The following is a 144,179-nucleotide window of genomic DNA, read 5'->3' as shown; positions in this document are numbered from 1 at the left end:
TACAATATAACACCAAGGATTAATTGATTAAGTAAAAATGTCTTGAATGGACATTGAAGGATTTTAAAGTCTTAAAGCTGTTGGAGTTCTGCTGTGGCCTTGTGTGTTTAATTCACTTAATTGGGGAAAGAAACTTTATGCAGTTTACAGCATTCTATGTATTTTGAAGCAGTGTGTCGGTGTTAGCCTACCTCCTTGCAACAGCTGTTCCATACATCCCCCTTCCTCTCTTTTTTTTTAAATTACACAAGCAAATGTGTCCACATTTTTTGCCATGTGTATGTAAAGAGTAAAAATATATACAAAAAAGAGAGCAATTGGAAAAAGAGGGGAGAACATGAAATAAAAAAGTGAATACCTCCCAGGGAGGTGCAGAATCTCTCCATCTGCTATTCAGTGTATGGAACAGTCGCTACACTTATCCCCTCTCTCTAAAAGGAGCTCCGCTTTCCACCCCATTAAAAAGTTTGGGAACTAATGCCACCCCTGAATACTACCCTAATTAGAGGCTGCTCAGAATTGCAAGGACCTGCTACACAAGAGTGGCTTTGGGAGAGATTCTGCTTTTCCCCTTTTGTAATGGCATCGTTTTTGCTCTTTCTTTTTCTGACCCATTACATTTCTTTCTTTCTTTCTTTCTTTTCTTTCTTTCGTTCTTTCTTTCTTTTCTTTAACAAAAAGCAGGACACAGCTTTCATCAAGTTTTTTAGCACTTTTGGTCCAACTCTACAGACACATAGTGGTGGTGCCCCAGCGTTTAGCATTGATGAGTCCAATGAGTCCATATGATGAGACTTACAGTTACAGTAACAGCTACACAGAGATGTATTAAGTGCTGTTTGACAGAGGAACTAAAGACTCTGGCTCCAGGCCACCAAGCTCCAGACAGGCCAGGGAGAAACTCTGAGCTTTCACCACTTCATAGAGTGCAAGCTTACGCGTCCTTGCACATAATTTATTTAGCTGAAGACTTTCAAGGGTGTTTTTATTTGTTCTACATCTTGCCTGTCTCACCTCAGTGTGAACCCACAGATCCGGGATCTGTTGCAGAATTATGTTGCTGCCTCTCACCGCATTTTTCACTTTTTTAGCCCTGCACGTGTTTGCTTTGGCATGCTATCCACTCATGCAAACAACTTGGGCCCGTAGCTTATCCATCACGCTTGTGCAGAATGTGATGATAAAATAACAGGCGGCTTGAAACAAACCATTTGTTACAGCAGGATTTATTATTCTGTCCACTTGAAACAAAGTACAGAGGTTACCTAGACATCTCCTACTTAGGTTACAACAATAAATAGAACAGAATTTGGCTGCACATATAGCCAAGGCCTCTCAGCCAGGAAAGTCCCCAATCCTGGTCACTCCAAAGAATCCAGCAGCTGTGTGATGTCACCACAACATCCGCTGACTGTTTGCATCCTACACACCATTAAGCATCATTGTGTTACCGTTCGGAGGGGTCTGCCAAAGAAGCACTGCTTGCCTACCCAGCTTCAGGCCTGATTAGTTACATGCAACAACGCCTTTCGGTCATAAACACTTCATCGAGCTCCAGCAGCCCGTTCATCATCGTGACACCCACAGGTAATCCACACCAATGGCTGCAGCTGACACAAGGCAGAACCCAAACATTTCCTATGAGCGGGAGCTGCCTCTAAACACAAGCTGCCAGCAATCTATACAGCACACACAAAAATATAGTACCCAAAAACAGTAGACCGCACAGATGAAAAGGACTTGCCTGTGCACTTCTGTTTGTGTATGTGAGGGTGAGGTTCAAACTCTGCCTTCCTATAGGTTTGAAATTTCAGTCTGCATCTCCTGCATTATGTCATTCATTTCACAGTGATGATGGTCTTGTCACTCATGAGGCAAAAAAAAAAAAGTTACATCAACACTGGAAGCCACCCATGTAGGCCCATTCACTCTTTACTCTCCCTAAATATCCTCCCCTGAACATTCCCTTCTGTTGTATATTTTTTCCTTCCATCCTCCTCTCTCTCTCTCTCTCTCTCTCTCCAGCTCTCCGCCTCATTGACTCAACCACAAAGTGTCTATGGCAGATGACTCGAAATCTCTAAAAGGAACAGGGAGACACTGGAGCTGAGCATTTAAGTGGTTGGTTCCAGCCACCCCACCTCTTTCTCTGTCGCTGTGTCTTCCCAGGCTTTTGGAGGTCTGCCCAAAAACTGTCTCAATATTTGACCGACGTGCTCTTCTCACACAGCAACGGATCGACCCACAATTAGATCCAGAGATTTTAGTACACATATGCAAACACTCACACACACACACACACACACACACACACACTAAGTGCTCTTAGACAAAATATGCACCACATAAAAGATGAAACCATGACTCCCTGCAGCACATTAAGACTATGAGCTTTGATTTCCTGATCACACACTGCCTGACATTGTGGAGGTGAGGAAAATCCCTCAGAAAAGCACGTTCTTGAGTTGTCAGCTGTCTTCAGAGTCATAAAAAAAACTGTAAAACCTTGTTATTAGTGACATCTGTGGCCATTTAGTGAACTGCAGTCAGCACTAGCAGCATCCTGGGTGTCAGTTTGATCAAATTCAACACATGTTTAGTGTAATATGATGCAATTAGTGAAGCGAATGCTATGAAGCAACCTAATAGAACTAAGATACAGTTAGCTGGTGCAGTTAACTTTGCATTGCTGCTGCTCATTAAGACATTTGTTCTACCAGATATCTATCTACCAGATATAAACTCAAAAATGTCAATTTCTAAGCTAAATTAATCTGTTCAGACATTGTCAATAACGTGCTATCAATAAACATTGGAACCTTCATGTTTCAGTGTGGAGACTTAGAATAAATGTACAGATGTGAGTTTATTTTACAATCTTCTGCATAAACAGCTCAAAGCGGCCTGCAGTCAATCTCATGTGCCAACAGAGTAATTATCTCAAGATTGGCGGAAACCAAGGACAGATTTTCACCAAACCTTCATCCTCCTTTTTATTTCTTTTTTCCTCCTCAGGTACGATGACAGAAAACACACACCTAGTGTGCAACAACAATGTTGACTCTCTTACAGGGAGCAATGAAACTGTAAAAACACTGTATATCCTGCTGAAAGCCTCCTTTTGTCAGTCGTGTCGGTGTTAAAACTCTTATAGAAAACATCAAGCTGGCAAGATCTCACCAAGTGGAAAAAAAGATGGAGGTTTATTTGATACTTCCTCCCTAGACAGTAGGCACTTCCTGTGCCCTGTCACAACATTTTTAGGGGCCTCTGCTAAAGTATAAGTTTGCCATGGGGGGCGTCGAGCCGAAACTGTGCTTCAGGGTGGCCAAAGCTGCCATTTCTGTGTGGATCTCTGTTGGATATGTGAAGAGGCTTCGCTGTCAGGTAACTGGATACACATCCAGAGCTCAGCAGGGTGCAGCAGACCTGCTGAAATGTAGCCTATAGCTCTAATGTTAGCACAGGCTAAAACTTACCGGTTGAATTTTAATGTCATTCTACCACTAAGATAAGCTAAACACACTCGATCAGGAGCAAAGATTTGCACTTCAGCTCAACTCGCACAATTTGCAACAGTTCATAGAGCGGTAAAGAGGGCCATCTTATGTGTTTACTGAATTACCATAATCTGAACTTGCTTCATGTATTCCAGTTGAATCAACAGTCAGTCTGGTTAGGGGAGGGAGTTCACATGTTTTATCTCCAAATGCTTGTGAGTGCCTCACTTATGCTTCCATTTTGCCCTCTTGTACACGGCTAAGCTGCAAAAGTGGCTTTTACACACCCACATACCCTCAGTGCACACACACTCTTAAATGTGAACACCAAGACTAATTACCACCATCCAATAATGGTAATTCAGTGCAATCATTATGCATGTTTTTACAAAAATATCTGTTTTACCTGGAATCTTTGCTGATAGTATGATGATGTTTATGAGGCCACCGGTTAAAGCGGCTACATTAAAACTTCGACAGCACACATAATAATAACATACTGGCAACATAAAGGACACATAGGTCAGTGTCCTTAGGACCATGACAATCCTGTGATTAAATCTGGTATTTGCCTCAAAATCAAATGTATATCAGTTAAAATGGAGAAAATAATATAGTAAAAAATAGTATTTGTTAAATATTATATTTGGGGATATGACCTCTGCCAAAATTAAGTCTATTTAAACTGGTTTGTTCAGGTGTCTTAAGCCTCTAGAATAAGAAAAATAACATTATATGAATAACTCCAGAGGTCAGCTCAGGCCTTATCCGTGCTGTGTTTGGTCAGGTGTGTATGTCCACACAACTTTCTACTGTTTCTTTGCTTTTGAGCAACTAAACTGAAAAGAAATATGAATGAACTCCAACTATATATGACATCTAAAACATTGTGACATGTCCTCATCTTTCTCTAATAATATTCTGGGTGGCTTACGCTGAACATATGCAGTGTATCACTAATTATGGTCTTTTGTATGCGAAGCCTAAGAAAACAATGTCTAAATTTGCTTAAAGTCTGTGTTTGTTTCTCTAGCCGTGGCAGTTTCTCAAACGATGCCCTGGATGGTCTTCAGTGGCTGTTTATGTTTTACTGATTCATGTACAGCACCGCAGCTCCCGTAGCCAACTCAAACATGATACAATAATACATTTGGAAACTTTCAACAAAACTGGATTACATAGTGAGCTCTTGCTATAAAAGCAAAGGAATTAGGTGCCAGATAAACATGGTTTAGAATTTTGATAATATGTGTGGCAGCTTATAAAGGCTTTGAAAGAAAAATCTCTGCATTTCGTTACAAAAAAGTCATGTGAGGAAGCCCGATGTGAGCTCATTAACAGCAGCTTTACAGTTAAAAAGAATAGATAAGCCCCAAAAATTCACAGGCAGGACAGTGACAACACCTGTGACGTCTGTGCCCACATGTGCTGTTTTAATTGATTCACTGGCTATCTGGGCTCCTCTTCTTGACCACTCCATTGTCTCTCATCACTCTTCACTCAGGTGGAACGAGGTGGTAGGGGGTCCGGGACGTGGGTTTGTTCATCCAGCGTGAGCACATGTGTTACACAGATCAGTGTGTGTTTCCATTTCTCTGCCCGTCACCAGAGGGGATAGGGTTACTGTGTCCTGATGAGGGAAGAGAGTTGAAAACGCAGCGCTGCTCGAACGGTGCTAGGATGTCACAGAGCAAACACATAAATCTCTGCGTTTGAACGTTGGTCATTCGTCAGCTGGGGAACCGTTCCTCCTCATGCATCTCATACTTCTCTCCCATCTTCCCATAGTAACTGTTAAATTGGTTAGTTTTTTTTTCTTCCTATCCATAGTCAGGGAAATAAACTGGTGTCCTTCCTTTGGCTCCTCATAGTGCAGAATACTATATATTTGCTATATCTGAAATTAAGATTAAGATTAAGAATAACTATATTAATTAAATATAGAAATTAAATAGTGTGGTTTTCATACAGTAGATCTAAAAAGGTCCCACGCAGTGTAATGCCAGTATGCTTAGTTTCCATTTTGTATTGGTTGCCATATTGGCAGATATTGTGGTGTTTTTGTCACATTTTAACCTTATTATGTATGTGAATGTAAACAATACATATAGAAAAGACCATTGCAATCAGTATAGCTGGCCACTATGATATGGCTCTTAGTAAGAAAAATCCAGGGAAGAGCAGAGCAATGTTACTCATTCACAGACACAGACAACACTCCTATCTGTACATGTTTGCCGTCATAATTCTAATCTTTACTACCAATATAACAAAAAAAGGAACTCTACGGCATCTGGACACAAAGAAGATTAACAATAGTTTGCTCTTGCATGATAAGAAATCTTGTTAAAAGGGATTGAGTTGCCAATTTCCTACACTTTCTTAAGCCTTTGATTTACCTATTGGGGTATCTTCCACTGCTACTACCTGACGTCCAGTTCAGACTGGCAGTTAAACGGCCTGACAGATTGATTTCCTCGTTAATTCTTAATGGCTTTCCCAGTCTAAACAAATAATCAGTCTCTCAGTAGCAAAGCAGGAGGATTTGTGGGGCTATCGGATCAGTCTTTAGGGATGTATAAGGAAGAGAGGGGTAGTGAAGAAGGTTCAACAAAGAATTCATCCTTCTCATCTTTGGCTTTCTGCACAGCGCTGCTATGAGGGCAGTCAGTGTGGTGACCTCTCCCCAGTAGGAGGGGTCCACTGGTGACCCCTGTATTCCCCTGCATCCCCTTCTAGCCCCAGCTCAATGCAGGCCATTCATGAGTGTGTGTTTATCCTAGTGATGCTCCACAGGGACGCCCTGCTATCCACTGCCATTTTATGGAGCCTGAGGGGTCTGAGCGAAGAGAAAGAGAGCACGAGCAATGGAAGCATTTAACTACTCACCCTCACACACAATAACATTTCTATTCATCCCTTTACTACTTGTTTGTTTTTCTTCTCCTCGCCCTCAAATGGTGTTATAGTGCACCTGATTCCTGATATTCTCTCTTTCAACAGGACACCTTTTGGCGGCATAAATGTAGAAGGATTGATATGCTCTGAAGAATAACACAAACTTTCACTCTCTCACACTGCCTTAGACAAACATACAGTTGAGGCGCACCCACCAAGAGTGAGAGGGAGAAAGTGAAGGAAGTGTTGAAGTATGTCTTACGGCGCTTAACCAAGTGAACCTTGAAGTTATTTAGCTTCCTTGGAACCAAGCATCTGGATCCCCCCAAACCCAACTCCTGCAAACTCCCCCTCGCCAACATCGGCCTCCAGGGAGCTGCCATAGGACAGGGTGAGGAGGAGGAGGAGATCTGTACACTCTTCTGTTTTCACAGCTGAGGTCATTAAAGTTGTACGTGCAGGATTAGACAAAGAGCAGAACAAGATCTGTGATGTCTTAACGTTCATAGGAAAGAACTTGCAAACTCACGGCATACAGTGCATACAAACGAACAACCAACCTGCATCATGTTGAGAGTAAACTACAGCCTGTGTGTTATTGTTTGCATACATACACTATGCATGAGAAGGTTTAGTGTTTTCTTGTGCACTCCATACACTTCTACATTTACAGCACAGTTATTCTGTTCCTGCTTGACACTATATTGAAGCTGTCAGGTGGTGCAGTTTCTTTCTTCTTCACATGAAAACCATCATAAACTTGTGCCTGCAGCAAGTCCAGATGTCAGTGAAAATATATATTATGTCCATCTCCTGTTCATGCCACCAAAACCCTCTCTCAGTGTTTGTAGTTAGTTTGGGGTTGCATTCATTTTTGAGGGTGATTTCTAAGAAATCTCTCCAGAAATTTGGAAACATGGATGTTCCACTTTCAGCCAAAGACCAAAGAACAATCAAAACAGTGGAAACATTCAAAGTGCTTGTCTCCAAAGAAATACAAAGCAAGATCAGAAGTCAAGGTTATATTGTCTGTTTCCTGGGATACAAAGGGATTATTAAAAGGGCCTAAACCACACTGATCTCTGAGACAGCTTCAGGAGATAATCAAGAAGATGTGGCATGGGAGGCTAACAAGAAAAGTCCACCAGGACGATGCTTCAGCCCACAAATTCACAGGAAGCAGCCCGTGTCCACTATGACAGCTACACCAAGTGTATACCTGTACAAAGGACTGTGGTCAAGTTTCATTTCAGCTTAGCTACACTAAAACTGAGTAAAGCTGATATTCTCAAGTGGCTCATGTTGATTAAAATTTGCAAGAATAATGCAAGCCAGTCCCTGGAAATCCATTATATTGACAGTTTGACGAGAACACTTCTGCCCACACACACACAGCAAACACAAACTAATTAATACAGATCTACTTCATCTATAATGGCTGAAAAAGCTTTAATTGAACAAGAGATGTTTTCCATTTTAAGGCATTTGGTTGTAGACAGGTCCATGAGTAATAACATTATCGTTTTTGCAAAGACATGCTGTAATGGATTTTTTGGGATTTCATGTGTAGTGGAGGTTGTTTGTTGGGAGTTAGTATTGCACCCATGGAACCAAAACATCCTGCTCATATTACTCCATGTCATGACACTGGCTCTCACTTTGCATTAAAATCAGTTTTTAAATGACTTTAATTGGCATTACTCAGTAAGAACCTAGAGGACACTTTGTCTGTGGTCACCTGAGGAAGGTCTCCTGAGTGTCTCACCAGGAAACCTAAATTTAAAGAGACTGAAGTTTCTACTGTGTTGTCTTGTTGGTGCATGTTAAAAGACCTGGCTTACCACCCAGCAGCAGCAGCAGCAGCAGCTCTGTGGGAGTCATCACACAGCATTCATCACACAACTGATGAGTTACAATTTTCTTCAAAGCAGAAGAATAATGTGCATTTCTGCCAAGAGGATAGCAGCATGAGGTGAATTCAGCTAAGCAAACATATGTAGTTGTTTCCTCCTAGGACGTCCACCATAGGCTCTTAAAAGTCAATCACCCTCCAGAGAGTCCGCAGCATATAAAGGTGCTGTGGTGAGTGATGCCACAGGATGTTTATTTTAAATCCCCATAAGTGAGGCTGTCGGACAAAAGACGAACCACAAGCAAAGCAAAGGAACCTGTACTTTAATGATGCTAAAAACCAGACGCAGCAACACAATGAAAAAACACTCGTACAACAACTTGAGGACAGAGATGACTTTCTCCATTCTCCTTCTCTTTGCCGTCCTCACAATATACAATTTTACGAAAACCACAATCATTTTGCAGGATCCTTTAATTAGAGGGTGAGTGGCCGTCACTGTAAAAACAATGGAACAGATCTGATATTTTAGGCACCTATCTGAACAAACTTTTACTTTTAAGGCACTCTTTGTTGCACACAAGCATTTATGTGCACTTTGCAGCCCTGCTATCTTTAGTTCCTTGGGAATATCACAAGAATGCCGAAACTGGCTGCTTCCATAAAACTCCTGCTATGGTCCTCCCACTTTGAGGTTTCTGGCTTTAACATGCTCTGACATACTTCAGCAAATATAATTTGCTTTATTTTTTATGATCATTTCTATACCAAACCATGCTCTTCAAAGGTTTTTTTTACTAACCCCCCAGTTTTTTTCTAAGTTGTTGAGTTCATTGCTGGAGAGCTATGACCTCATGTTGTAATTTTAGTCTAATTCCACGTGGGGGGTGGGGGTGGGGGGGGACTCCACTGAGCAGGCCCTTGATTCAAGACCAAAAAGGTTAAGAAACTACCACTAGCTAATAGCAGAGGTAAGGATGCTTAAGAAAATAAAGATCACTTTTTGACCTTCTTTACTTCCTCTTTCAATTGCGGCTCTCAATCATTTCTCCCTCTAAAGGGCCAGCTGCAGATGTTTTCATTTATGGAAGATTATTCTTAGTTTCTTCTGCAGTCCTTTTGCAGTGTTACAGCGAATTCTGCACATTTTATCCACTTAAAATACACCTGAATGTAACATGTTTTTGGTTTCTTGCTAAAGGTTTAATAAAACTTTAATCCCACCCTTGTGTCAGTAGCTGACATATGCAGCTCAAGTTGTTAGCTTAGCACAAGGCGGGGATCAGGTGTAGAATACATATGTATTTAAAGTATAATACGGAAACACACACATATAAAGAGCTGGGTGTTCAGAGCCAAAACAGCCTAAGGATCAGCTTGCTTCTGCTGTCACATGGCTGAAAGCGGCCTGTTTGACAAAGGGGATGTTGAAGTCTGGGTGTCAGTCTACTGTAACTGATTCAGTTGTAATGAACCCCCTGCTTGGGCAAAGTGCCAGTGAGCACAGAGCCACCAGCAAATCAACCACTCCAAACCATTTTGTTACAAAATGGTTTGTAACAAAAAGGAGATAACTTCTTATTTTCACTATTAAAGCTACACCGTAAAATAAAGTGTTTCTTTCCAAATATTTCTGTCCTTGGTATCTTCTGGGATGTCTCTGTCTTCTGGCCTCTAAACATCTTTGGCGATAGGCGTGAACTCCTCCTGGACCCTCACTGTGGGGGGACTCAGGAGTCACAGTTCCACCCGAGACAGCCACGTCTCCTATAACCTCCCATTAGCACAAAATCACATAATACCGGTAATGTGTCTTGTCTATTTTCATCTCACACACACCATGTCAGTGACACGGCCCTCCTCCCTCTGCTCTATGAGACAGCGGGGTCCTCCTCTCCAAAAATCCATTTATCTCAGTTCTTTTGTTTTGCCACTATTTCTCATGCTGTCCGTCCCCTCAGCTCACACATCAGGTGATATATCAGGGCTTTTATCATGACGTGAATAAAGCAGAGTACCTTCAGGCCCATTATGGCAAATGCACTCCGTTTAATGGATATCATGAAAGGCACTGCAGAGATGCCAGGATGACTTTGCAAGATTGTTGCAAAAGAGGTGTACAGATGAAGTGTTGTATACTGTATGTTTATTTGTATTTGCCGTCATACAGTGAGTCCCTCATGAGCCATCTCGTGCGTAGAGTACCCAGAAACACTAAAGCCACACGCAGCGTTTGTGAGAGGTTATTAGAGCGAAAGATATCGAGTCTGTCTCTCTGGGAGGAGGTTCCTCGAAAGATTGAACCAGCGGATAGAGATGGAGCCAGCCTGTTTGCATGCGCATCATAGGGTTGAAGTGTGTCTTTGTGTACGCATGTGTGTGTTTATGTAGGGGAGGGGGAGGGGGAAGCAGTAATAATATCACTGGGGTTCAGATATATAACAGTAACACACATGTTTCCATTGTGACAATAGTATGGCAGTGATAAATATGGTGACATTATGCTACATAAACATGAAGCTGATGCACTAATAAATCATTTAAGAGCAGGGCAGCGCCTGCTAAGCTTCATTCTTGAAAAACGTCTGAGTGCAGAATCGCAGCTGGTTTAAAAACTTTTTAACGTTGGCTGCATATATCAGAGCAGCTTCTAGACACATTTAAAACTGTTTCTTTTGGTGCACAAATGGGGGACCAGCATCCCAAACCCTCCATACATCTGTCAAAACACACACACCACTAAAACTCCCTTTTATATTACTTAATAATTTAAAGTCCCCCTCCAATGACAACATTATTTTGCATATTGTTATTTACAACGAAATTTTCCTCTGCAAGAGTCTGAGCAGCTTTCTCAATCATAAAGAGAAGAAGAGAGGCTTCTCTGTGCTCACATTAAATCCCAGTCTAAGGTGAGCATTGATAATTTGACCATGCACCCCCTCATGTTTGAAGTAAATAGGAATAAGGATGTGCGAGTGTTTTATAGATAGCTTAGACTTGCAATATTCACTGATGCATTAATGTATTAGCAACATTTTGACAAAGATATTGGATTTTATAGTGTTAACCTCACTGAAAAGGAGATAAAGTAGCATAAAAAGTGAGTAAAAGAAGATAAATCCCAATGATCCCAAAATCCTAAATTGTTTTACATTCCACTATTTCCTTTGGTTCCTTTGTTTTCCATACCTGTGTGACCATAAGAAGCCCCAGTCTGACTGTGTAATAAAAAAGTGCCCTCAGCAGTCTGTTGTTACTCCAGCTGAGAGACTGAAAAAGCAACACCGGCAAGACCGAGGGAAAAGTACATCAATAACACAGCTAAACATACAAAAAACAGCTTTGGTCTATTTCTCTCTGCCTCACACACACACTCACACACACACTCACACACACACTCACACACACACAAACCTGCAATATTTGTTTCCTTTAGGAAAAAAAAAAGGAGAAAACTCAGGGACCAGAGCAAGATAAACTTGGTGGGGAGGATGGAGGTGAATGGGCGGGGTTATATGAATGGAGGTAAATGACACTGGAAAGCCCAGGCTGATTCCAAGTGCCCCTGCTTTGAACGTTTGCGTGAGGCAGCTTAACGGAACGTCGGGTTGTTTTTCCGCTCCGCTGCTTTCTGGACTGAACTATAAACTAAAGACGACATCCTCTCATTAGTCTGCCCTCTGTTGCAAAGCCAGGCCATTTAGTGTACCCAAAATCCCATTGTTTAATTGTGCGGGTCAAGTCAAAGGGCAAGCAAAATATTGATGAACTTTTTTAAGGAAGGAGGAGGGGGGGGGAGCAGTGAGGCTTGAAGCGGCGGGGAGGCAGGCGAGGGCAGAGGTGCGAGGGGCCACAAACACAGCTGTACTGAAGCAAACACAGGCAGTTGGGCTGTGCACTGGGAAAACAGTCACATTTTCACATTGAAGCTACACTCCAAAGACACTGTACCTCACATTCATTTAAGCCTGCACAAGTCAAATTACACAATAAGACAACAAGGGTATGAGAGAAATCACACACTTAAATCATCACAATCATAACAGCAGTAAGGCCCATAACCTGAACGAGATGGTGTGCAATGGCTGAGTGTTATGGATTACACTGTTTGTTTAAATCCATGTTAGGTGGATTATGCTCCTTCACTAAAGAGGGTTGACTGGGGTCAAAGGCCAGTGAGGCAAAGGCTGCTAAGAAGGTCCTCAAAACACAGCTTTCTCTCTGACCTGAGGGAATTCCTGCAGACAGCCCTCTTTGTACTCGTGATCCAAGTTGGTTACAAACCGAAAATGGTGTCAAAGAAGTCTGTGAACAGCACAGCACATATATATATGTATGTGCTGTTCACCAACTACACCTTATAGTGGGAAAAAATCTGTAGTTATAATTTGAAAAAAAATCTGACAGGTCTGCCTTGTGTTAGGTCATAATCCATTTTTTGTGCTTCTGAAAGACACAAAAAAACCAGAAATCATAATAATAAATACCATGTGTCAAAAATTAAACAAAACAAGTGTGGTCTCTAAAAGTAGAAAATCTATAAAAATAAATAATCAAAACTGAAATATCAAATGTCATATTTCTTAAACTTATTTCAGATATTATTTTAGATTATTTAGAGTAGATATATGTATTTATTTAGGTGGTATTCGTTCATTCATGCCTCCATAAATTAGACCTAATATTTAATATTATTATCTTAAGCACTGTATGACGTATCTATATAAATTAAATTAAAATCTAAAAATACAAATTTCTGACTTTTTTTTTTTAATTTTTCAACACAACACAAATATGGGTTGTGATTAGATACATCAGGGCCAAGGCTTTAGTTAGCAAAATAAGGTATTAAGAGAATGCTTTTCCAGACCTTAAAGGGTTAAATCTAAAGAACATCCTCAGTATGTTTGAGCTCTCAACTTGTTGCATTACTATTTATTCTGACAGGACTGTTAAGCTTAAGCTCATGTTTCTCAGCACATTTTCATATTGTCCATAACTGGAGTTAAAAAGGGGAACAGAAAAAAAGGGTTAATCTGCCCTTGAGGTCAAAGTTCAAATCGTTTGTGTGTGTTGTGACAACATAAAGTTTGGTATGATATCAAGATTCAACAATGACAAATATAAAGACTACTAGTAGATAATTTTGGGGGAAGCTTTTTTTTAACAGCAGTAAATCAATAAATAATAATTAATCCGCTGTGAACGGGTTGGACCATGCTGTGATATCGCCATCGCTGTTACTGGGAGGGATTTAAGCACACAAAACAAAAACAAAGTGGTCACTTTATGCTCCAGGCGCGTTCTGTGACATTTAACAGCAAGGAAAGCTATTTCCTTTACCATTCAAAAGCCAAACGCTCTTAATTGCTCAAGAAGTCTGCAGCAGTTTGGAAAACACTTTGTGATATTCCCTGAGCTTGATCTCTGCGGTTCACTTGAGTCTGTGTTTATTCCTGTGTGGAGAAAATTGGTTTACTCGAGTTGTAATTTTGATATGACACTAAAATATTCCCTTGAACGCGCACCATTTGGAAACCTTTTGTAGTCCTAATGGCCATTCATTATGGTTTTTCAAGATAAGTTTATGTTGTCATTAAATCTGACTAAACACAGAAACAAACATTTCCCAAACGTACCTTATCTTTTCAGACGAGTAGCCGGCAACGATGCTGTTTAGGCTGCACAAACGTATCACATAAGCCTGCAGTCATCTGTTAACCAGGGCTGCGCCGACTGGATCATTTCAGCGATAAAAATCTTGGGAACGTTTCTTCTCGCAAACTACAGTGTGATCGCTCCTGTGAGCGGGCACCCGTGGGCTCCCACAGGGGAAAAAGGAATTTCCTTCATGCTTTGTCACAGCCTTCAACTTAACATCACCACGCAAGTACTAAAAACTGTTAAAACAAAAACTTAACGATTTTACTGTGGGTGTGCGCGCAGCAAAAAAGAGTTTACGAGTTATTTTAACCTCTTACCCACCTCTAAAGACTTTATTTAAGACAAAAAGAAAAAATCCACCAAGTGATGGTTGTTGCTGTCATTTTATGTGACTCAGAAATGAGAAACAAGTGTCTGACAAATCACAGAAGAAACACACACATCACTGCTTTCTGTCCAGAAACACCTGGTGACAAAAAAGTCTTAAAACTGGCACACTGTGTTTTCCAAAGTGGAAAACCTACAATTACAGAATCTTTATTCTGCTTTACAGCGCAGGAAAAAATGATCAGGGTTTTTATTTTTACTGATATATGTAAAAAATATGATTATCTCTGCAGCTACACATAAATATCACAAATCTAGATAAATACAATAACTTTTTCCCCCCATCACCTGTTGCCAACCAATTATTTTCTGCTCTTCAAAATACATGATCGCGTTAAAAGTTATTTATTGGTGCGTCAGTCAGTCACACTGCTTTAGTTCAACTGAGGTAAACCCCGCTGACTGGAGCATTTCCAGTCCAAACTCTGCAAACTGGCCTGCAGTGAGATTCCTTTTCATGGAATCACTCCTGAACCAAGGGGTGTTGCCTATAACCAGTTCAGGGTTCCTTTAAAAATCTCTAGATTTGGATTTTCAGCGTCACAAATGAAGGGAAATAATAAGCACGAAACAAATTGTGCAGAATAAATGCGCACAATTCAGGTGCGCAAAGTGTTGAGGCGTTGTGTATGCGCTCAGGTGCCTCAAGTGCACATGTGACGTTTCTAAGGTCATTTTCAGTGCCTGAAACTTCACTTTTTTGGTGCAATTTTTTTACTTTTTTTTAAATAAACAAGAAACAAATAAAACTATAATTTAATCCACGTTACAGTGCAGCATTCAGTTTCCTTCAGTACAGGACTTCTGAGGCTACTTCACTTGTGTATTTATCTGCATGGCGAGGTTTTTGGCCTATACACTGCATTTCAGATCATTTTTTACTCTATGCCTTTAAAACAAGTACAAAAATCTGCATAGAAAATATATATAATAAAAATCATAATATAGATACATAAAATAATAAATGCAATATTTATTTCTAATTTCATTCCAACAAGCGGAGTTACCTCCTCCACCTCTGGTCATACTGTAATATACCTAAAGGCTTTCCTGGGAAAACACCCATCATCCATACAGCCAGGGTCGCCCATGCGCTGCTGGTATATGCATTATTGATCACACACACAGCTTCTTATGGTTTATGGTTTGGCACTGGCTCCACAGCACAGAGCAAGTTTTCCTCCTGTCCCTTAATCTGGATTGTGAATTTGGACTCCTAATTATTCATAATTAATATTAGTTAATATTATTATTAGGGTGCAGAGGTGCAAAATGAATGAATTCGCCAGCAGCAGTGACTGAACGGGTTCACGGGTCTAAACTGTGCTGCTTGGCTTTATCATCACAAGTAAAATATTAATGCCAAGTTGATGAAAAACGTGTTTAAAAATGGATGTTTTGTTTTGCCAAAGTCTGAACTAAATATGTTTTAGATGGGAGGGGGGGCCCATGCATGTGGGGCTGAGTCGTGGTGGGAGGTTTAGGCTAATTGATGAAAGCGACGAGTGTGTTTTGCCCCAAAGCTAAGGAAGCTGTTCCCCTTTTCCTTCACCGCCAAACACACACACACACACACACATATAGGCTACATGGCGACTTTATTTTCATCAGATCAAAGCCTCACAAAAGCGTTGATGGGGGGGAAACACAATAGAGAGGCACACATTAGGCTTACTGTGTTTGTCACCGTTTCATGTTAGAGTAGAATCTTTGGATTTTATGAGTTAAAAAAAAAGAGTATTTATTGATTTGGTGACGAAATATCTTTTTCATTTTCAAATTCTTAAAAGTCCATTTCACTCTGCGCATGCGCCTTAAATCAATAATCAATACAGATCGGCGCTGATGGTCAAATTTAGCAGCTTTAAATCTCTAAGGGTTAATCTTTTTAAACCAGTGTAGGACATGTTTGTCTCTGCTCTATGGAGGAAGAGAGGCCGTGCGTAAAATGTTTTGAATTATTAGTCTTAAAACGTGTTATTTTGACGCATGTGCAGTGCGCATTAAACTCATAACAAAAAATAGCGGTCTTAATAAGAGAGTATAAAAAATAATGTAAAACAGTAACTGGAGTAGTAAAGCAGTCACGAGAGTGGTAAATCTCTCTTGCAGGCTATATGTCACGCAGGCGTGGGTGTGTTTATTGGCTCACGGCTGAGACTGCACGCGATATGCGTTTGGTTGCAGTTTTGGGTGTTTTCTCTCCTAATTGACTGGTCAGGTTCTTATAGCTCTGCTGTCCGCAGGGAGGCGGTGGATGTGGGCCACAGGTCCCCTGAGGGCCGTAAGGAGGAGACCGAGAGACAGAGCTGAGACTTATCTGCTCCCTGCAGAGAAAAGTTAAAGCTTCTCAACAATTAATTATGGACAAGACACGTGTAAAGATACGACAACAACACTTAAAACGACCCAGGGGGCGCTTGGTGTTTAGAAACTGAAATTATCGTTTCACTGATCCATGCTACATTCCAACCAATACATTTAAAATGTTGATAGATGTGCCTAATTTATGCATTTCCTGTGAAAAATGCTGTGATAGACCTTTCAGTTTAGAAGACAAATCAACATGTGAATAAAAAAATGTGTAAAAACGCTCAAAGAAAAGCAGTTAAATTATAAGATCAAAATTCTCTTTGCACTAAACAAAAAAAAAGAAGGGAAAATGGTTCTTTAACCTCCTGAATGAGGTTGGAAACATGATGTCAGACTTCTCCACATCCAAATTAACCTCCAGCCGTGGGCATTGATTTGCAAATCGCTGCCACATAAACCTCCAGTGACTCCTCGTGCTATTCAGTGCATCTAAGTTCAACAAGCACTGGTGCTCACCTGCTACTGCTTTGACTGCTGCCAGCTGCCAATTAACACCTATGGCATGTTAATTAGGCCGCAGAGTCTGCCACTTCAGGAGACTTTTCAGACCCTTCACCACAAGTGCCTTTATTTTCACAAGAGCTACATGTGCAATCTGCATATGCATCTTGCATGGGGAATCAGGAGGAGGCTGTTCGAATGGCTCGTTCAGCCACATGTGAATCAATAGGCTGAAAGCATGTGGAGATAATGTATAGTTCTGGCTTAGTTTAAACCTGATAACTATTGTTGTATATGTTCATGCTGGAGGCAGCAAAGTAACGGAGTTCAACAAGTCTTGAAATTGTGTAAAAGTCATAAATCAGTCACATTTTAAAGCAAAAACATTTAACTAACAGACTGTCCTTTCAAATTAAAAGCTTTCCAGAGGACCCACAGAGGAGTAAATGGACTCAAAGAGCCTGATGTATGTATACATCCAAAAAATGTGTTCAACATCTACAATAAGCTTTTACAGTATACACATACTGTTGCAGATTCTCCTGCTCCCTTGTACACAAGCACACATGGATGAATAAGACAAACAAACCTGGAAACAAATTAACAAACGGCTGGCTCTTCTCACGCACAACCAATTGTGATTCATCTCCAGAAAATCTGGAATCAGTCAGCTCAGGGGGAACGTAAAGAACCTGCTCAAGTCCAGAGGCAAAGGAATGTTTCAAAAAATGAGACAAATGCACAACATGGCATCATTAGTGCCGAAAGGGATACTGGAGGTGAAGTGGGTGTTTGGAGGTGCATGGGGGAGATGAGGGAAGGTAGTGCATATGTGTGTGTGTGGTGGGGAGGGGTGTGTTCATGAAATGTTACTCAGAAAAGAAGAAAACCACCTAAAAGGCTTGAGAAACACAATGACACATCAAAAGGGAAAACCTGAAAACCTTGGCATAATAAGACTCATGAATAAGCTCAGATCCCAAAGGAACAATGTGTGTTTAAGTGTGTGTGTGAGAGACAGAGTGTGTGTGTGTGTGTGAGTGTGTGTGTGTGTAAACAGTGCATGTGTTAGTGTCTAAAGCGGTTCATCCGTCTCTTTTCTAACAAAAGGCTTCAATGCACTACAGAATTAAGTGTGTGTGTGTGTGTGTGAGACAGAATTACTCTGAAATCATTCACACAGCAGGAGAACATCCATTCGCCACATTAATGACTTCATTGCTTCACATAATCATTTCAGCTCTGCTCTCTGGTCACAGTTTAAAGACCCGTTTTATCTCTTTGATGCACGGAAACATTTTTAGTGAGAACACACTGAAATCTGTCAATAACAAGAGGCAAAAAAACCCCCCAAAAAATATGTGCTTTGTTTTGTGTGGAGGCTAAATGTTTGCAGGAGATATTGTAATTTAGAGCATTAATCAGGCCCATTAAAAACTGTCTGCAGATCATTCCAATTTTAGTGTATCGTTAAAACATAATTTTTCACCAACTCTTTGAAGGATTGACATGAAACTTGCTGCATACATTCAGATTACACTTAGAATGAAATAGTCATAACAGCATAATTAAATCTAAATATTATCGAATATTTTGCGAAAAGGTAATATAATATTACCATTGGAACTAAAGGTGACGAAAAATTAGCTCTGAAGAATAATATTGATTAAAAAAAATGTCTGTAGTGTGAATAAACACTCCTGATTGAACTCCTCCAGATGCCATCAAGAAGTAAACGCAGGGCTGTTTTCATGGTGGAGGTGTTGTTTTATGATGTGTACTCTGCGTCTTATGACATCACTTCCTTGTTGTTAGGCCATGGGTTGCTTTGAATCTATAAAGTCATACTGTGCAAATGAGTAAAGGGATACAACTTAACTTCCTTCTCTAAACAATGAGGGGCCAACATATACGGTGGGAAATGGATCATTTTATGGAAAGTCAAACACATTGTCCTGAGTGACAGACTCTTGAATGTGTTTATTGCTTGTGAGAGTGGTGTGGCTCTGTAGAAATGCATTAAGATATGAAATACAGCCAAAGAGGGCAGAAAAGGCAGCAAGAGTTATTGATCATGTTTTATTGTTTTTAGACTAAAGCGTCTGTCAAACACACCCGTTTTATGTCTGTGTAGTGTCAGTATACGTATCCTTAAGGGAAGATTTTACTCTCAATGTTATCCAATAATGAAACAGCCAAGAATATTGCACTGATCCTTAGCAGACTTTTGCCTAAAGCCTTCAATCCCAGACAGTAAAGGTCACCTCACCTCTGGGTCTTTTATTTATATGGACATCAGTGTTCTCAGAAGCACTCTCTTGCCTGAGGCGCCAGTGCTGCCGTAGAGCTTTTTCATGGGATAAAAGATCTAAGCTTGACAAGTTCTGGCCCTATATGCTTTAAAGGTATGTTCATTCTACAACCAACAATTTGAGCAATCGTAGGAATTTCACTCTCTCCTCAGCCAGCTCCAAGTGTGTTGAAAAGTGGTGTTTTTATAATTTTATAATTTCAAAATGCATGCCAGCTGAAAGCGTCACTCCATTAGGTCATGAAATGATTTAAATTATTTCTTAAAGCATTGTTATTGTTACTTAACATGATTAAAGGAGAAGCACTGGTGAAAATTGGTTTATGTTACGCTCTGAGATCTGACAGCCTGCATGGTGTGGAGTTTCCATGTCTAAACACACACACACACACCTACATACACACACACCCACCTCAAAAGCACAGGACTGGTGACTTGAGTGGCAAACACTCTGCAGGCCTGCCCAATTTTCAAGGCGATTTCCTAACTTGAGAAAGAGTGTGCTGTGAATAATTGTGGTGCTCTTCATGCTTGTGATAATAATGTTATTCTAAAGGGGTGAAAGTGGTACAAATGGTGGAAAAAACACTTAAGTGGAAAAAAAAGAGAAGGCAGGACATGTGAGAAACACATTCTGACTTCATGCCTAATTACTTATTTATCATGGTGTTTCATTTACTCAGTGATTAAGGCAGTGTAAGGGCTTTGGTGAAGCCGGCACTCACTTTTCAAACACACAGGCCATGTGGTGATAAAAATTACGTGTTTTCCAATTCATAACAATAATAATAATAATAATAAATTTGGATCTGCACAACAAAAGATCGAATGTATTAGCTATTAAAGATCACAACCACCACTGCAGCACTCACCCCCAACTGTTTTTTTTGTTTTTAAATCCTTTAATAATCCCATCAGGAAAATTGCTTAAGACTGTCACACACCAGTGAGTACACTGGAGGCAATGTGGGTAAAGTGCCTTGCCCAAGGACACACAACAATGACTAGGAAGGAGTTGGGATCAAACCACCAACCTTCCGGTTATTGGACAACCCTGCTCTACCACTGAGCCACTGCTGACCAAGTTCTGCCATCGCCTCCACAATTCAGACAATTTGACGGAGACAACCATTGTCTGAATGTAAAGTTGTATTTATTTCTGGTAAAATGTCATATTTTATCTAAAACACTGACCCAGACAAAGAAATGTAGTAGAAGTCATTGGTGTGAGCGTCAGCTTTTGCTTAAGGGCAGTAAAAAGACATAGAACAACTGATGTTGTTGAAAAAGCTGCTAAGTTACAACAAAGCTTGACACATAGGCAGAACATAGACACTAAAGTTTAATGAGGGTTGGGCATAACACTTGCTCTTAACACTCCCCTTTGCATAAGTAAAGATGCATTTTTAAATAATTAAATGGAACACAAGCTACAAAATAAATCTCTAACCAAGTGAGCCTGTTTTATAGTTTAATTCAGTCTATTTTCTATAGCCTACATACTCAAACAAACTGGAAATCCTGCAAAATCATTTATGACTCTACAAACACATCAAGGCTCTAATACACACACAGGCTAACAATGTAGCAGCCAATACATGGAGGCCCATCACACCAACAGCAACAACCTCCACTAAAAGTCTCCACACAGCACTAGCCACGATGCTACTCCATCCAAACACAGACAGGTGTCGCCTAACAGGTGAGCCTCGACCTGATACAACCATATACCATATATACAACCACAACTGTACGACAAAAACTCACATAAGCACCAGTGAAAGCAGAATAAAATGTACTTCCCTTTATCCGTCCACAGAGAGAAACAGCGTCTTACCTTCGCTCGTTGATTATTCATTCAATTAATTCAATTTGCAAAACAAACATGCGTGTCACCTCGAAAAGAGTCCTGACAGTTTCAGGCCACTTTTGTTCCGTTTGATGTCTTGACGTTGTGGAGAGGGGATTGTTGATCTATTCGCACCCATTGGCTGTAACAGTACAATCCAAATGATTGATGATGAAGATTAAATGTTTGATTTTGAATTCTCTGCTTCATATATATTGATTTTTTTTCCATTTTTTTGTGAAGAGATTAGGAATGACATTTTCAATCATGATTTGACTGAAGATTGAGTGTTCACGTTCCTGTTCCAGCTCCTGTTGCACTGAAAGTGTAAATAACTGTGTTTGTGTGAGTGGATAGGTTGAGTGTACCTTTATTTTAGAAGGAGAGGGCGGAAGCTTGTGTGTACACTTTCAGTGTTTTGTCTGTGGTTTGAGTAGACCATACTTTCATTCTGTCTGAGTGTGTGAGAGAAAGTGTGTCTCTTAAGTGTGTGTGTGTGTGTGTGTGTGTGTGTGTAATACCTCAGAGAGTGCTCTGCCGACTGTCTGTGTATAAACTGAATAATGCATCAGGTGATTCCCATCCTCTCGTCCTCTTGTCTCATTTCTTATCCTCATCTGTTTCACTCATCTTAACGTCAAGTCTCTCAATCATTTGTTTGTTTTTCTAATATTCACCTACTTACATGACCTCTGTTCTGTGTCTCATCCTCCTCCATCAATCCACATCATCACCCCTTCTCCCCCCTCCTTTGCTCTCTTCCCCCTCCCCTCCTCTCTATCACTCAGCCCCTCCTAAGCCTACTCATGCGTAAGGTAGCGGGGTGAAAATGCTATGCTCTCAATGCAGCCTCTGCACGCAATAGTGCTGGGATTGTGTGAGAAGGCCAGCAGACGTGATGCAGCCCCACATGGCCGAGGCATGGAGCCACAGAAGAGAGAAACAGTGCAGAGGGGAGGGGTGTAAAAAACAAAACCCCACAGTCCCTGTTACCAGCAGCAAGGGGTCTTAGCTCAGATGAAACCATGGCAACATTTCACACTGATGAGATTTTTTTTTCATTGCCATCGTGAGGGTCAATCAGACAGGTCAAGGTGAAATGGCTGGCACTCACGCAATGCCACTCCTGAAGCTGGGGGAGGAGGAGGGGAAGGAAAGTGGATTGACAGAACGCATCGAGAAAAAATAAACAAAACTGAGCACCTTTCCATTCATTTAGGAGGGCTCCTAATGAAATCTGTAGCCCAGAAATCCCTGGGCATATTTCTTTTTAAACACATTGATTTAAAGAGGTGATTACTGCAGATGCAGAGGGAGGAGGAATGACTTCAAATCACACCCATCACTCATTCTCTTTTGATTTTCGGGGCTCCATCCATAAAAGGCTGACCAGCCAGGCTCCTTTGACTCCCCCCTTTCTTTCCCCTCGGGTCCCCCAGCAGCCACTCTCCACACCTCTGCTGATCCTGGGCTCATTTCAGGGGCGGGTTGTAATGAAGTCCTCGGCCTCTGATGTATGTTCCTCCGAGGCAGCGGGCCGTGTGGGCCAAGCTGCTGAGCAAGCGAAGGCCTCTCCATTACAGGCGGGTTAACGTCTTGTGTCAAGCTTTGGTCGGCGTGGCTGCAGTTGTGATAACAACATAATGACTTTCTACCTCTGATTACCAAAGAGTCCGAAACAGGCAGGATCAAAGTAAATAAAACAGAGTAGCACCTTTGGCTAGAATAATAAACCCCCTCAGAAGTGGTGCATGCTAGGAGGATTACTCATATTTTTTCTTTTAATTAGGACAATACATCATTTACATTTCACATGGTGGAAAGGGGCCAAATGGAGGGGCCCGGGTTACCCAACATGAGGTAAGCTAAACCAAGGAAAATGTATGAAATATTGAGACTAAAAAAAAAGACTATTTTTAGCTAATTGGTGTAATTGTAGTTGTAGTTTACATCTCAGAAAATCAATCAAGATCTATTGCGGTTTCCTCTTTAAATAGACAACTGAACAAGAAGTGTGTGTCATTCTGTTTGAAATTAGGGTCCCACATTCAAGTGTGTGTTAGTGAGTGTGTCTCAGAGGGTGCAGGTGTCTGCGTGTGTGTGGTCCCACAGCGGAGGTGCTATGAGTGGCGGGTGGAGGCAGGGTGGGGTGGGGAGCCTCTTGGAGAACCATCACTTGCAGGGTTAATATCTGTTTCCCATCTTTTCTAAGTGGCTCTTGAGGAACTGTGGGTTTCCCCCATTTCATGTTCAAAAATGAGGGAAAGAGGGGAAAAGGGGGCATTCTCTTATGAAATTACAAGTACTTGAAAAGATCTAATGTGGTCTTAATTGTCTTGCTGGATTTGACAAAGGGTGTGGAGGGAAGCCGTGGGGTTAGAGAAGGAGGGTTCTCAAGTATGTTTCAAATTACAATAGGCAGTTCTACAGAAAATGTGCTTGGCTCTGTTGTGTGGCTTTGTTTTCCTGAAGAGGATAAGGAGGTGCACAGCTTGGGTGGGGTACTAAAAGCAAACCTAAATGACAGGTTTGCATCTGGAGTGTGGTCTGATCACATCATTCTGCAGCGAAATGATGCCCCTGTGATATTTGTGTTGTTGTTAAAAAAGGCCAGAATAAAAAAATCATCCCTCCTGACAGTTGCTTATTTCTTTTACACTCAAATATAAACCTTTTCCAATGTTAGCCCTAAGAAGCTCACCATTATAGTAATAGTTGCATTTTTAGGTCAAAATACACTGCACTACAAATTAAGAAGATGTATGAACCCTCTGTGGCCCACCATCTTGGCATGCATTGTCTGCCTTTGTCTAACACCTAACCTAAAAATGGCTGAAGACAATGAACATGAATGGACTTGAGACTGAGATGCATCACCTTAAATAAATGCTCTGCAGGTTTGATCTCTCTCAGGGGGATTAATTTTTCAGCCCCTTTTACTCAAACCTTCTCTGCTTCCTAACCATTTATGTGGTGATACCTTATAAGAACAATGCCTGGAACACCTGGTTGCATCTCTCCAAGAAACAAAGAGGTCATAGAAGCAAGAGTACTCAATTCTCCTCCTATAAATATACCCGAGTTTGTCATCAAGGCTCTGATTTTCTAAAAGGCATGGATAGATCACCTTCAGACGGTGATTTGTGTAACCTTAAATCAGAGTTAACAACGTTTCTCTGCACTAGTGCTGTGAAACTGAAACAATCCCTGGAACTGACTGAACAGCTCGACTATGTTTGGCCACCCCGGCTGCCAGGGTTTCTCCTTTTGCCAGCTGCTGTAGCCTAATTAGCCATTTCAAGAATCACCCTGCCAGAAGAGATGTGTTTCCATGTATGTAAGTTTCCCCTCACCAGTCATTCACTCCAACATGTTTCCCACCCTCCATGACTACAAATCTGCATATGGCGCACATCTGGGCCTTCATTCATGAACACTCAGGGCACTGAGGTGGTTATCTGATGAGAGGAACACACAGGGAAAAATCTGGCAGGCCTTTTTGCTTACTGTGTGACCTACTCGATGTTGACAGAGAGATGGTTTGAGAAATAAATGTGTCTCGGATCCCACGGATTTCAGTCGGGTCGGTAAACACAAGTGCTGTAGTTGTTTTCTTGTTTAACTTTGAAAAGTGCCTCTTTTTGCATCTTGTAGCACAGGTTTAGACAATAAGAGTGATTTAAAGTCTTTGATTGTTTCAAAATAAAATCAAAGGACGGCCCTTGGTCACCGAGGATTTACAGCTTAACAAAATAAAGAGACAGATGCACACACAGAGAAACACACAGAAAATACGTACAAACAAAATCATCTCTAATTGGATCAGGGCAACTCTTTGGGCCAAGTCACGGACCATGGAACCCTTAGTCTCTGATAAGCAGGGATCTAACCAGTGCTGCTTGTCTGTACTGACCTCCACAGTGTCCACTGACACCTGATTCAGCAAGCTCATTCTCCCCACTGGAGCCTCATGTCTGCTGATGGCAGAGACCACCATCTCTTCTTTAGTTTGGGTGCAGCGGGCCGCGTACACATAGGCCAAGCAAGTCTGTCACCCTCCACCCACCCACCCATCTCTCATTAGGACGAGACAACCTGTGTCAGTGTAAATGACTCCTGCTGCTCGCATTCTACGCGGGTGGTGGCACAGGGGTTTCCCACTCACTGTGTCCCCCTGGCAAAAAAAAAGATAATAATTAGGCCCAGGGCTGTGCTAAAATACCCCACTAGAGTCTGGTTCTGGTTGGATTTATACAAGCATTTAACATTATGTGGCTTTTAAAACAATTTAGAAAAATTATACCCCAGTGATAGTGGTCCTAAGTTGTGGTTTTTCTCATTACACTGAGCATGTGCACAGCAAGGTTATGTAGCAGCATAAAACCTGCATGATATTAATAGAAGGCACGGCAGCAAATTTGGCAGGGAGGTGGTTACTTCACAGACCCCACCAACAGCGATTCTCAGTCATTTTCCCATGCTTGATATGTCACCTTAGTGATTTATTCCCACCGGTCTTTTTTTATGCATTTAAATTTTAACCCCTTCACTCTCACTGGAAACTCAGCGGATGTATTTTAAAGCTTACGCTGGTTGTATTTTTTTAAGAAATAGGAAAGGATCCTTCAGTATATATTATTATTAAGAGCAACGGTGCCTTTTTAGGCAGTCAATTAGCATGATGACAGTTTATGTAAGTGAATAAAAAACAAGAGTAGGACAGTATAAGCAATACTGGAACACTTTCAGGTAATCTGCCCTTCCTGATTTGCAACTGTTGATATAATCAGCTATTAAATACTTGACAAAATAGACTAGATAAAATAGAGAGATCTGAACTGAGCACTGAGTTATACCAGACCCAATAAAGCAACTTGTGCAAAGCCTCTCAGTTAGCTTATTCGAGTCCAGAATGAGGGCAGAAGGTATTAAAAAAAGCTTATGTCACATATGTGACAACTTTAAGTTACAAAATAGTGTTTTGAATTGATAATCATTGTATTCATGGAGCAATTCACGTAGAATCAAAAAAATATTTCTCTCTTGCCAAAGTATATATTTATCTAGAATTAGGTTCCATGTGGTCCACTCACTGGAAGACATTGTCCCTCTATTTGTGCAAATGTTGGGACGATGCAACACATGCTCACATGCACATCGGCTTGTGTGTACTTCAAATTGGCTCTCTCTGCTCAGCCCTGCCAGCCCTGCCCTGCATTGGTTGTGTTGGCCTGCTCGCCAGCAGCCACCTTTTCTTTTGTTTTGGCACTTGTTTGGGTTGTTTCATTTTGTTATACTTTATTTTATGTTAATAAATTGCACTTTGATTGGCATCCCTCCCGTTTGGTGTTTTGTTTGTCCGCCTTCTGCGAGCCAGGCGTGACAAAATATAGAGAAAAATCACCCTGAACTTGGAAAAGTTTTTAGATGCATACTTTATGATGTTTAATGGTTCAGTGTCATGACTACAAATATGAAAACAAGGAGGAAATGAATGTTGTGTAATACAAAGTTAACCAGCAGTTAATGTTTGTCAGCTGCCTGGTGTTTGCCTCACCAGTCGGTACAAATAAAAATTCATCAAACATAATCAAGAGCAACAAGTGAACAGTATAAAACACGATCAAAAGTAATCGATTGCAGCTTTGCAGCGGTGTATGGGTACACACACACCACATTCAAAGAAAGGATCAATGGAGGACAAACAGCCAATGAATCAAAACTTTAGAGTGAGTGATTGGTCTCACAGCATGTACACAAACCATTATCAAACGTTTAGTGGATTCTGTTGTTTGAAAAACAAATGAATCACTTTTGCTGTTACTTACACATACTGTTTTATCAATTTCTCTTCTGCACATGCTCATCTGACATCAGTCCCTTCCAATTATGGTTAGAAAAAGTGGGGATGATGCTCATTACGATGGGTGGAGAAGCTTTTCCTCTCCCTCACTTTCTTGACAGATGCTATAATTCATAATGTGAGAGGAACACTGGTGCAAGTTAATGCTGTGCTGAGCATAGCCCGCATTCTGATTTGACTTAGCTGGTGGTCTGCTTGAATTATGGTTGAGGAAATGTTTTGTGCGTGTGTGTGTTTTTAACTTTTAAAAGGGGGGAAGAAAGAGCCACTCTTGACAAAGCTATCCTAAAAGCATCCATTATGTCCCGCCTCATGTGCTGTCTATGAAGACCACATGTTGCTGGTCAACAGCAAAGAAAAATACGACTTTCTAAATCACTTGTGGCAAGTTTACAGTACACTTCATTCACTGCGTGTCTGTCCTGCTCTCTGTCTGTGTCTGCTCCTGCAAAAACACACACACACATAAACACGCATACATGTGCAGAGGACATCACTCGACCATTCAGGCAGATGAACCGATTGCAGGAGGCGGGGACAACACTCCTCATTTGTAAGATTAGAATCGTAAAAGTGATTACACACATGCTGGATTACATAATATAAAAGATGTCAAAAGTGAAATGAGCAGCACATTTTTGGTGCTATCTAAAGTGTCTGTCTTCCTGTTGCGTTTGCCTTGGTCCACAGTTTTTAACAGTTGCTATGTATGATATCATCACAAGCTTAAGGTGGTCCACAGGATGTGGCAGCAGCTCTGTTGGAGGGTGCTGCTTCTTGGTGCTGCATGGTGGAAAAGAGATGAATTCAGAAAACCCCTGAAGTTACAGAGACAGCTACAAGTATTGTCAAAGCTCTGTGGTGATCGTTTACAGTGTGCCATACCAAGTTTAAATAGTTCAGTATTGTCATAATATCAAAGTGGGCACTGAACATGGCTGCCAGACTGGATTATAGTGTGTGAGCCTAATGGGACTGTGTAGCAGTTAGCTGCTGGCCATGTGACATTACACCAGGGGTCTCAAACTCAACTTACCTGGGGGCCTGAGTCTGGGTGAGGCTCAAGTATTCCATAAAAAAAGGGTTTCAAATATTCAAAAAAAGTACAACTGGTCGAATCTTCTCAATCTTTATTAATTTCTAAATTTCTTTATTAAGAACAGGAACAGTTCTTCAGAACATAGAACCTTAGAACCTCTGAACCTCTTAGTTAATCAAGTTCCAACTACGTGACCAAGTTCGCTAACTTGTCAACAAACACCACCAGAAGCTGTCACGTGCCTGAGCTATGGTAGCCCATAAAGAATAAAACAATATAAAATGCACAGGGCAAGCCTCAGCAAATAAGTGTGTGTATGAGAAAAATGTGCAGGCCGCACTAACAATAAACTCTGATATCAGTGGGGGGGGGGGGGGGGGGGGGGGGGGGGGGGCGCAAAATATCGGCCTGCGGGCCTCAAGTGGTCCCCGGGCCGCAAGTTTGAGACCCATGCATTACACAAAGATGACTGTGTCAGTATCTCACTGAAATGTTTGCTCATTTACACAAGGAAAATAAGCTGTTAAATGATTCACCAAGTTTGTAATGAGTTGCTAACCTACTGAGTGACACATGAATTAATATACGTGAAATATTGCAGGGCAGCTCAGAACAAATATGCTGTTGCCTGACAGTTAAATCGTGTGTTGTATTTATTTTCTAATTGAGAAATTCAATTTGTGCTGCTTCACTGTGGCCGTTTCAAAGTATCCAAATTAACATTGTTATGTGATTTTTCCAAAACACAAGCTTAAATCAGTCTCGCCCTGACTGTAAAAAAAAAACACATATTGAGGAGAATTATAGTTGCAGCTTTCATAATAAAGCATCCATGAATTTAAACTGGTTTCTCTGTTCTTGCCCTCAAGAATTCTGTGTTTTTCCACAGGATAATTCAACATTTTTAAAGTAAGTGTGTGCAACCTCAAAATGAGAGCCAGTCCTTCTTATTTAGCCCAAAGAATAAAACTGATCATGTTTTATCGAACGGGATCAGTGATTCACTGCCACTGCAGTACACATTTTTGGCCTTCTGTTGGTGGTTTTTGCATGGGGTCTCACCAAGATACAGCTGAATGCAGGCACCCCATTCCCAATATATATTATATATATAAATAATAGAGACAGAGACTGTCCTCTAATAATGCTAAGAGTGTACACAAAATGTCTAGACCTGATATTTTATGTTTGTGTCCAGTATTGACTCTCCTGCTAGCTTTGATTTGCTCTCTGCTTTAACTCCTGTGGGAAATGGCTGCCTGCTAAATGACAGCGTGCTTGGCGGATAGCATGCAGCCGGGTTTTTTAGAGTTTTTTTTTTCCTCAATGAAAACACTGAAAATGCTCTAAAAACAGTTTGCTGCTGCTATTAGTGCAGTTACAGTACACTCAGATAAACCCTTTAAAAGAGCTGAGAGGAACTGGCTTGCCACTATAAGTGACCCCTTTCATATGATACATCCATTTGGCCCTCTCACTTACACATACTTTTTTTTCTCTGATTGATTAATGATTTGTTTTTTTTCCTTTCACTATGAAATGCATTTTATCCTGATGAAAAAAGTTGTGCAGAAATGCTGCCCGATGACTGATACAGCAGCAGTCACATATCGGTGGCCTTTACAGTGCAACCATGTGTGGAGGAGGTCAGGCTGGGTGGATGCTCCGACCAAACATCAGGATGTAAAAAAATATGCAGCTGTTTGCCTCCTGTTTCCAAAAGAGAAGGGAGTCTTTGTTTTCTATGTGGATTTATCCAATAATTCTTTTGCTCAGGTTGTCATCACTGTGTAATTACACGTATAGATGTCTTAGGCCTAAAAATTGCCACTAGACTTGTTGTTTTATCAGAAAGATAAACATCTCAAGCACTCTATAAGATCATGTTAATGCAGGCTCTAATGACAAGTTGATCAGATTATGTAGCTTTCAACAGAATTATGGATGCAGACTAAATTTGCTCATAGTAGAAACATTGCATATTTTTTACTAAACATGAACTGGAAAGTAAAACTATGATGGAGGGAAAATGAGGAAAAAAGGAGGATTGATAAAGAAGACAATGTATCCCAGCTGAGTAATGCAAGTGGCAGATGAATTGAAAACATTATCCCATCCACCAGGCTTGCCAAACTCAGTTACGGATTTCAGCTTTAACCTATTGGAACCCCGGAGCTGTTTTGAAGGGAGTGAGCAGGATAGCAAACAGTATTAATCCTCAAAAAGTTCAAAATATCTTCCTGTCATAACAAAGGATTGAGCCCTTGTTCTGCGTAAAGTCTGCAAAATAATATTAAGTGCAGATGTGAAGGAAGATGGAGGCATAAACACTGGACCCTGTCTTTTCTAAATGTTTAAAAATGAACCCTAATGCAGAAGGGCTGCGGGTATTTGCCCAGCTGTTGGATAAATAAGCAGAGAGATTCAAAGGCTGGATAACCTCCACCAATGCCCATCAAACCAAACAGATGAGAGGCCATAATAAGCCACTCCATTCTCAGAGGGGACAACACTGATTTCAATTAGCCCCATGCACAGATTCACAGGGGTGAAAAGGGAGCTTTCATACATTGCTGAATTCATTGATATTTAAAAAACCTTTTTTAAATGATGTTTTATATATACCTATGTAAGAAATAAAAGAAATTCACATCATTTAAAAGATTTTCTCACCCATGTATGAACCAATTGTAAATTCCTGTATTAAAAATTAAACCTTCGCTTCCCTTCTCTTGATCTGCTTACTCTGAAGCACCTTGCCCTACTATAGGATATGCAACACTTGCTAATACTTGCACCTGCTTGCACCTATGTAGCAAACTTTATCAGCTAAAGCAACATGCAGGGTAGCATAGTAGACAGGTAATATGCTTAATTGACTATGTTGTATACTATATGTTGTATGCTATAATGTTATCCTGGATGTGTGTGAAGCATTGATGATATTATCCATAGGTTTCTGATGAGCCAGCAATATATGCAGGCAAGATGTAGGGCACTAGTGGAGCTGAGGCTGGCAACCAGTAGTGGATGCAGGTAGCTTGTGCTGTCAGTTAGCACCCGCCTGTCACCTTAAAGTTATCACACCTGTGTCTATGCAAACATTTCAAGTCTTAATTTTGGTGCAGGATCTTTCGTTTTCGATTTATAACAAGGAGATCAATGACCAGAGGCCCCAGAGAGAACGTGATGTGGTGCCTTCATAAGCAAATTCCGTCCTGACCGAATATCATTTTTGACTATAGTGTGCTATATTACTTCACAGCTGGATTTTTGTCAACAATGTAAATGTAACAGCTGCTGCATGTATCTGCCGTTGATTGCTTTCTAAATGGCTTAAAGGTAGGGGAGGAGATTTCATTCTGATGCACTTTTTGTTAAATTAGTGTAACTTCTCTTTACAATCTAATAGCAACCAATTAGTTTGGCAGTTTCACATTAAAACAAAGAATATGAATCATCTGTGGAAGCTATAAAACGCTAAAAACATCAGCCAACCCTCCGGGTGGACCCTGCACGGAGTATTGGCTAGTTGTCACTCTCTTCCTGCTCCGCGCGCACCAGACAGGTACGTGCATGATGGCCGAAGTCACAGACCGCAGCTTGTCTTCAGGTAATGCGCGTCCATGTGATTGGGAGGCGTGGCTTCAGGGTAAACTCCGAGAGAAAGGGGTGTGTGTTTACTTTCAAACTCTCACTGAGTTTTCCAAATCTCCTACCCTACCTTTAATTAAAATAAGTCAGTTTCAGTACTTCATGCATTAACAAAAAGTAAAGTGAAATAGTGCAGGGTTTAGAATGATCTAAATCGCCAGGACGCTCATGCTTGTGAACATGTATGAGAGCAAAAAGGTGCAGATGGCAGTTCATTCAATGACCACAGGTGTCACTACAAGGTTTTTCTCCTTCCTTCCTTTTGTTCCAGAAGGGTTTTAGATTTAATGCAGAACTTCGGTGCTTTGTCATGTAATGCAAACTCTCTGCATAATTAAATCACAAGGTTTTATCCACTGTTTTCTGTACAAACACTGATCTCATGTGCATGATATCCAACTCGCTGCCTTGTCGAGCATCCTGCACTCTGATAATATGCTCTTCTTGGCTGATGGTCGGTGAGCCAATGAATGACTGCACCCTCAATAACATCTGAGGTGAACACACTTTGATGTGCAGAAGTAATTGGCAGCAGGATCCATCTGGAAACATACAGGACATCTTTCAAGAGATTCGAGAAATGTTTTCACTACCGTTGAGCTCATTGGCGCTCGTTCCGAGGGGGGCGGCGTGCGCAGTACAGTAATTAAAGCGAGGTGGAAGAAGTGAGCTGACATTCATCAGGACTGAGGAGGGAAAGCTGATGCTGCAATCTGCGCCAAACCAACAGTCTAATTCTTCATCGCCAGTTATTTTCTTGGCCTTTCCTTCTCTCTGAAGTTTGTTTTGTCATGGTACGGCCAATTTTTTTGTTAGGCCAATCTCAAACTTCCACATTCAATCCCCTCTATTGATTGTACAAATACAATTTTCAAAGTTATTATGTAATAAATGTATGTTTGGCTGCTGGAAACTTCAAAGGTCCAGCTATTTCTGAGGACATTGCTTGCTGCTGATGTAATAATTTCCCTTGGATATTTAAAACAAACACATTAGGCCTGAAAGAATTCAAAACTTGTCTCCAACTATAATGCCTGACTTTTTGATTGGCATGAAGCGTGGAATGCCACTTTTTAGTGGAAAGCAGTGGATGTCTTTAGCAGCCTACATTTCCATGCTCCCATGCAGTGTAAATTATAGGATAATAGGGTGCAGGCGATTGCAGACTCTGTTTATTCAATCCATTTCTTCACACAAGTTCCCATTGCCTTTTTCCTTCTTTCTGCCTTGTGTGTGGCGGTCCTCTGATCCGGCTGACCCTCGCCATGTGTTTTCACTTTCAGGCTCTGATCTCAGCTCTGCGACCAGCAGGGAACCAAATACAAATTGAACAGTAACCATTCACAGGCCGCTGTGTTTCATACCACCGTTAAAGCCACTCTGTCTTCCCCAGGAGGGAGATAGATGTCCCTGCTTTGGTCACAGAGCCTCCAGTCCCCCCATGATGCAGTCATCAGGTTTTGTTATAGACAACAGAAATCAATGTGGTTTCACTGTAGCCCGTGCAGCACATTTGACATCTTTTAAATCTACATCACATTAGTCCTCTCAAAGAATCAACAGACCACAAAACATAAGCTAAAAAAGAAAATGCGCGCTGACTTCTTAAAGCTTCTAGAGTGACGAGCGGAGGCCCAGAGAAAACACAGCAGAAAGGAACAAATCGCTAGTGTTTGGGTGGTGTGCTTTTTATTATTTCAGTTAAGGTGAAGTTTTCATTAGACCCATAAGCCCCCCCCCACCCCCTCCCATTTTTGAAAGCAAGCCCTTTTTCTGTGAAACTCGCTGGACAGCAGCCGTTCGCAAGTGGCAGGGTATGTTTGTTCAGCTTTTATTGGGAGATGTGGTTTGAAGAAGTTAAAAAGAACCGTTTTGTTGTTCTTGGGGTTCATATTTTCTCTGGAGGTGCTCCACGCGCTGTGTTTGTTCCCCTGACTGAAATTGAAAAGGTTAGAACCTGAACGCAATAACTCACCTATAAAGTGAAGACAAACTCTCAGAAGACTCCACGGATAATCTATCAGATAAGATATAAATCAAGAATGGTGAAAAACCACCAGCGGCAGACTTTCAATTGAAGTTTGTGTTTGGACAGTTACGCTCTAAATGCCCATAGCTAAGACGAACATAATGTAATACTCAAAAACGAGCCCGGACTTACAGCAAAGCTAGTGTTTGATGGGATAATATGGCATGGATAACATCTGCAGAACAGGACAAGACATGCTGATAAGTGCATTAAAGATCTCTACACACAGGTTTGTAATGTGATTTTCAAAAATCTTTTCTTCACCAGGATTCTCCCTCGGAGCCACTTTATTAGAGTTAAAACACATTCATCACCTGTTTCACATTAAGGTTTCACGCATGCAGCCCCAGCGCCTTGTATCTTGTAAACTGTGCTTCGTTTACTTAGCCTGGCTTTCATTGTGCCCATTTTGCATGGTTTACCTTTGTTTGGTTTATTAACCCAGGGGGTTACTTAACCTAAACATCCCAGCTTCAGCTTTGGGTTTTTTTTTTTTTTTTTTTTAAATATATTTTTAACAAAAGAATGTTTAAGTGTGAGGAAAAAGTTTGGATGCACAAATGGATGATTGGTTATTGACAAATGAAATATTTTTGGACTATTACAGAAAATGTAAAGAAAATAAAAAGTTTAGATTCGTCCTTAAACTTCTTTTTTTTCAAATCAGGCATCTTAACTTAACTTAAAGTTAAATTTGACTTAATTGAAACAGTTAAAGTCTCAGATTCAATGTTTGGGAATTGATCCTTGTTGCTACGGTTGCATCGGACTCAATTGCACATGTCAGAAACTCTCAGAGGACTTTCCCTAAACAAATAAAGTTTTAAGCAAAGCCCTAAAAAAACCTGTGCACACACTGAAAGTCAAGTGAAACTGTCCTCATGTGCTGAACTGAAAATACTCTCAGTTTAAGGACCAGCTCCACGGCTGATGGCTGCCACTCGGTTCCCATGCTCTACACAGCATTGTGTCTCTTCCAGCTGCAGCCGGGGAAAATGGGGGAGGCACACTCATGGGTGGTCCGCCCCACATGGTCCCACACTCTTGCGGTTTGCGCCCTACATCTGATAGCAGTGGCTCTCAGCTGGGGCGCGCACACAGCTCACATTCTCTGTGCCATTTTACAGCAATGATCTCCAGCTCCATGAGGAGGCTGGAACTGTTTACCATGCAATATCTTCATCAGAGCGGCACGCTGCGCAGCTGGCTTCCTACACAGCAACACCAACATGACTTCACCAAAGGATGCCATAAAAATCCTTCCACAACTTTGTGACGGACTTTCACCATTAATCAAACAGCTAATGGTTCTTAGTGATTCTAACTTTTATCTTTTTATCCACTTATGCCTGCATGCTGCCTTTCAAATAATACTTCTAGCCATTGACACTTTTATCTACTTTTATTGCGCTCAGTTGAGTGAGCATTAACTACTTGTGCTGCACCATAACCATTACTCTGCGCACATTTGGCTTAAAGAGACACTCACACGCCCTTGCTATGGGGGTAAAATCGATCATTTCGCAACCAGAAGGTTTTGCAATGTTCACACAAATCATGCTGAAATTTCAATCGCCTTAATAAGTGAAGGGGGATGTTAGATCATTTATGTTGAAGTGGATTTATCCTCACGCCCACAAATACCACATTTTATTGACTTTCATATGCTGAAAACCTGATGTGAAGTACAGGAGCACAATTAGCTTCATAATAACATTTTATGGTAATAATCGATATGGAGCAGAGCGGAGATTTAGGCTTCAAGTGTGGTCTTCTTGTATGCAGCACAGACAGTGAGACTACAGTATAAGGTTCTCAGCAAAGTTCTCATGAGCAGAGAAGCCAGCATGTTGCAATCATCTTTGAGCCCAACCGCACACATGTAGATGAATACAACTGCAGAGTTTTATTTTGCTTCATAGAAAGTGGACTTTTGATTATACATTGGTCACGGTTGCAGTACAATTTTAACCCAATGTTCATTTTTTTAATGTCTATGTAAAATGGTTTAAAAGCTGGGATGAAGTACAAAAAACTGCAAGTCCTCAAATGGCCACTAGAGGCTGTCTCCAAAAGTAAGTCAACTCCTATAGACATCCATGTCAAAATGACTTTAAAGCAGAACTATCCATGTTTACAGGCTGGTATGAAAAACTGTTTTGGGCTAGGTATATGTCAGGTTACTGCTGCTTTGAGTCTCTGTAGTCTCTTCAGGTGGATTCAGGCACTGAGGAGATGCACTGCCATAGTCTCCAACATTGAGCTTTCATAACTGTTCTTTATTTTTTTTTTTTTTTTTTTTTTTTTTTTTTAGGATATGAACTTAGTTTTTATGCTTTAAAACGCAGAGGAGAATATGATCTATAGCTGTGGTGAAGAGTGTGACAGATTACGCGGGCGGGTCGTTGTAAATTCTTCCTCCTCAGAAGCTGATTTCTTGCAAAACATGTTGCTGAAAGACATTCTTGAAAAAAATAGCTCCAGATTATTAGCCAGGCAAAAACTGACATCATTCATTCCGTGATGAAGAGGAACCCATTTCAGAGCAAAAGATGTTGATGAGTTTCACAAAGTTATCTATAGACCCAAGCCATGTTGCATATAACTACGTGTTGAATTTAACCATTGAAAATCGTAAGATGCACTGAAGGTGTAACAACATGTTAGCAACTAGAACACATTCAGTTCTGCTGATGCAAAAGTTGAACCACCCAGAATCCATTCAACAAGCAGAAACACAAGACACGTGTTGTCAAATAACACAACAAGGCTGCGTGTCTCCCCATGAGGACGGTGAAATGGCATCAACGGCGACTCATGTTTCAATTGTAGTCCAAGAACAAATAGAAAATCTATACTAGCACCTGCTTTCACCTAATATCTACACTCACACACACACATTTACACACACACAGATAAAAACATTTGGGAATCCAATGCTGTCACAACATGTCAAAGTCCAATCAGTCTGAGATAAATCAATGGATTTTTATTAATGGTTATCATGTTTGTAAACAGCAATTTCCTCTTCCAAAAGCAGTTTGATCTCTGTTGCAGCTTTGAAATTATCACTATAAAGAAAACCATAATTAAAAGGACGCGCTGACAAAGACTGATTAAATAATGATGCAGCAGTGAAAGACGACCTTGGGCCTGCTGACAGTCTAATAAATATCTTCATGAAAGATGAAATGTTGGCATTGTCAGTGGCAGATTTACAAGAGGACCATACGATTTGGATTACATTTCGCTGTCTCCATGTCAGTTCACCGATGATGACAGGACAGTGCAGTGCAATGCAATCTAATAAAAATACAGACTCAGTTTGCTGTTGTAATATTTGTGAATATCTGGTTCTAAAATAACCTTGCACTGTAGCCAATAAAACTTAAACAAAGCAAGAGGCCAAAAGTGAACATAACAGAAATACAGTGGGAAAACTCCAGTGTTTGATTGACTGTCTGTTAAAAAGGGCTCTTCTACATCTGATAATAATCTTTTTTTTTCTTCCCCCAAAATGCATTTTGGAATATAACGCTTCATTTCCTTGTGGAGTCTGGACACTATGAGCACTGTCAAGAGTATCAGTTTCCTTTGTATTTTTGCATGTCTTATCATACTTATACTCGCGGCAATGATTGCTACGACAGGCTGAAAGGTGAATCTTAAAATGTTACAGCTGATGCAGCTTTTGTGAAAGAAAAGTGCCAACTACCTCCTCTTTCATGCCAAAAGATTTCTGCACTTATTGCTTAAATCTGTCGGCGGACTTTAATCCACTGGTGAACGCACAGAAAAGATCTTCACATGTGGGATTGAAGCATGATATGGAAATGATGATCATGATGTACGACGACCTCGTGAACTTTTGAAATTTCCAACTATGTTTTACACTTTGTTTTCACAAATTTTGAAAACAATTCCACAAATGTTCAACACCTGCTGGTTTTATGAGATGATTTTATAGATGTCATATTTCAGACTTTTTATGTTGTGGAAAGATTCTTCACCCGGAAGATTTTTTTGTTTGTTTTCTGTCACATCTTTTAAAGACAGTTTGTAACATAATGTTATGTTTAAGGTGAATATATGATCCAAATGTTGAACAAGGGGAGTAAGAACTAACAAAAAGTAAGCTTCACTTACATAAAGCTGGAATGTTTAAACAGATGATTCAAAAAAAGTCAACCCTAAAGTGAAATAAACCAGACAAAGAGGCAAAGAAGTAGAAAAACAGGCTGGCCTCGCACACTACTTATATATGAAATGATAATGGACATGCTAATAGGCTAATTTGGACTTTTTTCAGTTTTGCAGATATTTGCTTATAGACTGGAGACCTGATGGTAACACATGAATCTAATGATTGCAGCTAAGGGGGGCAGTGGATGGAGTGGTGAGGCATTACTGCATCACCAAGCGGCAACCTTCGGGGCTCAAACTTGAAGCCCATGCGGAAGTGTCAAAACTTGTAATTCACGCCGCAACTGCTGGGGGCTGGCTCCATTTCCCATAGACTCCCATGTTAAAATGGCCAACATCACAGTAGAAACGAACATGTTTACAGCCTGGTACAAAAATGATAGGTTCCCTTCTAGTGTCAATTGTACGGGGTGAATTTTTTTACAACTCACTTGTTTTAATTGTATTCGGACAAAAATTACGCATAATTATGGGCGTTGCCGCTTGAGCGACAGACGGTTGACGTATCACAGCTTGAGTTTCCTGCTTCCACAATCGCCCGCCCTCCTAAACTCCGCTCGTGCTCCCCCTCTTTGTCCATATTTGGAGTTTTGGCGGACGTGACGCTGCCAATATGGCGGCGGTCAGCACGTCCCGGAGCCTCCCACCGAGCCTCAAAACGGCTCTTCAGAAACAAACGGGTGACGTCACGGAAGCTGTGTCCATAGTTTTTACTGTCAATGTGAATCTCACACTGTGTCAGAACCCTGCAATGCAATCTGAGCCCACACTACACAGTGTTGACTAGGTGCAGGTACAGGTGTCATAGGGCAATGGCTGTGTGGAAAGAGCTGCAGGTATCGCTGGAGCTATTTTGCTAGCATGCCTTAAAAGGTGTCATAGACATGTCACATCAGTAGTTGTAGTAGTTCAATATTCTTATTTAATATTTGATGTGTCAGTGTATTATTTATATAGATATATGCATGATATGCTTTACCGTTGTGAGTGTGAGTATGCAGGTGTATATAAATGTAGCCAGGGGGGGAATCAGACTTCACCGTGCACACAGATACATGTAAGTGTTTATATGTGTTTGTCAGACAAAGCTTTGTTTCAGGGCGTGTGTGTGGGGGTGGGCGTGTTTAATTTCAAAGCATAGCAAATGAAACCTAAAACTTGGGAAAGGCTGACAAAACATTGCGATCCCAGGTGGTTAATAGGCTGGGAGAAATGACCAGTTGACCAGCGTCTCTGACGTGCCCTCTTTACCGGCCGACCCCCATCTGCTAGATATTACACCTAGAAGCTCTTCTGTTTGTCCAACATGGGTGCGGAACAGATGGGTGGTCTTGAGATAACATGGAGTCTGCATGTCATGTCGCTGACTGACATATTGTGTTCTCCTCCTTCCATCACAACAGTGTGGTGAGTATGATGTAATTCAGTCCACAACAACCTTCCCATGATGTTACTTTGATGCCGGCTGCTGGAGCAATGTGGACCTAGTGTTTCGGAAAGGATCTTTTATCTTTTTTTCAAACTACCGATGCAACTCTTTAATCACTCTGTCTCACCCAGATGCCTGAAGACACAAAAAGAAGAGTTTGTCTGATTCAGAAAGAAAATCTACGCTCTGGGAGCCAACTTGTGAAAGTTCCAGGTGTCAGGGGTGAGAGGTTGAAGGTCCTGGTAGTGTGGGTGGTTCTGATGAAGCTCTGTTAGCAGTTAATGAGGGCTAAACAGACACACTGATCACCCCTTGTAATTGGCAGGGGGCTAATCGCTGAATATTCCCTTTGACAAGGGGAGATTACATGCAGAGCTCAGAGCTGGACAATGGAGATTTGCCATGTAATGTCTCTGCTATAGACTGGAGGCACAAAAAAAGAGTGGATCAGGCCGTAGGAGAGAGGAATTAGAGGAGGGGGCAGCAGGGGGGGTGGATGTGACACCGGCCAAGAGGTGCCACCTTTGGAACAATGTGAGGATAGGGAGGGGATAGAAGATAGAAGGAGAGGATGACATAGCAGCACAAAGCTCAGACTCACATGAGTCAGTTATGACCTTAGAAGATGACCGTGTGTGTGGAGTGCTATGACTGGCTAAAATGAGATAAAACTGTTTTGTTCCTTGCATTAAAGCAGCTTTTATCAACACAAGCAGTTGTTATGAAACTCTGCAGGCTTAAACAGGTCCACTAAAATTTAAGGCATACTCTTTTTCTGTTTGAATTAACCCAGGTCGATGCCTCAAACAGTAGCTATACTGATCTTAACCCAGTAGAAATAAACACATTTACAGCCTAACATGTTAAAACTTCTTCCTCAATCAAATGTATGCATCAGCAGCTGCTCTGGGTGTCATCACAGCTTTTCTTCATTTTCTTTGAACTAGCCAAAACATAGGTGGTGCAGGCGCTGGTGATTGATAAAAAAGCTATTAGAATGTTAAAGGACCAGTGTGTAAAATGTAGTGACATCTAGTGTTGAGGTTGCAGATTGCAGTCAACTGAATAACTCTCCCCTTACAGGTGTGCTTGATTTGTCCATTCTGAGCTATTGTAGAAACATGGTGGCTCCATGGATGAAGACCTGCTCCCTACATAATAATAATATATAACATATTTTACTTTTATATATTAAGCCACACTGGTCCTTTAATTGGGATTCAAATTCCCTAAAAGTATCATAAGTGTCTATCAACCACTTGCTCCATGAATGTCACTCTAGCTCAGTATGGAAAAAACCCAAGGGAAGGATTTAGGTCTCAGTCCATCAAGCACATGGAAAGCTCATAACTGGATGAGGCTGAGCTCACTTTAGTGGTTTGCAGTGACACAGATGACTTTTACAGGCAAAATTATTCCACACTAAAAGCAGTGTACACTCCTACACGCGTGAATACACCATATATACTTACCTTGGTGGTCTGGTAATATAGACTACATTACATTCAGAGATTTAAACTATTATGTGACCAAATACAGTTATGAGGTTAGCTGTATAGTTGACTCCCTGACTTATATGGGTATTAGGAAGATTGAAAGTTCAATGTGTGATTTTTTCCATATTGTGTTCTGTCATATTTAATGAAGGAATGCAGACAACATGGATGCTTTGTTTGATTTTCCAAACATTATTGATGTTATAATGTACAAATTAATTCCTTTGCACTGTCCAGACAGCTCTCTATTACTGTGCTAAGTTTAGTGATATTCCACTTGGAAGCTGGTGTTTAAGTCCACTCCAAAGGATCGCTGTTTGATGGCTGTAATTGCATTAAAACTGCTTGGCTAGGTCAACAGAAACATGGTTTTGGTTAAAGACAGATGCTTTGAAAACATTATCACATTTTTGGGGAAGCAAAATTGTCACGTTTACATACACAGCTACAGGTGGGCACCAGATATTTACACAAACCTTTTTTTTAACATTGTCTTGCGATTTGATTTTCCTGAAACCAGAGTCTAAACTTCCTGTTTTTTTAATATGAATCCTGTGTTATCAATACTAAAATCATATGTTGTCTCCTCTTTGTATTTTCTTCTTTGGTTTCTACATCCCTCATGTCAGTCATGTTTGAGACGTGTGGTTTTTTGTTTTGCCAAAACATCCGTTGGGTTTGGCATGCATGTTGAAACCAAAGGATACATGCATGCAACATGGTGTACAAGTCTGTGAAGATGCACAGGATTACTCTTTTTTTTATAAAAGCCTGCAGAGGACCACCAAGGATGTCAGCTTCAAACTCAGATTATTAACTATCTAAAGGATGATCCTATCCATCTGACAACAGTTGCATGTTTGTCTGCACTTATTTACTTAACTATTGCACATATCTTCACATGCGCTTGAATCCCAGAGGCTCGGTGACGGTCATGGGAATCTGAAGCTGCGCTGCGAATGTAAACTCCCAGTGGCAGTGTGATTCGAGTCCTTTGGTTCAGGACGTGTACAGTATAATTTGTGTAGTTGGGGGCCACGTCACTGGCACTTAAGATGGAAATGTTACTCTGTCTCACGCACCGTTTCAGGCTACAAAGACGAAACATGAGGTGCCAGGAGGGGAGAAGACTTAGAGGTGAAGATCCTGACTGTGGTGCCTTGATTTAACAGCTGAAGTTTGGAAAGCCCAGTGCATATAAAAGCCTGCCATCAACACATATAATCTCTTAGCTGAGCCCATTGAAAGCTGGGTCCCAGGGGTTAATTCTCCCATCACTCCATGTTTGAATCAACTCCTGACTCACATTGAGATGAAAGCCACAGAGTCCCAGGACCGAGCCTGGACTCAGAAGGCCCACTGATCCTGGATGACTGGAGCGGATTATTGCATGTTCGTCTCGTCGGACCTCCATCGGGACAGGGAAACTGAAAAGAAAAACAATAATTAGAGATAATTGCTTGTGTCCAAACACGAGCGTTAAAGCCCTCCTCCCTCCCATCTCCTTTCGTAGTATGTGAGGTGGAATGAAAGGGACACCCCCCTGTTTTGACAGCTGGGCAGGCGAACATAATTTGTGACAGCTGAACTGAAACGTCTTTAACCGCAGGGAGAGACACAGAGAGAGAAGGATTTGGGCTGAGAGAGAGAGAAATGATGAGAGAGGGAGAGAGAGGAGATCAGAAAGAGAAATAAAGGAAGAAGATGTCAGAGGAGAAAAAAGTGAAACAGAGGAGAATTGGGAAAAAGTGATTTGCCGTGTAGTGTGGTGGGTTTTCAGCAGGACTAGATGAGGGAGGTTAAAAGGGGGAAAATTAGTCACACACCATAAACTTTGAAGAGAGGTAGAATTTAAAATGACCCACAAAAAAAGACAGAACAAGAGACAGCTTAAATGTGTGCAAGCGGGAAAAAAAGGAGAATATTTAGACAACAGAGCTCGGCTGAACATGGTGTCATGCCAGGTTTGACACATTGGGTTAATTTGCTGCTCCCTGGAGGTGACCCTTGAACTTTCCGGGACATGAGGTCGAATAGAACTCAGAGTGAGACAGCCAAAATCATGTCAGTCTGAGAAGACGGGTCATGGGTCACCTCTGAGATTCTCTGTATATAGGCCAAAACAAGGACCATATGTGGACGGAAACACATTTGAAACAAAAATAAGTCACGATTTTCCGTCCTCACTCCAAACTGGCTGCTTTCATTCTTATTTTTTTCTCATTTTTTTCCCCTCCTCCTTCGTCTTCCTCTCCCCAACCATGAACATCTCGACCCACCGCAGACTTTCTGCCCTAATTCAATAAAGTCATAAATACTAGCGAAACAGCAAATTGACATAATGTTGGCTGCATGCCCTTTAAATTGTCAGTGACAGAAGTTTTCCCAAAGGTGAAATATTAATACAAACACAGGATTTCTTTTCCAAAATACCCAGCTCCCAAATTCTCCCATGTTTACTTTTCTCCTTGCTCCTAATTTCTGTTAGTGTGAAATGTTATACTTACTGTTGTGTTTACTGACAGGGGGAGGGACGGAAACCTGGGAACCAGGAGAGAGATCTTTTATGGGGCATCGCTTATAGGCAGAAGAAGTGACTCTCTGTCCTTTCATTTTCACACCAGAAGTGCTGCTTTCACCATCACTGATGGATCACCATTCAAGCAGTAAATAAACTGACCATTAATAATTACTGTGGTTGCCTTGTGTTCTCACTAGTGTATCAGATAGTAACACCTCTAAAAGAAAGTGAGTCAAAGGGGCCAAAACATCAGCACAAGCTTCATGTTACACAGAGGTTGAAGAGATCAGAGCTGATGTTTTTACCAACAGTGAGCAGATTTGTGATTTAAAACCAGTTAGACAGTTATATCTAATAAAACAGTCTTATTATCCTGCATACTTACATAGAATTCTTTGGTATTTAACTTGCAAGATGATAAATCATTCCTGGGCATTTTCTGCAAAAAACAAAAATGTTTTATTACATTAAACACTATGAAATTCTATTCTTTACTAACTATGACATGCTGTGCAAGAGCAAGTGCAATATGTTAGCATACATGCTGTTATATACGATATTTGTACAATAAAGACCAGTATGCACAGCAGTAATGAAATATATTTTAACAACAGTATCATATTATTATTGTACTATGGCTGCTGCAGTGCAAGAGTTTTTACTTTTTTATAAAACACCTAATATCACAAACAAGCAGTGATAAGGTGCCATGAAGACCATGAATTTTATAATATTTAAAGTGAATTAACAGTGAATTTTATAGTTTCTGATACTGAGGGAAAGGGTTTGAAGACTTCTGATTGGTCCTTGTCATGGGCTTCTAAAAAAATGACCTCAAAGAGATACCTTGTTCAAGACTGTGGGAAATAATATAGAGATAACATATTATAAAGTGATATTTTTAGTTAAAAACAGCTTTATGTTTTTAATAAATAATGCATCTCTGTAATGGAAGTGAATTAACACATCATAAATAATAAAAAATCTTAGAGGGCCAAAAAATTGTCTACTTATCCCATTACTGATATTAAAAAAAACTAAATTAAATTTATCATGCAAAAATTGGCACTAATACATCTCTTCACTACCTACCTTCTATGATCATGTCACCTTTAGGCCTCAAACTTGTGGAAGTACCACATAAAAATGTCATCTTATTCAAAATGAAATAGATGTAATAGGAGAAATCTTTTTCCACATGTCATCCTGCGGTGTAACAAAGCTCTGACCCTTACAGAAAACACATGTAATTGCACTCAGCATACAGTTCCATCCATATTGTGGTTGACCTCATATAACATAATGTATAAATGGCAGATGACCTCTCAGAACGAGCTGAACACCTGCTCACCGAGGGAGTGGTCTCAATGTCTGAGTGAATGTACCTGATAGTTTTGCCACAACTTTGGAAAACCAAGGCAGAGTGGGAGAGAGACTGTGTGTGCATATGGTGTGTGTTAGTGTTGGAGTTGTGTGTGTGTGTAAGGATGAGCATGTAAATGGGTTATTATGCTGAGGAGATCTGCGAATCATTTCCTGTGGGCTGACTATTTATCAGATCCCCTTGAGGTTTAGATGCTCATCCCCATGCAAATGTGTGTGTGTGTGTGTGTGTGTGTGTGTGTGTGTGTATTTTAAACATAAAACTGATAATTTGTGTTTTTCATCGCCTCCACTGTCAACCTTTTGATAAGAAAGTGACAGAAATCACATTCAGAGTGCAGCACAGTGAAAAAAAACAGGTTCAGTGTGGGTGCATGTGAGTTCACTGCATGTGTGTCTGCCCCACCATCCATGAACTGCACACAGACACAGACCTGCTCACTGGGTGGTGACACTGCTGGCGAGCGAACTAAAAACTGCAAACGACAAAAGCTGGAACAACAGGAAGATAATTCAGATTTGATTGGTTTCACGTGTTCTTCATAAACAACAAAGTTTCCCTGTGCCTCCAGCGTATTTTCCTGCAAACATGGAATCCATTTGTCCCCTCCTGTCTCCATGCCCTGCACAGGCTTATGTAGCAGCACACACACACACACACACTGACACACAGAGTGAAATGAAAGCAGGCACAGAGAGAGAGAGAGCCCACCACTGTGGCAGTGGGGCTCTTTTGATATACAGTCAGGAACTTATTTTGAAAACAGCCACTTTCAGCTGCTAAAAATAATCACAAGGGACTCTGGAAAAAAAAAGTGAATGAGCTTCGCCAGAGCTGTGTCCCCATGCAGTCAAAATGTCCTGTCTCCATTGTAGCAAGAAAAAGCTGCCTTGGATGTAGCCAGTCCTGCACATGTGTGTCAGGACATTTAAAGGGAAGATCCACTCAAATCCAACAAGATGTTTCCTCACTTGATCCCAGATTTTGATCCCATACTCTGTTTCTCCCACAGATGTTTATTTTTTATTTTTGCACATTTTATCTAATTTATTAAAACATAAAAAATGGCTGACATAACCTTTTAATGGAAACTCTGTTACATAGTCCCCAAAATATTCTATATTTTATTCTGAGTAATAAATATCTTTTCTCTAAAATATATTAAAAATGTTAATGTTCACACAAGATATGTAGAAGTTTCATATTTTGGTGCAGAGTATCAAACAGTATAAATATATATATGTATATAAACATGATACAGAATGAAAAGTTGGCACAAACTGACTCCAAAACAGTCTTTTTTTTAAGTCAGGGAGTCTTTTTTTCAGCCAAAACAAAGCTCCTGGCCGAGTGCAGTGTTCTAATGATCCGCACACAATGAGCTCAGGTTACAGTCCAACTTCAGCTGTTTGTGAGGGAGAAAGAACGGGCCCTTTTTTCTCATTATTATTAACAATGCATCCACCATATGGGACTATGGTGTCGTAACAATGCAAACACAAAGTCTGTCCGTTCAGCCACTGTCAGTGTGCACAGCGAGGTCACTGCTAATTACTCTGTCGTCTAATCACGGATCATTTACGCGGATTAATCTGAGTCCTTTTTTTAATATATATTTTCCAAAAAATAAAATATAATAAAAATAATATATAGGCTATATATAATAAAATAAAAATGCCGTCCATAAATGTTTAGCTGCATGTGGTTTGAAGTGACTGGAAACAACTCTGAGTCCAGCAGAGAAAAATAAATAAATAAATAAACAAATAAATAAAGACACCTGTTGCCCTTAGATAGTTCTGAGTTTTTAAAAAAGTTATAGACTGACATCAACTCATTTCATTTGCAGAAACGTTTATCCACCTCGTTATAGAAATAATCATGCATTAGGACTTTTTGTAAGTTGCCAAATAATTTATTTATTTATTTATTTATTTTTTAATTATTTGCCTCTTAAAGATCTCCGTCTGGAATTAATAAAGCTGTTTCCCTTATTATTAACCACAAAATTACTGATAATAACCCATCCGTATATAAAACTCACATCAGAACTCTCCTGGGATTTTGTTGGCGAATATTTCCACTTTCTTTTTTTTTTCTTCGCCTCTCTTTTATTACGGAGTTGTTATCGTTCAGCATGTTCCGTAATACTTTCATAAATCGTCTCCAATTCTCTAAAATGGTGAAATAATGGGCCTTGTCGGCCACCCGCATTTTACTGTGCTGTAAAAATAATGAAAGTCATATTGCGCTGCGGTTTCAGATCTGCAGGCGAACGGCACAAGTCTGAAGGAGGTCCTGAGAAGTGATGTTTTTTTTTTGTTTTTTCTTTGGATCATGATGATTTTTCTCTGTTTGGTAAAGTTGTTGTTTACTGTGCGCATGTTTTTTTGGAGCAACGCCGAACGTACAATAACGTAGAGAGATACAAGAGACAGGCTGGAAAAAAAGTTGTTTTTTAAAGTCATCAAGTCAGAAAGGAAGAAAAGTAAACTCAGTTTAAACTGTTTGCCCTCCTGCTGACATTCAGTTTGTGGAAAAAAATAAAATATATTGATATATGATATCCAGTAGGGACTCACTTTAACACAGAAAAACGGACAAGACACAAAAAAAATCAATTTTAAATTTAACAAAAAAACGTGTAAAAAGTGTCTAATTTAGTCGCAATTAAATAAACACGCATAATTATTGTTACAGGACAAAATCATATTTATGTATTTATTCAGTTAATTAACATAAACGTATTTTTCCACACACGTAGGGGGCACTTATGTAATATTTGCTCATTCAGACGCTCCTCTGAGTTTAAAGCATTTAAAAACGTCACAATGTGTTTACTGCACATTTAAGCGACTTAATTCAACGAAGATTCACAGCGCTGTACATACTATATGACAAAAAAGGACAAAAATAAAAATAGAAGATAAGCTATAAGGCAAGAAAATCAGATGATAAAATAGTTAAAAACTATGCAGGTTGTGATTTAAGTTTACAGCAGCAGCAGCAGCAGTAGTGTTAGTAGTGTTAGTAATGGCAGTGATAGTAAGGATCCTATAATCCCGTTATAAACCACCTGACCTGACCCTGTGAATGGGGTGTATTGATTTCCTCAGTGTGTCTGCCCCCGTGTGGTGCAATGACATTTGTGTTTATCCTGCAAACAAAACCGACACTGAACCCCTCAGCATTCAGCTGAACGATCCTGCAGGAGGACACAGACTCTGAGGGGACTCTGCTCATCCAGGCTGGCAGTATAGCTGCAGAGGTGTTTGAAGACTTTTGACAGGTTGAACGTGGGCTTCTTTTTGTGTCTATTCTTGCAGCATTGATGTGCAGTGGAAGTTGTGTAGCTACTGAAGGACAACAAGCAGGATATGTGCACGTGTGTTTTTCTGCTGAATATAAACTGAGTGGTCCTGAGTTTTCAGAACCTCAGGGCCCCCTGAGAGAGCTGAGGTTGTCAATAAATCTCCGATTTAATGATGTTTTCTTGCAGGGAGCCTCTTTATGACTTCATACATAATCATAATGGTAACACTAGCAGCTGTGTGTTGCTGTGTAATGAAAACCCCACAGACATTATTGGGTCATTTATTGTAGGTTTACTTGAGGAATAATCTTTGAGGTAATTAGGTAGAAAAAGAAAAGATTCATGAGCACATTATGTAGGGTAGATGTCTTTGTACGCAGGTGGAGGCAGGCAGGTGGAGCCCCCTTGGTCCTCTGTCTTCTGCATGCTGTGGGAAATCAAACAACATATCTCAGACAGGCTGAACTGGCCAACATCCAAATGTTTACAAGCTCAATTGGTTATGCTTAAAGTCCATTGCCCTTTAAAAGAAAACATGGAGGTTGAGCGATTTCTCCCTTGATCCATTCCTCTATTTGGCATTAACTCCTGGAAACAGGTCAGAAGTTGTGACAACATGAGGACGAGCTGGTGAGCCGAGCATGTGTTCATATGATCAGGGCAGCAGTGTATAGTTATCCTGGGTTAACTGTATTATTCCTGCTGTCTGTTTTTATTAAAGAGAATTACTTTCCTGGAAACCTGCTGGGAGTAATTGTCTAAAAACAATAAAAGAAAGTGAAAAGTTGTAACTTTCCACTAATGGAATGCAGCTTTGTGTGGAGCCTGTCTCAAGATATTTGATTGGATTTAAAATCATCGAGATCCTGCAATTAGTGGAGGGGGTGGCGGGAGACTTTTTTTGAATGATAACACATAATGTTATGTGTGCCTCAGCTCTTGGTTTAGGAACAGGTGCGAAAATATGACCTACAAATTCTTACTGAAATATTTATTTTGCCTCACAGAAAGCGTGTAATATTATAAGACGTGGAGCTATTTTGGTCTTAATTGTCGTCATTTTAGTGACATGAGGCTTATTTTATTTCATGAAAAGCCTTAAGAGGATATTATATGTGGCACATGGCTCGCAGTACAGTCATTTCTGTGATTCACAGTCAATGTGTTGACTATATCATCAGGACATTAATTGCACCATAATTGGATGAGAGCACAGTGACGGCCAAAAACACTTGGGGCCAAGTGAAAATTGATCTTGTGGTTAAAGCAAAATGAACTCTGACACACACTAAGTTTATGAGAGCTGTGCGTTTTAACACAATCCAATCTGACTGAAGTTTACATTTTCCAGTGTCAACAACATAGGGCATGCAGGGTAACAAGTGATCTGCACACCTGCCCTCTGAAACCACAAGTCCACAATAAAAACATTTAAGTACAGTGGATATTCACGACAAGTACTGTGTTGGCGTGTGCAGTATATGCTTACTTGGTTTTAATACTAATGCTAGCTACTGTACTTTTGGAAAATAGAGTCATCACCGACTGCTAAATAAGCCAAATAAATAAATAAACTGGTGGCATTTTGGTGTTCCCTGTAGGGGTAGAAGGGGAGAGAAAGCTGTATTGGTGTGTGAGAAGCTGCAGTTCTTTAACTGGCCACTTGAGGGCGGTTCCAAAAGTGAGTCAATCCCTGTACAGCACTATATTAAAATACACTTTACAGCAGAAATAAACATGTTTACAGCCAGTTTTGGTCTATATAGTTTACCTATTTCTAACAACTACACATATTTTTTGATTGCACATGTGCTTTGATTGACAGGTGGGTGCTGTATTAGATCACAGGTTCCACTGCTTTGCCTGTATTTGGATTAACAGGGGTTAAGTGGACTCAGCTGCTGTTCAGATGGTTTGTCTATGGAAGTTTTTTATATCTTTATTTATGATCTATGATAAGCAGACAACACACATACTCTGTCATCTTAAAGTTGTAGAAGCGTCTCAGCATGCCTGCCTACCTTTTTTGTCTGTGGTCTTTGTCTGTGCAGCCAGCTGACCTGTGGTCTTCTGCAGTAAATGCTGGATTGTCCACACAGCATACTGCTTCATATGAAGGAAGAGCTGCTCCGGTCACAGGCTGGAACTCCCCGGCTTGCTGCCTTTCCTGGGTTACAAAGTTATATGCAGGTGGAGCACACCGCACTGTTGTGGCGCCTTGTAAGACGACTGGCTGATTCATGCCACGGAACCCAAAAGGATGCCCCCTGGAGGTCTGATCACTCACAGGTATCACAACCACCCCTTCTTCCGACTGCCTGCAGGGCCGGCGTGAGATGATGCACAAGTTGTAGACGCTAGTGGAAATGAAAGCACCTCCAACTGAGATCAGGATGGGGCCCAGCAGTTGGGTCCACTCAAAGCTGGGGCTGGCTTGGTAGTATTGCCAGCCCATTGCAGTGAAGGTGATGCCCACCAGAGCCAGGAAGAATCCAGAGAACAGCAAAGCCACGCTGTTCTGCTCTGCCATCCAGTTGGACTGACAAGGAGCAGGTGTATCCGTGTCAGTGGCATTGTTAGGCAGCCTGCTGAGGACTGCCATAGGAGCACTGCTGGTCTCCATTGAAGGACCCACCATGTCAGACACTTTGGACTTCTTGGTGCATGAAACTGGGTTAGACCGCCTCTCACTGAGAACACCGAGTTAAACAGAATGCACAGTGAATAACTCTGAAGGCTCTACTGGCCAAGAGGACAAGTTATAAGTTAACCAGCACTTGAATCCTGTTTCAGGTCATGAGGACATAGTGTGGGTATCAGACTTTTAGTTATCCTGGCCTTTGGTTTTTCCTGTTGGAAACAAAAATGATTTAATATCATCATATGTGTATTTTTTGGTCACAGCTTAAGATTGAGCCAGAAAAGCCAATTTAGAACGTTTATGGAATAACTTGATAAAGTCCAAAACTCAAATTGTATGGCTGATGGCAGTAATTTAGTCAGATATTGTGCTTGCCATCAGCCTCCAGAGACCATACCGTAAAATATCAAGACCATGAGAGTAGATGTGGTGTGTTTATGGTCTGTCTGAGAGGTCGAGAAAACAGGAAGAAAGAGAGATTCCTGCACGCATGGAACAGGATCCGAAATCCACCTTGTCACATGCCATTTCACACAGACACATCTCATGCACTGCACCGCTTTCTGCATAACTTATCGGTGACAGCTCATGCTGCAGAGGTTGAACAATCAGTCTAGCATGTTAAGTGGAAGGGCTTAAAAACACACATCACGCTATATGTGTTACAGTCAGCGGCTAAATGAGCTGCACACAATGTGAAATCCACACGTAACAAGCAGGCAGCCCGCAGAAAGAGGCTCAAACACATGACCTGGGGTGTCAGCAGCGCCGTCTGCTGAGGCTCTCAATGAAACTCTGTTTAGGTTTAATACAACTGAACTGATTGTGAAACAGCAGCACTGCTTGGATCTCCGCTTATGTAATTTTTATTCACTTTTGCAATGGATTTGCATGGCAAGCTTTACTCTCCGGGAGTTTAATCCTCCTTTTATGGTTTTATGACAAAGCAGAATGGCTGTGTGTGTGTGTTGTGGAAAGGGTGAAAGGGGGGGTATGTGTATGCAGTGGAAAAACACCTATGTTCATGAAACTTTAATTCTGAATGCAAACACAGTGACATGCAAACATGTTTCTGCAGTCTGCCCCTCTCCCACCAGACAGCTTGCATTCGTCTGCCTTAAAGCACATCCACATCACATTGCGTGTAACAAGCCTGCCAATCAGAACACAGGATAATGCGCCTCTTATGGCAAAGCAAAACAAAGGCTCTTCAACTGTGCAGCAAACATATGATGCCCGTGGCTGATCAAATCCAACCTGTGTGTGTTTACCATAGCCTCAGCTCATTTCACTTGACACTAATGAGGAAGGGGACAGATACAAAGAATCCATACGAGCCCTGTGTTTAAAGAACTTCCCAGAATTTAAGCAGAGCAGATTCTTTCAATTAGTAAACTCCAAATATTTATGGAGTGAACATTTCCTCTCTGGAAGGAAGGAACATTCTGTGTGTGTGTGTGTCTCCTGTTGACTCAATCTGGGGTGTATTGATCCCCTGGGCTTATGCTTCATTTCACTTCAGCTCTGCCATCATCCCTTAAAAGCATCTATACAGTAGATATGTCATTTTTAATCAGAAATAGTTACAGTGTGGTAACGTGACCACGCCCAGGAAAAGAGGTTTAAAATCACTGTTTTAAACAATGCATCAAACAATCCAGCCAGTGCTATTTAGTCTGCCCACAGATTTGGAGATGCCTAACTCCTCCATCAAATGCTCATTTCCTCTAGTCTTCAAAGCATCACCCTGGAATCACCCCTTGTTTCACCTCGCTGTGAGTCTGGTGACTCACATCAGGTCCTGGTTCTCTTCCTCTGTGTGAAGGGTGTCCTTCTTTGTTTCCTTCACATTGCATGATGGAGATGAATTTAACAGCTTGTGTATATAAAGTTCAAGTGATAGTATACAGAAATATGATAACAGCCTATGCAGAAATGACAGCAGAGCATGTCTAAAAGGGACATGGTGGCAAGAGTGCTCCATCTGATGGCTGAGGGCTGGTCACTGACACTACACAGGATTCCACTGGTAAGATCAACATGAAAAACACAACATCAACTTGCTATCTCCCAGGAACGCATCAATGGCCAGGGTGCCCTGCAGCTTTGGCACACATCAAACAACAATCTGCTAATTTTCAGATGGATTTTTACAGCAGTTTGTCCCCATGATGAGACTGTTGGACCACTTCCAACTGCCCAGACTGCCAAATTAGTGAGGCCTGCAGGCATAGAAAGGGAGTGCTGGTCCTGGACTACCTGGATAAGCGGCACATTAACTGTAGGGGCCGGCTACACTGATCTCTGACACATTTAATGGGAGAAAAAAGCTGACAAGGGGAGTGTTCTGTACCTAGAACAGGCTACAGTGGTGGCCGTTTCCATCCACCAACCTTCATATCCACCAGATCTTACACCTCCTACTGCTGCTTTCTCAACCTTGATAGATAAGGAAGACAAGGAAATATGAAAGCATTGATGATGAAATTATAATTTATGGAAGTCTGTATTCCACACATACAACATCTATTGCACATCACCCAGGAGTCCTCCAGGTTATTTATTTTTCAATCTGACTGGAGGACAAAGGTGGTGTTTTTCAGTTACTTATGTATCGATATGACATCACACATATGCCGCATGTGGTGCTGTATCCTCTAAATATAGATATCTGTCCAATATAATTATTATTACATCGACACTGTCAGATTCTGCTGGGCCACAAAAGAAGGACCTAAACAGCCCACCACAGGAATTAGGATGTGACCATTGCTCAGTCAGTCACCCCCCTCCTCCCCCAAACGCACACTTACACACACACATGCTTACCATGACAAATAGCCTGTGACGTGCCTCTGTGAACATGGCACGAAAGGGTCCACTCCCTTTCCCCAGGGCTGATAAGGCAGTGGAGTCTGCCAGTGGACGAGAGTCTAAGAAGCATCTCTCCTCACTGAACCTGATTTTTTTTTCTCTCCAGTGAATCATTTTACCTTTACAGCAGCGTTTAGAGCAACCACGTGAGAAATGTAAATGGTAATGTTTCTGTTTGCTGTTGCCAGGTAGCAGTACCACAATTATCACAGTTCATTATCTTTTCCTGACCTTGGGGGTGGGGTGGGGGTGGGGGGCTTAACATTTCACATGACTCAGCGTCTTAATGTGCAAAAGGAGCAGAGGGCTGATGGGAAACACACAATTGGTCATTTCGATGTCAGACAATTACAAAGCCAGATTTATTTACTCCCAGCAAATTAAGTAAAACTAGAGATTAGATTAGTTGAAACACTGAAGACTGATTCACTGATGTGAAGGTGTTGATCTGCTGGTGTCAGCCGGACTAAAAGTGTTGTGTGTGTGTGTGTGTGTGTAAGACCTTTCTTTTAGTTTTCCTGTCAGTTTTGTTAACGGTGAATTGTGTTCTGTGTTTCTTAGCCAGGGGGGGAAACAGTTGGCATTGCTCCGCTTACTGAGTGGAAAATGTGACAGATGCCCTTGGATGTGAGTCTGACATGTTCAGGGGTTTGAGTTATTCTAAAAAAGGTCTTTTGGGTTTTAAGAGAAGCAGAGGAGAGGAATCCATATCAATGCAATAAACTTACACCGTGCTTGTTTATTCAGATGGTTTTCCTTGCAGTGAAGAGGGAGATCAAATAGGCACATCAATTATAAATTGTCCATAAATGTTACTGATGTGAGTCTCACTCTCTGGATTGTAGAATAACTCAACTCTATGGCTCCAGTGGGCCTTTGGACAAACACAACTGTGATGGCGGACAACAAAGACTAAATGCTCCCAGTGCTCCGACTGTTTCACGGAGGTGACTCTGACGTTAAGGCTTTCTCAATCGATACCAGACAGACAGGTTGACCATAAGGAACCTGGGATTCCCTGTTTTTAGAAACATTTTGATCACTGTCACAACTTCTACAGGTTTGTAATTAAAAGATAATTCTGGTATTTTTGGGGGGTTGGTGTCCTGTATTCCTGTCTTATTGGGCATTTCCAGTTTTGTGCTAAGCTAACTAGCTCAACATGTGAAAGTAGCAGCTTCTATCATCTCATCTGCCATAACCAGTGGTGGAAGAAGTACTGAAGCTTGGTACTTAAGTAAAAGTACAATTACCCAGCAAAATATATACTCAAGTAAAAGTAGAAGTGCTACATCAACAATCCTACCTAAGTAAAAGTCTTAAAAGTACTTACTTTTAAATGTACTTAAAGTATTAAAAGTAAAAGAAATACATACATATTTGATTTCCATTGCAAAGGATATATGAAGAGGTTAGAAGAAATCATCTTAAAATTAAAATTGACAATGTGTAGTTAATTTACATTTCCAGTACAGAAATCTTTGAAATGTACCCAGAAGCAGCTATGGACAGGTCTGTGTGTCATGAGGCAGGCTGTGGGCATCAAGTGAACAGAGAGGCTGCTAATAAAAAACATTCAAAAGGCATTCAGCATTTTTACTGTGTCAGTATTCCTGCTTTAGATTAATGTTGTGATTCATGTTATCCATTAATGTTCAGACATTAATGGATGGATTTGTGTTAGCAACACAAATCTCACAAACTGGGCCAGTGCATCATGATTGAGGCACATTATAGAAACACAGCTCGCAGCATGACACCATCACCTCACATCAGTCCAGCACAGCTGTATGAACACAACTGTATTCATAAATGTACTTGTAACTACGGACATTTTGAAAATTTGTAGTGGAGTAGAAAGTACAGATAATAGCTGCAAAATGTAATGGAGTAAAAGTATAAAGTATGCACTATTATTTTTACTTAAAGAAAAGTATAAATACATAAAAATTTACTTAAGTACACTAACGAAGTACAAATACTTGGTTACATTCCACCACTGACCGTAACTAATAACAAGAAACCAAACCAAACACATCCTCTCTGCACTCACATTACTAGACTTCTACCTGTATGGCCCACACACACACACACACACAGATGCACCGATCCCATCAAGTTGTCTAAAATGCCTGGCCACACACAAGAGTGTACATATGGGCCAACACACTTTCTGGATATGATTTCAGCTCACATATCTCACTTTGGCCTTTCAGAGAATAACATCATCCACAAGAGACCTTAAGATCTTTTCCTCTCTGTCTGAGTGAGGCAGACAGGGGAAAGTAAGAGTCAACACTGATGGCTCACACATGTGGCTGTGAAAAGGCAGCTCAGAGGGTGTATTTCAAACAGCAAGGAGGAGGTCTTCAGGCAGGGAGACACAAGGGATGACTGAGTGTGTAAATATGCACAAGGTGTTGATGTAGTGCTGAGCATGTACGCACATTCATGCATACATCCTGCTAAGCAAAGCGCAGCGTGAGGCTCTCGCAGTGCACACAGTACATCAGTAACATGTGTGGTTGTGTCTTTGTGTTTTGTTTTCATGCTCTATCATACTGTATGTCGAGATTCAAACCTTTAGAACATGGATTATAGCCACAAAGACATGAGTAGATTTAAGGTTTTTATCTTGGGGGTAAAACAACTTGGGACTTTTCAGGCTACAGTATTTCATCAGGAAAATCTGGATTTAGAGGGCTTTAAAGAGCCATTTCAATCAAACACATTGTTATTATTTAGCTCTCCAGTGGGGTTTTATATTTTATATCACTTTTTTCCCAATTTAGTGTTGTTTTAACTTTTAATGTTCACAGAAGGTGTATTGAATATGTTTGTGCACAACAGTTGTGTATTATTGTGCTTTGTTACCTGACCATATACAGCCCAGAGCCGCTTAGGTGTGCACGACGGGCAGTCAGACTGTTCCAGCTGGGCTAATGTCGGAAGAAAACTTGAAAAAAAAAAAACATTTTTTGCAAAATTGATCATATCAGTGGAACTTTAAAGTGATAATATTCATCATATTATTAGATTAAAGTCCCATAAATCATCATGTATTACAAAATTATGCGACAAAATGTTTTTACACAAAGTTCTTGGACAAAGATTGACTTCATGGCAATTCAGGTAATAGTAAGGATAAAAGCAGCAGACCAGGAAAGCAACCCACATCATAAGACTTACCATCTTTGCCTAAAGAAATCACACGGCACACACTTTAGGTAGTTATTTTCATATATTTGTATATATTCATATATTACACATTTAATACAGGCACAATGAGAAATCATAAAATAGAGACAAAAGTGGCTGAAATATTGGTAAAAAGTTTTGAGAATCATTTATACAATGTTGCTCTATAAAACAAATAAAGAAACAAAGATCAGAAAGGTGACCGTAAAAAGGAGCCTTGTCAATTTATTTCCTGTAGGGAAAGCAAGAACCAGCTTGCTAATACTGAAATAACAATTAAAAGAATTTTTTTTTGTTCTTTCTTACCAAAGCTATTGATATGATTACTTCACACAGTACGCTGAGCAACATGATTTCCCAAATATCTGGTGCTACAATTTTAGGATGTAAACTCATTCAACTGCCTTCAAACATTTGGCTTATTAAAAGTTCAGAGTCAGGTACAAAAACGTAGATTTACAGACAAACATTAGAGGGACATTTCCATTATCCATTCATATGTATGTGCTTCAAATTAAACGGTCCAGGTACTAAACAAAAAAAAAAGATATGACATGTAATCGCAATCCTATATGTTGTCTGAAATCAAAGATATTAACAGGTTTTAGAAACTCAAGACTAAACCAGTCTATTTTGGGGGAGGATTTATAGAACTGAGAACACAATATAATAAGGAAACTTTGTATCCGAAAATCATATCCACTTGGCCACATGATGCACAGTGTAAGAAACCCCTGTCTGAAAAAGGTTTTCTAGCAATTTTGAATCACAGCTTTCAGGCAACTTTCTACATACCAATTTCAGGACCACAGCGAGGATGTGGTCATTACAAAATAAAGACAAAATACTCCATCAAGAAGTAAGCAGCAGCCCTCCGAAAGGATAAAGCACCGAGAGCCTAATGTGGCAAATTGTCCACTCCATTCATGCATTCCCAAAAAATCTGTTTGCTGCTGTTCAAGAGGCTGTAGCCCATCCCAGCAGATGAGTAATCTATCATCTATCACAGGGCGACGGCAGTACTGTGTCACAACATATAAGCACAGTCAACAACACTGGATTACTCAGTGTCAAGTAGGCGGGCTAAGGCATTTCAATTATTAAATTTGGCCTCACGGTGCTACTGTTTGTCGTCTACTGAATAATGACAGGCTACAGATCGAATAGAAATAAAAAGGCTTTTTTTTTCATATATATATATATATATATATATATATATATATATATATATATATATATATATATATATATATAAAAAAGAGCTCCTCAATAGAACTCAGCCACAGATGGCTAAAACACTCATCCTGGAAGACAGATGGGATTTAAAAAGGAGATATTTTCCCTTCAATATCCAAATAACGGAGTAAAAAAACAAAAAACTGGCACATTGTTTGTGCTATTCTAATTAACTGTGCTGTAGTATACAAAAGAGTCAAGAGAAGAGGCACATTTCTCCACAGAAATATGATTTTAAAAAAGCCATTTTTAAAAAAGTAGTGAGTTAAATTTGGAGTAAAAGCATTTTGACACAATGTCTTTACAGTCAGAAGTCACGAGTCATGAGTTTGGATGAAAAATTAAAGGTTTCAAATATTTTTAAAAAGCCATAAAATAAGAGAATTTTCTTTTTTTCTTTCTTTTGTTAAAAAGACGCTGATCTCAGACCCCATGAAGGGTGATTGTTCAAAGGTCTCTGTGTGTATTACTCACAGAGAAATGTAGCTGAAATCTGAAAATTTGGATAAAACAATTATGCACATTTGTTGCCTATTGTTCCACAGTATAAGAGGAGGCACTGAGGTCAGATTATGTTTTTGCATTTTCGTTTTTTGAAAGCACTTCAATATTATTGTAAAAGATCAAGTTCAAGTGTGTGTAAGTGTGGTTTAAGATAGATTCTACCTTCATTGCTTCATTGCACATGGTCAAAATAGAAAGAGAGAAAAAAGAGAAAACAGTAATCACAGAAGCTGATTTGAGAGCTGAGTCAGAGCTGGTCAAGCAGAATATTCAGTGTTATTTACAGTTTCGACAGAAAGAGAAATTGTTTCCTTATAAGCTCGTGGAAAATAAGTACAAGTGGAAAAAGAGCAACTGAAAGTTTGTTAGTGCACTTTTTTTTTATGATTTCAAATATAGATTTTTAGCTAATCCATAAATTGTTTCTGACTATACAAAAATGAATTGATCAGAAAGCATTATTCGACTTCATATCTACACATTTCCTGAAAGCTCATCTTAGTTTTATTTTTTTCTTTAAACAGTGTTCAATACTCAGTGCTGTTTTAGTGTAGTGAGAATCTCGCTTCCTGTGCTTGGATGGGGGTCCAGACATTCAGGTGGCCTCACAAAGTATTGTGTCAAGCGAGATTTTTTTTTTTTTTTCTTGAGAGTGGTGGGCCACCTCAGCAATCTGCCATATAACGTCCTAAAGACACAAGGGGTGAATTTGCAGCTTTAAATATACCATTATGAAGAGAATATGTGTGATCAGGTGTGCTACATACCTGTGGCAAATCTCTTCTTGTTGAGAGAAATCCTGTAGCCCGTCCCCTGCAGCTCCATGTCCACTCCTGACAGGGTGCTGCCCTCACTCATAAACTGCACTGCTAGAGTGGAGGGGTTTGACGGGCCATTTGACAGTTCAAACTTGGCCCTCAGAGACCCAGCGCCTGTGGTCAAACACAAACAAATACAGTCACTGGGCAGGAAATGACTCAGCTCTCTACCTCACTGCAGGATTTTGATTCTGAGTGAGATTCGGAGTGATTGATAACTCTGATAAGCTCACTTTACCTGCACAGTTGTGGGTAATTGAAAATTATAATTGCAAATGGGCAGCTGTCCTGCAGTACCCATCCAGCATGAGGCCAGTTCACTTTTAAAACCCAGGGAAAAAAAATCCTTACCTTCATTTTCGGATTTTTCTGAGATGTCAGTCAGCTTCCAAAGACACTTATTCTGCTCTGAATTCCTGAAATAAAATCACACCTTTAAGATACTTTGTTTGAACGGAAAATAAATATTTGTACAAACAATCCCAACATCTAACCATATAGAGTTTGGGAGAGAATGCATGTTGGTGACCCCTCCATCAACAGGCACTAAGATCTGTACACTGGTGAGGGGACCGGGGCAGTCCATGGACTCTGGGTTGTAGCGGTAGTCTACCCGCAGGTCTGTTGTGCTTGGTGTACACTTCCAGTATACGGCCAGGTTGAGAGGAGTGGAATGGATCCCATCAGAGAGCACCTGAACACACCGGTACATACATCATATCTCCTAACATTTCAGGAAATGTCTTTTCTTTGAATACAGGTTATATTTTCTGTCTGACCGACCTGGTATTTTAGGATGTCCACATTGTAGTATGAGGCTGTGGGACTCTGTTCTGATGCTTTTCTGAGGTAGGACGTCAGTGCTTGCATGTTGAACCAGAAGTCCTTGGAGTTGGAGTCACTTTGGGAAGGATCGCTAGATAAAACGACAAACAAGTCAGAAAGATACATAGAATACACGCACACACACACAGGGAGTAATCAGAGGCTTAATTATTCATTGCTCCTCTTGGCTTTGTGTGTAAAGCTCCAATAGCTTGGAAAAAATTACCCTGTTATATCCAACCAGCTACTAAATCATGAATTCCATTTGATTCAATTAGTTCAGCCATGTGGTCTTTGGATAACTGAGGGGAACCAGAGTGATGGCATTCTTTATTACTTTTTACCACCTGTGAGGTAAAATATACATTAAATACCTCTTAGTGAAACTAAAGAGGTGAGAGATACAATAATGGTGTTAAATGAATAAAGTGTTGAATGAACCAGCTGTTAGGGGAGCTTTTTTGTTTTTTTTGCTGTTTTCAGGCGACGTTTAGAAGAGACATGGGCTGTTGAGGAGCTGGCTGTTAAAGTTTGCTGGAAAATACTTCCCTGACAGCTTAATGATAGGTTTATGTCAGATTACTAATTGAATTTCCTCTCACTGACGCAGACTACATTTCCTTGATTCTTATTCGTATCACAGAGTCCAAATCCCTTTCTCTTAACCACAGCTCTAACAACTTATCGACTCCCCAGCTCTGCTAAAGTAAAGCGAAGCGGCCTCTTTGGATTGTAGCTGTTCTGGACTACTCACCTGTATAGTAGTTGTTGGTTGGGAAGGATCTGCTCCAGCCTGCTGGTGTTGTTCAGTTTAAAGGTGAGGATGGCCGGCGAGGGGTTGGTGGTGAATACCTTGATGATGCCCATGGGGAACGACAATGTCATTTCTCCTGTGATCTTTACAATGCACCTGTGAAACACCACAATCAGCGTTAAATGAGGACTTTTCACCACTTCTTACAAGGATAACAGGACAGTGTATAGAAGTCATAGAAAAGCAGGATATTAGAAAACTTATACAAAAAAATTATGAAATATTTAATCTAACTTATTATCATACTTTAGCCAAATAAATCACCTTCTTTATATACATATCTAGCCTACTAGGTACAATATACTACAAGTCACAACACAAAAACGTAGCGAACGCAAAAACCCAAATTATATGACTGGTTTTAAAACTTAAACTTATTGGACTTCCTTACAGATTTATTGTAATACCCCCAACTTTTGTCATTCTATATTATCTGTTTGCTTCAATAACCTACAAATAGATCCAATCTCTGAAGCAGTTCAAGGTTGAGAAGAGTCTACCTCCATTCTGGCCTAAAGGCTGCCCACAGCCCACAGTGGGTCTCAACCATGCAGCGTGTAGCTGCATTGCTTATGAAATGTTCCATTGGCTAATCCCTGCAAAAATAAGCCTTTTGCACAGCAGCAATTTAACAGCAGTTAACCAATAAAACACTGTATGTTTTCTCTGCCCCAGACTATAATCTGCCCCGCGTAGGTTATCCACTCTGAAAGAATGGTGTCAGACTAACGCAAAACATTCCACACATGCAGAGCGAGTAGGGAGATGACACATAAAGTGCACAGCCAAAAAAAAAAAGGCCTACTAAATGTTGTGCACAGGGGGGACCATGAACATGAACATGCACTCATATGTGTTCAAAAACCTTTAAATACAGACAATAATGTGCATGTGTGCAGGTCCAAGTCAGGGTCTTTGAGCAGCGGGAGGTCATGTGAGACTCACTTAGTGGGATCAGCTCCTTTGAAGTAAGCATTAACCGATTCTGTGAAGGCCACGGCAATGGGCAAAGCATCCTGGGATGCCAGGGTCACAGGGCTGGGGCCGCGAGACGTCCCTGAGAAGGAGAAGAGAACAGAGTTAAACGTCAGTTGACTCAAACTTTAATACCAGTCCAGATCTCACATCAGAATTAGAAATTTGTTTGATCATGCAATGATGCATTATACATATTATTGCATATCAGCCATTCAAACACAGCAAATCAGTAGATTCTAATCGGTCAATAAAATATATTTTCTGCAGCTGCTTTAGTACAAGTACAGTTAGAAAGTCAGAACAATAGATTGGAACTAATTATATATAGAAAAAAAACATTTCAACAAATAAATCTTTGTCATGTTAGAAGTTGATGCAAACAATGTAAGAAACCACTACAAAGCATCCAGCTATCCATTCATCCAGCCCTTTCAACAGACTGGTGTTAGTGTTAGCCAAAAAGAGGAGCATCCTCGAGTTTGAACTTGAACCATACCTGCTGGCGTTTCACATCGCTTCTCAAAGGATGGCAGCTTCGCTATAAAAACATCATCCTCTTTACGCCAAAACAAAAGGCATAAAGAGGGAAAGGAGGAGATACACAAACCCAGAGAGCACAAATGTGAGGAGAGATGATGCTGAGTACAGTACCTACATGAGCCCTAAGCTGATGAAGAGGGCTTAATGATGACATTCTTTACATGAGTGGGATGTATGCAGAATATGTCACAGCGGAAAGAGATGTCTCAAGGTTTGGGAAGACAGACTCACTTAGGCTTAGTGGAAAGAGAGGAGGGAGGGAGAGCAGCTCTGGCTCTGGGGAGGAGAGGAGGTGAGTAAAGGTGTGCTCAGTTCCTGTAAGGAGAGGAGTGAAGGAAGGGAAGAGGACTGGATAGAACATTGTGGAGCAGAGTGACAGATTGGTGAGAGGCTAAAGAAATGACGAGTAAAAAAGCTTCTGAGGAAGTGTGCTCCTACCGACAGTGGGGGTGTTGGCAGCACTTAGTGAGGCGTTTGAGGACAATGATGAGGAGCTCTCTGCCCGAGCAAGTGGAGCAGTAGGAGGAGGACTGGCATTAGATGTTTTGGGAGGACTGAACGGTCTCACCTGAGGAAAGAAATTCAATACAGATTAGATTTTACACTAAACTTTTAAGATTAACCACTGTGTGTTTGGATATTTTAATTACTCACAATTTCATTGATTCCTGTAAGTTTTCCAGTGGGGAGTTTAGGCCTGGAGGAGGGTCGTGGTGGTGGCACCAGGGCTCCAGCTGCCAGGGGTGTTGTAGGTCGGTTAGGTACTGGCACTACATAGACAGAGACATGCAGGTTTTCTGTGGTTAGTAAAAGTCAAACAGCCTGAAAATGTAATTACAAACGAGCATGTGCTGCAAAAAAACAATCATGCATCTCAACTTCTAGTTTAAAAACAACAACAAAATATTAAAACAAGGAAAGAAATCAAGAAAAACCCATTCCAAAATAAAATCACACAAACATGTTGCACACCAGGCAGTGTATCTGTAAAATAAAATACTGAAAAAACATTCACAAAAATAAACAAGTTGGCAAAATAAATGTACAAAATGCAAACAAACTGATACATTAAAACAAAATATGAAATGAATACTCCAAAGCTCAGGCATAATAGACTTCTCTAGCATCAGCATTAATGTTACCATTGAATATTTTAGTTGACGGGGATGCAGCCATTCCCCTATCTGTGATCCCAGAGAAGACATCGGTGAAACCGAGGTTGCTGTCCTCTCGGCTCTGCTCTGACTCATCAGGCAGGAAGTGACTTGATCTGCCAGAGCCTGACTGCAGCCTCTGGAGCTCCTTCACAGAGGAGCCTGAGCCCAGACAGCGAGGTGGAGTGAAATTATCACTGAAAGCGATCCACTGGCTCTGGGACCAGGACACAGAGGAAAAGGTATCAGCGCTCTTCGGGGGGCTTGCCGTGGCAAGGCTTTTGATGGGGTCGATTGGCTCAGTGGGCTGGGTGATGGGGGCGCTCTGGGCCCTCGCTGGTACGGGCTTGAGTGCTTGGAAAGGGTATTCGGGTGAATCCCAGGGAGAGGATGTGGAAGAGGAGAAAGAGGAGACGTCTTTGGATAGCTGGCTCTCTGCCAAAGGAGGAGAGCGCTCTGGTGGTGGTGCCGTCTCAGCTGACGGAGGCAATGATTCACAGGGATGGTAAACATGACAAAAGCAGAAGATCAGCTTATCAGGAATTTAGTCACATATCTGTAGCACAAGTTAATAAATACAGGGTAGAACAGTTGTCTCCCCCTACAGGTAGTGTGTATAATTACTATTAAGATATAGCTTGGTGTTAGAAATAAGGACTTTAGGTTTGTATATGGATGCACATGCTAATAATTTATGCATAATTCACATGGATTTAAAGTAAAGAACAAAACATAAATGCGTAAACATACGCACAAAATAAAACAGTAGTCGATGAATGTCTTCAGTCTGACAAAAGGGTCACACTCATTTTACCTGGTGCCTCTGGCAGAAAGATGTCTGAGTCAGAGTCATTCATCAGAAAAGATGGAGATGGAGGGATTGTAAAGAAGATAGAAGCAAGGTCTGACAAGAACAGGTACAGAAATCAAACCAACAAAATATCAAGTCAATTTAAACAGAAAAAAAGGACACAGCAATAAGACCAGCGTGTGTAAAACTCATGAAAATGTACAACAAAATCAAACAATAAACACACAAGTAGAGCATGATACAAATAAAAACATACATTTTAATCTTTCTAATACTGCTTAGGCTACACTTGTTTAAAGTGTTGTCTGTGTTTGGAGCTTGTAATACTGCTGCACTGTACACAGAAAGATTTAACAGGCTGAAAGCAGGGACTTAATTCCCATCAGCATATCTTAATCAGGGCACTTTCTGATGCTCTTTTGACTCATAAGCCGAGACCTTTGACATTAATGAGACACTGTTTGACAACATACGTGCCAGAGGGCTTTATAGCTGACCTTATGACCTCAACTAGGTGCCAATTAACTGTGGATTATGCTTAACCTAGGCAATGGGTCAGTGCTAATGTCACTCTGTTTCAACACATGTGTCGTGCTTGTAAATCCATGAGAAACATACTGAATTATGTTATACAAATGCATCAAAAATCACAACTTTAGAAAAACGTAAAATGCATGGGAAGGCAGGCATAGTTTAGGTACAGTACGGAACATATTTTAAAATACACAGACACTTTTTAGATGGGGCTTGTAGAGAAAAATAAAAGCAAAGTTAAATATTTTCTACACTTCAGGGGTCAGTTCCTGCATCTGGGGCTACCTTGAGTGGAAAGGCTTCCAAGTGAGAAGATCAGAAAAAAAGGGTGGTAAAGAGACTATACACAAGTGCATAGAGGTGATGAGAACAAGAAAAAAAATCTGAAACTCCTGCCATGTGCAGAATAATCGTCTTATTGAATTATTGTGTTGAGGGATATAGTATGATGCAAGGCAGAGAACAAGGTCAGCCAGAGCATGTGGATACCTGTTGTTGATGACACAGAAGAGGAGGATCCAACTGCTAGACTCGGACTAGGGCTGAGTGGGTCCAGAGACAGAAGGTCATTGTTAGTCAGCCTGCCAGAGAGAGAGACAGACAGACAGACAGAGAGAGAGAGAACATCAAGAAATAATTCCAATATTCTTAGATGTTGCAAGCGAAAACATAATTTTGGCAGTGAGCATTTAAAAGAAAGATTAACTCACTCATATGATGCTGTTGTTTTGCTTTTTGCTAGTTCATCACCTGCAGAGAGAGAAGAGTGAACAGAAAACTTAGAGCTAGTGATGACAGCAAAAACAGATTCACAAACAGTAAATTAAATCAAACAGGAAAGAAAAACCTCTTGGAAATATTCATGTTTTAAGTAAAACCAGAACCTGTTTTCTATGGTTTTAAAGTGACATAAAACCATCTACCACTGAGAGTTACAGAAACACATATTTGCAGCAAGATTTAGGTTAGAAACACACTTTTATTGTTTTATTTTTGCCTCTTACCCAAATACTGCAAAAATGGTTAACACACAGGGTTATACTGTGTTTTTAATACAGTGGTGGCACTTTACAACAGGGTAGTGAATTTATAAACTAAAATAACATTTTTTTGCTTTGTTATTTTGTACCCCTGTTGAAAGTGTTACACTTCATTACAAAGATCATATGAGCAACCTGAAGCAGAGTTTAAGCACCAGCAGGTAAGAAGATCCAAATTTAAAACAATAGATTCTTCAAAAATAAGACTGCTGTGAGAAAATGGTGTCAGTGATGTTAGAAGCTGTGTGAAAGGGCTCCTATAAGGGTTGTGGCAGATATTTCAAAGTGAAAGGGAAGGCAGGGTTGGAGGCCAACTACTGTAGTGAAAACATACTCACCAGAACCCTTAGACTTAGAGCTTAATGTGGACACTCCTGTGATCCCTAAGCGTATGTAGAGTATACATCTATCAATGCCATTACCTGTTGCTTTGATCTAAAACTCTAAAAAGTGTTTCAGCTGCAGAAACAGAATATTTAGCTTCATACCAACAATACATGTATGTGAAAGGAAGCTTGGCAAAAGTAAAAAATAACACAGTTATACTTATACTAAAACTGTGCCAGTTTGCAGAAAGGAAAAGATCATTTTTGACATGTTAAAATATAAACAACTCATTAAGTAATTAATCTTATTTGTAACATTGGAGGGGAAAAATCCCTTAAGCTCACATTTATAGAAAAGTACACTTATTTAGTTTTTCTGGGGATATGTTGGTTTTGGCTAGTTTTCTGGATTTTCCTTTTTAAAGACAACTTCTTTAAAAACATCTTGGGCCAAGAAAAACGTGGCTGAGAAGTCGACCTCCCCACCCACCCCATCTAACAGTCAACACACAGAGATACAAAAAGGTCAGAAAAAATACTCACTGGACTGGTTCCTCCGCATCTGACCCTGAAAGCAAAAACAGACATGAATTAATCAGAGATCCATGCGACCCACCGCAGATTTTGAACCGTTTTTTTTGCCAGGACTTTGTTGACTTTGTTAACAAAAATCATAAAACAGACAAGAATGAAGTGATCATTCCCCATACTTTTCTGTTTTTTTATGGGTCAGTGATCGTCTCTGAGGAACTGTGAAACTTTTAGAAGCTCACACTTTATTTTTAATACTTTAAATCTTTAACCCTTAAATTATTTTTACGTGAAAATATGTACAATTTCTAATACAAGTGTTGAAGCTTGTATTATAAATTATTCCCAGTGGCAGAGGGAATTTTCCACTTCAGAGTTAAAGACAGTAAATCACAGGACTATGCTAGACTCACACATACCAGACATTAAACCTAGGGTGAAAAATTCAGCAGCACAAAAAAAAGGATGTATCTGATCCCATGCAACGATCAGTCAGGGACAACAGAGAGCATGCCCCCAGCACTTCCTTCACAGAGACGTCTCTTTTTTTTTTCTAGACATAAATCTGCTATGTCCCGCTGCAAAACACAAGATATGCAAGATACACTCTTGAGAGCCACCAAACCAACAGAAACTAAGAGCATCCATTTCAATAAAGAACTTATTTCTCACAAGAAGAAAGGTTATGGAGTGGTGGGGGTGGTGGGGTGGTGGGGTTGTCAAGGGAGGAGGGTAGAAAAAGAAACAAAATGGGTTTAAGGAACATAGCAAAAGCGTTTAACCACCGTAGAGCTGTGAGGCCAGGGTTTAGTCCCACAGGCGCTAAGCGGCAAATGGGTTCAATTACGGCTCTTGCTGGCCACACACACACACACACAACTTCCATTGCTATTTCAATAAAGGGAACACCATGGAGGGGGAAGCAAACAGGAGGAGAAATGAAAAAGACAGAAAAATGAGCACAGAGAAGAAAAAAGAGAGAACATCTCTCAATAATTCACACCAGATGATGCAACGGTCGCTGTACCTCAGATGTATGTTTTAATTTAAAAGTTTTCTGTAAATATAAAATAGGCAAAAGGTGCAAAAATGAACAGACAGAAAAGAAGCCACATCTAATCTGTTTCTTTTTTGTAGTTCCAAGATGGGAAAGTAATTGTGGGTTTGAGTCGAAAAAAATAACGGAAACCAAACTGCAATGAATAAAGTTTAAATGGGAACATCTTTCTTCCTAAACCTTGAATTAAAAAGAAAAAACGCATCCTCTATAAACATGTAACTTATCTTTATCACATGGAAAAAAAGAAAACATTTGTAAAACTAGGCAACTAACCTCATAAAGTATTCATAAATAACCACAAAAGAGTCTTGTTTGGAACAAGTAGGATTCAATAAAAGCCAAAGAGTGAAAGCAAACAAAGACGGAGGAGGAAAAAAGTGAGGTACAACACAAATAGTGGTGAAGGCAGAGGAAGGGAGTGAGAGAGCCAAAGCTAGGGAAGAAGATGCCGTGACATTCGTTTAATGTGCAGCTGGGGAGTGAGACGGGTGAAACCCACTAGACCCCCTTCGCAACACTGAGCATGCCCTCTAAGCTGCTCCGCAACAACATTAACAACAACAACTCAGTGCACACACGGTGCATGTTTGCACACAAGCAGTAGTGGTTTTAAATTTTAATGGCAGCGGCTATTTTCATAGAGTGGCAGAGTGATTCAGAAATTGAGTGATGGTGAGGGACAAGGAGTGAATGAACGGCCCCACAACTGAGGTCACGGATCAGACTGGACTATGTCGTGTGTGTGTCTGTGTTTGTGTAGCTTGCCAACCGCTGCCGCAAAACATTCCCTAAAGTGGCCTGCAAGGAGAGCTGAGTGCATGTGTGTCAGTCTGCAGTAGCCAACATCATATAGTACTTAATTCAAAAATGAGTTTTTTTCTCTGCTTGAAATTAAACAGAATTAAAAACAAAACAGAAATGTGTACAAAAGGGAAGTTTAAAGAATCAGAAAACCAATGCAGCATATAAAATAAATTATACTTTATATTATACACAGCACATTGCTTCCCAATGTAAATAAAAATGCTTCAAGAAAGACTAATTAATGATGAACACTGATGGCTGAATGACATTTCCTTCCACCCTAAAAGAGTTTATATATTCTCTTGTTGCCCTCTAGTGTTACAGAAGCAGAGCACACTTCAGCTGCAGCAGTGCAACAGGTTTATCTTTGTGAGTTTTTAGATAGTTGGGAAGCCATACCGAGGTTGAAGGCGACAGGATGATGTTTCCGATGGAGGCTTTAAGCTCGTCGATGTTGGCTCGGTTCTGATGCGTGCCATTGTTTGGCTGAACAGGCTTGATCTGTACGTGGAACTTCCTGGGTTCGTCCTCATCTTCTGAGTCACTGGATGAATAGAAGGAATTCTCTTTGGCATGTGAGGAAATCAGTTAAGGAGCCAGCAAGCACAGAACATAAGGTTCCCAAGCATACAAACACAAATCAAAACTTTATATAAAAGGTATAGAAATTAATTTGCATGACCATACACCCATTATGTTCTTGAACAGAAGCATACTTTAGTGAGATGGCAACCTACAGACCACTATGCAGTTACTGTAACACTGTAGACTAATAATTAAAATGTGATAACCTAAACGTTTCCAGGCCTGGAAATAAAATATTAAAACGTTTCCAACTTTTAAATGACTGTGGGAAAACTGAGGAGAGAGAGAGACAGATGGTTCATCTGCAGTCCACAACAAATTAATCAATGATCCACTGAGTGTAAAAAGGATATCGTTTTCATTCACTTCTGGTCTGATGCAGAAGCCCTCGGCATCAACTTGAGGAACATTCTTCAAAACACAAGCAGACAAAGAGTTAGTAAAAGATGGTTTATTTTACAAAAGTTATAGTAAATTATTCTAAACAAAAACTAAATGTTTTTAAATTGCTTATATTTTATATCATTCACATGAAGATATAATATGAATATATTATATATGTTTGTATTACATATTTAATTGAAATTTATTGTCCTCTTTGTTCTACTGTTATTAATCTAATTATAAACTTAAAACTTTTGTGTTTTAATATCATGGCATTCTTTTTTGGTGGTTTTATATAAAAAAATATCCACCATAATTTGCATAGAAGAAAATTTAATTATTCCACAAATTAAAATGAAAAACCTGAACAGATGTAATTCATTCTAAAATGAATTACATCTGCCATAACATTGTATGAGGAAAGCTCTGCTATGCATTTGTGTGTGTGTCGTGGTGGTGATGGGGTATTAGCTTGCTTACAGCATTCTGGATATCTATAGACCCGTAGTATCCAGGGGGAGCACCATTGGCAGTGTTCTGCAGGCGTAAACAGAGAGGAGTGAATGAATGAATGAGCAAATCTATAAAACAAACAAGAGGGAACAGAAAAGAGAGAGAGTGACGGGGGGAGGGGGGTTTATCCAAGCCACAAAATGTAGAGCAGAATAAAATGAATAAGGATCTTTTCCACCTCCTGCTGTTTGACATCAAAATAACATGAAATAAAACAGATACAAACTTAAACAATTACTATTCCACTGTCCGTTTGACTTATACTCACAGCAGCTTCAACTTCTGTAGACTCCCTAGAAGACAAATAAGGCCACATAATGATATATTATGTAAGTATTAAGTATTTTTTATGTTAAAGTAGGGGAAAAATAAGATGCACAAAAGCTGTGAACTTTACTTACATGGAGTCTGTGTCCTTGTCTTTCCGGCGAACTGGGATGCCAAAAGGTTTTCTCTTTCTGGGTTTGGCACCTTGAAACAAAACTTAAAATATTTAAACTGTAATAAAACATCCAAAGTAAATGCTTTAATTCAGTAAACTCTTTAATTTTGCAAAAATGCTTTACCTTCAGTTGCAATAGCTGTATTGCACTCCTCAAACTCGATGGGTCCTAATGAGACCAAAAATAATCATTTAGGTTCATTTGGCATACAAAGGGTCAATGACCCACCGCTGTGAATGCTGTGAATGTGTATCACGCAATAATCACACACACACACACACACACACACACACACACACACACAGTACAAACACACAACATGTAGTCTGGCGTGCCATAGAGAGAGTGTATACAAACAGGAATAGGCTGGTCCCAGAGGGCAGACAGGGTCAATAGTAGAGTCAACTGTGTGTCTGGTGGCCCTCACAGAGATGTGACAGTCCCTCCTGGTGACACAAAGCACTCCTCTACATACACACACAAAACCCCACCTGGGATCGACACAATCATAAACCAGTTCTAAATCAATGCAGGTATTCACAGCCAACAGCAGGTCTGAAGGCTGAGCTGAAACCAAACCTGCACGCAAAGTTACTCATCCTATTACAATAAGACAAACATGTCCAAGATTACATGCAGAGACGTGTTTAAAGCCACATAAAGTGGCCAGAAAAAGGGAACAATCATGTGCATGCTGCTGACACATACATACACAACAGCCTTATTTAATACACTGAACAGAGACATCTGTCAGAGCACAACCAGCCCATGAATTCATGTCCATTTTTTTTAAAAAAAACATTGCTTTTGGTTACTCGGACACATCATTCATACGATGAGAGAAAGGGGGAAAAACAACAAAGTTTACACTTAATTTAATGCTCATCAATTATGCACATTCACCTCCAAGGCCCTGCACTTCGATTGTCACGCTTCAAGTGTCCTCCCTGAAACATTTACTGAGTCTTTTCAAAGGGTTGGTGCACAAGCACACACACACACGCTAAAAGCTGTAGGAAAACCAGAGGCAAGACATGCGATGTGTGTAGGTGTCTATCAGACAAATCCAGCAGATTCTGCTGGTCGTGTCTGCGTGTGTGTAGTTTTCATGTATTAGAATGATGATGCCCCAGAAGACCTTAATACACATTTATTTATAAATATAAAAACATTTTTTTTCAACATATATGCGACTAGAACTATTTTATCCTAAAATGTGTGACTTGAAAGACATGCAGTCTGTGTGATCACAGCAGATATTGGGCACAGTATAACTAGAACGCTAACCAGCTTGGAGATGAGCTAAAGCGAGAGACATAAAAGAGAGATGGGGTAGGACCCTCTGGCAATATTTCTGATACACTAACATGCCTTGACCTGAAAACAACAAAGCTAATGATATTTTAACTCAAAACGTATACAGTAGCAGTGGCCCAATGAAGCCTCCCCAGAGGATGCCAGTCGTGAGCAGAATTGACGCATTGTTTGGCGTGTGCAATGCCGAGTGAAGCGCAGGGAAGCGGCGAGTCACGAGAGGCATGCATCACGCCAAGTGAAGTGGATAAAGTACACCAATGACCAATCTACTCTACTGTGCAATATCAGGCCTCTTTCACTGCTGGCAAATACACAACGGCAGCACGAATGACTGTCTTGTTCTAGCGTGCTAAAGAGTTTCATGCCAATCAAAATTAAATGGGCTCATTCAAGAACTTTTAGTCATGACAGGAAGTGACGCACACATACACTATGATTGTCATGTACCATCTTTAGTCACTATAAGGACTTAAAACAGGTGAAAATATATGTGTAAATAAGTGTATTTCTTCCTAAGGAGGAAACTCATCATTAAGTCAAATGACATCACCTTTCAATAAGCTAATGTCAAACAAAAGTAGTTAAAGGTGTCCCAGACAAGGGAAAATTACTGGAAAATGACACACTGGGTTCTTTACTTGAGCTCTGGGATGTTTAACAAATGCTACAGGAATCTACGTAAGACCCAGGCAGAGCAGGAACTATTTGCCGCTAGCACCCTGCAAGTGCATCTGACAATATTTATGCACACCAACTGCAAAAAAGTTCGAAAACCAGACACATGAATATTACCTAAATCTGGACAGGCATTAGGAACTGTTTAAACATCTCCTAAACAGACAGACGACTTTGTTTATACAGGGGAAGATGTTTCTTTTCTTTCTGCTCTCTGTGAGGGAAGCATGCAGTCACGCATGAGCAGAGAATGGTTTTTTAAATTGCATATGCTTCACATGGCACTGGGAGTTGGAGAGCAGTGGAGGGGGTTTGCGTGTCTGGCCCACTGCCAGTTGACAGCTCAGCTGGATATCGTTGAACACTCCGAACCCCCCTGCCTCGCAGCGTGTCACTTTGAGATTGTTTCCGCAATAGAAAGTTTATTCAACCTCTCTCTCTCTAAAGGCCCCGGACTGGCCATCCGTTCAGCTATTTCATCAGGGGACAGACAGGTTATTTTTCTGACAGGGCCGGGGCTGCTGCGCAATCTCTAATGAACAGCTTGATACAAGAGGAATTTTCTGACCGTTTTTTCAGCCTCAATTAATTTTGCTGTCCAAACAAATGAAGGCCACCACTTCTTGGGTGCAGCGTCTGGACACAGGGGTCACCGTTTGTTTACACACAAACACAGCAGAGGTGAACTCTATGTGCCTGTGGCCTGATGTAATGTAGCACAAGTGAAGTAATATTTGCAATAAGGTTTTAAACTGTTCGCATGCATTGGATAGCATCGAATATACTAACAGTTAATAGCAGAAAAGTGATGCTATAACTATCATTAAATGAGCTGTGAGTGTGTGTGTGACGGAGAGGGAGGTGTAAGGGTTGAGTCTGAGGAGTATTCCCTTGATTATTGTGGCATGGCAAAGTTTACACAAGAATCATTGTTGAGCTCTGACCTCCTGAAAAGTTGGTTATGCCTGCTTAGTCTGTGAGCACAGCAAAGCCCCCTGTGTGTCACATGCTTACTGGAATGCCAAGCCTGCCTACCTTTACAGCAGATTACTATGATTGACTCTGATGGCCCTCTCTTACTTCTAATTGCCCCTCTCTATGCACCCCTCCCCTCCCCACAAGGCGAGCTCAGGCTTATAAGGCCTGGACACCTAGCTTGCAATTTGTTAACACACACCACAGACGCTCACAATTATTAATTATCAGAACATAACCTATAAAACTCTGGTGGCTTACCTGGTCTCTCCTTGCCTGTTCCTTTGCTCTCGGCCAATTTCTGTATTAAGCTCTCCACCGATGTGTTCTCAATGTTCCTCACAAATTCATTGTGCACCTAAAAAAACAATTTACCAGTTAACTTTTGTCAAAACTTGTTAAAGTGAGCACAGAAGATATTTCTGTAATTGGATTCATTTAGGGGGTGAAGACTGACAGTTATTGATAAGGAGGTCACTAAACAAACTGCAATTTTTTTCAGTTTATTTTGTTCTTATAGGTGCAGACAATTGTATTTTTTATCTCTAGGCCATGGCTGTAGGAAAAATAATAATAATTTTTGGCCAGGGTGTAGTTAGGGTGTAGTCCTTATGTGCCAAAATGGAGACAAATTTCTCAAATCATTGCTAAGGTACGGTGTTCATTCAAGGCTTGTTCAGCTGAGACACTCATCTTAAACTTTTGCACAAGTCCTCCTTACATCCAGCGGTGCCATATATGGAGTGAAGTGTCCCTGTGATATCAAAGCCAAATATTAGTAGGATGAGAACTGTGACCTAGGCCATAAACACCATAGGTGGATGAGGTTGAGGTAGTGGAGGTTGTACTTGGTCAGGACATACGTGCTTGCGTGTTCACTCTGAAAACAAAGTGAACTTTCAGCCCAACAATGACAAAGAGTAGCAAGTAAACTCTATTTTCATCTTATTTTAATTTTCTTCTGTATTTTTATTAACTTTTTTGTACAATAGAATTTAATTGAATTTAATTGACTTTATGTGCTGTTATTTCTGCATAACTGATGAGACTAAATACAGTACGTAGACATCTACAACCAATTAGGAAAAATGCAGGTTGAGAAGTGCATGTGACTTTTGACTTTTATAGCTTTCATATCAGAAATGGGGACAAGAGTCTCCAGTTTAGTTGGTGTGATTGGTTTTCTGATGTACAGGAAGGGAGACAGTTTGCTGTTCTCTTAAGGGTTGCCTTCAGTTGGTATTTATAGTGTTTGTTTTGTTTATTTGGCGTGTGGAGACATACTGTACTTCACTGTCATCTTTTTGTGTCACACTGCATCATTGTTACTGGCACTGATGACTGCTGATCCCCTTTGGGCAGTATTAGAGGAAGGATAGTGTTGGTTTGCTTGTTTGTTTTAGATGTGCATGTGCACTCGTGTAGTGAGGGGGAAGTCAAAGTGGTGCAGTGTATAGGCATGATGATAAAGAACAGGGGTTGACTGTGCCATCTCAACAAACCATTTAGATGTGCGTGATACTGTAAGCATAGTGGCTCCACCATCAAACAAACACGCATACACACACATATGTGTCTGCCCCCCGGGCCCCTGTGGCGAGGTGGAGTGCATTAGCCTTCTGTGCCCTGGTAGGAGAGGATGTTGGGGGGGGGGGGGGGGGGGGGGGGGGGGCAGCAGGGAGGTTGCCACAGTGAGGAAGTATGCTCAGTGCAGCCCAGTGCAGCACACGCAATCTGTCAGGTGCTGCTGCCATGATGGAGGCCGCTAATGTCATCAACCTGCCTAGCCCACTCTCTGTCTCTCTCTCTCTCTTTTACACTCATATACACACACGCACACACACACACAACAAACAAACCATGGCCCACTGAGGCTCTTGCCCACATGCTCGAAACATGCATCTGCCTTCAAGGTATCCTTGCTCACACACAAATGCTCACTTACAAAAACAAACACAGCACGCATACTGACAGACACACCTGCCCTTATGCGAGTTTAAAGCTCTCTCTGCACTGTAAACAACACATTGCACTTCCTTGAACTCAGACATGAAATAACATCCCTTTATAAGGCATTTTCCTTCTTTTGCTTGCTTTCTAACCCACTAATCTTTCATGCACACTGAGCTAATACTGGCTCAAAGCTGTCTCACTATATTTTTAAGACAAACACGATTACTTCATGCCCCTTAAAAAAAAGATGGCTCAAACACCTATATATTTTGTTGTATGTCTCTATCTTTCTGGGTTTATCAGCATGTGTGTGCATGTCTAACTTGGTGTAATAAATTAGAAACAAGATATTGTTAATTGTGCTGCTGTCCAGGATGCTCTGATGATCTCCTGTTTAAATAAAGGTATAAAAAATATGTCCATGTATGTCTCTGTCTGTGTGTGTTTGGTTGTCAGCTTGGCTGCCTCTGGGTTGGGTGACTAAGCACAGTGTTGAAGCAGACTTAAAACTGCACCCTCCTTGCTTCCTGTTTCACAACCCATGAGATAAGTGTAATCCTAATGTCCACAATGATCTGATCTGGAGAGTCAGAATATCTTAGTCTGCTTTTTTTAGTTTGGAAAGACAGACCACCTGTCCACCGTCAGTGTTTCAATTTGATTCAGCAACAGGCAGCAGCACTGCACATCTCCTGCTCAGAAGCAGGAACTGGGGCTGAATGACCTGCGGTAGCCTGTCGCTCTGTATTCTTTCCAACTTGCCGCATGAGCTGCAGGCTGGACTGAGATTCTCTTAGTGGAGCAGTGTTGCCCTCTACAGACAGCAAGTGTACTATCTCAGCCAGAGATTAATGAAAACAGCACAGCAGACTGAAGTTAGTCTTCAGTTTATCTGCATGGCACCAATAAGTATGATTGCTAGATAAATAAATGAAAAGAAATCTCTGGTTAACATCGAGTACTGATTGATACAGTTCTGAATAATGTTTGAAAGGCTCCACAGTTGCCATTTTCTTCTTCTAAACATACTTTTTCCTGAAACAAAGAGGTCTCTGCTGTACTTTTAACTATCAGTTTAGTATTTGGCAATTGTCTGTACTTCTGGAGGTGCTTTCGATAGGCTGAGAGCGAGTTTTGATCGGTTTTTAATTGCTTGGCATAAAAGGATGAATAGACCATTTCCTGCTTCTCAGTTAAATGATTAGTGAGATCAAAGACAACACTAATTGATATGACACAGAGTGAACCCAATGAGCAGAGCCTCACGTCAACGAGACACCTACTCCACCCACAGGAATGTTTGAGAGCACGTATGTGCACACACTCACCTCTCCTATCTGAATGTTTGTTTCATCCACAGACTGTGAGTATGACTGAATGATCTCCTTCATGTGGAGGATGTGATTTTCTTCGATGTCCTGGAATTTCTGTGACACAGGAGAGATGATGGTTATGGCAGGGCAATGCAACAAAGCCGAAATAAAAAGCTAACTGCATGCCAACAAATTGACATTATGGTGTCTGTGTGATTAAACAGACATAAAACAAGGGCCATGACTTTCCTATGTATGTGTGTGTCTGTGTTTGGGTGGTCTATGGCTCTCAAAACAGGGTTATCTCACAACAGTCACTTGTCTGGTCATGAGATACACTGACTGGCTTTAAGTATAGTATGTTGTAGATCACAATGTTGGCATTTACTTCCATTTGTCTGACTCCAGGATTTTGAGGGTAAACCATGAATAAAATAAATAATCATCACAGTGTGTATAGAGAGGAGGATGAACCTTCCTAACCACAAAAAACACTGAGATAAAGAGCCCTTTCACTTCTGCATCTACACTGTAGAGACAAGCACATAAATCAGTCGTTAGTCTGTTAGCAGGATAACAGCTTGCATACGCTTACAGACACTCCCACCGAACGGTCAGACAAAGAGAACACACACGTAGTGACGTAAGAAAGCACACATGTGTGGAGTGTTTATAAGATAGGTCCACATATGCTGCATTGGAGATGAGCCGTAGACTGTGATCCTGGGGAAGCCGAGCTGCTACGCTACTTTCTCTAGAGGGGGAAAACAAAAACGCTGCAGTACAGGAGGATATGGGCTCCAAATTCTGTTGATCTGATTTTAATTTGGAGTTTATCTAATCAGTCCTTCAGATGGATCCAATCAGGGCTCTCTGCGACGATTCCGTTAAACAGGAAAAAACACAATCTGGAGATGATACGGGGCATGAAACGTGGAGCAGGCACACACAGAGCTGACAGATTACACATACTACAGAGATAGACAATAGACAGAGTTTATGAGCAACATATTTTATTACAGCACTCAAGGAAAAATCACCATACCTGTGCAGTTTCTGCCATCTTCTGTTCAAACTCTGACTTCGCTGTAGCATATTTCTCCACATAGGATTTATAGCTCTCTGTGGCTTTTTTTGCTTTGACTCCAGCCTGCAAAGCATAAACAAAAAGATAGGGCTATCATGACTTTGTATACTGTACACAAAAACTCTCACTTAACAAGCTTTGGGGTTAAAGTTACTGGATAGACTGAAGCATTAGGGCACTTCATCATGCCTTATTACCATAATATGATTATGAGGGTGCGTGTATGTGCATGTGTGACCTCCCACCTTGTCCACATCTCTCTGGGTGGCCCCCTCTTTGCGGAGGCGCTCCTGCTCCACAGTTTTGGCATTGTAGATCTCCTTGGACTTCTGCAGAGCCTGAGAGATGGACTGAATGTTCTGGACAGCCTCCAGAGTGGACGCCACTTCCTCTTTTGTCTTAAAAAAAAAAAACAGACCCACACATTTTGTTCAATAACTACGCTAACATGTGCAAGAGTCACCCATTACACTAATCTTGCCCTCAGCATAATAAACAGTCAATACTTGGAACAACCTGGAATAGCCTTGTTTATCATGCGAGGCTGACAAGAAATAACAGATAGAATTGCAATGCAGACAAAGGTTCTTTGTGGCTCTTGTAAAGTACAGCTGCTCTGTTTAATAAAGACTACTTATGAATGTATGCACAGTACAGCAGGAAGCAATTAAAGCTATATGTAGCTATTAAAACGTATACAACTTTGCATTAGATCTAAACACAGTTTTATAGCTATTCATATTAACTTCAATAGTTAAACAAGAAAAAGGAGAGTTATAATTAAAGGGTAATGGCTTATAATTAAATAAAGCTATAGAAATAAAAGAGTTCTGCGGCTCTCATTACATGCAAGTGCAATTAAAGTCTGAGTGATAATGTAGAATGTTTTTTCTGGCATTTCTGTTATGGGTAAAAAATAGATATCAAACATCTAAGCTCCACGACTGATGGGCTAAACATGTAGATGTAGGTAGAAGGATAATTGTGTTAGGGTTTCTAAAAAAACACATCTTAAATGAAGTTGGCATTTTATCAGCAAGTTAGCTGAGAAACATAAAAAAGAAAACACAATAAGTATGAGGATGTGACACAGAGAAGACCAGGCAGCCTTTTTGTCATGCTGCTAGCACAAACACAACTCCACTAATTCTAAGCTCCTATTTTACTTTGTGTTCTGTGGCTTCATGCATGAGATATGAGTTGATAGTGTGTCTCACCAAGTAAGGGTAGAGAGGAGAGTGAGGTGTAAAAAAATGCTTGGTAGAATAAAAATACAAGCCAAGTTTTGCAAGATGAAACACTGGTACACAATCTAGTCTCTACACGTTGGACTCTAGGGGCAACACAAGATCATCAGCAGCACTAACAATTCCCACAGCCCGAATGTTCTTGCCTCAGTTTCTTTAGTGTCCACACCTCCTTACCTTTTTGTGTGCTTTGGCCTGCTCCTCCATGTACTTCTGAACCTCTTTTATTAATTCCTGTAGTTTCCTCACCAGCTCCATGTGACAACTGGCCAACTTCTCAGTTGAGGTCTTGAACACATCCCACACTGGAGCAAAAGTTCTGGAGAGAAAAAAAAACGTAAATACTAAATACTCACATTGTTTAATTCTGGGGGTTTCTTCCTGGTTAAAAGCTAATAAGATATTTGTACTCACCCAAGCTGGGAAAAGTTGCCAGCAGACTTGGCAAGTTTGGTCATTGAGCGGGCATAGGCCTCTTCAATTGTACTCCTAAAAGAGAGTTTTTACCACATTGATTACATGTTATGTCATTTTAAATTACTAAAAATGAAGTGTCAAGTAACCCTGAGTTGAGATAATTGCATCAAGACAATATTTTAAATATCAAAATGTCAGCATAATAAAGTTATTTGCAATTGTGCTGTGGCTCAAATGGGCAAAAGGGATTGCTGCCAAAAACACTCACTTACGAGTTTTCAACATAAATGTTTGACCATATGCACTCTGTGTGGGCAAATATATGTGGCTTGGCTTGTGATTTCTTCATAAACCTCATGCTGAAGATGAAAGAGACTGAAAGTTAATATTTAAATTCCCATGCTTCTCACAATTTCCTATTTAATCCTGTTATTCTGCACCACAGTATAAAAGACAGAAAACAAACTGCCACACTGTTGTAGTGAAAGCCTGAATTATGCATGTCTCATTTAACCGGCCTCCTGCTCTCTGCAGTCATGACACAGGAACAAGGTCAGCCAGGGGGATGCAGGGTGAACGTGTGTGAACGTACACATCCAACACAGGCAAACACACATAGAGGTACACACAAATATCCCACACACAGAGGACTCACACAGGCTAGAGATGCATTATAAGCTGCACTTCTACCTCTACATCTTTGTGTGAGCCAGAATGCAAGTTTAGTTTTTTACTTTATCATGTTCTGAATACTGCCCGAGGGCTAGCATTATAACAAAACCTAAAATAACCTTTGCCCTTCTAAACAAGGACATAGGAAAGTAGAAGTTAACCTGTAAATTGACTGTTGGGCAAAACAAAAAACCTGTTACATATTTGTATATGTATTATGGCCATATTTTACAACAAGTACTGTACTGTAAATGTGGCCTGTTTTTTAAATTGTGTACTGTTTTATCCTACCATGATTCAATGATCAAAAACACATGGCAAAGCTGTGCATCATTTACCCACTAGAGGGAGCCATAGAGCAGTTTAAGAAAAAGAGAAACCACATTCACATTCAAGTCTGAAGTAAAAAAAAAAAAACAATTAAACATGGAAGCTGGCAAAACTATTAACATAAGTAATTATAAACATAGTTCATTTCCAAATCCTAAACAGTGCAGTTAAGTGTTTCAGTGACTGAGTGCATTCTTCACAGTTAGGCGGACAGTGGAATCCACTGCTAAATTCCAGTGGTAAACCATCTATCATGTGGCAGGTTATAAACACACCTGTCACACACAGAAGCTAATCTTTATGGGAGTGGGAAGGATTTGAAAAGAAGCTGTTATTAAGGTATTATCAAGCTACAGACACAGATGGTGTGTGACATAATGACAGGTTACAGGGAAGCTCAGGGATAAGCTTATTCGACAAAGAAGTTGAGTTTGCTTAATATTTACAATGTGCAGATGAAGCAAACAGCCAGATTCAGAGTGGATCTTGGTAGCACCCAGAATCTGGGTGTTGTTATAAGCACAATTCAAGGAAGTGACACAGCAGGTGTTGACTTGGACACACATTTAAATACCAAGACAACCACAAGGAAGGAAAGACTGTGTATAGAAAAACTGCACGCTGTATAACCAGTTAAATTTTAATGTGTTAAATGTTTAGCTCATCCCTCGTCACAATAAAGCTAACTTTATGTCTTACCTTTCTCTGATGAAGTCTGTCAGCTCCTTGGTGGATATTTGGCCATGCTTCATGTTATGGTAGAGCACATCGAAGCCATTATTTTTTTCCCCCTGTGTGTGAGAAACAAATCCACACAAACAAAGATTAGTCAGCAGAAAAGCACACACCAAGTTCAACATCCTACATTACCAAGTCCTGGGTTATTGATCCTGCATTACCGTGAAGGCTTTTTCCAGCAGCAGAATTCTCATTGCCTGCATAGCTTCCAACTGCATTTGCAGCAGCCTCTGGTCAATCATACTTATCTTGATAGCCATGATAGAGGTTTTAGGAAAGTGTAAAATAGCAGGAGACTGTCGTAATGCAAGAAAGTCTAATGTAGGAGATAGCCAAGTTGTCTGTTGTTGTAACCATGCCATTGGGTTACAGTGTCAAGTTGCACCAATGCTTTAAAAATGCAAATCCACCATTGAATAATTCATATTGTAAGAAAATGTTAGACTTTAATACAAAGTTTGCTAATAAAACATTATTATATTGTAATATAATATTACAATATAATCACTGCAAATAACACATACCGTATATATTTTTGTTCTGCTTGGCTTAAGAACTCAGGATGGACAAAAACAGAGAAGCAGAAAATCCTAAAAGCAAAAGTCTTTTGAGCATCGGTTTGTTGAAGGAGACTTTACAATAGTAATTATAAGCTGTTACTGTTTTTCTCATAGGCTTTAACACATATCTGACTAACAGTCACCCTCTTCTGGCCATTATAAAGAAATGTCTATAGCGGATTCTTGTAGGAAATTTTTTGGCTGGTAACTTGGCCCAACTATAGGGGAGCAGAATTTATCAATAAATAAAATAGAATCATGGGACTAAATCTTGAACTACAATAACTGTCCTAAACTTTTATAATGTATTATTACTGACACAGCTTTATTTTACTAGCCTCCATCATGTCACTTCTGAGAACATAAAGAAATGAAACTCATTACTTCCTTATCACCCACCATTAGGCTGTATAAATGTAGGAAACAACAATAACTGTAGCTTGAAGCTAGGACGTGCCCTTTTGTTAAAAGTCACATAAAGACATAAAGATAAATCCTGTAGCTGATAACTCATAACTTTCACTAAAACATAGACACACGCACACAGCTGTTCATGGCAGTTCATCCTCAATACTCTATTCTGTAAGCCAACTTTGTTTCACCTCTACTTGTCACAGATATTTCCTAGTTCCTGCGGTTCCTGGAGCAATCCAATGTCAGCAACTTGGTCTACAGACAAAAATGTTAAAGCAGCTCAACGGAAGCCTTGTTTTTCAAAACTGACAAAGATGAAAGTTCAGGACGCTGGTGTCAAAAAGCTTAATACTGCTTCCTAATATAGCATGATATTGACAGAGCAAAGTCATAAAATGAAAAAGCATTTCTCGAGGTTGCAGCCTACTGGCCTACATTTAACCCCAGTGATCAGACCACTGAGATGTGCTTCCTGTTGTAATAAGACAACCAGTTAAAAAGTAGCTTTACCCTGCAGAGAGCAGACAGCATGAAATACAAATTACTGCATATTAAATGTCAAGGTGGTAAAATAATGAGGCACTGAGCTACAACAAATACAAAGTCAGAAACACATTGACAACTTGCCTATCAGTCTACACAACAGGGAAGTGACCAAAGTAAGTGAAAACACACAGAGCAGAACAGCAACAGGAAGAAAGTCCATTCTGTGCTACAACTATGTTCATGTGGAATGTGATATCAATGAATACAAAAGAAAAAATAAAAACAAACGGAGGAAACAGCTAAGGGCGGTTTGGACATTTCACAACTTACAACTTGATTGTGACAACCTTACAAAAGCTACACCCATAAACCCAAAGACACCAACCTGAATAAATGTGAAATCTGTCTTATGATGAAGAACTTTTTAGTAACATAAGCAGCAGAGGGGACACAAGAGCGCTGCACAGTTCCTCAATGTCGTCTGGAGACTCATTGATGAAAGCCATCGTACTGAGTGCTTAATATTCAAACCACACATTGTGAAATTCAAACTGCTTAACTCAAAAAAGGATGGTGAGAATGTAGCACACTGTTTGTTCGACCAACAGCACATACAGCTTCCTTATTCATAATTCATAATACAGAAAGAGAGTAAACAGCTGTCCAATATGAAACTCGTGCCAATATTACCAGTTACATTCTGGATTATGTCTGCTCTTGTAAGTCTTTGTATGCTCCAGGCCGACCTGTAACCAGGCAGCTTACATCACTATAGCTTTTACTTGGAAAAATGGTCTCACTAACAGATAAAACAGCAATCTCACTTAACCAGGAATTTAATATACAGCAGCAGTAAACTTCAACCTCAGGTTATATAAAGGGGTTTAGAAAGAGAGCAGCTCTTTTTAAAAAAAGGTCCTTGAACTGCAGAGGGTTCATGGAAAGTTAGAATTATTTTGCAAACAAAGGATTAACTGGAGAAGTATCTTGATTCTGTGACATCTGTCCTGATCACTGTTCAACCACTAATCCCTGTTTACTTTTGTTGGCAATGAACCACACTGAATTTTTGACAACTGTTAAGCAGCAATAGGAAGGCAGCATCTCAGGCACTGAGAAATTACTATAAACCTGTGTTTGACAGTTTACTGATACCATGAACATGAAATAATTAAATACAAATACAGTCAGCATGTGCATCACACTAAGGTAAAATAATTTCTAGCAGCTTCTACATCAACAACATACTAACATTAGAGCTGCTGTTGCAATAGTGGACAAATAGTCAAGTGCGAATTAGTTTGAAACCTCTTGGAGTATTTGTGATTTCCAAGGTGTGTGAAGGTCAGTGGTGGATAAGTACACTACAATGGTGGAGTAAATATGTGTATGACAGGAGTCTGCTGAGAAAACTAAGGAAATGAAGAGAAGTTAATCAATAATGAATAAAAAAATCATTAGCTGCAGAGGAAACTCTGGTCTTACGTCAAGGTACACAGCACACGGACTCCTAAGCTAATAAGAAAAATTCAATGAGCAGAGGAGTGGTACCATTTAATGACATGCTGCTTTAACACTCCTTTGAACAGAGTAAAGCAACACAAAAAACTGCCATGCTTAATCTGAAATACCACCTTAAATGAGAGATAAAGAAAACCACAGCGCTGCATTTTATCATGTAACATCTGCCAGGCAGAGCAGGGCAGGAATTCACTCTCTCTCTCTCTCTCTCTGTTCAAGTACAATAAGTTTCAATATCCTGTGTGTGGGAAATCAAGTGTTTATTGCCTGACAGGCAGTAATGTAAACCATGACATGGAAACAGACCTGTGCAGCTCAGTATTACACTGCTGCTCCTGACAACAAAAGGAAACTACATTTGGAGTCAATGAAGGGTTTGACGTGATTTCAGAGTAATAAAATATTTCAGAAATCAGAAATGTGTGCTTTGGGTGTATGCTAAAAAAATCATTACAGAGAGTTTATAACAAACTAGGACACTGTTGTGGAGGCAGGAAAGTACTTTAAAGACAACCTACTTAACCTAAACTGCAAGGAAATGTAGCCACTGCAATGGCAGTGCAATAGCTGTGAATAGATATCAAAAGGTTATGGAAAGCTTTGGTCTGGCAATTTTTATTAGCATCTCAGTAAACCACAGAGAACTACTGACAGTGTCTCAAGTGGCATGAGGTAAATGTTCAGGTGAAAACAGAAAAATGACAGTACTCTCCTGGTGAGGGCTTACGTTACAGCTACAAAAGAAGAAACACTCTTTCCCTGTGCAGACTGTAAACACGCGCAGACACAGACCAGGTACACTGCATGTACTGCATGAGTGACATCAGTGTCTGACACCAGCCATGTGACCAGGGAGGCTTTGGGAGTGGTTTGCTGAGCTATCACAACTCATCATGCCACTGTAGAATGTGGTAAGTACACAAAGGCTGAGCTTTGTTTGTGGTCAAAACATAAATATAGAAGAACTTGACCACTACTTAGAGTGACTACAGAACAAATCCCAAAAGGTTTTGTCCAACAGGTTGGCCTATAGCACCACTCATTTCTAAACCCAGCTTGCAGATGTGTGATTATGTTTATGATACAGGCAGTAAAAAGGAACAACCACCCTAAGCCAGGATATCTCTTTCAAGCGTAACTACAAGTAAGGCTGAATATGTTTTTTAACAGCTCAGAAATGTCCATGATTCTCAATTGTTCTTTTGCAACTCAGTGCCAACGCCAACATAGACAGCTAGACCTTCCTCTAAATTCGAAAAGCAGTATGACTGCTGGTGTATTTAAGGCTGAGAAAAAGGCTGAAGGAAATGCGTCACTAGTGTCCCTCTCCCTTTTTTTTATTTTGCCTTATTGCAAAATTTCTTCAAATGTCTGACCTTGAAGTGTGAAACTACAACATGAATTATATGAGAACCTTTTAGACCACACACCGAATACAGACAGCAGGGAGGCGAAGGCCAACCTGGGACTGTTGGCTGTATCATCACTGTTTGCTTATTATGCCGTGTCTTATTTTCCCATGACATGTGGGAGGCTAACAGACTGCACATTAAACTGCTTTCACATTAGCACTTATGTCATCTTGCGCCACAATATACTGCAGCACTTTTATCATCAGACTGCAACACTCACCTTCTTTTGCACATTTTACACAGAAAAGGGGAAATGAGACAAAGCCTGCAAATGAATCTAGAGAACGGAAATGTTGCAGCCAGTGACCAGTCAAGTACTGCAACTTTGTGCAGCACCATGTCTGGTTTCCCTAATTCTTACAGAACTTGTTTATTCAGCTGAGGGGAGATATTGTCTACATCAGAGTTTCAAGCCAAGATTACAGACAATGAAAAAAATATCAAAAAACACCACAGAATGACGAAGAATGTACAGGGGCATGTGTTATTGCAAAACATACAAATCTGACAGTCTACTGTGTTGGACTGTGTGTCTGCTTGTGGTAATGATTTGTAGTCAAGTGCAAAAGGGAAATGGATGCATCTCCGAAAGCCAAGTATGTGTGTATGTGTGACCTGCATGTTAAACACACAGCTGATCTTTGCCATCTCTGTGGCTCACTGCAGGGGACAAAGGGCAGATTGAAGAATCAGGAGTGTCTCTGCTCTTCACTTCATTCCATTTAGTAAATGATGAAGCCTTTTTAGAAACAGAACGGTTTTTACTTTACAACACTGAGGTGTCTAATTTATTTAATTACTGCTCATCAGCTTTATGAGCATTAGGTAACTTACCCCCCTTGTCCACCTGGGACTGAGGTCAAGTAAGGCTAAAATGTTGAACTATATTTTTGCATCTTGAGGCAGGCAGGGATGAAATAACAGACAGGCTACAAAAGAAGTTGTGTATGGTGGCTAAGGAAAGTCACTGAAAATCAGGTGACACTGCAAATGTTTACAGGGGGACTCCAAAATGTGGCAAACCCAGCTGGGCTAGTAATGCGCCAACAGCTAAGGGATTGTGAATTCCTGAAACCACAGAAAAGTAGCAAGTTTCAGTGTCTTCCAGAACAAAAACTGTGTCCCTGCAAGGGAGCATCACCTTTTGGAGGGGTTCGCTGGAAACATGTCAGTTGTTGTATTTAAAATTTTACCTTTTGGCAACAATAAATGTGATCTATTTCTAAGCACATCCCACTAAGACCTGTAACAGCTAACTGCCACACATTAACACATAATGAGCATATCAGTAATTCATGTATCCCTGAGGATTCTCACTGAACTTGAAAAAAAGTGGTCTACTCAATAAAGAACTATTTACTTACCTAGTTACTAAATACTTGCTGTAATGCTTATATGATGCTGGCTTACAGTAGTATAGCTCTGATAGGGTTACAGTGTAGGCTGTTTTTAATGAAACTGTATGTGTAGCTTCAGTGTTTAGCAGAAAGCTAATGTAGGTGAAGACAGGATCAGCCATATAGAAAGCTCTTCAACCTGCTTTAACGTAGCCACGTCAAATTATTACCGGGACAGAAATGACCTTTAGGCAGCACACAGACAGCACTGTACACTAATGTAATACTAATACACACACTATAGTACTGGTGATATACGAGTCCTGTGTGCTCTGAGGCTGAATTCGTGTTTTTGAAGCTGTTCTAACTTGCTAAACATCTGGCCTCTCACTGAAACTTTGTTACGGAAGAAAATGACGCGTACGGTCAGGAACAATGACTGACAGGCGAGTCGTCCAATCGCATTCACGGAACTGACCATAAACATTCTAAGCAATCCTAACGCAGCCAATTAACAGAAGCAAGGGTTGACTCAATGAGGTTTCATGTTAGATGAGTTCACAGCAGAGGCCCAAACCCCGGGGTGGCAAAATATAATCGCCCGAGAAAATTAACGATGGCGGCGAGGCTGCTGACCAGCAACGCCGGCTGCAACGGACACCGACAACCGCAGCGGGGCTAAGCCTGAAAACCAGACCGTTTCCTCTACAATGTGAATAAAACGCAATTTCTGACTGACATGAACATGATATGAAGGCAACACAGCAAGAGAATAATAAGGAATAGCACCGGCGTAAACACCGAGAATAAAAATGCACCACCTACCCAGAAATTCTCTAGGAAGTAAGGCGTTATCATCTTGTTTTATCCGTCTTCGCAGCAGCACTTAGATTTGATGTAATTCAACTTTTAAAGCGTAAATCATATACTCGTCCTCCCCCTGCTTCGGTTGTATCTGCCTTTCCCCGTTTTCCTCCTCTCCCCTTTCTTCTCCCTCCCCACCGTCAGACTCCACCTCCCCTCGGCTGCGCTGCGTCTCTCCCGTCTGGGTTCTTCCATAGACTGTATGTAAAGATGGACGACACAACAGCTCCTCAGCAGTGAAGCCAAAACATTTGGAGCGCCCCCTGGTGGCCGGATAGGATAGGTAATAAATCTCTCCACAGGATCCAAATAAAATGTAAATGTACTTCTCAAATATTTTTAGGGATGGTTGATGGTATTATTATTAGTTCCAAGTTTATTTTTAATGTATTTTTTTATAATAATAATAATAATTGAAACCTTTATTAGTCCCACAATGGGGAAATTGCTTAAGGGAGCCCAGCAAAGAGCACCATACACCAGTGAGTACACTGGAGGCTATGCAGGTAAAGTGTCTTGCCCAAGGACACACAACAGTGACTAGGGAGGAGTTGAGATCGAACCACCAACCTTCCGGTTACGGGACAACCCTGCTATACCACTGAGCCACTGCTGCCGTTTATTATAGTTATTTTAGTCATTTTTTAAGCAGACATTGGTGTTTCTGAACCCAGACCTGACCAACTGAAGCAACCCCTGTCCCAAAGCATGTATGTGTTCACATTATTTGTGAAACGTGACATGCACACAAAGTCAAATGCAGCATAGAATCTAGGGACAGCCTAAGATAGACCTTGTTTAAGTCATCGTCAACTCAGCCTGAACTGCTTTACAATAGGCCAAGCCTTTGAGAAAACAGCTTCTAGGAGGCTTTATATGGAAAACGTCAAAAAAAATAAAAAATAAAAAACACAAGACAAAAAGCCATAATAATGTAAACAATTTATTGGAACAATGTACAGATTCAAGCAATGGTAACCAGTCACACCCACTATATCATCTTACAAATATTACAAAATTACTACAGTACAATATAGAGTCTTTGCATGATCCAAAATATTTGGTGGCCCCAAAAAGTATTACTTCTTTAAAATTCAGCAGCTTATTTAAAAAAAAAGGAGAAAAAAAATACCATGTCTATCAAAATGATGTTTTTGCTTTTATTAGCAAAAGATGAAGGCAGATAATCTAATCAAGTTTAAAGGCTAATTGAATTACAGTTAAGGAGCTCGACTAGACATTCCTCATTATTGGTGGGTGCTTTATAAAATACAAATTTTCAATAAAGCTTCATAGAAAGTCAAACTTATTTATTTGCAAACCTTAAGTTCGTAACATTGTGTTTTAAGTTTTCAACCTATTCTTTTTTTTAAATTACCTGTTTCTTTAGATACAGTATATTGTATATCTATTGCAAAACACCAACAAAACCTCAAAGTATTTGCTCTCAAGGCATTGTGTAGATTACACTACTATTTACCATAGTCTGATAACAATCACTTTTGACAAAAAGTACATAAAGTGTGTGCAAGTTACCATTTCTGAATTCTTCTTAACCCCTGCTTTGTAATCACATTTGACAGCTAGCAGTGTAGCACACTTTAACACTAATGTCAATTAACACCCACAGTTATCCATATCCCCTAATATGAGAGGGCAAGCTTTTGTCTTAACTAATTTTTAGGTGTTGACAGGAAATGCATAAAAGGCGTACACATTGGGGGGGAAATGAGGAAAACAAATAACACTGGAAACAAACAACCTGAGGTTAACACATATTCAAGTGGTGAAAACACAACTACAATGTATAGCAGCAGTCAAGTTAGAAATACAGCACAGAAATAGTGGGGATTGTTTGGTGTGTTTTTAGAGACCTAAACTCTTTCAACGAAAGAATACCAGGACTTCACAGACACACACACACACCCACGCCATCAAGCTGTGATTATTCCATTATTTGCATGCCAAACAGCTGGAATGTGACAAAAACACTTTAAAACACAAAATGAGACACATACACGTATTTGCCTCTGTATTCCATGATGTACTATATCCTGTATTTATTCATTTTTAATCTAGGAAACCAGTTATATATATATATATATATATATATATATATATATATATATATATATATATATATATATATATATATATATATATATATATATATATATATATATATATATATATCAGATTGTTGATCTGAACCTTTTCCGTTACTACAATCTAATAACCCAATTGTATCTAGATGCTTATTGCATTAGATATAAGTACATTTTAGCAGCAATACCTATCTTAATGATCTGTGTCAACACTAAGGTTATAAGGGTTTGGCTACATCATTCGTATTAAGCACTTGCTATTTAAATTATAGGTGCATGGCATGTGCATCGCAAAGGATTAAAAATACTGCAGTTATTACTCTGGCCAGCAGAGGAAAAATGACTGGCTGGGCATAAAAAAAAAGATCCACAAACATAAACTATCTCTTCATCATGGAATACATTCAGGCTGTAACTTGGACACGTAAAAAAAAAAAATATTTAACAGCGCAAAACGGAGACGTTAACATTCTTTCACAGTTTTTAAAAACTATACATCCAGCTATGGGATAAACGTTTAGGGAGAACACTCCAGCAAGATTCATATGACGTTATAGTCCCAGTGTTACAATACATTAATGGTTACTATGTACTTTTTAAAACTTAAATCGAAGCTCCCCTCCCTCCCTCCCTCCCTCCTTCCCATAATAAGTCGGGGTGTGAGGGGCCACCAACATGCAAGAGATGAAAGCATCCAAGCAAGCATCCCACAGTGACGGCCACCCAAAACATTACACAGTCATCCTCAAGATCATGCTTTTAGCACAAGAAGCTAAACGACCAATAACAAAACTTCAGTACATTGAGAAAGAAACATATTCAACATTGACTTGATGAATCACCCAGACAACATTTGTGTCACTATCAAACAATAAGATAATGGCTGACACGCTCACACACACAGGATGTTAACCTGCATGCTTCTTCATTTTTCCTCGTTGAGGCTTAGACAATATAAAGGACCGTAAGCATCTAAAGCTTTGATATGCTTGCTGATGAATGTCCATATCACATTCACGCCACAAGACCAAAACAGAGATTCACTCCAACGTTACATCACAGCCAAGATTTTACACATTTCCTAATTTCAGTGTGTAAACCCTGTCATGCTACATTACAGCCGAGTGCCGTAATTCTCTGGTAAGAAGAAGAAGAAGAAGAAAAAAAAGGAGTGTTGTAAATACAAATTACATAAAGAACCTTATCAAAGGGCAATGGCAGCTGTCAAACGTAACACATCACAAATTGTTCAACATCTTTCCACAATGATCAAAGCATGCTACCTATTTCCAGAAAAGCTGCTCTTAAAAGAAGAAGTGCTCTCTGAAGACATCAACTTCCGCCCTGCTTAAAGTATAGGAAATAATCACATAACTACACAGGTGATAACTTATTCTTGGTGATATGCAGCATTACAATTATCTATTTTTCCAAGGCTGGATCCAATGAAATGCTTTCATAGCATCAGCTTATCTTTATCTTAGTGGTTTTTAGAGAAAATATATCCCAATCAACCTACACTCCATTATGTCGTCTTATAAATGCCTATTTGCCCTAAAGACCATAATTCTCCCCAACTAACCAAAATTAAAGAGCAAATGCTTCACAGGGTTTTGCAAACATTTGTCATGAGCAGTCCAGAAAAGTAATACTTGGGGAATAAATGGAGAAAATAAAAGGGTGCTAAATCTCCTAATTTCTGATTGAGATGTGATTACATGATTTTTTTCCCGTGATAAGGTTGTTCTGCCAGTCCCTTTTCATCCCCCTAGCCTGTGCATAGGGGCACTGAGAACCGCAGCTATCACCTCCCTCCCACCCCGTCGACCAAGTCAGGGAGGGGGGGTCGGCATCCCTTCCCTTCCCTCAGCAGGCAGACCCTTCCCCCCACTAAAGGGTAACATGTTCCCTGGGATGGTTCCCTATATTGTCTCCCATTGTGAATAACCTGTGAAGAAAAGAAAGGGCTCATTAAAACATTTCCAACAAATACAAATATCAGAATGTGTGTAAACAAGAGGAAACTGACCCCAATGATGAGGCACAGTGCTTTAGGAAACAGTTACACCCCGTAAAAGGCTGCCAGCCGCTCCTTTAGCGGCATTGGGAACTGATCTGAGAAGCGCCTCCAGTTCTCCTCTCCTACTTGGTTCTTAAACCCGTGAAGGATCTGAAACCAAACACCAGGAAAAGCTTAAGCTATAACAGTGCACTGCCTTTTAAAATAGATCTCGTCTATGGCAGGACAAGAAACTGCAATTCTTAAATTTGACCACTAGGGGCGATTTCATCTCAATCCTTTTTTGTTACTTTCCACTTTTACCTTGTAGAACATGTCTCTGAGATCATCCTTTGGATTTACCCAGGAGGCCACTGCATCACAGAAGAATATAAAGTCCTGGTCCAGAAAAGAGAGGTGAGACAACATTTCAACTTTCAACAACATGAATTGCCCACACTACCATCTTACAGCTGCATCTCACCTGCACTACACCTCCTGGATTTACACTAATCATAGTGCAAATTCCTCTGAATGCAGAGTCTTTCTCCTCGTTGTCTCGTATATTTCGTAGAGAAGTGCACCTGATAACAATTGAAGGTCATATTTAACATCATACATACCGTATGCACTTTATAAACTTGTAATAACAGCCACTTTGTATGACTAATGAAAATGCTCTTGATACAAATGTGTTTTCTTATCAAGCCTTTTCTTCCATAATTGTAACATATTAGACTCTATTCACAAATCAGTAAAACAATGTGTCTATCATGACTAGAGATTACCACAACACATGAAGCATGCACACAAAATAGATTAAAGTAAAAAAAAAAAATCAAACATTTTTTACACTTAACACATCTACTTTCATCACTAATAACTGTTGTCTATGAGCAGTGTGTTCAGCAAAACCTCATCTATAGCACCTTGAATATAACATTATATTTTGAGAGATTGACTAGAGAAGGTCTGGGGTCATTTTGGGAGAGGCACATGCAGCTGGGTGACTACGGTACTAAATGAGAAAGGGATTTAGGAATGCTCTTTGGCATTAAAAGACTGCATCCTTTCTCTGTTGTTGAACCAGCAGGCATGTGACAAATCTGATCCCATGCATCATTTAGGTTGTTAGCGACAGTTAACAATGACAAAAAAACTAGAAATTAAACAAATTAATGTATAATACATGAAGGTGCTATTGAGGCAAAAAACAAAAAACAAAAAACAAAAAAACAAATCACAAGTAGGACCTAAAAGAGGACAGGGTTAGTCACACGGTTGGCAATGATTACAAACTGATAAGAAAAACAACTGAAAAGACTTCTTTTGAGAAGGAAAGTGAGGAGGAGGAGAAGAAGAGGAGAGCAACAGGGTAGAAAAGGGAGCAAAGGGCGACAGACGAGAAGATCAGAAGAAAGCAGAGAGAAGATGAATTAAATAAAAGATTGAATAATACACACCAGGGTCTTATAAACTGCTGTAGCATGGGTGCCACCTCTTGAGGACAAACGTAACCAAGACGACCAATTGTTATTGCTAAGGTAACGCAATCACGGTTACACACCACCAAACGCCAACCAAGACATGAGCAATGAGGAGGGGAGGAGAAAAATAAAGAAAAAACAAACAACTCAGAGACATAAATCAACAGAATCTGTGTATGATAATAAAACAGAAGATTTCACTAGCGTTGATTATTACTGCCCCCTTCAAGTCATGGGGAGGAATGTAAAATATGACACTCTAAAAAAAGACATACAACACGTTTAAGGGAGAACACATTGACAACTTTGACAAGACATTCATAGAAAAAGGCAAACAATGGCATCTGCTTTCAGAAATCACATGGATCAAACAAATCTGAATTTCATTAGCTCATTTTCAAATGTAAGACACAGGCTAGCAAAGGTGTAGCATGTGCAAGTGACTGTCCTAAACAAGAGCAGGTCACATGGATTTTCAGAGATTTCTCCCTTAAACTCACAGATGTTAATATTATAAGAAACAGAAATGTTTTTTTTGTTCGTTTTGAAAAGAAATGACGGATTACTCCAAGCCAACTACATGGAGGGAGACTAGTATCCAGCACAGCAGGTTCTTATGAGGCAGAGAGGAGGGAGGACCTAAGTTTAAGAGACACAAAACTATGCAACATTCTCATTAACAAACAGGCATTTATGAACAGTCCAATGACACATGCAGAAAGCAGATGGTATGCTCATTAGAGTAAAGTTCAGTGCAGGATCAGCTGATCAGAGGCAAAGTAAAGAGTGCCGGCACACACTACCAAGAATTTACAGCCACACCCACCCCTTTCAATGTGGTATTACATGACTGTTTTAAATTTAGTTCCAGTGATAAACCAGTTCTGACAAATATGATTTGCACTTGGCTACAACATCTCATGTCCTTTATTAATTTTGTTCCTTTTTTTGTAGTGTTTTCAATGGATTTATTGAAAACAAGCAACCATTACTTGCCAGATATTGTGAAAACTAATGAGACACATTATGTCACGAGTTATAATTATCATGTATCCTGCATCAAACATTTGCCATTCTTAACAACATTTAACATCTATTGGCAGATATGCATCCACATTTAAAGAACAGTAAATAAAAGCAACAAATAAACTGACAGCAAACAAACAGGAACACGTCTACAGAGTCCTTATTTTGTATTTATTTTTTGTTTTTAAATCATGGCAGGTCACACTTCACCCTTGCATGCATGTTTTGACTACTTTCCAATTTAAGTTGTAATGACAAGAGCAGAGTGTAACCCCTTCAAGAAAGGATTTTCTAGACTTGGTGCCCTGAAATTAGTCAGTTTAGGTGTTTTTTGAAATCATTTAGGATAGTTAAGCTGTTTAGTAATCATGACTGAATTAAGTATGTGAGGTTCTGATGTCATCTATCCATCTACTGCCTGTGCTTTGCTTTTTGTTTGTTTGCTTCATCTGAGAGTGCACAGTCAGTCCACATTAGTTCTTTCCAAGACTGTGCTCTTACATGGTTTGCTTACATAAGGGGCGCAAAAAACTTCACACCAGGGCTTGCCCAGGTTTTCTTTGTCTTTTATCCTGAAGTGCAGGCCACTGTGCCAGGTTACAAATCAGTACCTGAAATAGTTAGCATACTTTGGCAAAACCAGCAAAACCCGTAAGGCGCATTTCTTGGGAAGGGTTGTTTGGACAGAGATTAAAGGGCAGGACAGGCATTCTTGTAAGTGTGGTAAATCCTGGCTGAATGGACCTGAGTATGTGTGTGTATAAGAGAACCTCACTCTGTGTTTGTGTTTGTGTGTTTGTGGCGACCTGGCTGGCTGGCTCAGCACTACCACCAAGTGGTACCTGTGTTTTCCAGTAGAGTCTTTGGGGTATTGGGCCTGTTAATGATCTCCACCAGCTGGTGCAGCACCATTGCAATATATGGCTGCATTTCAGGCCCTAAGGGTGTTGTAAGAAGAAGAAATGTTGTTAAACCACATTTTATACACTAGTGTAAAGGGTGACATATTATGAAAGAAGCACTCACCCATTTGTATAGAAATCTCTCCAATTGCCCATGTTGCATTGTTGCACACTGATATGAACTCTGGGTTCAAATTAGTACCCAGTATGGGCATAAAATCAGCTAAAAGAAGGAAAGTGAACAACTTAGTAACTGACCAACAACTGATACCCCAGCAATGCTTCATAGTAAAAAGAACATACCAATGCATGGTTTGACATGTTGGAAACAAGCCTTGGTCAGATCTCCTAGCAGAGCAAAAGAACTCTGACGCACTTCAGGCATTTTGTCCTGAACAGTCACAGAGCATAACAGTAAACAATACAAATCACTTTACTAGTCTATTAATCTATCCATGCTGACAGCTCCTCACCTGCATGCACTGGTACATGAGGGTTAGGATGTTGCTACGGGCAACCAGCTGCTCAATAGTGCCTCCCAAACCCTCAGCCAGCCCACTAAGAAGGTCTAAAGCCACAATCATGAAGTCTTTGTCAGGGGCCTCATATTGGTCGGGCTGTGACTGGTGAAGCTGGAAAGGCAGAGGAGAAGGATAAAAATGCACATCAAACCTGCATTTATTTTTTATCACCACTTGGGGGCAGCACAGCAAAGTGTAACCACAACACTTAACTACTGTTAAAGGTAGGGTAGGAGATTTTGAAAACTCAGTGAGAGTCAGCCCGATTTTGAAAGTAAACACACGCCCCTTTCTCTCGGCGCTCACCCCGAAGCCACGCCTCCCAACCAGTCTGTGACTTCGGTCATCATGCACGTACCTCTCTGATGTGCGCAGAGCAGGAAGAGAGTGACAACCAGCCAACTATACGCGCAGGGGCCCCTCGTAGGATTGGCTGATGTTTTAGTGTTTAATAGCTTCCACAAATGATTAATATTCTTCGTTTTAAAGTGAAACTGCCGAACTTATCGGTTGCTATCGGATTGTAAAGAGAAGTTACACTAATTTAACAAAAAGTGCATCAGAATGAAATCTCCAACCCTACCTTTAATGGTTAAGAAAAAAGCTCATTCCACTTAACATAGATTTGTCAACGTGCACATTTTGGAGTCATACACACTCACCATGGCCTGAGCAAGAGTTTTTTGGACCAGGTTGACACACCGTTGGTACACCGGTTCACAGTAGGGTAGGAAGCCACTTTGCAGGGCAGTGGCAACAGAAGACAGACACTAAAGAATGCAGATACATCCAGACAAAGTTGTTATCCCAGAACCTGAACTGAAACTGCATGAATATATATCTATAGCTCTGCACAAAAAACTCACTTCTAACAAGGGGAAGAGATCTTTGTCTTCATCTTTCAGCTGGTTCCATTTCTGAATTAATGGCGGCATCAACATCTGGATATACTCCTAATAAAAATAAATTCAGTTTGTAAATGTGGAAGCAGACCTAGTACGAATGACAAAACAGTAAAATGAGGAAGGGGAGTAAAAGGTATGCACTAAAGTACCATTCACATAGAAATATGAAGTGAAACTGGGCACATCCTGATATTGTCCATACCGGTTTATTGAGATGGTGTCCTACTGAATCTGCAAGTGTACCAATGGCATCATAAAGGATGAGCAGATTTTTGTGTTGGTACTTGCTGAAAGCGAACACCAGCGTGTCCAGGATGAATGCCAGGTAGGGCACCAGCTCTGTACAAGCCTCCTCCTCCAAAGTGGCAAAGGCACTGGTAAGGAGAACAAAACAAAAAGCAAATCTTGATTTCAACTCACTGAAAGAAAAAAATATCCAAATGCAACCCAGAGATTTTAGTGCACACAACTTTTTGCTCACCTGCAAGCCGCCTCCTGCACACGCTTGTTGCTATCCAAAATACGCTTGAGGAGCTCCGTCATTAAAGGTTTAAGGTAAATATCTGGGGGCTGGCTGACAACCCAGTGCGCATAGCGGCTAAGTGTCCAGCAGGTAATGGATCGCACCAGGGCTTTCTTGTCAGAGAGACATTGGATGAGATGGGGTATGAGCTCAGGTAGGTATGGGATCATGCCCTGCATACAGCCTGGAGACAGTGATAAGAAGAGAGTAATTTTAAACATGCTTTTGTTCCGTTTCTATATTCAAAAAGGGACTTTACTCCCTGACATTTCGCTTATTTTCTTACCTTCAGCTATTGCCCCCAGCACTAGAATGCCAGACTCTTTAACTACCCAGTCAGGGTGGAAGAGCAGCTCTTTGAGAAGGGGCAGAATGTGCAGCAACAGATCATCCCTGAACACATTTGCTAACACATCCAGTGCTGCCGCTGAACACTTGCCTAACATATGGAGAAACGCATAGACATACATACATAGAAACACAGTGCAGACAAACATCATAAAGACATAACAGGCAAAGAGAAGACACAAAATCAATATACTGTCTCCAAAGTCACAGGAGATCGATGAAAAAGGACAAATTATGATGTTAAGGGGACAAACGTAGGTGAAAGAGCAAGACAGCTCCATTTACACAGGTGGTGAACTCACGCAGGTTCCAATCAGAAATGGTATCATCATCATCCAGTTCATCTTCCTCATCCTCCTCTTCCTCTATACCATCACCCTCATGCTGCTGGGCAACTGTGCGAGAACGGTGAAAGCGTGGTCGGATGTCTTGCTCATTGTCTGGAATGGCTTCATCCTCTTCAATGTCCCCCTGATGGCAAACGCACAACATGAACACTCGTAGAAGTTTACACTACACACTTAACCTGAATGGTGACTGCAATGTGGGTTGTATGCGTATGAAAAATTATAATCATTATGAAAGTTCAATATGTCTGTGATAAAAATGTATACAACACAAATACATTTGGGCATCACAGACAGTTAAAATGGACTACATGTCACTTTGAGAGGTGCAGTGATTCATCACTGTACCTACAGGTACACACATTAGGCTATATAAACTGACCTTGAGCAGGATAATGTCAATCTCAGAGTACTTCATCCCGTTGACAAGCACTGGAGTGAGTCTGGAGAGGAAGAAGCCAGAGGAAAAATTATGAGCAGACAGGGCAAGGATAGGTCAGGGCCTGCAGGCAATCTCTCCCATCTGATTCCTGCTGTGGGCACAGTTTAATGTAGCAGTCTGGTGATAGATCTTACAACTGAGCTTAACAGCCAGTGGGTTTTTAATCAGTCATCGTGAGGTGAGGAGGAAGAAGAATATCACCATGGCACAAGGTGTTAACTAATTTACTGCCAAGGTTGCTATGAATCACCTGCTTTTAAAATTGGCATTGGAGATTTAGTCTGTGTACTGAGTGTGTGTGTGTATTCTTACTGGGAGAGGTGACCACACAGCACTTCTTTGCACACCGGCTGCTCTGCCAATGTAAGCCAGAACTCACAGGCTTCCAAGGCAACATTTTCATCGTGGTCCTGAGTCCTCTGTAGCATGTACTGAGACAAAAATTAAAAAAAAAAAAAATTAATCCAACATCCATAAGACACCATCACTAATGGCTGTAAAATGATACCTGTGTTACAAAACTACACAGTCACCTCTATGATGTTGTGCATATGTGGCAGGAGACGATCAAGGCGGACCTCCAGCAGCATGACCAGAGCTCTGCAGACATTTTTCCTTACTTCTGGCTCCTCATCTGTCGCCAGTGCAAACAGATTCTGTAGAAAACAGAAAGACAGAGGTTAAAAATAATGCTACTATTACTGGTGTTACTGCAGAGTTCTATGAAAGAAACAGAAGCAAGAATGTATACATCTTCTAATGTTTCAGTGCAGGTTCTTGTTATTGTTTAAATTGAATCAGTGATTCAGGGCTTTTAAAATGAGATTTTTTTGCAAATCTTTTTTTTTTAGGTCAGGGGAAAACTACAGGCTATATGAAATCAACAACAAAAAATAGCCTTTAACATATTTCACAGTTTAGAAAATGTGTTTTAAAACAACATTTTAAGAATACATTTTTAAAAAGCAGCACAATTTGGAGGCATGGAACATAAACCGAGTGGCGAGGAAACCACAGACAACCTGGCAGTGCAGTAGCTACTCTACCTAAAGGAGAATGGTGACCTAAGATAGGGATGTATAGGGAATAATTACAAAGAACAGTTGTTTGCAGAACAATACATATTTTGTCTCTTTTTTGTGTTCATGTGCACACATCAAGCCAGATGCATTAAAGGTGAACTTGCCTCAATGAACGGGTCGATGTGAAGCATAAGAGCCTGAGTCCTGCTGATGATGAACTGATTGACGCAGGCAATGGCATGAGACCTGCAACACAATAACCACCACTTCAGAAGTTACGACATGGTTTCCCTCACATGTTACATGCTATGAATGCAGCTTCTATTTTTCTTTGCCCTGTCTCAACAAATATAACCTTTTTAATTCTTTGTAACAATATGTTACATAACTGGTAACAAACACAATAAATGTTGAATTGTCCATATTGTGTAACATCAGCTTTCAAACATTTGGAAAAAAAAGGAATGCTGATACCTGATCTTGGGACTACTGTGTTTGAAAAACTGCAAAAATTTGGGGATCATGATGTTAAGTGGACGATCCAGCATATCACTGTCCAGGATCTCAGCAGAGTCCTCGCAGATCTTCTGCAGGGCTCCGAAGGCTCCCTAAGGTAGAGGAACAAGGAAGTGATAAAAACAACAAAGAATTGAATTGAGAAGTTAGGCAGGTTCAAATCTTACTGAGACACTGAAAAATATAATGATACAAATGAAGATGATTTGTTAGTAGAAGCAACAAGCATATCAAAGTGACAAATACAAATAAATAAAATGCAAATCATCATTTTGATTTGTTGCAAGTACCATTAGCACTGCTGGAACTAATTTTATGTCATATACAAAAAAGGTTTTTAGTGGACGCGAGAGAATCTATTTCTAAATTTTGCTAAAACATATCTTCAACCTACTCATCCATGTCTTTCAAAAGGACTTATCCACTTCTTCTCTAATAACCTTCAAACAGTTGGCAAGCAGTTATGCAAACACATACTATAAGTGCAAGCACGCAAGCGCACACATACACACACACACACATAAACACCTCTTTCTTAATATTAGCTGCTTGACAGATGGTTAGTATGCATGCTCACAGTATGCTGCAGATCTTAGCGTCTCTCACAAAAATATGCAGTCTGACAAGCAGATACAAAAAAACACCACAGTGCCGACACCAACGCTGTCTAAAATGTGTTGCCATGGATACCGCTCCCATGTCGGCATTCCTTTCAGATGACAGATAGTGTGGTCTCAGAAAAAAAACAGTGGAGGAGCCAAAGGCAGTGAAATAAAGCAAGGATGGTGGAGGTGAGACTGTCAAGGTCACAAACCCTGAAGGAGACAATCTTGGAAAGTAAATTGCTTCCAAATTAAAATGCTAATGACTCTGATACATTGCTGATGTTTCTGCAATCTAATAAAAAAAATTGTTTCAGAACATAAACAGAAAACATAATTGTGAGAAAATTATCAAAATGTGGGCTCTGTAAATGTCATCTAGTGAATTGTTGCAGTTTCCCAGTGATGCCAAACCATAATAAAGGCAACTGTGTGGCTGTGTGTCAGTAGTGGCCATAAAGCATTCCAGGGATGCTAAAATGTCTGTAGTGTAATCCTCCTCAGAAGTCCTTCTATTGACACCCAGCCAGAAAATCTCAATAATGTTGCAGCACAAATGAACACTGAGGCGATAAAGCATTACCATAGGTGATCATGGGCCCTCTGCAAGTAGTATGAACCTGACCCTCACAAAGCTTTTGCAACCACTTGTCAACTGTCATTAATCAAAATAGTAAAACTACTCTCAAGCAAAACCTATATAAAGCAACCCGCCAGCATCACACTTGGCATCCGACACACCTGCTTCTGTCTTTTTATAGAACATGCAGGGAAGGGTACAGTGGTGGTATGGAGCAACCACTAATGTAAACCACAAATGAGACATGTCTGGTTCAGCTGCAATGGCTGGGGTTTAAAAACCGAGACAACGTGTTTAGCTTATTACATGCATACTATGTTTAAAACAGACAATAACATCATATTAGTCTAAGCCAACAGCTGCACACCACCATTTTACCACATATCACCACATATCCAACCCTCCTGTTACACCTAACATTAGCACAGCACGTGGCTTAGATTGGACATAAGGGTGATTCACTAACATGATAAAGATCACCTTTGGAAGATGATATTTAAATGCACAACACAGAGGACACATATAGTGATCAAATGGCTAACATGTACTCACACGTTTCTCATTGCTGAGATTACAGGCACACATAGTCCAGAAACTGTATACTGGCAGTCACCAAATATATTCCCAAAAATAGATATCAAAGCCTTGGTGGCTTTAACAGCAAGGATTATTTATGGGTGTCAATGGCAACAGTCAACACCATAAAAAAATTATTTGCTGTGTAGTGCATTTACACCGTCTGATGTCCTGGTTTCTGCACATCTGCAGACTAACAAACCTTCAGCTTTATAGAATCTCTTTTTCACAACAAAGAACATAACATAATAGCTAACTGGAAACCATTTAATTAGCAGCATAATGAGACAGCAAACATGCCTCCGTTAATCAGCACTGCACTTCCTGTTTCCATATGGTAACACCTGTTGTAAAAGTATTTAAAAATCACCTCCATGACCTTAAACACAAACATGCAGAAAGTTAAAAAAACATGTATTTTATGTATCATCAACCACAAAATAATGAAAACTTATTTTGTGCCAACACCAACTTCACCTTCTTTAACTTTACACATTAAGAAGCTTTAATGCCTCAAAGCTGCTTTTCAAAAACATTGCAAGTCTTTCTACAGTTGGTCACTGTTCAGTGTTAAGCCTCACTCTCATACTTTCTTTCTCTCTCTCTCGCACACACACACACACACACACTTCAAGATCCTCTGCAGTAAATAGCTGACCTAAATCTCAGCTTCTGAATGAGTCTTCTAGCCTCTATTAGAGAGGCTGAAAATGGTCCTACAAGGAGATGCATTTTTTTCCCCTCCGTCACATCTTTTCCTTAAACGTCCAATAATGCAGCTGGAATCCCATGGACATTCCTGCTTTAAGCAGTGATTGTTAAATCTTGCCAGGATGCATTTAAATTACCCTTCAATATAGCTGACAGTTCAGCATGCTACTTGATATGAGCCTGTTTACTAATGTAATGCATCCAACTACCCTAAAGTGGCTGATGTCACAGTCACATGCAACTGACAGCACATTAACAACTGACCTGAGTACAGATGCAAATCTGACACAAATCAGATCAACTACAACAAACTGCATTGCAATTGGAAAAGCGCTGGTTCCATCACGACCAAATGACATTAAGCGTGTTGATGAAATCAAGGACTGACTAGCTCTTCTACTGTAGAGCAGTAGAGCACAATAATTGTGGACAACAAAAATCAAATTCCACTATTTTTGCTGATATGCACATTGTAAAAAGCCAATCCGGATGACGATGTACAACACAGAATACAGGGTCATATGGTTTGCTGGTAAAAAAAAGGACAAAATGAGAATAAATGATTCCATGTTAAGTAATCTATAATCTGTAGCTGCTGTTCCAGCTGTGAGGCTGCCTTTAGCTCATCTGGCCAGCAGGATGCTATCCAGATGCTGCTTTATAGCTGACCTAGCTCTTCCCTTTCCACAACAAATAAATAAATAAAAAGACAAGGATTCTGTGTGCCCAGAAAGAGAGAGCCACGGTTACTGATAACATACAGTCATAAATGTGTGTGCAAGTTTTCTCTGCATGTCCCATTTTCCCCACCACACAGCCACAACGCAAAACACACAAATGTTAACTCATTGTTGCAGAGCAATTACTACCACTGAACATGACACACCAGAAAAAAAACACAAATGCGCTGCTTTTAGTTGCATATATCAAATGCATGCTCATGAGCAATATACATCCCACCCTTCATCCAACTTGTTTATTCTCACCTCACATGTGTTGTAGTCCTCAGAATCCAGTAGCAGGCAGAGTTTGGGCAGAAGCTCCGGCCAATTTTGCAGCTCTCCCTTGGAGGCAATTGTAGTGATTAGGATCCCTGTGATAGGAAGGATTTTCTATTAATTACACTGCTGTGACTTTGAGAACTATTACTCATGATGGTTCCACTGAACAGGTTCAAGATCAAGTGAAGATAGGAGCCTGATTGTTCATATTCATGAAGGTCAATTCTGTGATATTAGCAGGGAGTGTTCCCAGAATTCCCTGAAGTGATTTATTGGTATATAAGTGAGTTAAAAACCGAGTCGATCAATAATATGCTGACCTTTACCATACTATCGCACTCAGTGATGACAAAGGCTATAGACATGCTGTGTTAATATTGGAAATGCTGCAAGTTTGAGTCCAACAAAACACATCTGACAAAAATATCAACCACCATTGCAAAACAACTCACTGCCCAAAATCTGCAATGTACCTTCAAAGCTTTCTGTGTACACAGTACTGACAATGTCCTACTGACATTTTACAAATAGCAGAAGCGCAGTTCCAGTATTTACATGTACATTCAATGTGGCAGTATCAGCAAATATATTTATCTACTAAGACACAAACAATGCAAGGTACATCTGAAAATTTACTTTTAACAGTTCAACTTTAAAGCACCATACTGGGTATTATTCTTTTGTTGATACAAGTAAGCGATCTGTGGCAGCTAACAACAGCCCCTGCAGCATCTTATAAGCAAAACATCACATTCAGAGGTTGCAGCTTACCCACAGTGGCCCGAATGAGGGGGGATGTGTCTCCAATGTTTTGGAGACATTCACTCTTAATGAAATCGGAGACACCATTAGGGAAGTTCTGATAGTGAGCCTTCACATTGTTCTTCAGAATCAGACCACTCAGGGACCGGGTTGGTTCATCTTGAGACAGATGAGAAATGTACATATGCGAAGTTAGCACTGCTTTAAAATATAGTAGAATCAAGGTTACTGAGGTGTTCTGAAGGCTAGTGACTGCTCAGAGGACCAAACTGCCATCACATTTCTATTTATTCACACACACAGAAACAAAATGTTGCTTAAATAGAAAAGAGTGAGTAGATTCTGCATGCATGAATTACAAATTATAAAATGAAATTACATATAACATATTTTTTAATTGATTTATTAATGTTGATTTATTATTCTTTTTTTTCTGAATATTTGTAAATTGTTACATTCGAGCAACAGTATCCTAAAATGTCTTAACACCACTTAACATTTGGGTCATCTACTGTGCAGACAGTCAAGCCGAAAGTTGAATGGTGCCAGGAATTAGGTTTAAAATTAGAGTGACCCATATTCTGAGTGCCACATCATCTGCAGCAAACATGCCATCGGGTCAGCCGAGTCATGGCCACGCAGACCTCTCACCAAGCAGTTACATAAAAAAACAACAGGTCTGACTGTCATACTGTCCAAGTACCATCAAACAATCCAGGAACACCACACAGACACAAAGAAAAACAACACACTGAAGCTCACCTTCTGATTTTAACTTTGTCAAAACAAATATCAAATAGTTGTTGAAGTCTGGATACTGATTCAGCTGCTCAAGTCTCTGAGAAAAAACTGGTTTAGGATAACAAGGTAACATCTGTACATACAGCATGTTAAAAGGCTGTGAGCACATTACAGCTGCAACATGATGAGGATGCCAAGACGAGAGAGATTCATCAGAGGGAAGGGTAGAAAGAGCAGCGTTAATGTCTAAAAGCACTGGTGTAATGTAACAGCATAATGATGCCAGTGTGTGAGGGGAGTGCTTGTAGGGGGTCATAAATATGTCATTGGAAAGTGACTAAATACTGTATGTACGCAGCCAGATGGCGTCTTTAGGGCTTTAACAGCAGCTCTCTACGAGTTGATGATCACATAGGAAGTGTTACATAAGCAAAATAATTTAGGATCAGAATGCAAACAGACAAAAAACATAAGGCCCAGCAGCATGGAGCACGGCACATGCAAGACACTGTAGCATCCGACAGTAACAAAGCAAAAATGTTATACAGCTTCACCTCTTTAATTACTTATTTGCTGCATCATATATTTTACCTTTTACCATTTTACAACTATTAAAATAACTGCTAAATGCTATGTTTTTAAGGAAATTGTGCCCATTGTGGGACTAATAAAGGTATTCTTAATCTTAATCTTAAATTATTAAAGATGTGATTTTGTAATTTCTTTACATTATTACCAAGCTTTATGCTGCACTTTATGCTGTTTTTCTTTCTGTTCTTTATTCTTTTTTTATTTATTGATTAGTTTTATACTATTGCCTTGCTGATTTTATGTAGCACTTTGAGATTTGCTGTCAAATGTAAAGTGCATTGTAAATAAAATGTATTATTATTATTATTTATTATTAAGTTATGAACATATATTTTTGTGTAGATATTTAGCATTACACACTCAATTGCAGACTGATGTTGTGTTTATGGTGTAAAATGACACTGCCCTATATATGTCATTAATACAATCATCATTACACCGTAATAAGAGGATTTTGTTTGCTTTGAAAACGTGTCACGTTACCCTTTGAGGTTATTTCATCCAACTGTAACCAAAACAGTGCTGATTATGATTAAAGCTATAGATGATATTTATGAAGTAAACATGCAATACACTGGCAAAATACAAGGTCCAGGATCCGATTAGCTGTTGCATCAAGCGATGTTAGCTCGCCTTTGTTACATTAACCTGATCTTATTACACGGATTTCTACTATTATAAACAGTCAGACATTTCAGCCCAGCACGACCTGCTTAGCTTGTAGGATGTTGAGCTTATTAAGAGACAAAAAGCAGCAGCGTACCTCCTTCTAACGGTAGCCACCCCGGCTAGTGTAGCTATCGCTAGCCTGTTGAGCCTATCCGCGATTATTAAGCACTAAAATAACGATAGGAGATTTTGTTATTAGCCGTGTCGCTGCTCTGAAAAGGATACTTGCTGGACGGATCTTTGCGTGGACGTATCTGGCGACTGAGACTCTTTCAGCAGCTGTAGAATTTGTTGAAGTCCTTGCTCGTCTGGCTTCCACTCGCACTCCATCTTGCTGCTGCTGCTGCGGATAAAGAAACAACATAAGCTCACATTGTTGTCAAAGGACGACACGCTAACGCGTTCTCCCGGAGGGGATAAAGAAACAGGAGATGCACAGAGAAAATTACCTGCTCTAGCTTGGCGGATGTACTTGTGTGTAACTGACTTTCTGTACAAATGTGACCGTCTGTCTGGGTTTTCAGACATGGGCCTGTTACAGCAGGAACATCCGTTTTCGCAACAAGCCGAGAAAGCTTCGGGCCATACGGTCTCGCGACGCATATAACTGGCTGACCCGTCAGCTGACAGGCAGCTGAGGGGTCCTAGTGCTAGCCGGCAGACACCCAAGACATCCACAATTTAGTCTAGTTTAATTTATTTACTTGTATTAATTAACACAATCCATAGTTTTAATATTCTGTCAGATAAAAACATCACAATGGGATGACTATAAAGGTGAAAGATAGACAAAGGTAGCAAAAAAATAATAAATGCTTCCAAGTTAATGTTCTTTACAGACGGTACTTGAACGTAGACACGCCTCGTGATTGTTGTATCTCGGCTGTGGTTTTAGTACGTTAGAAAACAGCGCCATCTTGTGGCTTTATTTTTTATCCAACAAATGCAACCACAAACATACGTTTTACTAACTCAAATATTCAACAATTTAATAAACTTCATAAAAACACACAATTTATAGTAGTTCAGTCTAAAACACCGAAACAACAGTTTACAGAAATTATAATATGATGATGATGTTTTTTTCGATATTAGTCATAAAACCCAATAAAATCTTATTGAACCCATCTTGTGGCAACCAATATAAATTACATTTTCGAAAAACACACCTAAATCTGAGTTTAATAGAATAGAGCTCAATCAAAAAACATTATTGACAAAAATATTGCAGTGCATTGATCCATTATTACAGGAATATATTGTATATCACTCCTAAATAAGAACTACTTCTTGTTTTTTTGTCTTTCTTTCTTGTCGAAGAAAGAAAAACGAAGGGAACGAATTACAGAACACTAAAAACATATTTAGAAACTATGAGAAAGTAAACAATAAGATGATCCACCTATTGTGTCAATGCGCAGCACTGAGTATTTTATTCCACTAGTCGGCAGCATACGACAAAAATGCCTCTGGTCTGCCTTGAACATCAAATGAAGAAGTTAGCATTACATTCAGTACGCTGCTGCCTCTCAGCGTACGGAGCAGCAGTCAGTGGACCAGTGTCTATAAAATAGATCTATTTAGTTTTTTTATTCGTGTTCAGTTATTTCTGTTATAGTACTATTTATTTTTCTATAGTTCACAAGCACCGTGAAAGAGAAGAGGACCGGTGAGAAGAACCGAGGACGTTTGAGATCGAAGAGTTTTGAGGAGCAACCCCCTTTGGTCTGTCCTGGTCTGGTCTTGTTAGCCATTTTCCAAGAGAGGATTGTTCTGCTGGCCGGGGAAACATGAGCTTTCTTTTGTGAGTTATAACTGTGTGCTGTATGCTAATTTCTGCTTTGCCATGTAGCCTTAGATATTGTTAATGTCATCGGCGCTACACAGCCTGGAAGCTAGCTAGCATATTATGGGATAAGTCTACTTCCTGTAATCACCTCCGAATGTTTTATATAATTCCCATTGTGCATTGTGTTTTGATCAATTTATCGTGAGAACTTAAGATGTAATTTGCTGTAATGTAAGAGCAACATCTATTTCATATTGGTTCCAAAACTCATAGCGGGCTCTAAGGAAATTGACTATGTAAGGTTCACAGTCTGGCCTGGATATTTGCTGGTGTACACTTTGATGCTATGAGCTAATCTAGCCACGATGTGATCGAATTCAACCACCAGTGGCCCAATATTATGCCAGTGTATTAGGATTAAGTTTGGTCATTAAAAAAAGCCTCTATGAATGAAGTCAGACTGTGGAGGAACATGAAATGCTTCGCTGATGCGGATGTAGCTATTTGTAGGTAATCAGAAGGAAGAGCCGGGTTAAAAACCTTCTGGACATCCCCAGAAATATTTGCAGTTTAAGGTCCTCAGCTCATTAGGTAACTTAACCTTATGGATATAGTCTTATTTATTCTGATTCCTCTCCTGTTCTGCATGAGACAGGGTGGCCAAAGACATAATCTAAACATCAGAAGATGATTTATAATTGATTATTTTTAAGGTAATTATCTAAAATATGTAGAGGTCATTGTCGACCCTGTACTTAAAGTTATGAGTATTTCAAGTTCCAGATAATACAGGATTTGTTGCTACAGATGCTCTAAATAAAAGCTGTTGTGTGTAACCCACTGTGCTGTGATGAGTCAAAAATTCTTGTTTAATGGGTTGATGAGAGGCTTTGAATGCAGCACCTCTCCAAATGGCCTCATTATACACAGAGAGACACACTGTTCTTGCTCTTTGCTTTGATTCAAGCCAACTAGATCTCTCATCTTTCTTTTTTTTTTGGAAAGATCATAACTTTTTATTTGGAAAGTCCCTCACCTAGGGCTTCTGTGAACTCATGATTTCTCATCATATCTGTCCATCTCCTCATTTATCATGCCATTTGTCTTCCTCTTTGAAAATCTGACTCACAGTGGAAACCGCTCGTCCAAAACATTCAAGCCCAAGAAGAATATCCCGGAGGGATCTCACCAGTATGAGCTGTTGAAACATGCAGAGGCTACGCTGGGAAGTGGAAACCTGCGCATGGCCGTCATGCTGCCCGAGGGCGAAGACTTGAATGAATGGGTCGCAGTTAACAGTAAGCACTGTGTTTACCCTTTTCCCTCCCTCTTTTGATACTCCCTTTGTCATTTAGTTTGGACTTTACCTTCACAGGCCTTTCTATCTTTCTATCTGTCACCCTTTTTGTCTCATTAGTCTTATTCCTGAAATCGCAATGAGTCCACATTGTGAATCATTTGGGAGTGAACTATCACTGTGTAAGATCTTGGCTTTCCCTCTAAAGACCATGTGTATTCATGTTGAACAAACTACTGTGAATGTTAAACAGACCTGATTGTCTGTGCAGTGAGACTCTTTTCACTGTTTCTTGGCTGAATGGTAGTAGAAGCTAAATTTGAATGCAGTGTTCAGTGTCCCAGCATTTCAAAGATTATTTATTTATTAATTATCCATATATATATATATATATATATATATGTTTTCTGGTAATGTATTCACTGTGCAACAGAACCACATCTGTGGCACTGTCGTAATTGTATCCTCCTGGTCAGCATTGCACAAGCTGCTTTAAGTTGCACAATAAAGGGAAGTAAATAAATGAAATAATGACTTCTCCCACCCCCTAAATTTTAGTGACTCTTCACATGATCTCTCTTGGTTCATTTCATCTGTTTTGAGGGTGGGTGCGAAGTGGGTTTGAGCGTATAATGGTCCTCAGCTACAATAAAACTAGAAGGGTTTTAATCAGTGATAAACCATCAGGTTCGGTTTGTTTAATTTATATAGGCTGAGCAATATCACTTGAATATTTCTTGTTAGTCATGTAGCACTGCTGTCTGACTGGTACAGACTTGGCCAGAGGAAGATCTGTCATGCTGTGACACCTGTCAATTTAACTCTCCCAGCCAACTGTGGTCACAACATGTATGCTATGTCAGCTGCTCAATATGAATTTATTTTGGTGAGATTATAAACGCCAAGCTCTAATGCTGCCAATGCTTAAAAAGTATGTCCTCAAGTGATAGAAAGCCAAAGCTAACTGGAATAGATGTGTGATATTACAGTTTATGCCAGATACACTTGAGCAGTGAAGATGGATGGGCCAATAATGGGCCGTGGGTGGGAAAACGAGGTGCTGGCTATTGGTGCTAGCATACACTGTATCAGGTTTCATACACATTTTATTGTAAATCTGTTCTTTTTTTTATTTGTTTTTCCACAGCTGTGGATTTCTTCAACCAGATAAACATGCTGTATGGGACCATTACAGACTTCTGTACAGAGGAAAGCTGTCCAGTCATGTCTGCTGGTCCTAAGTAAGTGTTTATTCACTGTTGTTGGTCTGAGAAGACTAATTTGGGAGTCGGCTTTGCCAAATGAAGCACACTTGTTCAACATAGTCCAAATAACCAAACCCTGCCCTTGTGTTTCCTGTAGATATGAGTACCATTGGGCTGACGGAACTAACATCAAGAAGCCCATCAAATGCTCCGCTCCCAAGTACATCGATTACCTCATGACCTGGGTGCAAGACCAGCTTGATGATGAGACACTTTTCCCTTCAAAGATTGGTAGGATTCACCATCTGGTTTCTCTTAGTCCTCACTTTTGCCAGTGTTGGATCATTTAGTGGTCTCTTAACTGTAAAATTAAAATGCAAAATAATATTATGCTTTAAACTACCGGTAGTAGAATGGAAATATTACATGTGTAATGTTGCAGCAGTCTGACCAGTCTTGCACATTTCCTGACATTTCCTGAGATCAGTAGATCTATATATGAATGTGCTAAAGTGTTCTGCCATCATCTAGATATGAGTGTTCTGAGAGCTGGATAACATGGAACACAATACTTTCCAGTGTGGTATGATGGAATATACACTACTTTTTCTTTATTTTATATTATATTATATATATATTATATTTTCTTTATTTGGATGTTTCAAATCTGCAAATAATGAACACTCCTGGAATATAAACATTTGTGTGAGGATGACCAGCTACTGGCAGCACCTATAATTGGAAACCCCCTAACTTGTCAGTCACTAGCTTTTAATGAATAATAGATGTTGCGTTGTACTGTAGGTGGCTCCCTGTGCAGCTCTCCACCAGGCTTCTGTGCTGTGTACACTGCTGATCAGTGAATTGCATAACACACCTGAAGTGTACAGAGCATGGTTCTCCTCCCTGCAGATGAATACTTGACCCATTGTTAGCATGTTGATGTCATGATTTCATGTTTGCACTGAAATCATGCTGTGGCCTGCCTATGAAGACATTTTGAGTCTCAGAGAACACACTGTAGTTCTTGTCTAGGCTTAAGTTTGAAAGATAGCTGCTTGTTTGGAAGGTTTCAAGTGTTGATTGTGACCACTGACTTTATCTATATTATAATTATCTAATAATTTTTTTTGTCTTGCTCCTACTAAGGTGTCCCCTTTAAGCGTAACTTTATGTCTGTGGCAAAGACCATTCTGAAGCGCCTGTTCAGGGTGTACGCTCACATCTACCACCAGCACTTTGACTCTGTGATGCAGCTGCAAGAGGAGGCCCACCTCAACACGTCGTTCAAACACTTCATCTTTTTTGTTCAGGTAAACAGTGTTGACATTTTGTCACAATTAAAGATGTAGCGTACAGTGGCTCGTGCCTACATTTGAATCCGCTTTTTTTTTTCTAGGAGTTCAACCTGATTGACAGAAAAGAGCTGGTCCCACTACAGGAGCTGATTGAAAAACTGACAACTAAGGATAGATAAACAGCGATGTATCTCTTATTTTATTGTTCTTCTAGTTTTTGCACAGATACCCACTCCCACCCTGGCTGTATGTATGCAGTATATACTATATTTCCATTTGGGGAAATGTTTTTAATAAGGCCAGGAAGAAGAAGGGGTCTTGATAGGTTTAAGGCACCAGGACTAATGCTATCAGGGATTACACGCTTAATTGAAGCCGCAGATTAACATTAGAGAAAAGAGGTTTTAGCTGTATGGAAAAATAAAATCCCCAGTATTCAGTCATGGCTTACATTTAGAATAATATAGACATAATTATGTTTATTAGTTTTCTAATAGATTGCACAGGTTCTTGGATTTATGGAAACACTAGGCATTTTAATGCTCATAGAGTCACTTACAGGGGAGAATGGTGTGTAAGCAAAGGGTGGTGTTTGCAGAAATTGAATAGTTATTTTATTCATGTAACTACAATGAAGTAAGCTGGGACTTGGTTTGAAACTGTTCACATCTGTAATAGCTTAAACGAAAGAATCCTAAGTGCCTAGCATGGCTCATAGTTGCCCTATATGAACAGTGAGAACTGTCTGAAGTTAAAGGCCATATACCATTGACACAACATTAAAAATTTGCGCACCACCTCCCTTTTAAGTTTTTAAAAATTGTCTTCTTACACCCATTTTCTATTTGTATTGTTGGATGGGTGAATGATAAGTGTGTGGCTTGAAGTACATTGAGTCAGTTTTAGGAAACCTTTATTGTTTAACCACTCAGCTCATCTTTTGAAAGAGTGCTGTAGTCTGAGGGTGTAAAATCAGGTGATTAAAGTTGGTTTTGGATGATTTAAAATCTCCTTTCCTTCATGACTCCAGAAAGGGTAATGCTCACTTGTGATTTTCAACAGAAATTCGACAGAACTGCTCATGTATGTAACAAAAGATGTAAAGCCGACTTGTTTCTACCATAACCCCCACACTTATCAATCACCCTTCTCATACTTTAAAATCATACTTTATTTAGTTAGGAGGTCCCTTCGCCTAGTGTTCTGTGCAGGTTTGATAAATGAATGTGTTGAAGGACTTAGAAGTCAGGCTAGAATATTGTCATGTTGTAGCAGGGACTAAACAGGAGCTAAAACTTTTAGCATTATCTAGTAACATGTTCCTGTGTACTAGTTTTCCCCCAAAAAACCTTTAAGTAGAAACACATTTTAGGAAACATTTGCGAGGGATCTAAAACCTTAAATTGTATAACTACCCGCATCTAGACATGGAAACCTGTGTACAAGCATTTTGAATCGGATCATTCTGCATCCCTTGTTATATCTCACTAGCCATAAAGCACTTTGAACGTTTTCCTGACCTCTCTTGCCTGAATGTTTATTCTGCATAGACTGTGCTTTGTGAGGAAGCCGTACCATGTGACTAATCAGATTCCTCCTTCATATTTCCCCAAATGAATGTTGAATGGCTCCTCCGAAAATCTGCTGTAAGGCACAAGTGAGAATTCTTCTGCTTTTTGTATGGTTTGTTGCTGTGCCTCAGACAACAGATGCATGTACCCTTCCCCCAGTCTCAAAGTGTAGTTTACTATGCAATAATTGACACTAAAGGGGTTAACGGTTGGCTTATTCATACTTTATTACCTTTCTTTATAGTTCTTAAATTTGGGTGTATGATTAAAATTAGAGTTGCTTCTCCTGTCAGCTTAAACAGTGACATGAACATTTTGTATCTGAAATTTGTCAAGAGAGGTGTAATACTTCAATGCACACATGTAAATACTGAGGGTTAGACCTGTCTTTGAGCATGGAGTGGTAGCTTTTGGTTAAACAAATGCGTTAAGTCATATTAGAGGCTGCTTCTCCTTCCCCATTTGGATATTTGTTTGAATTGTTCTATATCTTTTTTCCCCCCACTCTCTTCCTTTGCTAACTATTATGAATGTTACTGCTCACCAGATATCTGAAAAATGTAATAGAAAATCGGTCATCCTGAAAGCATCTCATCCTAATGAACAGCCTATTGCCTACAGTTTTTTCCTCCTTAACTGTAAGAATTGATGAAATGTTTGTAAATAATAGCTCAGTATAGGGGGTTTCCAATGCTACTGAATTGATTTATGCTATTTACAAGGCAAATAAAGGTGGTCTTGACTCTTTGAATGAAGTGTGTTTTCACTGTACAGCCAGAGACAAAAAAAGGTACAGTTCGAAGAAAAAAAATAACTTTTTTTGCTTTTGTACAAAGCATTTAAGGAAAAAAAATGCATTTTCAGTTTTAATCAATTGATTAATTTTATATTACTAAATATTGAGAATTATCATCCTGTTGTTTGCATGCATTGTCTGCTGCCAGGGCTTTTCTGATTTTAAATATAAGTACTTTTGAATAAACCATGTCCTGTTTCAGATTAAACTTTACACAAGATGAACACATATTGATATGATTAAAATACAACATATTTTGATCTCATTTAAAGTACAACCCTTCTGTTAATAACAATGATCCGGCTCACACACAAACACATTTTAATGGAGTAAACATGTTTATGTCGGCTTTGCGCGGATGAATGGAGACACGTGATCACCAGCTGCTGCTTCCTGGGCAGGGACAAGCCTGCAACTTCCGCAGGAACCTGACGTTTGTTACCGCCAAACTTTAAACAACAGAGAGCCTCTCCTGCAGAAGCTGCAGCAGCGCCCGCTTTAATCAATCAGTCAGGAATACTTATATATTTTACTGAAGATGCCTGTCACTCCGAAGAGACGATGCCCATCGGACCCAATGAACGACTCCATGGAGAAGAGAATAAAGCGGATTTCAATCGAGGGAAACATCGGTGAGTACTGCATACTAAGAAATATTAAATTCACGTAGCTTAATAAATGGCTTAAACGCTTTTCCCCTTAGGTGAATGACAGTTGGTTGTTATGGGTACCTGTGCGTAAAAGTGTGGGTATCTTTACGCGGAGAATTACGCATAATCGATTCACTTCTTTTTACCGCCAATTCCCATTCTACTACCACTCTGTCGTAGTAATAAAGTATCACGGCATGTATCTACCTATATACGTCACACGTGTAGCCTACAGGTGTCTTCATAACATATGGGTAAAGTAAGGTTTGTTTGTCTTCCGTATCCAGCGTCGGGCAAGTCTACCTTTGTGCGCCTTTTGGAGCAAGAGAGCGCGGACTGGGAAGTGGTACCAGAGCCAATCGCCAGGTGGTGCAATGTCCAAACAACAGGCAGTGAGTTTGAGGTATTAACACACAGTAATGCTGCATTTTATTGTCCATATAGACACATTTTAAACAGGGAGCACACCATCATGTTGCCAGTTTAAGGTATTTTGATACGTTTTAAGAGATGTACTGTTAAACAGATAAGGGATCTTGGTCACTCAGTGAACATGCAGAGGGGACACGTTAAGCCAACTGGGAGAGCCTGCATCTGTATTTAGAGTGCAGCTGCCATCTGCCCATATATCTGCACTGGTTACTGCTAAACCACCAGCACACACCCAGGGCAACAGACGGTCCCACATGAACATGAACATGAATCGGTGACAACCAAAAATTCCCAACAACTGATGTAATGCTGCATTGTATTGATTAAACACAGTGCAACACAAAGATTAGTGATTAAACATAATGATTTATTTATTTTATGTCAAAGGTGTCCAAAAGGAGATGTTGGTAAAAAAATGTTGGTATAAAATGTGCACACAATGGTATGGTTGCGGTGTAAAATGATAGCACAGAGGCAGCTGCACCCTTCAGGAGTCCTCTAACAAGGCTCCTAGGCTGCCACAGTTCTACTGTAGATTGGTCAGGCGCCCTCTGCTGGGCCTTTTTTGTTGTATTTCTTTTTGAAAGTTTGAATTTTAAATGATCTTAAATGACACAGAATACATAGAAAGACAATATGCAGACCTTAAAAATAGCAATAATGTAGTAGTAGTTACAACTAAATGTGATGTGTGTGGGTTCTTAAAAAGCATGAATACATCCCTTAAACTGCTCAGTCCATCTGAGTTGTCATAGCAACAGGGTGAGCTGAGATGCCCAGGTGTCTTTGTCTCTCTGTTCTACCAGCTCCTAATCAGTGATTCCCAGCTGCTCCAAGGCCTGCTGGGATAGCTAATCCTCCAGAAATCTAATTTTATCATCTCCTTGTATAAATGCAGTCTTACTGTTTTTACATGCATATAACATACCCTTAACATTTTAAGAAGTCAGTTAATCATGACCTTTATTTCCTGCTGTAGTAGAGACATTTCAGCAAATGTTTTAAATCTGCTGTCCTAGGAGCTGACCACATCTCAGAGGAGCGGTGGAAATGTTTTGCAGATGATGTACGAGAAGCCAGAGAGGTGGTCCTACACTTTCCAGAGCTATGCCTGCATCAGCCGGGTGCGTGCTCAGATACGATCGGCCAATGGGAAGCTCCAAGAGGCTGAGAATCCAGTCCAGTTCTTTGAGCGCTCAATCTACAGTGACAGGTAACCAGAACTCTGATTACAAACCTTTATACACAGACTTTTAATACTGAAAGCATTAGTGTGCCAGATGCTAATTTCCTTCCCCTCTACTTCTCATGCCTTCAGGTATATTTTTGCAGCCAACCTATATGAGAGTGAATGCCTGAATGAGACTGAATGGTCTATCTACCAGGATTGGCATGGCTGGCTACATAACCAGTTTGGCAAGCACATTGAGCTAGACGGTATCCTCTACCTCAGAGCTTCACCAGAGGTTTTCTTCCCCAGCTTCTTTCACTGTTATTCAATGACTTCTAAATGAAATGTTTTTGCTGGAGTATAGAGATGATCATTATTTAAAAAAGTCAATAAAATCCTTTTTTTTCCTGTATGTAGAAATGTTTAGAGAGATTACACCTGCGAGGCAGAGAGGAAGAGCAGGACATCCCACTGGAGTACCTGGAAAAGCTCCACTTTAAGCATGAGAGCTGGCTGCAGCACAAGACCATGACGTGAGCATACACACACACACACACAGACTGTTATGGCATGTTTGCATGAGGAAACCTTATGCATTTATGTGAGAACAACCAATGTATTTGTATCCGGAATAAGACCCCATTCATGTAAAAAGCCAGGGGGGAAAATAAGGCTCAGATACACGTCATGCATGTGATGCCTGTGGCCAGAAGTCAGCTGTTTCTTTTGGTCCATCATGTCATGTGCACATATCCTTATGATTCCATCTCCTTTAAGGAAATAAATCAAATAATAATAATTCCTTCAGTTACAATAAATATGCAGTTAAACACCAGCATGCCATGTTCCCAACAGCATGGAGTATGAGTATCTCAACAATGTGCCAGTTCTGACCATAGACGTAAATGAAGATTTTAAAGGAGACGATATCAAAAGTGCCAACATGCTTGAGAAGGTGAGTGTCAAGAAAACTAACTAAATTTTACAGGTTTAAAATAAGTTTTAGGGCTTTAGTGGACAGAAAGTGATGCATATGAGGTCTTTCATTTGAAATGGAAAGGACATCTTGCTTCCATATAAAGGACCTGCCCTTAAATAGCACTTTTCTTTTTTTATTGGTACCATAAACACTTCACAGTGTTTCCCATTCACACACTACTGGCCTTGTGAGAACAGCAAATTTGTTCTGTTTCTCCAGCACTTTGTCGTATTATTGTGAACATATAAACCTGCCAATTTGAAGAGATAAAAATCACAACTTTGATATAATTAGAATAATTATGTAGAATAATCTTAAAACTGCACATTTATCTGGAGAAAGAAGTCCTAAAGGACACTATAATTTGTACTTACGTACTTGAAGGTTTTGAATCTATTCTTACATCATAGTATTAGAATTAAAATAGTGCGATCTCTCTGATACTGACACATTTACACACCCCTAAATAAAGCCTGAATCGCTGCTTATGCACGGGCAGGAGCTCACACACAGTGCAACAGCTGTATCATGAAAGAAAAACTTATTGCATGTGATGATAGTAACAGCCCCTCTGTTGTGTTTTTAGGTGAAAGAGTTCCTGAGCACATTGTAAACTTCAGGTGAAAAGAAGGAAGAGTGGATGGAGTCATTTTAAGACAATTAAACTGACAACTGCATTATTTTATCCATACGTAGCCTGGTTTTTAATGTTTTTTTGTGTCTGTGTTGTATATTTATCAATTATGGTGTGTGTCCACATGTATTTTAGACAATAAACTTGAAATACTTAGTCATTGAGGTAATCTGAAGTGTGTTTTGTGTTACTTCCTGTAGATGTCGCCAGTTCCCGTAACTGCAACCGGCTATTTTTGACTGCTGAGCTTTACCTGGTAGTCCCAATAGGATTAAACCACCTGAAATAGCCGCCTTAAATTCACTTTGGTTTATATTTAAGTATGCAAATGTCAAACTGTTTTTGTTTCCGTGCAGCAGTAAGTTAAGACCAAAAAAAGGTGGAAGTAGTAATGCATTTTTTGTTTGTAGTTGTGAAATAACTTGAACCTGTTTTATATGGAAATGACGTAAACCTTCAGGACAAAAGATGCTTTTTAGATGTGGTGACGAACAATAGACAGTCCATTTGTCAAGTCAAACGGTTTTCGTGCGCCACCCAGCAGCAACTTTCTGACCTCCACCCCCCCGGTGGCGTCACGCAGGAGGAGGGATGGCACTTTAAACATGGAAAAAGACACGCTGCGCACAGATCTCTCCACACGTTTCCAGACGGACAGAAAGCGAGCGCCTTCTCCAAGATGATACAAATAAAGTACGACCTGGAGGAGTCTAGCTAGATATGTGGATTGTGTGTTTGTTTTGTAGAGTCGAAGCGATCATCCCGGCCAGATAGCTACAGCTCCTAAACTTTTATTCAACTGAAAAAAACGAGGCAGCCAAGCGTAGTTAGGTGAAGATTTTTCGACAGCTTGAAAGTGGAGGAGACGACTGCGGGATACCTATTTGACCCAAGGCGAAACGTGTCACCATGAGTTCCGAGAAGAGCAAGTAAGTTCACAGTAATCGCTCCTTTTTTTTCTTGTGAAACTACAACGTGGATGTGTTGGAAAGTTTGGAAGCACTGTGGCTTGCAATGCATTTTGTGTTTGCGTGTCTTATCGCTGGGACTGGTAAATAAAAGAAGTGTTACAGTCATCACCTCGAGCTAATAAGAAATTGAACACGTTATAGGAACACTTTGTCATCGGAGGGTTTGTTTTCTGTGCGTAAATCTGCTCTTTCATCGGCTTATCTCGGTTTACTTGGTTCCTGGTGCCATACCTTAGTTTGAAATACGTGGACTATTTACCAGGCCAATTATCACCTTACAGGAGCAGTTTTCATTGTGACACCTTTGGTTGGATAAGCCACTGGTTGCCGCATCGCTGTGGCTATGAACGGATGGGTAATCTATTTTCCAAGAACCTGTCACTATCAATTAGAGAGAGAGAGAGAGAGAGCGCAAGCCAAGTGGTGGAGTTAAACTGTCCGGTGCATCTTTATGAATAAAGCTGCCTCACAGACCATGCGGTCGATGAGCTGTCATATTTGGCGTGTGCGTCGGCATTGCGCAATGACGCGGGTGCCAGAATCGCAATAAATTGGCCTGCACGGTTACAGACAAACACGGAAATCAGCATGGAATGCATGAACTGTTTGGTAACTCTCAGCTGTATAGTTAGTCTGAGTTTGATTCCCCTCTGAGTATTTACTAGTTGGGGCAGTGACACCCATCCGCATGGGTGAAACTGTAGGAGCAGTGATTTCTCTTGACAGAGACGTCACTACTCCACCTTTCTCTCCACCTTTACTGTATAAACACGAGTGATTCCTCATTCTTCTCTTCTTTTGTAGAGACTGAGACATCAGGGTTTTTTTCCCCCACTTCTTTTAGCACCATTCATTTACTTGGGAGCCTCTCCTTCTGACTGTAAAACTAAAACTGTTCTTTTGTCCACTGCTGAGTGATCAGTAAGATATTTATCCATTTCCTTGTTCATTCAGGTCCTAGGAGTTCCAAATGTCAACACAGGCATGACAGATAATAGGGTGGCATAATCACCTGATGATATTTGTCACATGTCCCTAAAAATCACATCAAACTAATTTGATTTGAAGTTTTCAGACAGAATCCAGACATACTGTTCCCCTCAATGTGTCCAATTAGTGGAAAAAGCATCATTTTTTTTCAACCCACAGCTGAATTCTTTCCACATCCACCATTCAAACCTTTATCAAGAAGAAGATCGGCTTCATATCATCCCTGTTCTGCTGGTTGCCCTGGGAGCACCTGCCATCATGGTGAACCTGGCCGGTGGGATTGGGTGCGTCATCATTCTGTTAAGAGATGGGGATGATCCCTGATCCCGAGCAGCTGATCCTGGCTCCTCACGCACTGACAGGTTTATCAAGCCTCACGAGGTCACCAAGAAACCGAAGCACAGTGGTGTGTTCAACATGGATACAGCTGCTTGCTCTGACCTTCATCTATTTGTTTTAAATACTATTAATCAGACAGAAGAAGACATAGCAAGAAATGAGAAAGAAGATCAAGAAGATTTCATGCGTTTGCAGTGACGTAAATGAGATATAGGATAGGATTATCTGCCCTGCGTTTTCACACATAAGATATGCTTTTTGATTTGTTCTTAGCCAACTGACTTATACTTGAGAAAGTCGTTTCAATAAATCCTAAAGAAGTGATTCTCTATCACACCTTCTTCTAGCTGTTTTTGTCTGGTTAAGGTTTAGAGCCCATTCAAAGCACGAATGCTAAAAAATCTTCTCCTGCATCCTGGATGTCGGTGCACCACCTGTGGCATGTGTCTCATCATTGAGGTCCCCCTGTCGAAGTGATTAACATGGCTCCATGAAGTGGCTATAGGCAGCAGTAAACCTGAAACATGAGCTTTCTGTGCCCTCCTGTGTGGCCCGTGTTTTTCCCAGAAGGCCCTCTCTCACTGTGTTACATGACCTGCGTATATGCACCAACACTGTGGTACCTGCTGCAGAAATGAATGACTTGAGTTGTGTTCCTGGATTGTGCAAGAATGGAAAAAAAAGGCCCCACCCATTTTTTTTAACAGTCCCTTTCGATCATGCTTGTTGCTGTGAGCTGCTCTGTCTGGTTAATTTAATGACAAATTATTGCAACAGCAAAAAAGCTGATGCTACAGAAAGTGCAGTGAAAAAAAGTAATCGGAGCTAAATGATCGGGCTGACCCTCTTTGTGCATACAGAACAGTGTGGGATAAATGTTTTTGTGTGTAAGAACAATGTGTGACAAGAAAAGAAAAGAGGGTTAAAGAGGTTAATCGCCGTATTAGCATTGCTTGTAAACTCCTCATCTCATTGTTTGATGTCATAGTCGGTGGTTCAATGTTACGTCTGCTGTCAGCGTTATTATAGCTACCTTCAGGCCAGCTCTGGTATCCACAGGGGAGATTCAGATGAGCTCGCACTGTTATCGGAGGAACAAGTTGCATCCTTCCTGACTTTGTTTATTTAGAAGTTTAGTACACTGCTCCCATCCCCTCATCTTTTTTCCTCTCAGCTGTTCAGTAGCAAATGGAAACTGGTCAAGTGTTTATTGACATTCTTGATACGCATTCTAAATCAAATATTTAGTTTTGCTGTTGGACTAAACTGCTCTGATAAAGCAGTTAGTTAGATTATCCATGGCTGAAGAACTCATAATTTGATACTGACACGAGCGCAGGTACAGTCCGAGGGATTTGGGTGTATTGTTTTTTTTTTTGTGTGTGTGTGTGTGTGTGTGTGTATTCTCAGATCAGTAGTTTGAGACAGGAGCCACTTTTTACAGCCTGGATTAGTCCACTCTTTGTTAGACTGGGGGAGCTGCATTCCTTCAAACGTTCAGAGAACTGAGGCTGTGTGATCAGAACAGTCAACCAGTATACGTGGATAGGAAGGTGACATTTTAGTCCTATGTAGATAATTGCCAAAACATAATAACACAACTAAAAACACGGCTGGTTAAGGGTTTCTCTTGCTCTAAAATGTGGACATCCATCCTATGTGATGATCCTTATCCAATCATTTCTCTTTTATATCTTGCAGAATGGAGGATGAAGCAGTGTTGGACAGAGGAGCCTCCTTTGTCAAACATGTCTGCGATGAAGAGGAAGTGGAAGGTAAGATGAACCATCTGTCCCAATATTTCCATTCATTTAGTATCAGCACAGATATACGTGCTGAATGAACACCATTCACCATTGTAGTGTGCAGCAAGATGTGTCAAGTGTTCTAATCTTGTCCAGCTCTGGCTGTCAGCTAAAGCCACAAAAGAATTTATCTGGAGACACCCACATGGACTTAGTGAGACGCTGACTTATTTCACAAACCACCACTTAAGGGTGCACACACAAAGAAAACCACGTCAGTGTTCTTGGCTTTATGTCAAGATGTTTGTGCACTTCCCTGTCTGAGTGGAAGTGCCCTGTTTTGTGTCCACCTCAGGTGTACTTTGACTAACCACTGTGAAGATAATGTCAAAGATATCATTACAACCCACATGATCTGTTTATGGAATGCGTGGAAGAATGGAAAAGAATACCTTGCTGCTTCAGTGCTAAAAACTCTGTCAGTCAGGAGTTTTTCTCTCTAATTACTTCCTGGAGACAAAAAGTTATCATTTCCTGTATGAGCTGCTCTGGAAGGAAGTAGTTTAATTTTGCAGTGACAGCTTCCTGAGAAAGAGATACAGAAATGATCACTGTGTTGTTTCAGTTTAAGATTATCAAACATGTTGCCAGATCACATGGCCAAGACGTGGAGTATAAGTATTCAGGATTATTGTGTTAATCTGATCTGATCTCTATTGTTGTGTATTGTGCTGTGACAGGTCACCACACTGTGTACATTGGCGTGCACGTTCCCAAGAGCTACCACCGGAGAAGACGCCACAGACGCAAGTCTAGCCACAAGGAGAAGCGGGAGCGGCCCGAACAGAGCACGGAAGGTTACAAGTCTGACGGGGAGAACGCAGATGATTCCGCTGCAAGCATCCTCAAACCTCTCAGTGAGTTCTGCTCCAAAATAAAAAATGTGCAGGTGGTACAGATAAATCACTGTTAAAGTTATGCAGGGCTGAAAATTACAGCCTCACAGGATATGGGTGCTTATGTAGTCCTGGAGGTAGAGCAGGGAGGGCTGGGTGGGGCGCCAAGAAGGAAAGAAAAGAATCAAGCAGAAAACTACACTCAAGCAAATTAATGGAGCAAGGTGAATGGGAACAAGCTGAATACTAATCTGAAAATGACACTGGTTTGGCTTAAAGTGTGTTAAGTAAGCACAAAGAGGCACAAAGAGGGGTATTATCTGTCACCTCTGTGATTAACACACTCCTCTGTGCTGTGTGAGAAACAAACAGTCGGTAAGGAAGCAGAACGAAGAAGCGAAATCTACAAAGAGACCTGACACGACCTCTCACAAATTACATTATAGTCCTCAATATGGATAGAGGTGTAAAATGCACATTATCAGGAATATTCCTCCTGATACCGCAGAAAGGTTTTCTAGAGCAAAAGGGTTTCACTTCCAAGACACAGATCAGTTTACATCTTGTCAGCAGGGTACAGTAAAGGCCCAAATCTTCAAAAGACTTGTGGCAGTAGGAGGCTTCACTTTTACTGCTGCTCGTCGTTTGCATAAAGCTCAAGGCTGTTTTACATTTCACTACACCTAAGGCAAACTCAGCCACTGATTTTTATCACCTCAAATTATTATTGTGCTTTTTTTTTTAAATTAAACTATGAGTGGCAGTGTTATCCAAGTCTGATGTAGCTAGGAAGCCTCCTGGCTCACCACCTTCGCTGGGAAGCACGATGAACCCCTCTGTGATCACATACACGGACCATGTAATTGTATTGAGAGCCGCTAAACCTTAATTAAGGCTCTACACCCACCACACAAACTTCTTGGGTGGTGGGATTCCCAAAACCTTACAAATACTATTTGCAAGATGTGCAATTATCATTTGACAGTACTGGAATTTACCATAATAGATGGATGTTAAAACTATACCTAAGCTGGTGGAGGTTAGGGTATCAACATAGGTTAAAGATATGCAGATAGAATAGGGGAAATGCAGGAGACTAAACTTGTCTGAGCAGGTGTCAACAATGGCAGCAGTGCCACATGCCAGGAGGATCTAGGTAAACTGGTAATTCTAATCATTATGGTGGTAGCGTGGCATTAATTTGAACTGAAGGAGCAGTTATATCAGGAAACAAAGTTCTGTCTTTATTGATTTCTCACAGGATTAGCTGCGACACAGTGGGTGCAAGTTTGTTCCTCATGCACAGATAAACATTTTGGCTGCAAACCAACACATTATGACACGTGACTGATGGTTGCAAGTGATAACCCAAATTACAGGTGTTTGTTCTTTCAGTGTTAAACAAAACAAACGGGGCATTTTTGACATGGTAGGGAGTTCTTTGCCAATGATGAGATTTTGCATACACTTATTGACACCACCCAAGGATGGTGCATATAGGTATAAATTAGGTGTGTAAGAAAAAAATCAATTCTGTGAAATCTCGCGATATTTTAATTGGGAATACTGGAATTGATTTAAGTTGTGTTTTTTATTAATTATTTATGAGCAAACATTAATTTCAGCATCTTACTTTTGTGGTGCACACTGTCTCTTTAAGCAGCTCTGCTTAAGCCACCATGCAATAGCTGTTTATTCTCTAGTCTTGCGGTCGTTGTTACACAGCTCAATATTGACACTGAACATGGCTGACACCGACAACAAGATACAAGAGGTGTGTATACACACACATAATCGCAATATATCGTCTTTGTTACAGTATCGGGATATATCGTATATCGAATTGTATCGTGATATGTATTATATCGTCAGATTCTTGCCAATACACAACCCTAGTATAAATACAGATTGTTTTGATCACCACACAAGAACTGGCTAAGGCAAATGTAGATAGGTTTACGTTTTACGTTGCAGCATAATATCAAAATTGTATTTTCACAAAAGCAGTAGATGCAGAAACCCGGGTTGAATGGGGTGAGAGGGTGTGGAGTAATTTGCATGTGTTCGTCACTGTCTTTTTATATAAGTAGCAGCTGTTGGTGTGACACATGATTGTTTCAGATTAACACTCAGAAGCAGATCTGGATAGAAATACTAACTTGGATTGCTTTACCTGCTACAGCACAGCCTCCGTCACATCAGGCTGTCAATCAGCAGCAGACAAGCGCTTGAGTAATCCGCTCCCCTCTGACGCCGTAATCCTCACACTCAGGTGTAGGCCAGCCTGTCTGCTTAGTCATCCAAAGGTACAACGATATGACAAGTGTTTTGCTCACAATAATCTCTCAGCTGCAAGGCCACACAATGTAGAAAATACAAAAGAGCTTTACACCTATCACACTGCAGCAAAAAGCAATTATCAGGTCGTAAAAAGGGTGTATTTTGTTTATACTGCCCTATAAACATCAGTAGCCCTCAGTGTAAGAACAGTCGGTTCTTAATGAACTCTCTTATTATTTGTTTTCTAAAATGAATCTCTCATTGCCTTTTATGAGTGTATGCAAAAGCAAATAGTGTCGCTGGTTGTTGATTCATCTGTAGAATTGACATCAGACTGTAAATCAGCAGGTGACAGGACACTGAAGTGGATCCAAACTAAACAGTTTCTAACTGAACTGTACTCCACTCCCTGTAACACGCACACACACACACACACACACACACACACACAGACAAACACAAACACACAAAATAGACTTCTTTCTTATCCTACCTTATCTCTGCTGGAGAGCTGAAGAGTAAACAGTAATCTAAGGTTGAATGAGAGGGCAGCCCCTAATGCATGATGAGACACTGTTGGGATAAACATTTTTCTCCTGTTGGCTCATGAAGGATACGCAAAGTGCACCATAGGATCTTGGTGTCCTTCGATGGCATTGCATCTGGGAAAATGTCACACACACACACACACACACACACACTGGCATACAGTGTGCACGGAACCCTCCGCGTTCTGCCATCTAAATCCCCATAATCCCGTTGATTGTGGCAGACCCCCATGCAGCAGTCCACTTAAAAGTTATGTGTAACCACAACAAAGGCCCGGTTTTCATCGATAACACCAGTTGTGAGACTTAACAGGGTGAATGGTGTTACATGCGGCGTCCTTGTCATTGTGCAAGGTGGCGTATTGGCAAAACGGTGGCAGAAAGGTGTTGTGGTTCAGGCTGGTGAGCTGTTTCGGGATTAAAATGTTACAGGCACTGTTACGTAATCAAGGTATCAACCTGTAGAATCCTGACTGGTACAGTCAAAAACCAAGAAGGACATAAATAGCCTCTTGTGTCTCCTTACTTGGCAGTTGCACAACATTCTCAGAAGTGTTGATAAGAATAAGCAGTTCTACATAAATAGGATATAAAACGTGTGTGTTCTAGAACTTTGATTTTTGGCCAGGCAGAAGTGGAGACCATTGCTACATGTTTGTCTATAAAATATCTATCTGAAAAGGAAGAGCAGCTTTCACAGATGAAGGAAAAAGTCACAAAACGGTTTCCTCATGAGGGTGTATTGTCAAACTTTCCTTGTTCCGCCTTAATTGGTGGGTGTCATAGATTACTTTATCTCTAAAAACAAACATAAGACTTCCTCTTATGTGCACATGTGTATCTTCATTGCTCTTGACTATAAAATCCAGGGACCATTTCTTCATGTCTGTCTTGTCTCTTTCTGCCTGCAGTCTCTCCTGCTGAGAGGATTCGCTTCATCCTTGGAGAAGAGGATGATGGCCCACCTCCTCCACAGCTGTTCACTGAGCTGGACGAGCTCCTGGCCGGGGAAGGACAGGAAATGGAGTGGAAGGAGACAGCCAGGTATGACACTGACTGAGAGGAAATGACTCCAAAACCTTGTGTGTTCTGTTCTCTTGTCCCCCACCCACCCCCTCCCTACTTTTACATTAAGGGCAGTGTAGTAAGAAATTTCCTGCCTCACAATCCCATGAGTGGAACAATCCCTTATGAATAGTCATGTTTTGTGTGTGTAGGGAAATAGGCCGTACTCCAGTGAACTCCCAGCCTGCTCTTATCAGATTGAGGTCTGTGGAACCTGCACTGTGGGACCAGGAAGAGGCAGAAACTCCCACATGATCAAAACAAGATTTAACGCTATAGTTAGCTACGGACATTTTGGCCTCAGTATATGAAAGTGTTAAAGATTTCCTCTCTTTATTCATTGTATTAGAATAAGCAAACTGAGATAAAAGGTTACATTTCGAGGAGTACACCCTGTTGTGATACACAGCCATGATAACAAATAGTGCAGATGCCCAGACAAAAAGGAAATAATATCACTATTCTCTGTTCAGTTATGGGCAAGGGAAAGCTTTGGTTGAATAAATGGAATGTAAATAAACTCCTTAAGGTCGTCAGTGTCTACATGGCATGGCTCCTCTACCAGCAAGGCGTGTGGACAACAGCCAGAGGGATACTCTATCCCCAAGAGGAAACCCCATCCTTAGGCCTCAGGAGAATGGCTCTTTGTAATGGTGACATGTGAGGCATTATTATTAAAAAGAATCCTTCTTCAGAGTCTAACCTTCAGTGCAAGGCCTGTCCGTGGTGATAACGGAGTCTGATTCCTCCTACTGAGACGATGGGTCTGCAAGTAACACCACCATTACTGTGCACCATGTGCTTTCTCCTGTCTTGGTATTATTTTGCATTTTCACACTGTCTTGCAACCCCTATCATTTCCTCATGAACTGTGGCCAATTCAAAACAATGCAATGCTGTTTTGTAAAGAGAAGAGAATCCATCTTGTTGCCTTTTGTTTGGATCCCATATTTGTACATGAAGCCGCTATATTCTGCAGTGACCTGTACTCTAAACTTTCTCCCCTTCTTCTTTAGGTGGATCAAGTTTGAGGAGAAGGTGGAGAAGGGTGGTGAGCGCTGGAGTAAGCCTCATGTGGCCACGCTGTCTTTGCACAGCTTAATGGAACTTAAAATGTGCATCGAGAAGGGCACCATCATGCTTGACTTGGAGGCCTCCACGCTGCCGCAGGTTGTAGGTAAGTAGGATGAACTACACCTAGTTTTCCAGCGCACACAAGTGCTCTTGAAATAAACGCAGTGATTGGTGTGTCTTCTTAACAGAGATGATCACTGACAACCAGATTGAGACGGGTCAGTTAAAGGCCGACCTGAAGGAGAAGGTGATGTACACGCTGCTGCGGAAGCATCGCCATCAGACCAAGAAGTCCAACTTACGCTCTCTGGCAGATATTGGAAAGAGTGTTTCCAGTGCAAGCAGGCTGTTTTCTAGTCAGGAGAATGGTAACTTGAATTAAAAATCTGTTTTCATTCTCTTCCTGTATCTGTCCTGACTAACGACTCTTGCAGCTTTTTCTGTTTTTCTAATACAACCTTTTACTTTTTCACTTCTTTTCCTCTTTCTCTTCTCTCATCTTCTTCCTTCCTTTTCCTTTCTTTGGTGGCTTTCTCTGACTTCCTGCATCAGCACGCAGCCCTGCTGAGCCCCCTGTGCCTTTTTTAAACCCACAAGATTCAGAGGAACCATGTGAGGTCACGAGAAGTTCCAGCTTGGGATACCTCTGTAAGTGAGGCCTCTGGGCCTCCAGACTAGCATTGTTGGGGTCTAGCCCCATTAAGCAAATGCAAACTGGATGAGTTCCAAAGTTTACATCCTCATTTGCCAATAAGCACATTGTTGACGATACACCCCAGTCAGCCATGTTTCCTAACACCCCTCTCTCTCTCTGAATATGTGACTCTCTGGCAGTAGTCATATGCCTTGCCACATTTAGCAAATCTTTCATGCTCTCTCCACATGATTTTTGTCTCGTGTCTCGTTTGAAGTTCTCCAGTCTTTTGATGCTAACACCTTTCCCTTCTCTTTGCAGGTAGCCCCACTACTACCCACCGAAACCTCACCTCTAACAGCCTGAGTGACTTTTCTGACAAACCAGAGAAGGATCAGGTAATTTTAGTCTCTGCGTTGAGAGCAAATAAACAATACAATCGGCTTTTGTTGCGTGAGTTCCCTTCACTGTCATGACTCATGATGGAGTAGCTCACTGGGCACAGATAAAAGATCACAGGAGCAGTTAAAGTGTTACAAGCACTACAGCAACTGTTAATGAAGCTGTAGATGTGTGAAATGCCGTGGCCTTTGACATTACACACAGTTAATCATCTCCCTGCCAGTTTTGTTTTAATTACTTATTTCAACCACAGTTTCAACATGTATATTCTTTTATAACACTGTGTAGACTTTGGATATACCCTGTAGTAAACTATGTTTATTAGATGGCATAAAGTCAAGCTGCTGCTCAGACAATAATTCAAGGAAAGGGCAGGCATTGTTGCCTTCCTCCATGACGTTTTCATTCAGCGACTTTATGTCTTGACAGCTGAAGAATAAGTTCATGAAAAAGTTGCCACGCGATGCTGAGGCTTCAAACGTCCTGGTAGGAGAGGTTGATTTCCTGGAAACTCCCTTTGTGGCGTTCGTTCGCCTGCAGCAGGCTGTCATGCTGGGAGCACTTACCGAGGTCCCTGTTCCCACAAGGTAGAACACACAAGAGCTACAGTTGCAGCTGTGATGCATATGTGGAAACCACCATAGACTGACCTCCGAATATCTTTGTTTACTTTAGATTCCTTTTTGTACTGCTGGGCCCCAAAGGCAAAGCCAAGTCCTATCATGAGATTGGAAGAGCCATTGCAACCCTGATGTCAGATGAGGTATGTTTGTGCATAATTAGTGAAATGCATTGTCTGGTCCACACTCCCCTCTTTCTTTTTTGCCTTCTTATTAGGAGGCAGGATTGTAACCCCTCATGGGGGATCCTGAGATGTTTCTTGGCCAGATGAGATTGTAATCCCTTTAATAAATTTGGAGCCAACCCTGGGGCCTCCTCTTAGCTCTGTGCTTCCTGATCAGATGCCTGAACTGGCTATGTCACTACATCCTTAAGGCCATATTGTTGCATTCATCAGTATAAGCAGACTCTTCATGGTAAAGTCTCCTTCTTGCCACCTGCAGCTGCAGCCAAATCTCAGCCCTCTGGATATTGCTGTATTAATCATCACAGCAGTCGTCCTGGCTGGCGCTGTTGGCAACTTAGTTTTTAAGCTGTGTGTTATTAGAGGCCGATTTGTTTTGAATTATATGTGCAAAGGCAAAAAAAAAAAATCACAATTTCTCTTTGTAATAGACTTTTTAAATTCTCTAATGTCTCTTCAGTGTCTCTGGTGCGTCTTCTCTCTCTTGGCATTAATGTCAGGAATGTTAACAGATAGCTCATAACATTCTTAATCCTGGGAGCACCTGGCCTGCGATTTCCCACAGGCCTCGGCTCTTCCCAGCATATCTCTTATGTCAACATGGCAGTGTTGGGAAGTGTTTTTCCAGGATTTCCTAAAGTTAAACTTTACCCTGTGGGCTCTACCGTGACAGGTTTATCAGATGTTTGTGTTCTTGTGTCATCACTTCATATGTATGTTGCACAGAAGTAGTTCTTCCAGCATGGGCGTTTTGAAAGTAACTCCTGTTTGTTTGTACTATAGTGGTGAGATTAAGCGTCATTATTTGCGTTTTAGCGACACACTGTGTTCCAGTAAACAAACGTGTTGCACATTATGTTTATTCTTCTGTGTTTCATGATTAAACGATATAAGGACATGTTGCATTATAACTGCCACTGTTTGCTGGCAGGTATTTCACGATATCGCCTACAAAGCAAAGGACAGGCAGGACCTGCTAGCTGGTATTGAGGAATTCCTGGATGAGGTCATCGTCCTGCCTCCTGGCGAGTGGGACCCTGACATCAGGATAGAGCCACCCAAGTCTCTGCCCTCCTCTGACAAGAGGTCTGCTCTAATCCTTGTCAACTAATCCAAATTAATGAAGTCACCATGCATAAATCCGTTTAAATCCATCCTATGTTGTCACATGAACATGACAGGAAAACATCTTCCCTACATCACCTGCATTCTTTGTAATATATATCCTCAGGTATTTAATTTAGCATTAACTGAATTGGTGATTGTGTCTCAGTGTCCTGACATAGAAAGAGATGACTCGTGCATGTTCAGCAGGTCAGACAAGATGCTATTAGATCCTGTGTCTGATAAGAGAGTGTTAAATTACCCACGAATTTCACTGTTCAAGTTACACAATCTCTCTAAAAACAGTTTCTAATGCAAGTAACTTGACAAATAGTCTCTTGCTTTTAACTCAATGGTTGATGTGATTTACATTTTTTCACAAGCTGATGTGTCTGCTTGACTTGTGTTATCGCTGTCTTTTAAAAGGAAGAACATGTACACCGGGTCAGAGGCCCCTCAGATGAACGGCGACACTCCCCATGATGCGGGACACGGTGGAGGAGGTCACGACGTTGGAGAGGAGCTTCAGCGCACAAGAAAGTAAACAGCTAAATAAAATGATTGTATAATAAAGATAAGAAATGATATTATCACCTGCAGAGATGGGGGCAGATTGTGTAGATATCACCATGATTGTAATCTTTATGGCATTTTTGATTGTCAGTGAAAATGATAAACAATATTTTCTATTGAGGAAATGTTCCACGCAGAGCAAAAGAACAATGGAAGCACTTCACTATTGAGTGGTGTTTTCTTTTCCTTATTCTGAAGAAGTCTCCCTTGTCTTTCCCACCCTGTTTTTTTTTTTTATATCATGACATCTCATTCTGACACGCCTGGATCTGTCTTGAAGGTTTTGTGGAGGTCTTGTCCTGGACATCAAGCGGAAACTGCCATTTTTTGCTAGCGACTTCTATGATGCACTGAACATCCAGTCTCTTTCTGCCATCTTGTTCATCTATCTGGGCACAGTCACCAATGCCATCACATTTGGAGGGCTGCTTGGAGATGCTACTGAAAACATGCAGGTAAAAGTTTATACTGTTCCTCCTCTTATTCATACTGCACTTTTGGTTTCCGTGAGCAGCCCTACATCCACATGAGACTGAATTTGTTTGTTGTCTTTGCCTCCGTTGTAGCCCCTCATGTTGAACTGTTACACTTCAGCCGATAAGCTATGTTAATTTTGAGCTCAGGGGCTCATGCTACATCCATCTGTTGCACCTGCTGTTGGCTGTATTCCATATTGAGCTGCATTATAACAGCACATACTGCACGCTGCAGCCAGGCTGGTGTCCTCTGACGATTTGAGTTTGAAAGATCCATCCAGTGATAAAGCTACCTGCTTTAGCCCCTCTGTTAACAAAGAGTCCTGCAGTGCACCGGCCAAATAGGGATTTGGCTGGGATGTAAATAACCTCAGATCAAGATTACTCAGCCACAGTAGCCTCGTCATGGCCGTGTTTCCAATGACCCACCAATCCCTCCCCCACCAGCAGTACTCCTCAATCCTCTATCACACCTCTTGTCCGCTCTTGAGTTCAGCGGAGGGAATCCCTGCCCTCATCTTACCTTCCTCCGTTCATGTCGCAGAGCCTTGTTTTCAATTAGGCATTTAGCAAAGGTTGCCAACGCTGACGTTTTTAGAATCAGCCGCCAACATACAAGAACGCCTCCTTTTACAAATAAACACAGTTGGTTCAACAGCTTATTTCTGCTTAAAAGTGCAAAGTCAGAACATTCAGCATCTTCATTGGTTCATAAATATGAAAATCTGACAAGGCAGGAAAACTAAACGGGCCTGTCCTGGTGTGTGATGTGTAAAGTAAAAACATTACCTCCATCTGAGTAAGCAGACCTATGTCAGTAAATTGTGGAGGGGAAAAAAGTGCCATCTCCTCTCTTTGATCTATGATCTGCGTGTAACATGTCGTCTTTGCTGTGTTGCAGGGAGTGTTGGAAAGTTTCCTGGGTACGGCACTGACAGGAGCAGTGTTCTGTCTGCTGGCCGGGCAGCCCCTGACGATCCTCAGCAGCACAGGCCCGGTACTGGTCTTTGAAAGACTGCTCTTCAGTTTCAGCAAGTGAGTGGTTCCTAAAGTGTATGAATGGATTTAGGATGAATCAGAGTTCAAAAACAGGAGCAACGGCCTGGACGATATTAATAGATTACTGTCTGCCCCTAAGGACAGATACTGTTTGTGTGTTTACAGCAGACACTATATTTGTGCTTCCATTGAGGGAAAAATAATGCGGGATTCAGATTTTGAGCAGGCTGTTGGGTTTGCAGTAAACAGTTTATTATTATTATTTAAACGGTATCGGTGGAACTTTTGGTGCTTACTGCAAGTGTCTTAACGGTAACAGATCGTTCAGGGTGCTGTTGCCAGCTGATTCATTTCCCATTCGTTTTTTGTCGTTGACTTCCTGTACTGATCAAGGACAAGAGCAGCACAGATCTAGCAGAAAAAAACACAGTAATGTGCATTCAATAGCAGTAAAAAAAGTGAATAAGGCCATTAAATTCTGACTTCTCCCTCCCTCCTTCCTCCCCCTGCTTCTGCTCTCCCTCTGGACCCAGAGAGAGTCTTCTAGCATTACCAAACACCATGCTGATTATGTTCCATTATCAATAATTCACCCTCATTTAATTTTACACTGTGGGTGAAGAATGTGGCGGCCTCCAAATGTTTCCATGCCTTGCTGAGTCAGACGCAGCTGCTAGGCAGTCTACAGCTGTTGCACCCTGAGACTCAATATTGCTGTAATATGAAGGAACTCGCATAAACTCATATTCACAGAGCCACAAATGCAGAATTAGAGAGACACGAGTCACTAAATGTGCAGTGAAGACTTACTCCCTTCTCTCTCACCTCAGAGACCACAACTTCGACTACCTTGAGTTCCGGTTGTGGATCGGCCTGTGGTCAGGCATATTCTGTCTGGTGCTGGTCGCCACAGATGCTAGCTTCTTGGTGCAATATTTCACACGCTTCACGGAGGAGGGCTTCTCTGCACTCATCAGCTTCATCTTCATCTATGATGCTTTCAAAAAGATGATCAAGCTGGCTCATCACAACCGCATCAACGCGGATTACGACCCCAACCTGGTCACTCAATACGACTGCCGCTGCATGCCTGGTGTGTAGTCTTTGCATGCTTAGCCTGTAATCATTAAGATACCTCTGTTTACTTTCTCAGCAGTGCTATCAGCTCTTGAGCTACATTGTATGTGACAAATGTTGACAGATTTAAAATAGAAAGCGTGATACTGCAAGCATTTTGATGATTAGATATTATTGTTTCTCTTCATCAGGAAACTCATCAGAACTTGATATCACTGCCTGGACAAACAGTTCTGATCTGGTATGTGGTGTCCTTTGACATTTAGTGGTAGAGATTCAGGACTCAGGATTTTGTTTTACTTTGCTTATTGGTTAAAACTAATGTTTTTCCAGTCACCAAATGCAACCTGGGCATCCCTGAGCAGAAAGCAGTGTGTGAAGTTCGGGGGGCAGCTAGTCGGAGAGGCATGTGGCTTTGTGCCTGACATCACCCTGATGTCATTTATACTGTTTTTTGGGACCTACACCTGCTCCATGGCCCTGAAGAAGTTCAAGACGAGCCGCTTCTTCCCCACCACTGTGAGTGATGGCATCACATACTCAATAAATGCCACAGCTTGGTGTTCATTCAGTGTTTTGTGTTGTTTATTTAGACTTTTGTCACTTCTGCTGTTGTCTGATACACAACCGAAAAAATACCAATGGAATATAATAAATATCAACGTGTCCTTTTCTAGGTGAGGAAGCTCATCAGTGACTTTGCGATCATCTTGACCATCCTTCTCTTCTGCGGCGTGGACGCGCTTGTCGGTGTGGACACGCCAAAGCTCATAGTGCCAAGGGAATTCAAGGTACATGCCATATATGGAGAGAAATATAACTTTGCAATGAATTAAAGTGACTTCAGTCTTTAGCTGGAGTCTTTCTGATGACACTGATAATGATCCATGTTTCGGCTGGAAAGCCTCTGTAATTCTTTCAAATCCCTGCATAATGCTGTCTTTGTAAGATGTATATATTACCTGAAACTAAGACCCAGTGCAGCCATTCTTAAAGATTGTTAAGCTCAAATGTTCCTTAGCATCCACACACACCCCCCTCACCCTCTCAGTAGAGGAGCAGCGGGTACAACTTGATTAGAGGTGATGTGAGAACACAGACAGTCTTCTAGTTGCAAATACAGAGCTGGCATTGTTTGACCACAGAGTCTTAATTCACAGATTTCTGTCATGTAATGCTGCACCAGTAATTTCAGACTCAAAAGACTCACTGATTGTTCTGCAGGTGGGTATTTTTGGGTTCAGTTTCAGATGGTCTGAAACTGTATATCTTTAGCAACAGGATAGCACGAGCCGGGTGACTTCCTGTGAATACATGTGCTCGCACTTTTTGACTTCTTTTTCTTTGTCTAGCCCACAAGTCCACTGAGGGGCTGGTTTATTCCTCCTTTTGGAGGAAACCCCTGGTGGGTGTACCTGGCAGCTGCACTCCCTGCTCTGCTGGTTACCATTTTGATATTTATGGACCAGCAGATCACAGCTGTGATCGTCAACAGGAAAGAGCACAAACTCAAGGTTGGTGTGGAGTTTCTGAAGGACAAAGCATTCTTTAAATGTGTTATATTTCACATCTAAATATTAAAAAAACTGCTGTCTCCTGTCAGAAAGGGGCAGGGTATCACTTGGACCTGTTCTGGGTGGCCATCCTGATGATTGTCTGCTCGTTCATGGGCCTGCCGTGGTACGTGGCTGCTACTGTCATCTCCATTGCCCACATTGACTCTCTGAAAATGGAGACACAGACATCAGCTCCCGGGGAGCAGCCCAAGTTCCTGGGCGTCAGGTGAGTTGGGTGCAGTTGTGTGTTAGGTTGTGTTCATTTTAAAGATTAACAGATTGTAGCACAATGAGTCTCAATAGAAGCGATCTATGCAAAACCCACCATGGTGTACGCACAGATATAAATACACTTCTTTGGGAATGACTTCACTGTAAAATGGCAATGAATGGGTGGAGGTCAGGAAAAATGTTATTTTGGATACAAACTGTGTAAAGACTGTGTATCATGGTTGATGACAGATTGAAGATTTCCTTCGTGTGAATTGTGTTTATGAACTTTTGCACCCTTTCAGGACCTACTTTGTGCAGATGCAAGATTACAAAGTTAAGATCTGTGTTTGATTTCTCTCCTTATCAATCCAGGGAACAAAGAGTCACTGGCATCTTCGTGTTCCTCCTGACTGGACTCTCTGTCTTCATGGCCCCCATCCTTAAGGTAGTGCTCCAATTTCTTAATTCTTTCAAGGAAATACAGATTACTGTCCACTTCTTTTAGGACAAACTCACCTCTCTGCTAAATTTTCAATAATTTCAAATCTTTTATTCATCCGATTATAAATTCTCATAGCTGAAGTAATATGATGTGAAATAATCATGGTCATCAGGGCTTAAGCTCCAATTGCAGCCTTATACAGTTCCCATTCCCTTATTACACTGTGGAGCCAAAGATATTGAGTGGGGAATAATGGAGCTGGTGCTCCCTCTTGTGGACATTTTCTATACTGTGCTTAAGGTACCGGTACTTGTCCTCGCATGTAGTATCATATTGTGACAAAATAATTACTGAAGCAGCTTTGTTTTTATTTTTTCACAATTTAACCATTCTGGGCTTGATAATTTATGTATGTTAATCATTTAGTTTGCTTTGAAGTTGATGTAAGTGTTTTAAAGTGTATGCTGCACTCTGGCTAAGACTGAACAGGTACTTAGGGCACACCAATGGCAGGCACACCTTTCGCACCTTCATGCCAAAGATGTCCATTTAAAGAACCTTCTTAGAAAAGCAGCTTGGGGACTATTTTTAGCTTAGCAGGGATGCCAAAAATACAAGTTCTTGTTACAAGTAAGACGGTAGCTCTAAAATAGAAGCCTGTTTAATTCCTCCCTTTATATTAATACCCCCTTTTCTGTGTGTTCTTTAGTTCATTCCCATGCCTGTGCTCTATGGTGTCTTCCTCTACATGGGTGTGGCATCACTCAACGGTGTCCAGGTGAGTCAGTTCTTTTCCTGCTAACAGGTGTGGCTAAAAAAAGCCTAGTGCTATAGCTTGATAGCCATTAGGACACATAACTTTTGCAGAATTATGCCTTCTTGTGCAGCTACTGACATTGTTGTCTGCTTCCTGCTTTAGTTCATGGACCGTCTGCAGCTGCTCCTCATGCCTGCCAAGCACCAGCCGGACCTGATCTACCTGCGGCACGTCCCCCAGAGACGCATCCACCTGTTCACCTTCATCCAGGTCCTGTGTTTGGCTCTGCTTTGGATCCTCAAATCGACTGTGGCCGCCATTATTTTTCCCGTCATGGTATAAATGACAGACCACAGCTGATAAGACGGAGATTGTTATTGAAAGAGAATCTCTAAAAAAAACTCTTGTTTTTATAGATTTTGGCGTTGGTCGCCGTCAGAAAGGCCATGGATTACGTGTTTTCCCAGCATGACCTCAGCTACCTGGACGACGTCATCCCAGAAAAAGACAAGAAGAAGAAGGAAGATGAGAAGAAAAAGAAAAACAAGAAGAAGGGAAGCATCGACAGTGAAATGGAATTTGTAAGTATACAGTTTCCTTCATATGTCCATTGTTGATGTGATCGTGTCCTTGAGTAGATCCTCACCTTGTGTGTTAACGTTCTCCCTCCCTCCTACAGTCTGACTACCCCTATCATGAAAATATCCCCAGTATTAAAATCTCTATGGATATGATGGAACAGGAGCCCATGTTGGGGGATAAATCTAGTGAGTACTAGTCAGAGTTTGCTGTAGCTCTGAGGCCTCCTGCTCTCATCTCTCCTGACATTCATCTAGACCTTAGAAAAAAAACATTTTTTTGTTCTCACTCTTTGTTTGCTTTCGCTTCCTACTTTATTTGAAATTTAAGTTTATTTTGAAATATGTTTTAAAGCTGTTTCTTTCCTTCTTCAGGAGATCAGTCGCAGATTTTCCTTAACCCGCACACACCGTGCTGAGCACTACTTTGAATCTCCTACTGTGGCAGAGTAAGTGAGTACCAGGTGGCATTCACATCACACACCTCCGCTGACAGTAAACACACAGACACTCAGTGTACATCTTTAGAGGTCACACGGCGTAATAACCTCATCTCTTCCTCTTTCAGTCTTGACAGAGGCACGTACAAAGGTTTGCCTCAGATTCGAATCGAACGTGACTCTTTGGATAACGGCGTCTTCTGGAAGAAAAACTCTGAAACTGATCTGTGAACGAAAATTGAAAGACACTCAAAGATAACCAGCACGGTATTTTTTTTATATTATTTTTTTTTTAAATATTCCTCTAATGAGGACTCAAATCCAAATAGCTGGAATGTGTTTGTCTTAACATTGAATCACTTTGGTACTGAATTTTATCAAGGCCTGACCAGAGAATCCTCTTGCAGAAAACAAAAGAGCTACTCCTCAAGGTCATCTATATGCAGTTTTTATGGGGCATTAATATCTTTCTAATGTTGAGAATTTATGCAATAGGTTTGCTAAAATACACTATATTGCCAAAAGTATTCACACGCCCATCCAAATAAGTGAATTCAGGTGTTATTTCCATGACCACAGGCATATAAAAATTTAGCATTTAGGCATGCAGGCTGCTTATACAAACATTTGTGAAACAACAGGCCGCTCTCAGGAGCTCAGTGAATTCCAGCATGGTACGGTGATAGGATGTCACCTGTGCAACAAGTCCCGTCAGGAAGAGTGATTGAGAACGGCAGCATCTTAGCCACGTAAAATGACAGAGCGGGGTCAGAGGATGCTGAGGCAGAGGTCCCAACTTCCTGCAGAGTCAATCACTACAGACCTCCAAACTTCATGTGGCCTTCAGGAGCAGTGTGTAGAGAGCTGCATGGAATGGGTTTCCATTTGGCAATATAGTGTATGACACACACACACACACACACTCTTTTTACTGTTTTTACAAGATTTTTACTTCCAAACATAACCAGCAGCTTTAAATCAAATATGTATTTTGAAGGTTTGTTGGAACCTAAACAGTGGAGGTACTGCAGTTGGAGGCAAACACCTTTGAACTTGTGAACACTAGTGAACAAAAGGGCTACCAAAGGTCTTGTGTGCACATACTGTAAGAGGTATTTATGGGCATATGAATTATTTATCAAGCATCCATCAAATGCTGCATATTCATAAACACATCCAGAAGATTGTTTCAGTAGACCACACAAACTTCTACTCTTGCTTTCTCAACTTTGTTTCCCCCTCCCCCCATCTATATTTATTCTATTTAAACTTGTGGCTGGTCAGGAAATTTTTTTCTTTCTGTATCTGCTCAGCTGTCCTCTCCCTGTTTATGGGAGTTATAGCTGTAATATACCTGTATGTAGCACTACCTCTTATTTTTTTCTGTAGGTGCCAGACTTAATATATTAAAAACATCTGTCGTGCAATGATTTGATGATCAGACACTGATTTGATTTTATTTTTTTAAACTGGCACTATATAGGATCTCTAAATCTTCACTTTCCTTTTATTCATTAAAAAAACATTTTTTTCGATGCTGATCTCATGAAGGCACACACACACTTGACCATCAACTCAAAAACTGTTAATGTGATTTATTTTTTTATATATATATATAATCATGTGTTTTTTATGCAAATCAACAATCACTGTGAGCAGTACAATGTTGTGATCTCTGGTTCTTGCTTTTTAGAGTGCTTGTAGCATCAGAGCATTATCTTAATTCTATGTAGTGACGGTCAGACTTGCTTCTGTCACCCGATCGGACTAAAAGTACACACTGGTAACTTGTATATCGCAGTGTAATACATCTCGTTTTGGACGTGCACGATTTCTGGTGCAAATTAATTCATGCTTTCACAATCATACGCTTTAAAAAAAATGTGAAGCACAAAACTTAAAGTGGCTTGGGCTCATAGGTCACATTGTCTTCCACTTTGTTCTGTAATCTGTATATTTTGATCTTTCTAAATCTGCAGTTAATGTAAGATTTTTGATGTTTTAACTCCTGAAATTTTATACAAACACAAATATCTATAGGTTACTCAGAAGGAAGAAAAATGTCAGTGTTTTTTTATGAAGTAGACTTTTAAATGAGAGCAATTAAACAATCCAAATGATTCTTAAATACATGGTTGCGTGTGTCTTTTATTAACATATTTCTGCACCAAATGCTGCTTTCTTTCCTCCAAGGAGCTCAATTTTATCTTTATTGGTGCACAACTCTTCTATATTGACATATCCAGATGATACTTTTGCAGACGTTCATGAGGTTTATGACAAAATGTATTAAGATCTGTCATCAGCTGACAGCTTCTAGGTTGAAATAATGAGATGGGATGTTTATTTTCCGCTGTTTTCTGCATGGTTAATAATCAACAAAACACAGGGTTTGCCTTATGAATGCCAGCATGAAGGCCACTAGTACTGATTGTGTGGTTCTATGAGGGCTTTAATGGCTTTAGAGCTAAGCTGCAGACACCACCTTCACAACCTGCTGTCAGTTTCACAGCACAGATAAGAAAGGAAGGCTGCATAGTTTCCACGATCACAGGACTGTCGGCTGTAATGAAATTAATTGGCTCATTACTATGAGTCACTGTGTTCTTTTTCATTGCCAAGAGGAAAAATTGTGTAATAATTAACTCCCTCTTTGGTGCTGTAGAGAACATCAGGTTTTTTTATTTGCCCCCCTCCCCTCCCCAATATCTGCTCAGGTTAATGTTACTGGATTTTACAGGTGTTGTCCAAGTAGATGAACACACGTGATGATGGTGTGACTGCAAGAGCTCAGGAAGGGATTACCAGATTAATTTCACAAAAACACCCTAAACCTATCCTTCACATAACAAAGTGTACTTTATTATGTTTCAATAATATTATATATTATATATTATTTTAGCTTAAAGGGGGCAGCATCTGGAATGGAACTGGTTGAAAAACTTGTTGATTGGTCATGCTTAGTTATCTGCAATCAGTTGTTGTGACGTATTTCCGCCTGTGTCAATTTTATAAATGCCACCACAATATAAATACATCAAGCTTAATTTCTTTTTTTTTCTGTTGGATGATGCAGACAAAACTGCAACATAAAAATCACCTGGTCTCTCCTTTGATGGAAATAATGTCAAGACTGCTGATCCAGAAGAGGTCAGTGTTTCTTCCTACTATGGAAGCCCAAAATCGGTTCCTATTAAAGGGCTTATAATTAGCATTAACATTAATAATATCAGTAACATCAGATGTTTAAACCAAGAAACAGAGAAAAGAAACAGAATCTGTGGTACACACAGACATTTGGTTCAGTATTATTTCAGCCCAACAGCTGTGATCTTCTAACAAACTGACAGAGCCCCCGCTGGTTCTCAGCATACAGACACACACATATACACACACTGTACATCCCTCTCATGACGTGGTCTCCAAGGTTCCTAACAGTGTCCTGTGATTGCTTGTCCAGACTTTGCTCACTGTGTCATTTCTCAGTTGAGATGAGCCATTAGTCTGTTTCCCCTCAGGGCATTGTGGGCAGTTCAATGAGGCTTTTTTTTCTTTCCTTATAAAACATGGATTTATTATTATTATAATTCAATTGATGAATGAATATTCTGCCCATTATTCTGCATGTCATGCTGAGTGCCTACTGTAATAAAGTTCATGCAGGGACCGTGTTAAAAAAGTGTTAAAGCAGCAGGTACCTGGTGCATAAAGGCTGCAACTCAGGTTCAGTTAGCATGACTCTTATTCCATGTGATCTGATCACAAAAAGACAAAAAGTGTAATTTCACAGTCATTATAATGTGTGAGAAGCAATAAAACACCAGACACAATCAGTTCTCACAGAACCTCTGGTAGACATTTTCATAATAATGGCAAATGGTGCAGGAAATGTGCCACAAAAGCCTGCAATTAGCCCTCTATTTCAAACAATTAGTGCAACAAGTAACTTCTCTTGAAGTGTGTCAGATATGATCCGGCTCAGTATATTCACTCAAGTAATCCTAAATGTATTTGGTTGTTGTTTCCTGTTTTATTTTGAAAGTATTACTGACCTGGTGTAGGTTGTCCCTTTCATTTGAGTGTGTTCCATCCGTGTCCTTTCCTTTGTTTCATAGGGACAACACACACACACACACACATACGTGCAAGTCGATATTAAAAAGCCATATAGGTATATGGGCAGTATATGTAGGGATTACTACATAGAAATATGCAAAACACCAACTGCTTGCATACACATGAGTGCTATAGGCTCAGTTTTATGTGTGTGCGCTGCATTTTAAAATAAAACTCATTTGTTAAATATACAAAGGAGCAGACAATGTCAGCCGGTATGGTTTTTTGGATTTACATTTGAAAAGCCTTATAGAAGCGCTGCTATCATTTGCCTCAAAAATGTAGAAAAGGTCGAACCTCTCTCTTCCTCCACTGACTAATGCATGTTTTTTTCATTTATACACCAGAGTCAGCAGTGACCTCTGCTGTGTCTGAAATGACAGTAGCTCAATTAAAAAATTTTCAAACGCTCCAGGGAAAGTTTTAGGCACACTGAAAATCCTCTCCCACACCCTCCTGTGAGGGTGTTTTCACTCATAAGGACAAACAGGACACACGTCCTCACGACTTATTTCACTCAGGGATCCGGTCAAAAGGAATCAGCAGTTTTTAAGGGGAGAGAAAGTAGATGAAGCATAAATTTGGGGTGACAAGTGAAGGTAGAGGGAAAGGAACACTGTTAAAAGTTGTTATTGGGCAGTAGCCTTAGGCAATAAGAGGAGAAATGGGGTGACTCAATCCCCTGGTGGATAATTGCATATTTTCACTCTCAGTTTCAAATATATCACCTTAAGAGTCTATCTGTCACTTGAAAATAAGAGGCAAGCAACCCAAACAGCACTCATCCTTCATTGTTGATGATTATCGCTACACATCTGTGCATCTGTTCTTACCCATTTGTCAATTGTCGTGCATAAATAGAGGGATTTAGGGTATACAGCTCTCATTATGTGTATTTTAACTTTTTGACTGACAATGCAGAAAGTCTGAAGTGAGGCCAGAATGCCCCTGACATGATCATGACAAACAAATAACATTTGTCAATGTCACAGAGTTGGAATGTTTCAGGTATCCTGGAGCTCCTTGGGCCGCAGGTGTATTCTGCACAACACCTTAAGGAGCAATCTGTCACTTTTCAGGTGGATCCCCAGAAATTTCTCCTGAAAATTTGTAATCATGGATGAGACTTCACATTCTCCATCATATGTATAATTCCAAAGTCTACAGTTAAGGTGGTCAATTTTCTGGGATGCAGAGGGAGCGCAGGATTCAGCATGGGAAGTTGACAGGAGTGTTCTTCCACCAGGAAAAAGCTCTAGTCCACATCTCGAGTGGTGGCAGCTGCCATTCACAGATCTGTCCAACACCTGCCATGTTCACCTGACTTGATAAAGAAGGATGATTGTGGCTGCAGTTTGGACAGTGATGATTTGATCTGTACAAACTCTTTTAAAGAAGGAATCAATGTGCTCCATGTCCTCTGGACTAAGTGTGTAAACGAAGGATGAAGTTATGCTGAATTAATTGATTAAAAAAAAATGACTAGCATGTTTTGGTCACAAGTTGTCATCTGCTTTCTGTGAACTGTAAACTTCTCTATTTTTAAAATGCCAAGCTTCATACAAACTCTCTCACTTTCAAACTTGTGAGGATCCAAACAGTTTTGACAAGAAAAACATTTGATGTGTTAATTAAGCATTTTGAAATGGTAGTTAAAAGTAGCTTAAAGCCGTTTTTTCACATTGACGCTATTTTCTGCGCAACTGCGTAACTGTCTACTTGAATAAAGCGTCAGCATTATGAGGCATCACCCTCCCTTCT

The 144,179-nt window shown here is 40.4% G+C and overlaps 6 protein-coding genes across 17 annotated transcripts; 3 read left to right on the top strand and 3 right to left on the bottom strand.

Moving 5' to 3' along the window:
- Positions 1-48,200: 48,200 nt before the first annotated feature.
- On the bottom strand, positions 48,201-50,831 carry tmem174 (transmembrane protein 174). The gene is made up of 2 exons (XM_028418377.1): positions 50,231-50,831; positions 48,201-48,636 (listed from the first exon to the last, which is right to left on the bottom strand). Exons 1-2 carry the CDS (start codon positions 50,809-50,811, stop codon positions 48,561-48,563), a joined length of 657 nt encoding a protein of 218 aa, XP_028274178.1. The 5' UTR covers positions 50,812-50,831; the 3' UTR covers positions 48,201-48,560.
- A 7,328-nt stretch (positions 50,832-58,159) lies between these two features.
- On the bottom strand, positions 58,160-88,280 carry fcho2 (FCH and mu domain containing endocytic adaptor 2). Of its 7 annotated transcripts, none has more exons than XM_028417519.1 (30): positions 88,102-88,279; positions 81,508-81,599; positions 79,804-79,878; positions 79,567-79,708; positions 78,388-78,540; positions 78,101-78,205; positions 77,071-77,169; positions 74,051-74,147; positions 70,946-70,990; positions 70,781-70,850; positions 70,648-70,672; positions 70,347-70,403; positions 69,836-69,893; positions 69,297-69,472; positions 67,046-67,070; positions 65,847-65,886; positions 65,626-65,717; positions 64,606-64,695; positions 63,780-64,268; positions 63,292-63,407; positions 63,076-63,205; positions 62,869-62,985; positions 62,594-62,653; positions 62,065-62,176; positions 61,060-61,215; positions 60,264-60,396; positions 59,975-60,174; positions 59,832-59,896; positions 59,430-59,594; positions 58,160-59,350 (listed from the first exon to the last, which is right to left on the bottom strand). In XM_028417519.1, the coding sequence occupies exons 1-30, from the start codon at positions 88,132-88,134 to the stop codon at positions 59,328-59,330; spliced, it is 3,240 nt and encodes a 1,079-aa protein (XP_028273320.1). In that variant the 5' UTR covers positions 88,135-88,279; the 3' UTR covers positions 58,160-59,327. The 7 variants fall into 7 exon arrangements, with proteins under 7 accessions (XP_028273320.1, XP_028273323.1, XP_028273321.1 ...); XM_028417520.1 differs by having other exon boundaries at positions 59,328-59,350; positions 62,869-62,952; positions 88,102-88,280; XM_028417521.1 differs by having other exon boundaries at positions 59,328-59,350; positions 62,869-62,913; positions 88,102-88,280.
- Positions 88,281-90,307: 2,027 nt separating this feature from the next.
- On the bottom strand, positions 90,308-107,105 carry tnpo1 (transportin 1). 4 transcript variants are annotated; one of them, XM_028417499.1, is made up of 25 exons: positions 106,966-107,105; positions 106,742-106,859; positions 105,278-105,353; positions 104,525-104,674; positions 103,739-103,845; positions 100,242-100,375; positions 99,932-100,013; positions 99,279-99,401; positions 99,058-99,176; positions 98,686-98,746; positions 98,259-98,427; positions 97,895-98,047; positions 97,567-97,792; positions 97,288-97,459; positions 97,047-97,133; positions 96,843-96,950; positions 96,133-96,291; positions 95,963-96,050; positions 95,784-95,882; positions 95,600-95,695; positions 93,708-93,783; positions 92,729-92,828; positions 92,569-92,643; positions 92,275-92,415; positions 90,308-92,193 (listed from the first exon to the last, which is right to left on the bottom strand). In XM_028417499.1, the coding sequence occupies exons 2-24, from the start codon at positions 106,844-106,846 to the stop codon at positions 92,308-92,310; spliced, it is 2,673 nt and encodes an 890-aa protein (XP_028273300.1). In that variant the 5' UTR covers positions 106,847-106,859; positions 106,966-107,105; the 3' UTR covers positions 90,308-92,193; positions 92,275-92,307. The 4 variants fall into 4 exon arrangements, 3 of the variants coding, with proteins under 3 accessions (XP_028273300.1, XP_028273302.1, XP_028273301.1); XM_028417501.1 differs by having other exon boundaries at positions 106,742-106,856; XM_028417500.1 differs by having other exon boundaries at positions 106,742-106,863; positions 106,967-107,105.
- A 906-nt stretch (positions 107,106-108,011) lies between these two features.
- Positions 108,012-113,617, top strand: LOC114443878 (MOB kinase activator 1B). Its single transcript, XM_028418226.1, has 6 exons — positions 108,012-108,320; positions 109,437-109,603; positions 110,750-110,843; positions 110,965-111,098; positions 111,957-112,120; positions 112,207-113,617. Exons 1-6 carry the CDS (start codon positions 108,307-108,309, stop codon positions 112,282-112,284), a joined length of 651 nt encoding a protein of 216 aa, XP_028274027.1. The 5' UTR covers positions 108,012-108,306; the 3' UTR covers positions 112,285-113,617.
- Positions 113,618-114,921: 1,304 nt separating this feature from the next.
- On the top strand, positions 114,922-118,502 carry dck (deoxycytidine kinase). The gene is made up of 7 exons (XM_028418048.1): positions 114,922-115,104; positions 115,410-115,525; positions 116,574-116,767; positions 116,873-117,020; positions 117,143-117,258; positions 117,581-117,680; positions 118,291-118,502. The coding sequence occupies exons 1-7, from the start codon at positions 115,011-115,013 to the stop codon at positions 118,315-118,317; spliced, it is 795 nt and encodes a 264-aa protein (XP_028273849.1). The 5' UTR covers positions 114,922-115,010; the 3' UTR covers positions 118,318-118,502.
- Positions 118,503-118,929: 427 nt separating this feature from the next.
- Positions 118,930-140,432, top strand: LOC114444197 (electrogenic sodium bicarbonate cotransporter 1-like). Of its 3 annotated transcripts, none has more exons than XM_028418641.1 (26): positions 118,931-119,267; positions 122,340-122,413; positions 123,124-123,300; positions 127,019-127,151; positions 128,189-128,349; positions 128,435-128,614; positions 129,202-129,278; positions 129,712-129,869; positions 129,958-130,045; positions 131,019-131,173; positions 131,618-131,731; positions 132,045-132,219; positions 133,142-133,275; positions 134,070-134,332; positions 134,508-134,557; positions 134,650-134,835; positions 134,994-135,107; positions 135,669-135,830; positions 135,920-136,098; positions 136,458-136,530; positions 137,237-137,305; positions 137,447-137,620; positions 137,701-137,865; positions 137,964-138,051; positions 138,238-138,315; positions 138,431-140,432. In XM_028418641.1, exons 1-25 carry the CDS (start codon positions 119,248-119,250, stop codon positions 138,279-138,281), a joined length of 3,213 nt encoding a protein of 1,070 aa, XP_028274442.1. In that variant the 5' UTR covers positions 118,931-119,247; the 3' UTR covers positions 138,282-138,315; positions 138,431-140,432. The 3 variants fall into 3 exon arrangements, with proteins under 3 accessions (XP_028274443.1, XP_028274442.1, XP_028274441.1); XM_028418640.1 differs by having other exon boundaries at positions 118,932-119,267; positions 138,238-138,311; XM_028418642.1 differs by lacking the exon at positions 137,964-138,051 and having other exon boundaries at positions 118,930-119,267; positions 138,238-138,311; positions 138,440-140,432.
- The last annotated feature ends 3,747 nt before the right edge of the window (positions 140,433-144,179 follow it).

The sequence above is a fragment of the Parambassis ranga genome, chromosome 12 (assembly GCF_900634625.1).
Source record: "Parambassis ranga chromosome 12, fParRan2.1, whole genome shotgun sequence".
Lineage (NCBI taxonomy): Eukaryota > Metazoa > Chordata > Actinopteri > Ambassidae > Parambassis > Parambassis ranga.
Note: the sequence above shows the minus strand (reverse complement) of the source record. Positions and strands in the feature narration are given on the sequence as shown.

What these genes read in the sequence shown, in the direction of transcription:
- tmem174 (XM_028418377.1), bottom strand. Translation starts at nt 50,811, where the DNA reads ATGGCAGTCCTCAGCAGGCTGCCTAACAATGCCACTGACACGGATACA. An exon ending in AAAGACCACAGACAAAAAAG is followed by an intron (nt 48,637 to 50,230) that starts GTAGGCAGGCAT and finishes GATTTCCCACAG; the next exon opens with CATGCAGAAGACAGAGGACC.
- fcho2 (XM_028417519.1), bottom strand. Translation starts at nt 88,134, where the DNA reads ATGATAACGCCTTACTTCCTAGAGAATTTCTGG. An exon ending in GGCAACTTTTCCCAGCTTGG is followed by an intron (nt 79,709 to 79,803) that starts GTGAGTACAAAT and finishes TTTTCTCTCCAG; the next exon opens with AACTTTTGCTCCAGTGTGGG. An exon ending in AAAGGAGCTGATCCCACTAA is followed by an intron (nt 61,216 to 62,064) that starts GTGAGTCTCACA and finishes GGTGTTTCACAG; the next exon opens with GTGCATTGTAAAGATCACAG.
- tnpo1 (XM_028417499.1), bottom strand. Translation starts at nt 106,846, where the DNA reads ATGGAGTGCGAGTGGAAGCCAGACGAGCAAGGACTTCAACAAATTCTA. An exon ending in CACAGTAGTCCCAAGATCAG is followed by an intron (nt 100,014 to 100,241) that starts GTATCAGCATTC and finishes ATTGTGTTGCAG; the next exon opens with GTCTCATGCCATTGCCTGCG. An exon ending in GCTGGGGGCAATAGCTGAAG is followed by an intron (nt 97,793 to 97,894) that starts GTAAGAAAATAA and finishes CACTGTCTCCAG; the next exon opens with GCTGTATGCAGGGCATGATC.
- LOC114443878 (XM_028418226.1), top strand. An exon ending in GTCATGTCTGCTGGTCCTAA is followed by an intron (nt 110,844 to 110,964) that starts GTAAGTGTTTAT and finishes TGTTTCCTGTAG; the next exon opens with ATATGAGTACCATTGGGCTG. An exon ending in ACTTTTCCCTTCAAAGATTG is followed by an intron (nt 111,099 to 111,956) that starts GTAGGATTCACC and finishes GCTCCTACTAAG; the next exon opens with GTGTCCCCTTTAAGCGTAAC.
- dck (XM_028418048.1), top strand. Translation starts at nt 115,011, where the DNA reads ATGCCTGTCACTCCGAAGAGACGATGCCCATCGGACCCAATGAACGAC. An exon ending in CTGCAGCACAAGACCATGAC is followed by an intron (nt 117,259 to 117,580) that starts GTGAGCATACAC and finishes TGTTCCCAACAG; the next exon opens with CATGGAGTATGAGTATCTCA. An exon ending in GTGCCAACATGCTTGAGAAG is followed by an intron (nt 117,681 to 118,290) that starts GTGAGTGTCAAG and finishes TTGTGTTTTTAG; the next exon opens with GTGAAAGAGTTCCTGAGCAC.
- LOC114444197 (XM_028418642.1), top strand. Translation starts at nt 119,248, where the DNA reads ATGAGTTCCGAGAAGAGCAA. An exon ending in TCGACAGTGAAATGGAATTT is followed by an intron (nt 137,866 to 138,237) that starts GTAAGTATACAG and finishes TTCCTTCTTCAG; the next exon opens with GAGATCAGTCGCAGATTTTC. An exon ending in GAATCTCCTACTGTGGCAGA is followed by an intron (nt 138,312 to 138,439) that starts GTAAGTGAGTAC and finishes CAGTCTTGACAG; the next exon opens with AGGCACGTACAAAGGTTTGC.